This window comes from Leucoraja erinacea, chromosome 6 (genome assembly GCF_028641065.1).
Source record: "Leucoraja erinacea ecotype New England chromosome 6, Leri_hhj_1, whole genome shotgun sequence".
NCBI lineage: Eukaryota > Metazoa > Chordata > Chondrichthyes > Rajiformes > Rajidae > Leucoraja > Leucoraja erinaceus.
In genome coordinates this window covers 55,582,988-55,727,166 of record NC_073382.1, presented here as the reverse complement: position 1 = coordinate 55,727,166, position 144,179 = coordinate 55,582,988, and the positions used below count along the sequence as shown (strand labels likewise).

The following is a 144,179-nucleotide window of genomic DNA, read 5'->3' as shown; positions in this document are numbered from 1 at the left end:
GAATTGAACACTGCCATAAGAACCACAAAAAAATGTTTAATGTAGCTAACATAGAATTCATCTTTAATTCTTCATAGTTTGCAACGCTCCTATTTAACCTCATTTGTTTAAAACATAACAAGTAATGGAATGGCAAATAGTGCATAAATGTTTGGAAGATAACACTGCTCCCGGCAACATAAAATATAATTTAAGACAAACAGAAAAGTACTGACCCATTTTTCAGGCAGTGTGCAGTGTCTTGATAAATGAGATACCTGGGTTTTGTACTAGTCAAGAGAGAGTCAAGAGTCAATTTAATTGTCATTTGGACCCCTAGAGGTCCAAACGAAATGCCGTTTCTGCAGCCATACATTACACACAAATAGACCCAGACACAACATAATTACAATTTTACATAAACATCCATCACATAGCTGTGATGGAAGGCCAAAAAAAACTTATCTCTCCACTGCACTCTCCCCCCCCCGATGTCAGAGTCAAAGTCAAAGCCCCCGGCTGGCGATGGCGATTGTCCCGCGGCCATTGAAGCCACGCCGGGTGGTGCGAGGTCGCACACCGGGTCTTGGTGTTAGAGCCCCCGGTGTGCGCTCGCAAGTACCCGCGGCCATTCCAGCCGCGCGGGGCGGTGTAGTGAGGCCCCGCTCCAGTAGCTCCCCAACCCCGCAACACGGGTGGGAGAATTCTCCGTTGCAGGAGCCCCGAAAAGCGGTCTCCCTCCAGGGAGCCGTGGGCTCCTGGCGCCGCTGTCCGCAGACCCGCAGCAGCAGCCCCCGACTCAGCAGCGGCATCGGCAGCAGCAGCAGCAGCAGCAGCGTTCCTCCACCGCTCCGATCTCGGCCAGCTCCGCAACGGCAACGGTGAGTCGGCACCTGAGTCCCCGGCTTCTTCCTGTTGGAGGCCGCTCCTCGTTGCGGCCTCAACGACAACGGAACCCGACGAGCCCATTTAAAAGGTTTCGGGTCTCCAGTGCAGGGAGAGATTTAAAAAGTTCCCCCCCCCCCCCCCTCCCACCCCACCTACACCCCCCCCCCCAATAGCCTCCACACAGCCCCCAACATCCTGCCAAAAATAACAAAAACTACTCTTAAAACACAGACAGAAAATAATAAAAACGCGGACAGACTGCAGAGGCCGCTGCTGGCCAGAGCCGCGCCGCCTACCGGTCTTGTTGATCTAGTCATTGTTGATCTAGTCATTGTTGAGGCTTCCTGCCTCCCATTCTGTCTACTACCTTTCGCTATTTGAGTCCCTCGCCCCAACCATTCTAGTTTAAAGTCTCGTAGATGAAGGGGGAAGTTGTATAGCTGTTAAGAAAGTTAAATTGTTATTTCACAAAATGTGTGGTTTCTTTAAAGATTGGTGATGTCCAGTCATTTTGTGATCGTAGGAAAGAAAGATCTCATAGAATTGTGGTGGGATACCGAAATCTGTTTGAGCTGCTGAAGGGGAAAAATATATAATCGTAGAAGCTGTCGTCTGAATTTTTGGTGCACTTTCATTATTTTCTGCTGCCTAATCGGCACTTACAGTTTCTAACAGTCACAGTGCTCTCCATAATGTTTGGGACAAAGACCCATCATTTATTTATTTGCCTCTGAACTCTACAATTTGAGATAGGTAAGAGAAAAAAAATCACATGTGGTTAAAGTGCATATTGTCAGATTTTATTACAGGGTATTTTTATACATTTTGGATTCACCATGTAGAAATTACAGCTGTGTTTATACATAGTCCCCCCATTTCAGGGTGCCATAATGTTTGGGACACATGGCTTCACATGTGTTTGTAATTGCTCATGTGTGTTTTAATGCAGGTATAAGAGAGCTCTCAGCACCTAGACTTTCCTCCAGTCTTTGCATCACATTTGGAAACTTTTATGTTGTTTATCAACATGAGGACCAAAGTTGTGCCAATGAAAGTCAAGTAAGCCATTATAAGACTGAGAAACAAGAATAAAACATCAGCCAAACATTAGGCTTACAAAAGTCAACTGTTTGGAACATCATTAAGAAGAAAGAGAGTACTGGTGAGCTTACTAATCGCAAAGGGACTGGCAGGCCAAGGAAGAACTCCACAGCTGATGACAGCCGGATTCTCTCTATAATAAAGAAGTATCCCCAAACACCTGTCCGACAGATCAGAAACACTCTTCAGGAGTCAGGTGCGGATTTGTCAATGACCACTGTCCACAGAGGACTTCATGAACCGAAATACAGAGGCTACTCTACAAGATGCAAACCACTGGTTAGCCGCAAAAATAGGATGGCCAGGTTACAGTTTGCCAAGAAGTACTTAAAAGAGCAACCACAGTTCTGGAAAAAGGTCTTGTGGATAGATGAGATGAAGATTAACCTATATCAGAGTGATAGCAAGAGCAAAGTATAGAGAAGAGAAGGAACTGCCCAAGATCCAAAGCATACCACCTCATCTGTGAAACACGGTGGTGGGGGTGTTATGGCCTGGGCATGTATGGCTGCTGAAGGTACTGGCTCACTTATCTTCATTGATGATATAACTGCTGATAGTAGTAGCATAATGAATTCAGAAGTGTATAGACACATCCTATCTGTTCAAGTTCAAACAAATGCTTCAAAACTCATTGGCTGGCAGTTCATTCTACAGCAAGACAATGATCCCAAACATACTGCTAAAGCAACATTTCAAAGCTAAAAAGTGGTCAATTCTTAAGTGGCCAAGTCAATCATCCGATCTGAACCCAATTGAGCATGCCTTTAATATGCTGAAGGGGACTAGCCCCCAAAACAAGCATAAGCTAAAGATGGCTGCAATACAGGCCTGACATAGCATCACCAGAGAAAACATCCAGCAACTGGTGATGTCCATGAATCTCAGACTTCAAGCAGTCATTGCATGCAAAGGATATGCAACAAAACACCAAACATGACTACTTTCATTTACATGACATTGCTGTGTCCCAAACATTATGGTGCTCTGAAATGGGGGAGACTATGTATAAACACTGCTGTAATTTCTACATGGTGAAAGTATCTCATAATGTGCACTTTAACCACATTTAATTTTATCTATTACAAATCTCAAATTGTGGAGTACAGAGGCAAATAAATAAATGATGGGCCTTTGTCCTAAACATTATGGAGGGCACTGTATGATGTTTCCAAAAACATGTGCAAATATGGAGGAGATATTAAGAGGAGTCGCCAACTGAACTGAGATATTCTGCGTGTCTGGTTTAATTACATACGTAATTAAAAGAGTGGACTTCACTCTCCATGTTGATGACAAGAAACTGGGAGTAATTTTAAGAAATTGGCCAAGTCATTCGGGGGTTAATGTGTGCTTGGTGCACTATATCATTCCATGATCCTAAAAACAGCACAATCCAATAGTTATCTTTTCAAATATCAAATATCAAATATTTATTATATGTCATTTGAACCTCAGTGAGGCTCAAACGAAACTCTGTTTCCACAGCCATACAAACAAAGACAATTCTTACAAGACATACAAACAATTCAATTTACACAAACATCCATCACAGTGAATCTCCTCCTCACTCCCTCGCCTTTTCTCTCCCTTGCACCATTTCTCTCCCGATGTCGAAGCCCCAGGCGGGCGATGGTAAGTCCCGCGGCCATTAAAGCTACGCCGGGCGATGTACGGCCCCGCTCAGGGTCGTTCCAACCCCACGACACGGGCGGGAGAAGTCGCGTTGCGGGAGCTCCGAAAAGCAGTCTCCACCCGGACCCGCGAGCTCCCGATGTCCCAGTCCACCGGTCTGCATCTGCAGCTGGAGCCTCCGAGCTCCGGGGTCGGGCCGCAGCAGCGAGCCACCACCGCTCCCCACGCTCCGAAGCCGGCCAGCCCCATAATGGTGAGTAGTCCGCAGCTCTGCGACGAGCCCCCAGGTCGTTCCGGCTGGAGGCCGCTCCACGGTGCTAGGCCCCAACGACAACGGAGACCCGACAGGGAAAAGGTCAGGTCTCCTGTGCAGGGAAGAGCTTTTTTAAAGTTCCCCCCAGCCCCCCACATATACACAGTTAAAAACAGGATTAAAAAACACGAACAACTACATTTAACTAGACAAAATAAAAAAAAGACAGACAGGCTGTAGGGGCCGCTGCAACGCGAGTCGCGCCGCCACAGGACATTTATATTTTGGTTTTATCCTGCAGTATCATCCAAATGAATTATGCAAATGTTGTCAAATGTAATTTATGAGCTGAAGGATGACTTGTGAACTTGTGCTGTTTTATTTAGGATTTTTTAAAAACATCAGTTATGAAGTGTATTTCATGTCAACAAGTAAAGCAGGGTATCAGCAAATTCTTCCCTAGCATTTCACAATGTGCAGGTACTTGATTAGTCTCTGGGGATTTATGCACCTTAATGTTCTCTAAGACTGCTAGAGACTTGAGGCTAAGCAACACGGAAGCAGGCCATTCAGCCCAAATCGTCTAGGTCAACTAAGTTACCTAACCGACCTAGTCCCCCTTGCTCGTGCTTGGCCATATCCCTCCAAACTTCTTCTATTCATGTTCCTGTCTAAATACTTTTAAATGTCGTAATTGTACCTATCTCGACCACTTGCTCCGCAAGCTCGTTCCATGTATGCACCACCCTCATTGTGGAGAAAAGGTGCCTCTCAGGAACCTTGTATCTTTTCCTTCTCACGTTAAACCTATGCCCTCCAGACTTCGACTCTCCTAACCTGGGGAAAGGAATGTGGCTATTCATCTTGCACCACTTTTGTAAATTTAGATATAATTCAAGGTACCTTCACAACGTTTTAAGAAAAACATTTTGGACAGGTACATGGATATGATAGATTTAGAGGGATACGGGTCAAATGCAGGCAGGTTGTACTGGTGTAGATGGAGCATGTTGGTCAGCGCGGGCAAGTTGGGCTGAAGGTGTATGACTGTGATTTGCTGTTTTCACAAGTCAAGGCAAGCTGGCCACCTGGTTCAAAGTTGGCCGTATGATTGGAGGCAGAGGGTACTTGTTGAGGATTGTTGTAATAATTGAAAGCCTGCGATTGATGATGTATTTTAGAGATCAGTATCCTGACATTTGTTTTGTGTGTATTATTGGCTTGATACGAATGTCCGTGTGATTAAGTTTGCAGGTAACCTGAAAATGAATGGTGCTGTGGTTGTAAGGGTTATCTAAGGGTACAACGGCATATGGATCAGATAGAAATTTGATCAGAGCAATGGCAGATGGAATTTAATGTGATGTATACAGTAAATGGTAATGCGCTAAGGAATATTGCTGAACAGATGGACCTAGGCGATCTGGCAAGGCAGCTGTGTAGGGGGTGAAGGCGCATACCTTTAGGGCATAAAATATGGAACATTATGTTGCAATTTTACAAAACATTGGTTAGGTCGTGCTTGGATGGCACACTCTACAAAGCATGCGATTTCACTGGAGAGAATACAGAGGAGATTCACCCGGATGTTGCGGGAATTGGACGACTAGTTATGGTGAGAGGTTGGATAGACTAGGCTTGTTTTCCTGGAGGAAAGGTGATTTGATACAAGTTTATACTATTATTAAAGGCATAGATGCAGTAGATAACCTAAATGCCGTTTCTGTGCTGTGCAACTGTGATGATGAATGATGAGGCATTTTTGCTCCTCTTGGCACTGGCAAATAGCCCTGAGCCATTCTGTCTGGAGGTCACTGGTTACAAATGCTCAGCTATTATGAATGGAGGTTGAAGACAGGCTGACATTCAGTTTTTTTTAAACTGAAAGTTGCAAGAGGTGTCTTTTGCTGAGCTCAAAGAAAATGCAGAAGGTTATAAGAAGCTGTTTTTTAATTATGTTACTGGACTCGCTGATATGGGTAAATACACCATGTTTATTATTTTGTCTTGAAATAATACAAGATATTCTGATTTAAGCAAGTACAGTCATAACATTTACTCTATATGTGCAAATGTTGTGAAATAAAGTAGCTTAACATTTTCAACTTTGTCCTGGATCGTGTTTTTTTAAAACTTTTGGAAAGATTGAAAATAGATAAATTACTGCCCAGCATGGCGCTGAAGATGCCAGACTGGGTGAATCTATTCTAATAATGTATTTACTTATTGGAGCAGCTGATATAACATGGTGAGAGGGGAGGAAGAGGGTGGGAAGAAAGCTTTGCTTTAATTTATTAATAATTCAGATCAAATTCTTGATGTGTCAATCGTTCATTTTGTTGACCATTCGAATTTTAGCTTGCATGCCGCGAACAGCATTTTTTAATTTCCCCCTTTTCTAAATTATAAATTACAATTAAAACACAAAGTACTTGTGCTATACCTCCAGGATAAGCACTCAACTAAGAAAACCAAGCCCAAAACGAGTATTATACAACTAAATACACCAATTTACAATAAATTACTTCATAAAAAAAAAACCCAGCTACCTATATATTAATTTGCTCTTTAAAAAAACCCCCAACTAATCCTGGAGATGCAAGAATATCATTGGGGTTATAAAGTGCGCTCTTCCCTTCACTGGTGTTTCGTTGAGTTAGGTCCACAACACCTCGGGAAGGCTCAACAGTTGGTTCTGGAGTCCCATAACCTACCTGCTCTCTCACCACCTATGCTACCAGTATCTCCTAAATGAAGGAAGCTGCAGCCAATTAGCTCACTCTAACAAATGCTAAACACCTGCATCCTATCTTCCACTAATCCAAGCCCATCATTAAGCTTGTAACATCACAAATATCACCCTTGAGTCTGAAGACGGGTTTTGGCCCAAAATGTTGTCTATCTGCTTTGGTCCATAGATGCTGCTGCACCCGCTGAGTTTCTCCAGCATTTTTATGTACCTTCACCCTTGCATAAGACCGGGATACACTTGCACACACGACAATTACAAAGAAATACACATACTGCATGTCATACGTTTCGTTTCTGCCCCCAACTGACACTATTTCTCCTCCATCAAATCCACCTACTGCCTTGCTCTGCTGCCTCTGATATTTGCTTTACAGCCCGACGCAAACTGTCTGCAAATTCCTAGCTCTCGAAATAGCGACGTGATCGATCTCGCTATGAAACATCTACAACCCACCTCAACCGGACGTACACTTGCTCTCCATCCTCGCTGCTCAACTTCTGCTGCCAGCTCTACATATCTAAGCCTTTTCCTTTCATAAGCCTCATCCACTGTTCTCCCAAGGCACCGTCAGGTCTATAAGATATATTATCCGCTGACTAACTGACCATAACACTATATCAGGCCTCAAACTAGTAGTAATTATTTCCTGTGGAACAACAAGCTTTCCTCCTTAATCTACCCGCATCTCCCAATCATTGGCTCCCTGTAACTTGCCCGACTCATACCTATCTGCAAACATCCCTCCTCCACCTTTCTCTCCCTCATGGACAAAATTAATCGCTACATTCCCAGTCCTGATGCCTACTGAATTCACCTGTACTCTCCTCATCTCAATTGCAGCAGCTATGCACTGGTTATGCCGCCAAGTATACCGACCCTGAGAAAGACTAGTCCTACATCCTGATAAAATATGCCACAACGTTGCCACCTCTGAACACAAGAGGCATGCCGGGTCCCCACCTACCCATTGTTTGAGGTTCTGCAGTGATGTCAGTACCTCATAAATAGCCCATAAATAAGGAAACTTACATGGCCCGCCTCCATGCACCACAGGTCCGTCCAGCTAAACATCTTCTCTGCACTTTCCCAGTGCATCCACTGTCCCTGCTTATCATGAGCTACTGCCTTTACACATCTCACTGCTTCCTCCTGACGTCATACCTGCTCTACAACCAATTTCCTGCCTTACTCCACACTGGTTTCCTTGTGCTGAGCCCCAAGCCTCCTTTCCCTTGCTGCGCCTTACCAACAGTGCCTATATGCCTTAGAGCTGCTTGTTACACTTCCTCCCTCTAATTACACTTGGTATCTAAGGTATCCTTACTCCCTGATAATTGCAACTCTAACCTCACTTAAACTCCACTATTAGGCTAGATAATGGTAAGTGGAGAATGCCATTCCTTTTCAAGCCACATTACTAAGACATTGTGGAACTCCAAACCATTTCCTAATAATATGAACTAAATAATCTCTCTAACTTTTCCACCTTAGCAACTAATATCTATCTATATTACTAAATCTCTGTTCTTGACCGCTTTTGGCCTTCTGTGCTGTGATTTCCGAGAGAACGCCGTCACCTACGGCCGTCATTTTTGGCCACCTCGCTCAGAGCCCCATCCGCCACATGTGTGCCGAGGATTTTTCCCGTCGACGACAAATGACAGAGATATTAATGTTTTTACAAAATTCCCCATTCTCGCTGCTGCCCCTACTGGAGGGAGGGGGAGGGACTAAAGAACCAGGAAGTGGTGTGCCTCAATCAGTCTCTGCAAGTGGTGTGCCTCAATCAGAGCTCTGAATAACACTGAACAAATGGCTCCACAGCTGTGAGTACCCATAATGTGGTTTGAAAATGAAAATATGGTTAGTTTGAGGGGAAAAAAAGCACTGCCTGCAAATGGTTGTTTGGGTTGAAGTAAAAAGGCTCTTTCCCCCCCCCCCCCCCCCTCTCCTCTCCCCCCCCCCCCCCCTCCCCCCCCCCCCCCCCCCCTCCCCCCCTCCCCCCCCCCCCCCCCCCCTCCTCCCCCCCCCCCCCCCCCCCTCCTCCCCCCCCCCCCCTCCCTCCCCCCCCCCTCCTCCTCCCCCCCCAGGGGGCTGTGCAACACAATTCCAACCCCCCCCCTCCCCCCCTCTCCTCCCCCCCTCCCTCCCTCCCCCCCTCCCTCCTCCCCCCCCCCCCCCCCCCCCCCCCCCCCCCCCCTCCTCCCCCCCCCCCCCTCTCCCCCTCCCTCCTCCCCCCCCCCTCCCTCCTTTCCCTCTCCCCCCCCCCCCCCCTCCCTCCTCCTCCCCCCCTCTCCTCCCCTCCCCCTCCCCCCTCCCCCCCCCTCCTCCTCCTCCCCCCCCCCCTCTCTGAACAAATGGCTCCCTGCCCCCCCCCTCCTTGAAGTAAAAAGGCTCTCCTCCTCCTCCCCCCCCCTCCTCCCCCCCCCCTCCCCTCCCCCCCCCTCCCCCCCCCCCCCCTCTCCTCCCCCCCCCCTCCTCCTCCCCCCCTCTCCTCCCCCCCTCTCTCCTCCCCCCCTCTCCTCCCCCCCCCTCCCCCCCCCCCCCCTCCTCCCCCCCCCCTCCTCCCCCCCTCTCCTCCCCCCCCTCTCCCCCCCTCCCCCCTCTCCTCCCCTCCTCCTCCCCCCCTCCTCCCCCCCTCCTCCCCCCTCCCCTCCCTCCTCCCCCCCCCCCCCCCCCCCCCCTCCTCCCCCCCCCCCTCCTCCTCACCACCCCCCCCTCCCCCCCCCCCCCCCCCTCTCCCCTCCCCCCCCCCCCCCCCCCCCCCCCCCTCTCTCCCCCCCCCCCCTCCCCCCCCCTCCCCCCCCCCCCCCTCCCCCCCCCCCCCTCCCCTCCCCCCCCCCCCCCTCCCCCCCCCCCCTCCCCCCCCCCCTCCTCCCCCCCCCTCCCCTCCCCCCCCCTCCCCCCCCCCCCCCCCCCCCCCCCCCCCCCCCCCCCCCTCCCTCCCCCCCCCCCCCCCCCTCCCCCCCCCCTCCTCCCCCCCCCCCCCCCCCCCCCCCCCCCCCTCCCCCCCCCCTCCCCCCTCCCCCCCCCCTCCTCCCCCCCCTCCTCCCCCCCCCCTCCCCCCCCCCCCCCTCCTCCCCCCCCCCCCCCCCCCCCCCCCCCTCCTCCCCCCCCCCCCCCTCCTCCCCCCCCCTCCTCCCCCCCCCCTCCTCCTCCCCCCCCTCCTCCTCCCCCCCTCCCTTCCCCCCCCCCCCTCTCCTCCTCCTCCCCCCTCCTCCTCTCCTCCTCCCCCCTCTCCTCTCTCCTCCTCCCCCCCCCTCCTCCTCCTCCCCCCCTCTCTCTCCTCCCCTCTTCTCCTCCCCCCCCCCATCTCCTATGCGTCAGTGGATAGGGTGGTTATGGGGTAAAAGGAGCAAATTAATAATATTAATATAATATCAAGGGGGGTAATTAGCATGAGTGCGGGCAGGGGGGGGGTAGTTAGTGTGTGTGACGCTGCATGCCGCCTCCCCCCCCCCCCCCCCCCCCCCACAACTGCACATTGGGGGAACAGACCCAACGGGTCTGCACTTGGTCTAGCACTGTCATAAAAATTGCATCTCATGTTTTAGTCACACAGAGTAAGGTTCCATCACATACCTTGTGTTGGGAGTTGCAGTTGATTCAGATGAAATAAATTAAAAAAACAAAGCTCATATTCAACCTGCTTTCATTAGTTTCCATTTGAGTTTCAATATCTTTTAAATTGTGGTATGATGGAATCCTTCTCCACTACTGAATCTTTGTAGTCACAAGGAACTGCAAATGCTGATTTTTTTTTAAATGGACACAAAGTGCTGGAGTAACTCAACAGTTTAGAGTTGAGACCCTTCCCCATGGTTCCCAACCCAAAACGTCACCGATCCATGTTCTCCAGTGATGCTGCCTGACCCACTGATTTGCTCTAGCACTTTGCCTCTATCTTAATGCTCACAATGTTTGATACAAGCCAAGTGGCCTATCTCTGTTTATTTGTATTCCTCTGAGATTTGCATTTTTCTCTTTCTAGCCTTTAGTGTATTTTCCTACTCTTCATCCTGTCACTTTTCGCACTGAGACTCCATTTTCCAGAGTTCCTGATTTACCTTCTTGACCCATATATTACATTTCTTTTTTCATATATCTCGACCCATTTCTTTGATCTTGCAAAACAAACAGAAGAGCAAGTAACATGTTAAAGACTTTTTTAATGCTTAGTACTTCAAAAAAAATCAATCAAATTTTAATAGGTCAGTTGATACTCAAATACAATGTTTTGCCTAGTAGTTTTGTTTTAATGCTAATGTACCTTTACATTAGCATGTTAGTTTTTAAATGCAAAAGTATGAACCATCTGTGTAAGAAATTAAACTACAGGATCAACTGCATTTGGCACTCCAGCTGTTGCTTAACTAATTACATAGTTTTACCATATCCTACCTACTCTTGTTTACATGCCACGACACATGAAAACAGAATATCCCATTTGCAGCCTTAACCACCTTATCTACCCAAGTTGCAGCCTTCATGGGTCCTTGGTCATGTACTTATGCGATCACAAGTTGTAGGAGTATAATTTGGCCATTTGGCCCATTGAGTCTACTCTGCCATTTAATCACTCCGCCTCCTAATCCCATTTTCCTACCTTCTCCCCATAACCCTTGACCATCGATCTAATCAAGAATTTGTCTATCTCTGGCTTAATAATATCCACTGACTTGGTCTCCACAGCCCTCTGTGGCAATGCGTTCCACAGATGAACTACCCTCTGACTAAAGAAATTCATCCTCACCTCCTTTCTAAAGGAGCACCCTTTAATTATGAGGGTATGATCTCTGGTCCTAGACTCTCCCACCAGTGGAAACATCCTTTCCACATTCACTCTTTCTTTATTCTGTAAGTTTCAATGAGGTCCTCGGTGCTTCTGAGGATCCTACCATTTATTGTGTTTGTTGACGCCATATTAATCCTCCCAAAATTCATCAACTCTCACATATCAAGATTGAATTCCATCTGAAGTTTCTAGCATCTAGAATGTTGAAATTGCCACTCATCCTTCATCCATATCACTGAGTGCAACAATATCACAGTTCCATGTATTAATCAAAGTCTTAGTTCACCTGCATGCCTTGTCCGAATCATTGTGTTAAAATAAGTGTAATCCAGTCTTTTATTCCACTTGTGTATATTTTCCAAGACTGTATTTTTTGCCTGGTTTTACTTCTATTTTTAGCTGTTTGTCACCCTACAGTATTCCTATTCTATGTCCCATTCTCTTGTCGAATTAGTTTAAAATCTCCCCAATGGTGTAAGAAACATCGTCACCCACTTTCATTTTACATTTGTTCATGCTGTTGTGAACCATGAAGTCGCCAACTGTTTGCCTCCTCTCTTGCAAATGCCGTGCAGCCATTCAATTTAGTTTAGTTTATTCTCAAGTGTACCGAGGTACAGTGAAAAACTGTTTCGTGCTAACCAGTCAGCGGAAATATTATACATGATTACAATCGAGCAGAGGCGGTAGTACAGATACATGATAAAGGGAAAAACGTTTTAGTGCAAGATAAAGTCTGGTTAAAGATAGTCCGAGGGTCTTCAATGAGGTAGATAGTAGCTCAGGATTGCTGTCTAGTTGTTGGTAAGATGGTCAGTTGCCTGTTAACAGCTGGGAGATGTGAGCTTTCACACCTGTATATCTTAACTGATGGGAGAGGGGGGGAGAAGGAATATTTGCAATATCTCTGGTGCTGGAGAGACAATACACCACCTTGGATTATTATCTGCTGCTGCTGCTGCTGCACCCCTCCATTGCTCTTCTTACTTCTCCTACCAATATTGCCCTTTGACGTGCTCCGTCCCCCTTGTGCAGCTAAGCCGTTCATAGTGCTGTGATCTTGGCTCACACTGGACTCCATAGAGGATTATGAGGCCCCATCATCTGTAATCAGAGAAAAGCGGTTCCTGTGTGCGATGTACTTTGACGCTTCCTTTATTACCTTTCATACAGTGCAAGGCACAGTGGTGCGGCTGATAGAGAGGTGCTGCCTCACAGCAACAGAGTCCTTGATTCCATCCTGGCCTTGGGTACTGTCTGTGTAGAGTTTTCATAATCTTCCCATGACCGCGTAGGTTTTCTTCGGGTGCTCAAATTTCCTCCCACATCCAAAGATGTGTGTGTTTGTAGGTTAATTGGTTGCTGTGAATTCCCCCAAATGTATAGGGTGTGAATGGGATAACATAGTATTAGTCTGAATGGGTCGCATCACCTCTACCTTTCAATCTGAAGAAGGGTTCAGATCAAAAACTTCAGCTTTTCCTTTTTTCAAGAGATGCTGCCTGACCCGCTGAGCTACATCAGCATTTTGAGTCTATCTTCGGTATAAACCAGCATCGGTAGTTCCTTCCTACACAGAGGATTTTTTATCTTTGGTTCTTGGTACCTATTATTTTCAAAAACATATTAACAATGCTCCTTTCTAAAAGAGTTAATGAGATGCTGTCTATTTTTGTTTCTGATCTGTACCACATGGATTTATATTGTATTGTACAACCTATTTTCTCTGTTGTGGGTTGAAATAGTTCTTTGGGGTCAAAATAATTAATGATAGTGCATTAGCAAATTCAACTCTGACCGTAGTCCAGACAACATCAAATTGAAAACTGCGAGCTCGTACACCTGTGCTTATAAATGAATTCCTAGTTAGCACTGGAGCGTGCCATGTAAGGAGGAAGGCAAAAAAAAAAAGTTTAATGAGTCTGTCGTCTCAATTTTGCAAGCCCAAGGTTGCAAGCTGTCATTCTGAAAATATGATCAAGGGATTTGGAGACTAGAAGCTGATATTTTTCAGGGACAAAATTGATTTTTCTCCTGTCTGAGCCTTGAAATGAACAAATTGTTTATTTACGCTACAATTTATTTAACAATGGACATGATTTCTTCAAGTCATGTTTTTTTTGTGATAGCATTCTTTTACAGTGAGCACTTGGCAAGCTGAAGTCCTGCCCCCGAGAAGCTCAGCTCGAAAGAATGTTCTTGATCCTAGATACTTACAATAAGCAATTTTTAAATTGTCGTACACAGGGAAAAGGTTTTGAAGTGCAATTTTAAAAATCCTTAATTAACAAAGTTTGGCAACTACTTACACAGCTGTTTCATGTAGGTAATCAAGGATATGGACATGGTGAGGTTTATGGACGATTGCAAAACCGACACAGAACTGATACCCTGCTTGAGTTTCCTAATAGTGTTTAAAATATTGTAAAAATTATTTATTCTAACAGTTATGATTAATACACTTGTGTATAAATATAAAAAATCAAATTGCATTATTGCCATATGTTTAACTATTATAAGTAGGTACACTACTTATAATTGTTAATTATTGCATGTTTAATTGCAGGATTGACTTTAATTTTACTCAGCACATCTTCTTAAAACATTCCACATCTCAATATGGAAGTCATACAGTCCAATGCATTTCCATCCTGATCAGAAATATTCTGGTTGGTTCCCATGGTGTTCTGAATTAGCTCACATTGCAATACATAAATGTACAACTTGAAAGCCTGCTATTTGATCCAATCAGTCCATGATAGCATTTGTGATCACCATAATCCTGCTCCTAGCCGTCCACATGTCTTATCAGCCTAGTTCTTTAAGAATTATTTTCTCCCTTGTGTTTTTTCCCAATTTACTTTTGAATTCACTTATGCCAGTTGCGTCCAACTTGCAGCAATAATTTTTTCCCCATTCTCTTCAGTATCTGATGAAGTTTCTAATCAATTTCCTATTTCATTTTTGTCTGGTCCCTACATTAATGGCCCTTACCTTTGCTGTTTGTGCTGCCTATTTGGAGTTTGCATGTTCTCCCTAGGGTTTCCTCCGGGTACTCAAGTTTCTAACCACATCCAAACGATGTGTGGGTTTGTAGATAAATCTGCCTCTGTAAATTACTCCTCGTGTAGGAAGTGAATGCGAAAGTGGAATAACATTAGTGTGAGCGAGTGATCAATGGGCGTCGTGGATTCTGGCTGAAGGACCTGTATCCGGATATGCTGTACCTCGAAAAAAATGTTTGAATCTGCCTGAGTCAAAACCACATTATCTTAAACAAAGGTAATAGATTGTTGCAAAGCCTGTCACAATTTTGTGCACTGTTATTTTTCAGTGCAGACTGTCTTGGTGCCAAACTGAGACCGAGGTTATAAGCTATATGTGTTCATTTGATTGCATTCTGGCTGAGCAATTTGGCAAATTAAGCACTATTGAAGATGCTTTCATTGTCAATCACAAGGACCTCTACTGGCATCATTCCCAACTTTAAATAATTTGAGCTGCAGTCATGTGCATAGGAACTACTTCTATCCACTAACTACGATCAACATAATTTCCCATAAATTGGCCTGCAAAATCCAGACACCACCTCAGTCGTGGTTTGTTCATCCAGGACTGTGGGTCAAGTTGGTGGATTCTTGTGATGTTCTTGAATTTGTCGACAATCTTTTGCAGTGTGCTCCAACTGCCTGTCTATTCCAGGGCAACAAATTAAACAGATAACTTGCTTGATTCAAGGTATATCAAGATGTCTTCCTTGCCATTATTTTGGAATAGTTGCTGTTCCTTGTGATGGAGCACAGCTTTGAATCCTCAAGAGCCACACCATTCTGGCTGATTACTTCATACCCTTTTCATCAAAGTGATAACAGTATGTTATTTTTGGCTTATCCATCCCATCTGCGATTGATGTGATCATACACCCACAAGAGGGTGGCATCATGTCTTGTTATGGTAGGAAACAGTTGGGTTATGACTGAATACTATGAGTATCGCAATAGTAACACGTGTACACTCGTGTTCAGATGGTGTTTTCCACTCTTGTACTTGAGCTTGTAATTGTATGTAAGCAGTATTAATGCCCACCTCCGTACTTTAGTTGAGGCCATCAAACTTAGCCCATTGAATTGCCCAAAATTATATGGCAAACTAATGTGGTCCATGAAAATTGTAATCTTCCAGCTTAGTAGGTACATGGAGCATCTTCACTCTAGGTGATAAGACAGCTGTTTTGTTTTGTATCATTGGGAATAACACTCTACCTTGAAAAGAGCCTGATGCAAAGCCAATCAGTTTCTTACGTCATTCTACATCAAGAATGATAAAATCACTTCAACATCTTAAAGTGATGCATCACTAGACAACAGCGACGACTTCACTAGATCTTAATGAAGAGCATATTCATTATCAGTGCAATAACACACAGTGCCCAAATGCACTGTGCGAACACTAACTTCATTGAAATTTTTGACTAGTACTTTTCATTAGAGGATAAACAAACAGGCCAGATGATTTCAAGGTTCAAGGTCAGTTTATTGTACCAATTAAGGTACAGTGAAACTCAATTACCATACAGCCATACTAAAAAAACCCAACAAGACACACAACTACATAAAAGCTAACATAAACATCCACCACAGCAGATTCCCCACATTCCTCACTATGATGGAAGGCAATAACATCTAATCTTCTTCCCTCGATAAAGTCTAATCTTCTTCCCTTTTTATTCTCCGGTGGAGTGGAACCATCCGCAGTCAGGGCGATCGCAGCTCCCGCGACGTGGCGATTTAAGTCCAACCCACAGATTGTCACCCTGGTGTTTCTTTAGATGACCACAGACAATTTTTTAATTCTCAAAACAGTTGGAACCTACAAGGCTTAAACTGTTAAGTGAACTAGAAAGCATTTAAAAATTCAACAGAAATGGTTAACCTCTTTCATGGTGTTAATAAATTGCCAAATTCATCTACATCGTTGAAATACCTGTGATGCCACGTAAGGGTTTTTAAAGTCCAAAGGCACCTTTTCACTCATAATTAATGAAGTTCTTTAGTTTTTCAAAGCTCTCTCCACATCATTAAACAACAGATTATTGGCAATATTTACCGTAATGTAGCAGGGTAGATTGTTGTAACCAAACTGCTTTGCAAAAACCTGATTTTTTTTTTGTGGATTTTTTTAATTGAAAATCTCTTCATGGGTATTAGGACGTTCTTGGTTATCAATAAACATGCCAATGTCTTCATTTTAATTTGGAAGACATTAACATTTAAATTTATTTTTTCTCCAGTAACCTGGTAAACATATAAATTTAAAACCACCACTCTGCCATTATTTTCAGGGGGAAGGGGGGATTAAACTCTCACATCTTTAATCACTTCAGAACCAAAATGTGAAAAAGGATATCAAAAAAATATACATTTGCATCTATGGAACTCGAGTATTCCAGCAACATAACCAGCCAAGCAAGGGTTAACAGCTTTCAACCATGAGTGTTACTGGAAATAAACAGCAGTTTTTGTCTGTACTTTCTAACGAGGAATGTCCAGCCAAACATTCAGACGCACTATTATACAATTTGGTTTGGATGAGAACGTACATGGCGTGGTTAGCAAGTTTGCAGGTGGTATTGTAGATAGTGAAGATGGTTGTCAAAAACTGATCAGCAGGTACTAGCGCAACGTTTGAGAAACATTTAGACAGGTACATGGATAGGACAGGTTTAGAGGGATATGGGCCAAACGCAGGCAGGTGGGTATCATGTTGTCCAGTGTGGGCAAGTTAGGCCGAAGGGCCTGTTTCCACGCTGTGAGACTCTCTGACTCTGACATTAACCTTTTAGAACTTGGACCACAGTAAGTTTATTAGTAGAGCCAGGATTTTGCCATAAATGCCATGTGCCTTTTCATGCCTTTTTTGATGATTTCACCAGGATAATGCCTTTTTCACGATTGAGTGCCTAAATCAGCCTTTATTTACTAAAAGGTTGTACTATTTTTTAGAGAAATACACAGGAACATATACCAAGCGAGTCGTCATTACGGAAAAATTATGTTGACAGCAACTTCAACATTGTTGTGATGAAAATTAGAGATGAAGTTGCATGCAACAAAATATGGATCTCTATAGAGACAACCGATGCTGTGGGGAGATATGTTGCCAATGTGGTCATCGGTACACTGGAGGCAGGTCAACCATCAAATAAATATTTGTCGACAACGGAAGAATTGGAGAAGTCAAACACTCAACTATTGCTCAGTTGTTTATATCTTCAATTGCTGTACTTTGGCCAGAAGGTATAAAACACGAGAATGTTCTTCTGTTTGTGACAAAGTTTTATTCCCCAAATGTTGCATTTGATACGCTTAGCTCAAGGACTTCATAGAATTTCCAAATGTCGATCGCCTAGTTTCCAATGTCAAGAAAATCTTCCTCAAAGCACCGTCACGTGTGCAGTTGTTCAAGGAAATGGCACCCGAGATTCCGCTACCTCATCAGCCTGTTTTGACGGTGGGGTACATGGCTCTCTGCTGTACTCTACCATGCTGTAAATTTTGAAAAGATAAAATAAATCGTCAACTGTTTTGAAGAAGAATAATCTGCTGCAGTCAGGATCGTCAGTGATATCATGCAGAAAAAGTCCCTCCACTGCAATCTTGTGTTTATTGCTTCCAATTTTGCAAAGTTCCCACAAGCTATCACTTCCCTTGTAAAATGTGGCGAAACATTAGTGAATAACTTGCAGGTTTTCAACAAAGTAACTAATGATATTCGTAAAGTTCCTGGCGATGTAGGTAAAGACATACAAGGAAAATGTGAGAGAGTGATTTTAGCTAACAAAGATCTTGAAGAAATAGAAAACATAGCTAAAGTTCTCAAAGGTAGTTATAATGCACAAGATATCGACATGAATATAGAGTCTGTAGCTTGTTTCGGGTATGCACCAGTGACCTCAGCTGAGGTAGAAATAAGTTTTTCACAGCTGAAGCATATTCTGTATGACAGGCATAGTTTAACACCAGATAATTTGAAAAAAATTCTAGTAATTATCTGCAACCAGGCAACTTTGGTCATTTAATGTAGCATACCTTTATACTATCGTTTTTAACTATAATTTTAATAAATGTATTTTTATGCCTTTCTTTGGCAATAAATGCCTTTTTCGTGCCTTTTTTCTAATTTTATTATGCCTCTGTGCCTGCCTATTTCAGAGTTTCTTAGTGGCTAAACATCTTGGCTCTATTTATTAGTATCCCTTAATAGTTATGTGGTTAGACTTCACCCTCATGGCCTCTGACAGAGTGACTGGTCACATTTGTATTAGTAAAACAATGGTGTAGAGATGGGGTTAGAGGTCATCTTTCTTTTGGTCCTCTGCTTCATTACTGGGGTCGCTGGCTGACTGTTCAGTGGTGCCCATTTTGTTTCTTAGGCTGGTGAAATGTTGTTAAGCATGGAGCAAGATCTGACTTGCAGATTGTTTAAGAAGGAACTGCAGATGCTGGAAAATCGAAGGTACACAAAAAAGCTGGAGAAACTCAGCGGGTGCAGCAGCATCTATGGAGCGAAGGAAATAGGGTATGATAGAATAATGATAGAATGACTGATAATTAGCTTCACATGCATCTCTGTACTTTGTACAGATTAGCTTCACACGGTCTGAAGAAGGGTTTCGGCCCGAAACATTGCCTATTTCCTTCGCTCCATAGATGCTGCTGCACCCGCTGAGTTTCTCCAGCTTTTTTGTGTACCTCTGACTTGCAGATGATGGGTTGGTGTCAGATCATTTCACTCAAGGCCCCCCATGCATTATCTGGCTCCCTGTGTAGCCTGGAATTTGTGACTCTTTGGATATTTCTTCATTTTTTTCTTTAGTGCTTCCTCCCTCAATAGGGTTATCATTTTATTTCACAGAACAGAATTAATTATTGCCAATCATGGCTCTTCCTTTGAAACATATTTATCTGTCCCGTTTAATCTTCCGTTTCTTAACTGTGAATGCAACTTGTTCTTTTTTAAAGAAAACATTTTACTGCAGAACAACTCTGAGTTTATTGAGCATGGACCTTGAACTCCAATAAAAATGTGCTAGAATCTCCAGAACAAAAGTCGCTCCTGACTTGGTTGCGTGTTTGTCGTTGGAATAATGATAGTATGACTGATAATTAGCTTCATACACATCTCTGTACTTTGTACAGATTAGCTTCACACACATATTAGCTTCACGCACATCCCTGTGCTCTATCCATTGATTTGAGTGGCTTGATTGCATTTATGTATAGTATTATCTGATTTAGTTGGATGGCATGCAGAACAAATATGCGACAATAATAAACCTAAACCAGGAAGTATTTTAAACAGAACTCTTTTTAAAGAATTGAAGTCTTCCATGTTTCACGTTTGTCCTGATACAGATGGAGTCTTTTTTGCCCATTAAACCCATTCACAGGGTCTCTCTTCTTGTGAGTTGCACCTCAAATGGAGTATATTTGTCTTGTTTTTCCAGAGGTGAAGCCTGGTCTTGCACTGAGTCCCACAGACTGCTCTTTTAGGAACGGGCTCGAAATTTAAGTTTTTGTTAAATTACTATCTTGGCATACTCTTGTTCTATTACGTTCGATCTAAATTATGTCAAATAAAATGTGTTAAAATTCTACAGCTTTAAATTCCTATCACAATCACTGTTATGGAAGCATTGTATAGGTTTGTGTTCCCCTCTGGATCAAAATGGTGCATTCTTACTCCTCTTTCAAAGATGCTCCCCGATCATTCCTGAAACACAAAGTCTTTAAAAGTGTTGTTTCGGGCCGAAACCCTTCTTCAGACTGAAGAAGGGTTTCGGCCCGAAACGTCGCCTATTTTCTTCGCTCCATAGATGCTGCTGCACCCGCTGAGTTTCTCCAGCAATTTTGTGTACCTTCGATCTTCCAGCATCTGCAGTTCCTTCTTGAAGTCTTTAAAAGTGTGATGCTCAGTAACTCCAAGAACAGTGCCATCACATTCCAAAATTCATAGTTTCTCTGAGTGCACATGCATCACAAAAGTCCTTTAGGTGTTGTTGTCTGTTTACCATTTTGTTTGTAACTCGGCCGCTCCTCGTGTTCTGAGTCCAAGTTGGATTGTGCCACTTCCCTGTGGACTTTTAATTGACATTAACAAACATGTTATTTCATCAGTGGGAATGGTGAGAAATCCCTGTGCCACAAGGTTACAGCCAAGTGATACTTTCCATTCACTGTCTACCATAATCTTAATGTACCCAATGTATTTGCATTCCATATCTTGGAACTATTTACTTTTCAATATGTCTAATGCTAAAATAAAACTTTGGGGAAAACGCAATTGAATTTGGATGGGTAAATGTTCATTTTCTTATTCTCTACCAAAATTAGCGATCATGTTACAAATGCAATCGCAAATCTAAATAAAACGATCTTAAGATTTCTTTTCTGGTGGTACAATTCTGAAACCTAGTCCCAGTAATCGCATTTTCTGAGCGAGACTGATTGTAATACTTTTGAAGACTGGAATTACTTCATCATCGCCTATACCTTAGATAACATTACCAATTATGCTATTTTATAGTTCCGCATTTCTGATTTAACTTGTTTAAAATGCGCTTCAGTTTGGCCCTTTTGAAAACCAATAGAATAGGAGAGAGAAAATAAAAAGGTATTTAACAAAAGGAGGATATTGAAAAAGATGCACATAATCTGGGCATTGACTTTCCAAGCATTTGCTGTATAAAATGTAACACTTGAACTCAATATGGCAGAGTGTTGAGAGTAAATTAGATGTAGTGACATGGCGTAGGAAAGAACTACAGATGCTAGTTTAAATTGAAGGTAGACACAAAATGCTGGAGTAACTCAGTGTCATTCCTTTGTCACCCATTCCTTCTCTCCAAAGATGCTGCCTGTCCACGCTGAGTTACTCCAGCATTTTGTGTCTACTTAGTAACATAAGGCAGTGTGAGGGTTTTGGTTTAAAGCCAAATAAAATATTTTTTTAAGAAGGAACTGCAGATGCTGGAAAATCGAAGGTCGACAAAAGTGCTAGAGAAACTCAGCGGGTGAGGCAGCATCTATGGAGCGAAGGAAATAGGCAACGTTTCGTGCCGAAACCCTTCTTCAGACTAATAGGGGGTGGGGGGGGGGGGGGGGGGGGTGGGGGGGGGGGGGGGGGGGGGGGGGGGGGGGGGGGGGGGGGGGGGGGGGGTGGAAAGAAAGGAGAAAGGAAGAGGAGGAGCCAGAGGGCTGAGGGTGAGCTGAGAAGAGGAGGAGACATCGGGTTGTTTAATGCGGACCGAGCGGAGGTGTTCGGCGAAATGATCGGCAAGCCAAGCCTATGGTCTCACCGATGTAGATCAGCTGACATCTAGAGCAGCGGATGCAATAGATGATGTTGGAGGAGGTGCAGGTGAACCTCTGTTGCACCTGGAACGACTGCTTGGGTCCTTGAATGGAGTCGAGGGGGGAGGTAAAGCGAGAAGTGTAGCATCTCTTGCGGTTGCAAGGGAAAGTGCCCGGGGAGGAGGTGGTGCGGGAGAGAAGGGAAGAATTGACCAGGGAATTACGGTGGGAGCGGTCTTTGCGGAAAGCAGACGGGGGGAGATGGGAAGATGTGGCGAGTGTTCGTTTCGCCGACCACCTCCGCATTAACCAACCTGATCTCCCTGTGGCTCAGCACTTCAACTCCCCCTCCCATTCCGAATTCGACCTTTCTGTCCTGGGCCTCCTCCATGGCCAGAGTGAACACCACCGGAAATTGGAGGAACAGCACCTCTTATTCTGCTTGGGCAGTTTGCACCCTAGCGGCATGAACTACCAATTTCCGGTAGCCCTTGCTGTCTCCTCCCCTTCTCAGCTCTCCCTCAGCCCTCTGGCTCCTCCTCTTCCTTTCTCCTTTCTTCTCCCCGCCCCCACCCTACATCAGCAAAAAATGTTTTTAAATTGAAGGACAATAGCTTTCTTTAAAAATATATATATAATGCCAGGTGTAATTATAATTTTGGAAGGGAAAATGATAATGGAATATTTAAATTTAAAATCAATTCATTTAGTTGAGTTTGTTCAATTTTATTTTGTATCACTGTATAGCACAATGGGAAAATATTATTCTCCATAGTTTGTCTTGTTTTTGATAGAATAATGAGTTACTGATTATCTGTATTCTCCTTGACTTATTCAATGCTCGCCATTCTGGGTTTGTCAGGTCTTGACCTAGACCTCATTACCTGCCATGTTAATCTCTTCGCTACAGCCTAACCACCCCATTTGTTGTCAAAATAGTTGGGGAGAACCATTAAAAGTATGGGATAATAACTTCTGTGTGGAAAACCAAAATTTAAATTATTTCATTTTTGTTGGCTTCAAGGATTTTTTATTGCCTTTTAATAAACTTTTAATAAACTATTTTTGAGATTGTTGTGTAATTTGATAGCTAATTAATTTCAATTTAAATATGAAAAATGTGTAAACTTAAAAATATAAACAAAGACAAGGAATGTACACTGTGCTCTGCAGTATTCTGCAATGTATTGCTGCTTGCAAAGGTGGAACTTGGATTTAGATAAGTGGAGTCGTTATGGAAAATTAAATGGTGATATTGCAGAAATTGTTCTTAGCCAAGCAGTAATTGATTCAAGATTGGATCAGCACTTTTGGTTCCATATAGACTTCAACCTTTTCTATTCAGACTATAAATAGATCCAATATAATACATTTGTGAAACAAATATTTTGATTAAAAAGCACCTATGTTTCTTTCCATTTTTCTATATTAAAGGCACTATCTAAATGCAAGGTGCTGTTTGTTTGTCTGCAGGAGAAACATTAATTCATTTGCTAATGATTTTATTTTAGCATTCAGTAGACAAAAGTGAGATGTTCTCTTAATACTGAGCTATGTTCTCTCTAATAGGAAGGACTCGATGAAAGATGACAGAAGAAGTTATTGTTATTGCAAAGTGGGATTACACAGCACAGCAGGATCAAGAACTTGACATTAAGAAAAATGAGCGATTGTGGCTGCTTGATGATTCTAAAACGTGGTGGAGAGTAAGAAATACATCAAACAAAACCGGTTATGTTCCATCTAACTATGTAGAAAGGAAGAACAGCTTAAAGAAGGGGTCACTGGTAAAGAACATTAAAGATACTCTAGGCAAGTAAAATCTTCAAGATTTTATTGAAATCTTTATTATGATATCTTCTGATCACTTATTGTGTCATTGTTCTCTCATTGATGTGAAGACTTGTGTGTCTGGTCCAACAAACAATGTTCCTTTACATTGGAATGAATTTGGATGATTATGACAGGCTATCCTTGTCTCATCAAATGGGAATGGGTTTTTCTGTGCAGGTTTTTTCTCAACTTTAGTGTTGCAAGTACCTATTCCTGATCTGCGCATGGTGCACATGGAGCTTTGCTGCACATGGAGAATCCGCATAGACTACAAATGAGCTCAACCTTTAAAGAATGAAAATACTTTCAACTTGTATGTCACCTTCCTTGACATTAGTATGTTCCAGAATATTTCCGAGCCAGTTAAGGACTTCTGAATATTTTTAATGCAGGAAACGGCACAAGTAATCTACAGTGAGCAGGTGGATGCAAATAGCAGTGAGATTGTGGACCGATGGTTGATGGATAAATGCTGGCAAGAAAGCCATGATCTTCCCTGCTCTTTATAATATTTTCCACTAGTCTCTGTGAGAGTAAAGAAGTCATATTTTTTCAAAGGACAGCACAAAATTTCCTCAGGACTCCACTGGAGTTCATGCCGAAAGGATTTGCATGTCCTTGGGATGAGGCTTGAAACTTTGATTACTCAGCTCTGAATGAAGTTATAATCGAACGATAAGAGAGATTTTTTAATATAAACCTGTAATTGCCATTCAAAAGTACAATATTTTTTCATTCATAAATGGGATATTGGCATCAGTAGAAAGTCTAGTCAAGTAAGAATTTCAGTGTTCTATTTCTGGACAGATGACAATGAAACACTAACTATTGGTTTAAATATATAGCCCATTCCCAATTGCCCTTTAGACGGTATCTTCAATTGCTACAGTCCTTCCGATGCTGTTAACCCTACATTAAAGTTAGGTAAGGCATTCCATAATTTAGAGCTTTTTTGTGATAAAATAATGCTGATATATGGTCAGGTCAGGGTGAGACGATGTGGAGAAGAACTTGCAGGAGTAGATTTTATTGTGTTTTTTCCCCTATAATACTTCTATCAAGTGCAGCATTTACATGAAGAGCAAGTTACAATGGTCCATATATAGCTATATTTAGATACAGGTACATGCAATACCAATTACCTTGTGCCTCAAAGTATGTTTTCACATGCATGATCAATAAAAATATTATCTCAATTTTGAGGCAGGCACCTTGAGGAATCATTAAGCATTTGAAAGATGACAGGCTTTGTCTTTCCAGGCTGTTACATTTTCCATGTGGTTTTGTGGGTCTGGCTTCTGTGTGTCACCGATCCATATGACTGCTTTATGATGTAAATCCATATTTTCTTATTTCTTCACAACACTGGAGATTATTTGGTTCATCAAATCTACTTGGGATGGCTTGATTGTATTGACTTTCTGCTGATTGGTCAGCATGCAACAAAAGCTTTTCACTGTACTCTGTACACAGGATAATACACTAAACTCATCTCAAACTCAGCTCGTCTATAAGTTCTAGGCCATTGAGCTCTGACTAGTTCCCAGTGCTATACTCAGGACTGCTACAGAATACAGTGCATTTTATGTTTTCCTTCAGGTTAAACTTACATAGGAATCACCCAGAGGATGATTGAAATATTGGTTGCACTGACAGATCATCCAGAGGAAACCACTGCGTTCACAGGGAGAATGCAAATTCCACACAGACGGCATCCGAGGTCAGAATGGCACCCAGGTGTCTGCCGCTGTGAGGCAGCAGCTCTACCTGCTGCACCACTGTGTCACCCATGTGACTCTTTGATATTGATTCTGGTCTTATGCTAGAACAAACTTTAGAATCAGTGAACTGGCTGATTATGGAAATATTTTTGCACTCAAAATACAAGTTATGACAGATATTAGATTCATTGCTTGTTAATCCTCAGTCAGAAATAGGTTAAAAAACTTACTTGAAGGGTGTGGAAATCCTATCAATGTTTTCAGAAGCATTTAATATTTGTTGCACATGGACTAACTCGTTCGTGGTTGACGAGTATTGTATTTGACTTTTTACAAGAAATGTCTAAATTGGGATTACAGACCAAAATGTCTTATGACTTGGGTGGGTTGTCAAAAAAACTGATGGATTTGGAAAGGTTTGTTGATAGAAAAATAGAACTATAGATATCCTACGGCTTGGTTTGAAAAACTAAGTAATTAATTGTGCATAATGGGCAAGGTAATAGAATTGTCACGTTAGATTTGCTGCAATCCCAGTTGTCATGGGGTTAAAGTAAAATTATAAGGTGATTAATGGGGTTATCGTCAAATGGGCTGCTTTGTCCTGGATTGTGCACTCATCCATTACTGTTGTATAGATGGTGAAAAACCTTGTTTTGCAGTAAATGCCTTCTATGTTCTGTGTGCTGAAGCAAAGCAAGAATTTCATTGTCCTATACAGGGACACATGACAATAAACTCACTTGAACACTTGAGGTGTTAGCACTTGCCATAAGATATGTAGTCTCTCACCTGCTGTTGTTGCTATAGTATTTATCTTGCAGGTGTGGTTAAGTTTCTGGTGAATGAAGAATCCCAAGATATTCATGGTGTCAGGAATAATCAATGGTAATGCCATGGAATGTCAAGGGTAGGTGATGAGATTAATTTGGAGATGGTTGTTACCTGGCACTTCTGTGGTGTGAATATTGGCCCACCTTTGAATGTTATTTGAATGACTAGGTCGTGCTGTATTCAGTATTCAGCTGCTTTGCTTGCTGAGCAATTGTCACTGATTGAAACTATTTCCTATGTACAGACATTTATAAAACTGAAAGCATTTTAATTCTCTGTCACTGCAGAAATCAGCATATTTTAACCAGTGAAATGCATATCCTGTGTACAAGGTAATTTTCAAAAGGTATTATTACCACCTTGTGACAATAATCTTCAAATTATCAGTACTCAAGTTTAACTTGTATTCAGAAATGCCAAAGATTTTGACTCGAATAAAACAGAACAATGTTCATGTAGTGAAAGAAGAATTAAAAATGCTAGAGAAGCAAAAGTTAAATGATAAAAGTTGCATTTTTCTTTTGTCATGATGCTTTATCAGAGCTAGCATCAGACACTGGTATTCGTGTACAGTGGTATGTATCATACGTAATATAATATTGTCTGTTGATCTTCCAAGATTGAATTATTTTAGAATTAGCTGTGATAAGGTATAATAGACATTATTACTTTAATAATATCTTTTATCTAAAGCACTTTTACTGAAATTCTTAAGATTAATTAAGGAATAGTAAAACCAATTATCCCTACACTGGAGCATAAACGATGGTCATTCAGTATTATTAATGAACAAATAAGCCTGCCATTGTATATTTAAAGATGCATGATGAAGTTCAGTTCAGTTTATGTGCAATTCAGATGTGTTATGACGTAGGGATAAAAATGGACTTGCTTCAAAACAAGGCTTTAGTTGTTTGGAGTAGTTTTGTCCATCAAGTGCCTTGTGTGATATCTGATGTGGAGTGGATTGATTGGTGATTAGAGTTATCTAACAAGGTTGAATACTCAGACTATCCAGATTATTAATGAAATGTGTCCCTGGAGATTGATTGTACAATTTTATTGACAAAGTCTCACCGTGCCACAAATAGATCTTCTGTATACATTCATTGGTAGTTGGATCAAACATCCCCATTAACACAAAATGTGTACAGGCACTCCCCATCCCCCACCACCATTCCGTTGCTTGCGGAATCAAGGATATATTAATTACTTCCTGGAAGAAATATGCTGATCCAAGCTACTCCAACCAGGAAAGAGCAGAGTGTTATTAACATAGAAAACCACAGAGTAAATCATTAATCTATGTAATGGTAGCATAAAGCATTTAGCCAGTTCATCTATCAGAGATGGGTTATTATTTGTTAGTGTGGTGGAGTACTTGCTCCAGCTGTGGTTGATAACAGTTTGAGTAAGTTGGCGGTGGATGAAGACCACTAAGAGCAGAAGGAAAAAGAAAAAGTGGGTAAAGAAGCAGAAATCTTAATACTGGAGCAGAAACTGTTAGGTGGGAGCAAACTACCTGTCAGTGTGTGTGTGTGTGGCCCCGAGAGTGTCCATTGAGACCAATGTCTAAGTAAAGGGGCTTTGCTGGATAGTAACAGGCTATAGGAAAACCTTGGCTATAAGAAACCCTAGGATTCTTGCTATTGAGGGAGTGCAGCATAGGTTCACCAGGTTAATTCCCGGGATGTCGGGGTATATGATGAAAGAATGGGTCGACTGGAGGATCATATAGAAACATATAAAATTCTTAAGGGATTGGACAGGTTAGATGCAGGAAAAATGTTCCCGTTGTTGGGGGAGTTCAGAACCAGGGGTCACAGTCTAAAAATAAGGGGTAGGCCATTTAGGACTGAGATGAGGAAAACGTTTTTCACCCAGTGAGTTGTGAATCTGTGGAATTCTCTACCATAGAAGGCAGTGGAGGCCAATTCACTGGATGTATTCAAGAGAGAGTTGGATGTAGCTCCAAGTAGGAATGTTACAACATTTTGCGATTTAAAAAATCAAGCTCGTAATTTATCCCATCAGATAAAGCATGAAAGGAACTTTAATTTGATACATAATTCATTTTCATATCTTCAGTATTAAAAATGTTATGGTCATTTTCATACTCTGAAATTAGCATCTTGTTCCCTATTGCTTTTCCATTGACTTAACACAAAAGCTGCGATTGAGGACAGTCAAAAGCCCATAACTTTCTTAAAAATTAAGGGAACTGAATGAAATTTTCAGTTATTATAGATGAAGCATTCTGAAACAAATATGAAACATCTTACTTGGATGACCTGAAATTATAGCATATAATTAGTTAGTTACTTAATTGTAGCTAGTTACAAAATTGACCGTTGTGACGAAAATAGTAATTAACACCCAGACTGCCTTGAAAATTCAAAAATGGTATATTCTCAAGATCAAACTTTAATATGATTGTATTATAAGTCTGTAACAGACATCTTACTTGGATGACCTGAAATAATATAGCATATAATTAGTTAGTTACCTTGTTTTTTAATTGCAGCTAGTTACAAAATTGACCGTTGTGACGAAAATAGTAATAAACACCCAGACTGCCTTGAAAATTCAAAAATGGTATATTCTCAAGATCAGGACTTTAATATGATTGTATTATATGCTGTAAGTCTGTAACAGACAGGTAAAGAAATTACAATTTCCAGCAAAAGACCGTCTTTATGGAGAAGATCAGTTACTGGTACATCGGCATATCATAATCAGTAGCATCATCATACTCCTCAGATTGTAACCAATAAGCAACTCTGTACACCTTGTTTTTCATCAATTTTTCAATTTTGGCATTGTAACTACAAGTTTTTGCTCTTCAAACCACGCATGACATGTCTTTCTGCCCACTACTTTCCCATTAAGAATGTCCTGTAGATCATCACATTTGGAGTAGTCCAAATTCGGATAATCTCTGCGAATGCTGTTTAAATCAGTTTCTTTTGCTGGGCATTTGGATTGCTTTTTGCATTTCTTCCTTGGAGACATCTGTTTAAAATGTAAAGAAAGAAAAACACTCAACAGCATTAACAGAAACAAGTTATTATTTGCAGTTTTGGAAAAAAAGGTAGGTGATAAAGTTAAATGCTAAAACAAATAGTAAATACCCAACAAAAAAATCATATTCATCAGTTTCATCAAATCAATTAAATTCATCTAATCAATTAAATTCATCTAAATTCAATGTTCAATTAGATCTGAACATCGATCCATTTCTTAAGAAAAGGCTAAATGTTTAAAATAGCCTAAGTATCCAAATAACAAATAACAAACTGATCCCATTCACACAAGAATTCATGATATAACATGATTTTTAAACCTCACTTTGTCATGAGCTTATAAGCCAAATGGAAGGAATTTAATGTTTAATTCCCATAAATTAATCCAGAAACATCCACTCTCAAGATAATCAAAATCATTATTTTTTTGCACAATACATCTGACTAAAACTGTACTGTGGATATTTAGTATGAAAATATTGATCATGGATAAACAATAACACAAAATATAGATGATTTAGATGTTCTTATGACATGATTATGCAAAAAAAATAATGAATTTGATTATCTTGATAGAGGCTGTTTCTGCAATGTGATCGATTGGAATGTTGCCGTTGCCATAAATTTTAAGCTCCATCGGCAGGCAAGACATGGCCGATTCGTATGGGGCCTAAATAACATTTTTCACATCATAAGATTAAAATAAAGCCACATCAAAAAACAAGATAATATGTTAAATAAACGACATACATAGAAACATAGAAAATAGGTGCAGGAGTAAAAATCCTCCGGAATCGCACGCACAGGCAATGGAAGATCTGTAGTGCCGCTGATGGTAGGTTTAGTAACAACGCTACTCCAAGGGCTAACGGAATCAAGGGATATGGGGAAAAACCAGAACAGAGTACTGCTTCTGGATGATCAGCCATGATCATATTGAATGACGGTGCTGGCTCGAAGGGCCGATTGGCCTACTCCTGCACTTACTTTTTATGTTTCTATCCCAACTCGATGAAATAACAGGAGGCGGATTAAATTTAATACAGAGAAATGTGAAACAATATATTCTAGAACAAATAAAGGTAAGGTGATATACACTAAATGTTGTAGTTTTAAAGGATACTGGACCAAGTGGGACCTGTTGGGTCCCGTCCCCTTGTGAGGGGGAAGGGCGGCCTGCCGCGTCACATACACACTAAACACCACACGTACACACTCACACTCACACACACTAACAACCCCCCTTGATATATTAATATTATTCATTGGCTCCTTTTACCCCGTACCTACCCTATCCATTGATGCATAGCCCCCAACTCGCAGGCGCATCTAGAGAGGGAGGGGGGGTAGAGAGTGAGGGTAGAGAGAGAGGCGGGGGCGGCAGCTCGGGGGGGGGGGGGGCATAGTGCGTCGACCAAAGTTCTCGGGAGCTCTCAGGTATGGGGCCCAAGCCGAGGCGCGAGTGGGCGAACATCTTCACTCGACAGGGTGACTTTTGAATAATGGGGGGGGGAGAGGAGGGAGGGGTGGGAGGTGACGTCAGTCGCAGCGCGAGCAGATCAGCAGGAAGATCCATTGTCACGTAATCAGTGGAAACACTGGTTAGGTACAATTGCAGTGCAAAGTCAAATTTTAGTCATAAAGCTGAGGTGGATGTTAGGGTCCTTGACAGTACACATAGAATAGAATGATTACAATTATCCTTAGTTTGAGGGATTGTATAGCAGCTGGTATTCTCTGGACTAAATAATGTTGAGAGGAGATTTGAAAAAGAGATCATGAGGGTCAAGTTTGTGGAAAATAATTTTTCTCTCATTAATTGGCAATATATAGACCAGGGGGTGTGTATTTGTAGTTGTGGTCAACAGATAAACGTAAGATGTGAAGAACATTTTAAATAAGTTGTGGCTATGATTTTATGCTTATTGCTGTAACAGTTGATGGAGATGAGGAGGAATTTATTTAGCTAAAGATGAAAGATACCTTATTGTCAGTTGTACCAAGCAATGTACCATGAAATTCTTTGTTTTTGCAAAGTACACAAGAGTCAGCACAAAGGTACCAACAAAGTTACAAAAAGTGCTCATCCCTTCTCTACCCCTCCCCGCCGGGTCCCCCTTTGTCCTCAGCAACGCGGCTCCTCCTATCTCAACCCAGACGCTCCACTCTTGGCCCAACTCCGTTTGTGGCTTCGATCTGACCTTTATGAGGATTTACGAGGATTTATGACGATGTGGCCAGGACATGATGGCTGAGGTACAGGGAGAGCTTGGGCAGGTTAGGATTTTATTTATTTGAGTGCAGGAGGCTGAGGGTTGAACTTACAGATGTGCATATAATCACGAGGGGAATGGGTAGGGAGAATGCATAATGTTTTTTCAAGAACAGATGGGTATAGGTTTGAGGTGAGATTTAATTAGAACCTGAGCTGCAATTCCTTGCTCACAGACGATGGTGGGTATATGCAATGGGCTGTCAGAGGTAAGTTGAGACAGCACAGTATCATATAAAAGGCATTTGGACAAATACACGGATAGGAAAGGTTTCGAGGGATATGAGCCAAACACTGGGAAATGGGTCTAGCTTCGATGGAGCATCTTGGTCAGCATGAACGAGATGGGCCAAAGGGCCAGTTTCCATGATTTTTGACTATTCCAAAATACAAATGTGCTTGAAGCTGGAAAATTTATCAGTGAGGGTGTGATTGAGTGGGCAGTTGAGATGATTGGAGATCTGAAAAAGGAGAGTCGGGAAATTTAAGCAACTCAACAGATTGTCGTCTGGAAGGCTAAAGAACCCATAAGCACCTTGCTCAGAAAAGGGAATTGTGAATTTTAAAGAATCATTCAATAAAGAAGAAAAACAGTTTAAATGATCCGACTTAATGAACTGGTTTGTCTGTACCGGAGACTCAAACAGGTATGCAAGATTGTGATGCCTTTGCGAAAGATTAAGGTATTGAAGTATGCTTCAATCGTAATACCAACATCAGCCCTCTGCTTTCCATGTCTTTGGAAGAGTTTTGTTTGCCTAATTTTTCTCCCAAGAAAATGGGGGGTTTTCAACGGGAATACCTTAAAACTGATTCAGTTGAATTAATTTTAAAAACTAGTTAAAATATTAGATAGACACAAAATGTTGGAGTAATTCAACGGGACAGGCAGCATCTCTGGAGAGAAGGAATGGGTGACATTTCGGGTCTAGATCCTTCTTTAAACAGGTAGACTGAAGTCTGAAGGGTTCTGACCCGAAACATCACCCATTCCTTCTTTCCAGATATGCTGTCTGTCCTGCTGAGTTACTACAGCATTTTGTGTCTATCTTCGGCTTAAAACAAGATTCTGCAGATCCTTCCTGCACACAGCTCAAAAATATTAATTAGATTCTGAAAATAAATTAAGTTTTGGAGTGTCTTGAACTGTTACTGAGTAACATGGACCTATAAATGCATCTTAAGCACCTGAAGAAAAAGTATTTATTAATCTGGTCTCATATTGATTCATTGAAATGAAATGTTGCAATATGAAGGCTTTCAAAATCCAGTGATTGCCAAGCAATTGCTCGCTTGATTTAAACTCCCCTCTGCCAAACAGAAACTGTTTGTGGGCGGCACAGTGGCGCTGCTAGTAGAGTCGCTGCCTCACAGCGCCAGAGACCCAGGTCCGTTCTGACCTCTGTGCTGCCTGTGTGGTGTTTGCACATTCACCCTGTGACCATCTGGGTGCTCCGGTTTCCTCCCACATCCCAAAGACGTATGTGTTTGTAGGCTAATTGGCCCGCGTGCGTTAGGAGTGGATGAGGATGTGGAATAACATTGTAAAATCTGAAATAACTCAGCGGGGTAAGCAGCGTCTCTGAAGAAAAGGAATAGGTGATGTTTCGGATCGAGACCCTTCTTCAGACTCAATAATGAGATTCTGTCTGACCCACTGAGTTACTCCAGTATTTTGTGTCCATTTTTTATGTAAACCAGCAATTCCTTCCTAAACATTGGGCGATCAACTTGGTGAGCTGTCTCCATGTTGTATCTCTAAACTAAACTAAAAACTAACTAATCTTTCATAGTATATTTATTGCATTGTTATGCATTGCGGTTTATCTTTTTATCCCCTCTATTTTCCACACAGGTTTGGGTAAAGCGAAAAGGAAAACAAGTGCAAGAGATGCTTCACCGACGCCAAGCACGGATGCAGAGTACTCGACAAATGGTGGAAGCTCGGACCGGATATATGATTTGAATATTCCAGCGTATGTCAAATTTGCATACATGCCAGAGAGAGAGGATGAACTATCGCTGGTGAAAGGGTCACGGGTGACTGTTATGGAAAAATGTAGTGATGGTTGGTGGAGAGGTGGCTACAATGGACAAGTCGGCTGGTTTCCATCGAATTACGTTGTGGAAGAAGTTGACGAGGCCACTGCCGATTCACCTGGCTTTTTCACATCTAGACTGGGGGCAGCAGTGAGTAATGGGCAAACCACAAAAGTACTTCATGTGGTGCAGACGCTTTACCCGTTCAGCTCTGTCACCGACGAAGAACTAAATTTTGAAAAGGGTGAAATCATGGATGTCATTGAGAAACCAGAGAATGATCCAGAATGGTGGAAGTGTCAAAATTCCAAAGGACAAATTGGTCTTGTTCCCAAAAACTATGTAGTAATCTTAAACGATGGACCTGCAGTGAGTAGTCCTCATGTGTCTCAGATCAGCTATACTGGCCCATCTTCAACAGGAAAGTTCGCTGGCAAGCAATGGTACTATGGTAGCATCACACGCCATCAGGCTGAAGTGGTTTTAAACGAGAGGGGAATTGACGGCGACTTTCTTGTCAGGGATAGTGAATCATCGGTAAGTGTCATTCACTCAGACCAGCAAAGTGATATCCTTGTGCAGAGTGTTGTGCAGCTTTTCAGTTTGTCATCAGGGAGGAATGAATTGGCATCCGATGCAACAGTTGTAATGAGTTGGAGTTTCATTTTATTGGTAAGAAAGATGCGCTAATAGTGCTAATTATTTATTTGTGTTGTTATAGGAAAACAAACTCCCCTAGTTCCCCGACTAGTTTCACTGTCCTCCTGATTAATTTTACTGTTTTTATGCCTCATTGTCTCAGCCATCAATGAACCATTGAACATTTCCTTGATCATCGTCTGCTTGATCTGTCCTTTTCACTCCTTACATTCTCTTTGTACACTTCCATATCTCCAGCTTTCCTCTCCCCTGACTCGGTCTGAAGAAGGGTCTCAACTCGAAATGTCACCATTGCTAATCTCCAGAGATGCTGCCTGTCCTGCTGAGTTGCTCCAGCATTTTGTGTCTCTCCTCTGTGTAAACCAGCATCTGCAATTCCTTCCTACACATTGCCAAATGTTGTTTTTAAAAAAAAAACCTGCTCATATTGCAGTAATTTGCAAACAAATTAGCTTCGCTCATAGAAATGCAACCCATATATTTGTGATATCCAACACTCAATAGATCCAGTATACACATTTTCTGGAAAATTGCTTTTTGAAACTGCTTCAGTCATTATATAAACATGTAATATTTTCTATTGACTTATTTTGTATGTCATAACTTAATATTGATTTGTGTTCAAAACTGGAAATTTCAGACGGGTTAATAGAACTTGATAGTTTAATAGCAGTTTTATGGGTCGGTATTTCCTGTCAACATTGGAGACTCCTGGCATTGTCATTGGTTCAGATTTGTAAAGTGAGCAAACATGAAGGGAAAACACAAAAGTTGTAAGGGTCCATTTAAATATTCGACCTGTTTTTAAATGGGGTTTTTTTTCCCGGTGCAAGTGTACGATAAATCTAAATTTCTCTGGATCAAGTTTTAATTTCATCACTAACTCATATTACTTATTTGCTCTTGCAAAGCATTTTCATCATTTGGACTTTAGGACGAGAAGTAAGTGCAGGCAAGCATTGCATTGCGTAGGGGGGAGGGACGTATCGCATTTCTAGAAGGTGGTCTATATCAAGGTCTTCTGTAACAAAGCCACATCATCTGTGCATTTTTATTTATTTAGCTTTTTTGCATGAATTCCCTCTGAATTTTTTACTAAATTTCTTAAATGTTTGTGCTGATTTGTGACTTTTATGGGTGAATTTCCATCACCCGAATGTCTGTTATGTGGGGTCTGCCTGTACCATGTTAGTCATAATTTGCATTTCTTTGAGGCCTATGGTTTTCCCCATCAATACAGTGGCGCAACGGTAGAGTTTCTGCGTCACAAAGCCAGGGACCCAGGTTCGATCATGACTACGGGTGCTGTCTGTACGGAGTTTGTACGTTCTCCCCGTGACCTGCGTGGGTTTTCTCCAAGATCTGGTTTCCTCCCACATTCCAAAGACATACAAGTTTGTAGGTTAATTGGCTTGGAATAAATGTAAAAATTGTCCTTAGTATGTGTAGGATGGTGCTAGTGTGCGGGGTTCGCTGGTTGGCACGGGCTCAGTGAACTGAAGGGCCTGTTTCCGCGCTGTATCTCTAAACTAAACTGAAAACGAAACAATCAGAGTTCTTTATTTGGATATAAAGTTGAACCTCAACACTGTGCCCCTCAGGGTTGTGAGTTCACTGCCTTGCTCTACTCCCGGTACATCCATGACTGTGTGGCTAAGTGCAGCACCAATTCAGTCTTTAAGTTCACTGATGTTGTTATCGGCCAGATCAATAATGAGATGAAGTACAGAAAAAGGATCAGACACCTTGAATCATACTACCAGGACAACAACCTAATCCTTAACGTCAGCAAGATGAAATAGTTGGTTGTTGACTTAAGGAAGCGAGGGGGGAACACAACCCTGTTTTCATCAACTGAACTGCTGTCGAGATGATTGATGGCTTAAAATTCATTGCATCAACACATAGCATAACATCAGTGTCCCTTTGCACTGATGAAGTGTATCAGCATTTTACTTTGTTAGGCATCTGTGAAGATCCAGCATGGATTCAACAATGATTCTCTTTAACTACTACAGATGCACTGTGGAAAATATTCTGACCGGGTACATCTCAGCATGGTGTGGCAATTGTCAAATTGAGTGTGCATCATGCACATGTATGGCGAGGTAGAAGTTCAGTGACGATCTTGCTTGAAGCAGCATCACAGAGACTGCCTGAAACAACACAAAAACATGTGTGCCATTTTGGTCTCCTAATTTGAGGAAGGAAATTATTGCTTTTGAGGGAGTGCAGCATAGGTTAACCAGGTTAATTCCCGGGATGGCGGGACTGACATATATGATGAAAGAATGGGTCGACTGGGCTTGTATTCACTGGAATTTAGAAGGATGAGAGGGGATCTTATAGAAACATATACATTTTTTAAAGGATTGGACAGGCTAGATGCAGGAAAAATGTTCCGGATGTTGGGGGGAGTCCAGAGCCAGAGGTTACAGTTTAAGAATAAGTGGTAGGCCATTTAGGACTGAGATGATGGGAAAAATCACCCAGATAGTTGTGAATCTGTGGAATTCCCTGCCATGGAAGGCTGTGGAGATCAATTCACTGGATGCTTTCAAGAGAGAGTTAGATTTAGCTCTTAGGGCTAAAGGAATCAAGGGATATGGGGGGGGGGAAAGCAGGAATGATGTACTGAATTTAGATGATCAGCCATGATCATATTGAATGGTGGTGCTGGCTCAAAAAGCCGAATGGCCTACTCCTGCACCTATTTTTCTATGTTTCTAAATTATACATAAACTACACAAAATATACAAGGCAGTGAAAGGAAAGAATGCAGAAAAGAGGACATTAGAGCAAAACAATTAGAAAACAAGTCCCTGGTAGTGAAAGATGTAGTGCATAGCGTTCCATTGCTGAGGCAGAGAAGGGTTTGTGCACAGCTCTATTCTTGATTGCTTGAACCTACCAGGAGTGGTGAACACAGACCAATCTTTGATTCTTTTTGAAAAGGTGATTATTTGGCCAATTTTGTGCCAACAGGTGGCACTATTGTTTTATGTGAAACCAAGTGTACAGCAAAAATCTGTCAGCTTTTATAATATCATTCTTTTGCAGTCCTTAACCCTTAAAAAGAAATGTTAACCCACACCTCTCCAGTTGTGGGATGACGGTGCAGCAGTTGGTGGTTCCGCTTGCAACTCAAGGGAGTCGAGTTCAGTCCTAATCTTGTCGTTGTGGACTTTCTCCCTGATACAGTGTGGGCTTCCTGACCTGAATCATGACCTATCCATTTTGCTCCACAGATAGTGCCTAACTTGCTGAGTTCCTTCAGCATCTGGTGTTTTGCTCAAGATTCCAGCATCTGCAGTTCCTTGTGTCTCAGGCCTTGTCCCTTCTGCCTTGTAGAATTTGTGTTCCGTTCACCTGATTCCACATCCTTTTAAATCATTCCCGTTAAAAGGATAGACGTACAAGTAAATTGCAGAGCTATTGTTTCTAATTTACTGAGTGCACACGCACACATACATAACCGACCTCCAGTTGCAATAAGCCAGTTCGGTATTCTGGAAAAAGCATTGAATCATGGGATTTGGCAAAGGTTGTTCGAGAATAAAAAAAGCGAACGGGGTGCCTGGTAGCAGGGGTGAGTGGGTTGTAACAGCGAGAGAGAGGTGACGCGAATGGGAGACGGGGAGAGACAGTGAGAGGTGGGGAAGAGAGGTTTCAGTTAGACATACAACCACTGGTAAAGCCTTGGCACGTCGCTTCTAGGAGAGTCAAGAAAATGTCCTCAATCGAGAGAATGCAACTTCAGAACCCACTTGTCTCGACCGCGCTGGAGATTTCCATGGGCGCAAAGACTAAATGACCTAAAATTTGCATTGAGTGAACTGAGTGTTCTTACCGTCTTCGTTGTACACCGGCGTTTTGTGAGAGTGCTTGGATCCCGGGATTGAGGAGTCAGCGTCCGACAGGTGAGCGGCCCGCGGTAGCTGGTGCCTCTCCGCTCGCCGCTGGAAAAACTGACACCTCTACTCCCGGGTCGTGCACTGCTTCCTCGAACACGCTGCTCGGCAGCGGCCGACTAGGATTCCAGAGGATCACCGATGCCTCACATCAGCCCCTGTTCCCCCGCCGCCTGTCCGGATAATGTGGCCGATGGTGGTTGTGCTGAAGCTGGGATCCAACCACTCTCACAAAACGCCAATGTACGACTAGGACGTTAAAAACACTCGGTTCACTCAACACAAACTTTAGGTCATTTTTTCCTTGCACCCGTGGAAATCCCTGCACCCATCCATCCCAACCACGGCGCAAAACTCTAATGTGTAGGAAGTCTGAAGGAGGGTCTTCGCTCCAGAGGTCGGCGGACGGGAGTGTCGGTCCAGGACCGACCCCAGCCAGCGCGGAGGGGAGACGTCGGCCCCAGCTCGACTCTGCCTGTCCCGCCGGCGGGACGGACGGGGTTGAGCTGGAGTTGATGCTTCTTTTCCGCGCCGCCTGCGGGCCTGGGCTGCCGCTCCTGCGGGACAGACAGAGCCAAGCTGGAGCCCGCACTCCGCCGCTCCTGTCCAGCTCCCGCCCGGCTCCCACTGGCCATGGGCCGCCCTGGGATGGGACACTCGGAAGGGGATGGGCACGGCCCAGCGGCGGCTGGTTAGGGACGAGATGCAGGTCTGCACCCACACAGCGGCACGGCCGCCGTAAGTGTTTATCCCGAGCGACCCATGACCCGTGCATGCGCAGTCGGAATACCGAACTGGCTTATAGAAAGCTTGATGCTCTGCCTTGATATTCATGATGTTAAAGCCTGCTAGTCTATGTTAAACATTTGACCTAAATGGTGTGGAAATTGTACCCAATGTTATCCACTGATGATTGATTCAATCTGGTTGCAAACCTAGTGCTTCCGAATTGATAGTTGCTCATTTCAGAATAATGCCCGCTTGGATTTTCCTGTTAGGGTTTTAATGTGATAATTAATCTGCCACCATTTTTCGTGAGATATTTGGGGAGGAAGCTGGAAGAAGAAAATATATTGTTAGATACCAGATGTTTTCAGTTACTGTTGGCATTGGCTATAAATCCTTGACAGTACTTCGCAAACGACACATGCTTTTTTTAAACTTACACAGAAACATAGAAAATCGGTGCAGGAGGAGGCCATTCGGCCCTTCGAGCTAGCACCGCCATTCATTGTGATCATGGCTGATCTTCCCCTATCAATAACCTGTGCCTGCCTTCTCCCCATATCCCTTGACTCCACTAGCCCCTAGAGCTCTATCTATCTCTCTCTTGAATCCATCCAGTGATTTGGCCTCCACTGCCCTCTGTAGCAGGGAATTCCATAAATTCACAACACTCTGGGAGAAAAAGGTTTTTTCTCACCTCAGTCTTAAATGACCTCCCCTTTATTCTAAGACTGCGGCCCCTGGTTCTGGACTCTCCCAACATAGGGAACATTTTTCCTGCATCTCGCTTGTCCAGTCCATTTCTTACGCTGTGTCCGCATCGAGGTTTCCTACACTTAATGAACAGAACCTTGTTATCTCTATGTCATATTGCAATCTATTAACACTGTTTAATTCCTTAGAAGTATTTGAAAATTAAGAGATTTTCAATGTATTTATATTTTCTGTGACAAAATTTTCTTTTGGTATATTAATACCAGCTGTAATTTATAAAGTATTAATTTCTTAAATTAAATGTTTAGGAATGCCTGTGGTTTGATCTGCATATTTCGCTAAATTTCCTTTGTTGCGCTGCCTTAGCAGCTGCGGCTCGCCTGCAGTCCGTTTGTTTTTTCTTTTTTTTTTGTTCTTTTGTCCTGTTTTGGTTGATTTTTATTTTGTTGGGTAGTGTATGTGTGTGAATGGGGGGGGGGGGAGAAACATGTTTTTGGTCTCTTCCTTCGGGGGAATGTGACTTCTCTTGTCGTATCCTCTGTCTCCGCCTGTGCCGAGGCCTAATAGCGGAGCTGGCGGCCTCGGAGCTGTGGTGTTATGGCGGCAGCGGCGGCCCGACCTCGGAGGATCAGCCTCGGGCCCAGTGGACGACAACGTCGGGAGCTCACAGGTCACAGGTTGGTGACCTGTTTTTCCGGAGCTCCCGCAACAATAGCTTCGTCTGCTGGACTGGAGGGCGACAGCTTCGGCAGCTTCGACCGCACATCGCCCGGCGGGGTCACAACATCCGAAGCCTGGATCGCCTCGGCGCAGAGGGAGAGTAAGGAGGGAAGAGACAAAGACTTTAAGATTTTTGCCTTCCATCACAGTGAGGAGGTGGCTGGTGAACTCACTGTGGTGAATGTTAATTTGTGTTTATTGTGTGTTTTTGTCAGTTTTATTATTTGTATGACTGCAAGGCAACGAAATTTCGTTCAGACCGAAAGGTTTGAATGACAATAAAGGCTACTTTGACTTTTACCATTTGATAGATTGAACAATAAATTCTTACTTTATCAGTGAAACTGTACGGATTATGCTATTGGAACGACTTTCAAATTATTTGCCATACCTGATACCAAGACCAACTCTATATGCCTGCACATAGTCTACATCCCTCCATTCCTTGCATTTCCATGTGCTGTTCCAAAAGTTTTTTAAATGCCACTATCTAACCTCTAATCTGCCCCAGGCAGTGCGTTTTAGGCACTAGTCACCTCTGTGTAAAGAAAAACTTGCTTCACACCTCTCCTTTAAACTTTGACCCTCTCACTTTAAAGCTATGCCCTCTAGTATTCTTTTTTTTCCCATTCTGGGGGAAAAGGTTCTGACTGCCTACCTATTTATGTCTTTCATAATTTTATATACTTAAAGAGAGATAAAATGCTCTGATGCAAAATCAAAAGCTTATTGCTGCATTTATAGAAACATAGAAAATAGGTGCAGGAGTAGGCCATTCGGCCCTTCGAGCCTGCACCGCCATTCAATATGATCATGGCTGATCATCCAACTCACAGTAAATTAGTTAGTTTACTTTGGAAGGTAGACAAAAATGCTGGTGAAACAGCGGGTGAGGCAGCATCTATGGAGCGAAGGAATAGGTAACGTTTCGGGTCGAGACCCTTCTTCAGACTGATGTGGGGGTGGGGGGCGGGAAGAAGAAAGGAAGAGGCGGAGACAGTGGTCTGTGGGAGAGTTGGGAAGGGGAGAGGACCTAGGGACAAAGAAAGAACTACCTGAAATGATCATACTGCTGGGGTGTAAACTAGTCAAGCGGAATACGAGGTGCTGCTCCTCCAATTTGCGGTGGGACGCACTCTGGCCATGGAGGAGACCCAGGCCAGAAAGGTTGGATACGGAATGGGAGGGGGAGTTGAAGCGCTGAGCCACTGCTTGTTCGGGTTGGTTAATGCAAACTGTGCGGAGGTGTTGGCCTGCGCTTGGTCTCACCGATGTAGAGCAGTTGACATCTAGAGCAGCGGATGCAATAGATGAGGTTGGAGGAGGTGCAGGTGAACCTCTGCCTCACCTGGAAAGACTGTTTGGGTCCTTGGATGGTCGAGGGGGGAGGTAAAGCGACAAGTGTAGGCAGGCATAGCTGGGGCCCACGCGCGTGCCCATACCTACGCCTTAGTTTACTTTGGAGATACAGCAAGGGAGCAGGCCCTTCGTCTCACCGAGTCCACGCCCTCCAGCTATGCTAACACTATCCTACACACTAGGGACACTTTACAACTTTACCAAAACCAATTAACTTACAAACCTGTATGTGTTTTGTGTGTGGGAGGAAACCGGAGCACCTGGAGAAAACATCATGGTCACAGGGAGAACATACAAACTCCGATCAGGGCACCCGAGGTCAGGATCGAACCCAGATATCTGGCGCTGTAAGGCAGCAACTCTACCGCTGCGCCACAATAATGTAAATGTGATAGACTGATCAGATGGTTTTGTGGGAATAAATGTTTTTTAGGATGGTTCTATGCAAACAGTATAATCATTGCCAATTAATTTTCTCTTTCAGCCAAGTGACCTGTCAATATCATTAAAAGCATCAGGAAAAAACAAACATTTCAAGGTCCAGCTACTAAATGGAGTATATTGTATTGGGCAGCGTCGATTTAATACAATGGATGAATTGGTAGAACACTACAAAAAGGCACCCATCTTCACAAGTGAACACGGAGACAAGTTGTATCTAATCAAATCCCTGCAGTGATACAGGCTATAGACCTGGTCATGACCAGGTTTATCAAAAACTGAACAATTATGTGAAGTAAAGAAATTGAGAGATTCTGATACAATGTTTTCAATCGATTTGCACCTCTGAGTGTCATTTTTTTTTCTTTTATATTTTATATTTTTCCTGTTCAATTGCCTGCTTCTCTTTAATTCTATTAAACGTGTTGCCTTCCAAAGGTTAGGCTGAACCTCCTCACTTTCTCAATGATCACTTGGGCACTCGCTTGGACTGCTATTTCCCAAATGTACATTTAATTAGCTAGAAGAAATGGATGATTAGCAGATACTGTCCTTGAAACTGCAGTGTTAATTAATCCAATTAAAATATTCACAAATTATATTCTTTTTGAGAAAAATATTGGGCACAGTTTAAATGCACTGAAGCTACAGCTGATTAAGAGAAAATAGATATCACAAATGTGGCAGTGAGTACTGTACTTTTTGCTCATGAAGTAGTTACTGAGATTTCTTAGAATCTAGAAGTGCTTTACACTGTACTCTATATTAAACATTTCATGTAAAGAGTACATCAATAGAATTGTTAACACTTAACGTACTAGACTATGATGGCAAATGGTAGAAATAAGTGTAGCAAATTTTGATCTGTAATTTGAAGCTAGTGGAGAGTACACACTTTTAAGATCAATCTAAAGCAGGCATCCGTAATGTAAGAAGCTGAACAGCAATGTTATCTGCACATTCAGCTGTGCCACTCATTATGCTTGTTTCTTGCATCCTTATGCTTGTTTCAAGTAAATTATACATATTTAATTGTCACCACAATATGTAGCAGGTTGTTGACACTAATAAGTGAGATTAATAAAAACTGATCATTTTGGGGGTTACTGGCATGAGATGTGTAATTTGTGATTTTTTTTTTTTACACTTTACACTACATCAGATGAACGATGCATTAAATAAAATGCTTTTAGCTGGATATATTTAACATAATTATTGTAGTTATTTGTGTAGTCGGCACACAATGTACTTTGGATTTATTGAATATCATGTCCTTATGTATTTGATTCTTATTTCTGAAGCACAGCATGGTTTTATTTCTGCCAAACAAACAGTTATTCATTGTCTCTCTTCAAGAAGTGTCATTTTTTGTCTGTCAATTTTTGAAAATTTATGTGTTTAAAAGAAAACAATGATTTCAGGTACTCTTCAAACATAAAAGTGAACATTTACAATTAATACCAATAATGAATTCTTAGTTTGGTATGCTGTAACTGTTTAGTAATTGTTCAGTTAGAATTATTCCATTTTAGAAATCTAATTCCATTTGCAAAATTAACCTCATTACTGGACCAAATTTCAAAGTCATTTAGACAATTTTGTTAGATAATTTTGCCAAACATTTTCTGTGATTTTAATCTTGCATTTGCTTGTTTTACACACGTGACAGTTTTGCAAATTGTTATTGCACATGATTTTCAGCCATTGTCGTCTTATTATTTAATGGAATAGCAAGGAAGACTAGCCCTTCCCTCTCCTAACATATACAAGTACAACTTTATACCTTTTTCAGAATTGTCTAGCCTGTTGTCGGAAGTTGATTGACTTGTTTCGTTGTTCAAATGTGTGTTCCTAGTTTAGGGTTAAATACAAATGAAGTGATGGCCACATTTAAACAGATATGAATTGTTCTTGAACAATAACAAATGTTTTTCCAATCATCATGGGATCTGAAATATTTGCAGTTCTATAAAAAAAAAAAAATGTTTTTGAAGAAATGTATTTAAGTTGTTTGTCACACTCATGTACTTAAGTTATTAACTAAAATATTTATATTTTTAAATGAAGTCATAGACCCCACAATCCACTACGTCTGTGGTGACCATTACGCACCCAGTTCAAACCCTATACTAATCTCAGTTCCCACCAGCCCCTCACTCCCCTCAGTTTCTTCCTTTTATTTCTACAGGAAATGTATAATCAAATGGGTGAAAATGCCTATAACACTCTTGTCACAAAGATTTGGAGCTACAGGCTATGCAAATATTTTTTTTTAAATGGCTAACATCCTAATTGGCTAACTTCCTTGATGTAATTTAATAGTTAACTGCTATCAGAGTTAATGCAAAAGGCTCCATGTGTTACTCTCGGCAAATGGCTATTCAGCAATTTTTATTGAATAGATACATTTCCAGCAAGAGAATTTGTTTACCCTCTTTGTTTGCAAAATGCAATTAACTTTGTGGGGCAATAGTCATTATTTTTTAAAAAGTAGATTTGATTTTATGACTAATATATCAGTCACACAGCATGTCCTTCAGTACATTTTTTAACAAATATATACTTTGCAAAAGAAACATGTGTAAATATCGATTACGTGTTTGAAAGATATTTGCATTTTTATTGACAGTCAAGTCCTGAAGTTATTTGTGATGTATATGTATATCGCAGCTAAATACATTGGATCAGGTAGTGGAAATGGGAGAGGATTATTGCTACCCAGATGGAATTCATTTTTTCTGCATTCAATCACCAGCTGTTCCAGAAACTCCGGTAAGATAGTAAGATACAGTTTTGCACAAATTGAACTCATTTTGAAGTTGATGAAAAGCTCAACTGTGGGGATAAAGAACTGAATTGAGAATCAGTCTTGCTCTTTAGAAGCCCCATGTGAAAATTGAGAAATATCACAGAAAATCGTTTTTTTTGCACAAAGAATTTGTTAATTGTAGGAAAAGCAAGCCAACAAGAATACACAGCACGCTCATTTAGATTTTGAATGTATTCATAGTTAAATGTCTGAGGAACATGGCAATTGAATTGTTGGAGTATATATATGTTTTTAAAGGTGATTATTTGTCTTATTGCCTTACTGACTAAAAAAAGTAAATTGGCAATTCCGCTTTATGAAGTTTATATTTTTGTTTTAGCTGAAATAGCCAAAAGAATTAAAGAAACACATTTTTGTTCAGGGATATGAAGAACTAAAGCACAATCTGTAGTCGGGTGATTTAAAAAAAATCCGAAATGATACATTTGTGGGAATGCACAAACTAGAACAATTCCAGCAAGAGAATTGTTCTCCTTATTTGCAGCGTATATTTAACCTGACTTACTGATCCTCGGGTAATTTCTTATTGTAAAAAAAATTATATTTAATTTTAACCTGAATTTTTGATCTTTGCGTCAATTTTCATTGTAAAAATAGTAGTTTTATATTTGATTTTTAAACTAAAGACTGTAAATATAATTAAAGAGCACATTTGGTGTTAGAGATTTTCTTTCTTGAATGTTCTATTTTCAAAGTTTATCTTACATGAGTTCCTAACATGTTTAAGAAAGAACTGCAGTTGCTGGAAAAATCGAAGGTAGAGAAAAATGCTGGAGAAACTCAGCTGGTGAGGCAGCATCTATGGAGCGAAGGAATAGGTGACGTTTCGGGTCGAGACCCTTCTTCAGACTGATGTGGGGGGGTGGGCACGGGGAAAAAGGAAGGAAGAGGCAGAGACGGTAGTCTGTGGGAGAGCTGGGAAAGGGAGGGGAAGGAGGGAGAACGCAAGGACTTCCTGAAATTGGGGAAGTCAATGTTCATACCGCTGGGGTGTAAACTACTCAAGCGAAATATGAGGTGCTGCTCCTCCAATTTGCGGTGGGACTCACTCTGGCCATGGAGGATGCCCAGGACAGAAATATTGGATTCAGAATGGGAAGGGGAGTTGAAGTGTTGAGCCACCGGGAGATCGTTGGTTATTGCAAACTGAGCGAAGGTGTTGGGCGAAGCGATCGCCAAGCCTGTGCTTGGTTTCATGGATGTAGAGCAGTTGACACCTGGAACAGCGGATGCAATAGATGAGGTTGGAGAAGGTGCAGGTGAAACTCTGCCTCACCTGGAAAGACTGCTTGGGTCCTTGGATGGAGTCGAGGGGGGAGGTAAAGCGACAAGTGTAGCATTTCCTGCGGTTGCAAGGGAAAGTACCAGGGGAGGGGGTGGTTTGGGTGGGAAGGAACAAATTGACCAGGAAGTTAGAGGGAACAATCTCTGCGGGAAGCCAAAAAGGGGAGGAGATGTGGCCAGTGGTAGGATCCCGTTTGAGGTGGCGAAAAGGTCGGAGGATTATATGTTGTAAGCGACGGCTGGTAGGGTGGAAGGTGAGGACAAGTGAGACTCTGTCCTTGTTATGAGTGGGGGGGATGGGGAGTGAGAGATGAGGTACGGGATATAGAAGAGACCCTGGCGAGAGCCTAATCTAGAGTCGAAGAGAGGAACCCCCATTCCCTAAAGAATGGGGACATCTCCGATGCCCTGGTTTGGAGTAGATAGAGGAATTGGGAGTAGGGGGATAGAGTCCTTAAGGAAGCACGGTGGGAAGAAGTGTAGTCCATATAGCCATGGGGGTCAGTAGGTTTATTTATTTTACGAGTGGGGGCTGGGGAGTGAGAGCGGAGCTACGGGATATAGCGGAGACCCTGGTGAGAGCCTCATCTATAGTCGAAGAGGTTTTTTTTTAATTTTACGAGTGGGGGGGATGGGTTCCCCATGGCTACCTTCCCACCCTGCTTCCTGTAAGGACTCTATCCCCCACTCATAATTAACCAAACCGGTGGCTCAGCACTTCAACTCCCCCTCCTATTCCGTATCCGACCTTGCTGTCCTGGGCCTCCTCCATGGCCAGAGTGAGTCCCACCGCAAATTGGAAGTGCAGCACCTCATATTTGACATGGGTAGTTTACACCTCAGTGGTATGAATATTGACCTCCAATTTCAGGTAGTCCTTGCTTTCTCCCTCCTTCCCCTCCCCTTCCCAGCTCTCCCACAGCCTACTCTCTCCGCCTCTTCCTTTCTTCCCCCCCCCCCCACAGTCTGAAGGGTGTCTTCGACCTTCAAACTCGCAGCATGGCTGACACGTGGTCCTAGGAGGTCCTATGAGGTCGCTGGAACTCTCCTTCATGCTCGAGGGATGTTCCCGAATACTCATGGGCTCAGCTAGGTCGCGGAAAAATTTTCAACATGTTGAAAATTTTTCCGCGAGGAAAGTTTGGTCGGCATGGGTCTTTTTAACTCGGTAGTGCAGTGGAGTGGGGTCGCTATTTAGTTACAGGCAGTCGAGGGCAGCCCTAGGTAATCTCCTTCGCTGACCGGGCATTTTGATTGGCTCACTGGAGTTTTCAGGACCAAGGAAGACCTACCGGGAGGTAAAATGCCTGCTAAACTTCATTATATTTCTCAAAAGTGTCTCCACTCTCCCTATCTCTTCCCCTCCCCTCCCCCTAAAGGACTTACCGAGCGTGTGCGGTCGGTCGATCCAGCTCGCGATTTCAACGTGGACGGTTGATCCAGCTCAAAGCTTTCCAGGCGAGTGCCCTCGAGCTTGATGGTCGAAGACACTCTTCTGGACTCATGGATTAGGTCGCGCAAGTGGGACAGCTACTTTAAGCTATGCATATTAAATAATGGCAATTAAAATTTGAATAGTGCATTACATAGGTTAACTGGATTGAATAATGAAGATTAGATTATATTATTGATTCAGAATAATGGATTAGAAACTTAAATTTAAGATCAGTGCCTAAATTTGTGATCAATTTAAATTCTTTAAACCTTCCAACACAGGGCTGGAGACTCTGGGGCCGGTCCAAACTTTGGTACAAACTTAACACATTATATAGGTATTAATCAATTATGGTACAGAAGGTGTGGCAAACTATTAACCAATCATTATGGTTTACCATGCATTAGCTTATTTGCATTAACCAATCATCTAAATCCTTTCCAGTGATTGACAACATGTGTAATCACATGATTTCCCTTTTCTGGCCTCATTACAACCCTTGCTCCCTCTGTGGTTTTCTTTACTTTCTTTGTTTAAAATCATTTTATTTCAATGAAGTAAAACCACAGAAATATAAAATCAACTCACAGAGACCACCTCTCAGAATATAAAATACACACAAAACATATATTTTCACTTTTGGAAAAGAAAGTTATTTCTAAAAATTCAGATTTAAACAAAGTCTAATACTCACAATCCTAATTAAAACACAATACACTTCACAAATAATCTCCCTACGACTACATCGTTAAAATACAGTTACTTATGGATTAAATATGAGTTTTGCCCCATTCTTACAAAGTGGTAAAGACTCAAGTTATTTCTAATCACACAATTCCCAACTCCAAGCACACAAAGGCCATTTACTTGTCACACTTGATAAATTATAATTGCTTCTTACCAAGCTCGGATCTAGTTTCATTCTGAATTACAACCTCCCCCTTCTATCTCTGGATGAAATGAATGGGAGGCCTCTTTACGGCCCTCACTAATAGCATTCCACACAGCAAATGGAAGATTATCAAAGCAGAGTTACTTTCTCAGTTTTCTATAAACATAAGAAATCACCCTTATACAAAAGTCACACAACCATCACCTATGCCTTATCTCTTATCTCAACATAAATACAGTTAAACAGCACAAACAAAATCATAGACTATTATCTAGCCCTGCTGTCTAAGACCCAATACAAACAACCATAAATCCTCTTTATGACACACCAGAGCTCAAAGATGTGTCACAAAGAAAGAACAAATGGTGCCTATATCCTGGGAAGAGACCCCATTAACAAGCTATACTCTAAACACCAAACTAAACCAAATACAACTTTTGACAGCATTATAGCTGCTTCAAATCAAACAAAGCTATGCCTATTCAGATCAACATTTCCATGTTATGATAAGCCATCTGTTCTCCTGTGCGCGTGTTCTTTGTACTTTATTTCTTGTGGGGACATGTATTTCTGAAAACCCCAAACCCTTTTCTTGCAACTCAACATAAGTTCCTCACACGAAAGTTATTATCTGAGCAATTCTATTATAGAATAATTTCCTTACTCTTAATATTATAGCTTGGGTCCAAATTCTGTTTCACAACATATTACATTACGGAAGTGGAAAATATTGCATTTGTACACCAAGACACCTGTGGAATGCAGAACTGCTAATTACTTTATTGTGCTTAATTACATAAGCCTAAGGTCACCAATCAAATTTTAAATCTTCTTGTTGAAAATAAGAAAGCTTTTCTGTGCTTGTATGATCACATGTGGTGAGTTGATGCCTCAGTGTTGGACTACAGCTGTTCAGGAAAGTGGATTAGATTCGGATTCAGATTCAATTTTAATTGTCATTGTCAGTGTACAGTACAGAGACAACGAAATGCATTTAGCATCTCCCTGGAAGAGCGACATAACAAATGATTTGAATAAATAATAATAAGTGTCCGGGGGGGGGGGGGGGGGGGTGGTGATTGGCAGTCACCGAGGTACGTTGTTGAGTAGAGTGACAGCCGCCGGGAAGAAGCTGTTCCTCGACCTGCTGGTTCGGCAACGGAGAGACCTGTAGCGCCTCCCGGATGGTAGGAGGGTAAACAGTCCATGGTTGGGGTGAGAGCAGTCTTTGGCGATGCTGAGCGCCCTCCGCAGACAACGCTTGCTTTGGACAGACTCAATGGAGGGGAGCGAGGAACCGGTGATGCGTTGGGCAATTTTCACCCACCCTCTGCAATGCCTTCCGGTCAGAGACAGAGCAGTTGCCATACCATACTGTGATGCAGTTGGTAAGGATGCTCTCGATGGTGCAGCGGTAGAAGTTCACCAGGATCTGAGGAGACAGATGGACCTTCTTCAGTCTCCTCAGGAAGAAGAGACGCTGGTGAGCCTTCTTTCAAGGGCTTGCATGAACATGTAGATCATTGAACCACGATGGTCATGCATACAAACAGGCACAAGTGGGGCCCTGACCAGCAAGTTCTTCCCCTGTCCCCTGTCTTGTTTCTTCCCTGCCTCTGTTCTGCATTATCCCCCCCCCCCCCCTTGTTCGCCCCTGCACCATCAACCTATCCTTCCTCCAACTCTGCTCCGCAGGTAAGACCACCTCGCCGCCACTTGTCCATCTTGGGACTGTTCCGCAATCGGTGGTCACCTCAAAAGCCCATGCAACCCAGATCCCGACAACATCCTTTGGGAAACCTGAGATGCATTAGCTACCCTGCTGCTGCTGCAGTTATCTATGATGCTATGAGGATGGGTTGGTGAGTCTCAACACATGATTTCATGGCTGGTGGTGGCAGATCCATCCCGCAGCAACTCCCCCAGCTGACATCATCATTCAGAGTAAGGAGTGATCAGAAACTCATGGGTCCTCAGGATTCAACCCAATAATGGCTGATAAACCTTGTCTGACGGAGAGGTGCATATCCCCAGTTGTCGGTGTTAAGCAAAATCTGGTGACCTTGTACATGAATCACTCAAAATTAATCAGCATGTACAGGAAGGAATAATGAACTCGAGCAGTTAATTAAGATTTGTTGCAAGAATGTTTGAACAAAAGAGGAACCTTCTCGTTCCAACTACAGAGACCTGATGAGACCACATCTGGAACATTGCGCAGTCTGGTCAAGGAAAGATGTTGGTGTTCAGCAAAATCTGATGACCTTGTACATGAAGCATGCAACATTAATCTGCACATAAGGAATTAGGAAGACAATATTAATTGCAAGACTGTTTGAGTAAAAGAGCGCCCTTCTCATTCCAGTTATCAAGAGATCGCTTCTGGAACATTGGGTGTAATTTGATATTTTCATTTACAATTGATGGAGTGCAGCTAAGATTCACCCAAGTTAACCAGGTTTGTCAAACTGGAGAATCAGCAGAACAGGTCAATGCTCTTTATTTTAGAAGAATGAGAGCTGATCTCATAGAAAAGGACAAAATCTATGATTATCCTTGCTGAACTTAATGAACAGAATGTAGGCCCATTTCCAACTGAATAATTACTGCTCCATAAACAGGAGTAGTTTTGGCAATAAAATCAAATGCAGACCCCATTTTAGCCGCCATATGTCTGTGTTCTGGACGTATCAATTGATTCCCATGAGTTCATTTACCTGCCTTGAATTTCTTCAATGTCTCCACCCCCAGAGCTCTCTGGCATTGAGAATTCCAATGAGTCGCGTTCCCCTAAGTGGAAATTAATGTCTCCTTTAAATTGGTGACCCTGTATTCAGAATGTCTCCGAGCTCGAGATGCCCACACTTGTGCAAACATCTCAGCACCCACCCTGCCAAGCCTCCTCAGGATTGTGCATCTTCAATAAAATCGCCTCTCATTCCCCTAAAAGCAAATAAGTGACGCTCGGCCTGTTTAATCTATCTTCGTGCATTAATCCCTTCATCCCAGGGGTGAACCTAATGCCCATGTCCCACTTAGGAAACCTGAACGGAAACCTCTGGAGACTTTGCACCCCACCCAAGGTTTCCGTGCGGTTCCCGGACGTTTTTGTCAGTCTCCCTACCTGCTTCCACTACCTACAACCTCCGGGAACCACACGGAAACCACGCGCAAAGTCTCCAGAGGTTTCCTAAGTGGGACGGGCATAAGGAGCCATCTCCACACAACCTTCATTGCAAGTATGACCATAAATGGAGAGCAAAGCAACGGTGTCACCACCACCCTGTAAAAAGACGTAGAGACTTCCCTACTGCCATAACTCTTTGAATAAACATCACCAACCATGGGTCTTTCTAATTATTTGCTGTATGCATTCCAATATTTTGTATTTCATGCATCAGTATGATCATATTGTTCTGCAATATTTGTAATCTCACTTCATTTAAAGAAGCATTTGTTTCATTGTTATTCCTTCCAAAGTGGATAATTTTGTGCTTGTGTTCCCTCTGCCAACTTCTCGCCCATTTCACATAACCTAACTATTATTCTTTACAGGTTTACACAACTAACTATCCTCACACTAGGGACAATTTATAATTTTACCTAAGCCAATTAACCTACAAACCTGTATGACTTTGTGATGTGGGGGGAAACTGGAGCACCCGGAGAAAACACACGCAGTTACAGGGAGAACACACATACTCCGTACAGACAGCACCCATGGTTAGGATCGAACCTGGGTCTCTGATGCTGTAGGGCAGCAACGCTACCGCTGTGCCATTTGCTGCTCTTCATGGTGTCCTCATAATTTGCTGAATATGAATGTCTGAAGAAGGGTCCAACCCAAAACATCACCAATTCATGTCTTCTAGACATGCTGCCTGAACCGTGGAGTTAGCTCAGCATGTCTATTTTATTGTAAACCAGCATCTGCTGTTCCCTGTATCTAAAGATTAATGTTAGTTTGTCTTGAGGGGTGCACTTCGCATAGTTTTAATATCAACTTGTTTATATATAACGATATCAAGTGATAAAAAATTAATATAGTTACTGTTCTGTTTCAGTGGTAAAGAATTTATCCATCTTTTTTAAAGATTGTCTTCTAGCCATAATCAAATAAGAAAAGGTATTTCAGAAGCAAATGTAGTTTAACTTTGTTTGAATGTTTAGTTTAGAGATACAGCGTGGAAACGGGCCCTTTGGCCCACCGGGTCCATGCTGACCAACAATCATACTGTACATGAGTTCCATTTTATTCCACTTTTGCATCCTACGCACTAGGGGCAATTCACAGAAGCCATTAACCTACAAACTTGCACATCTTTGGAATGTAGGAGGAAACCGGAGCACCTGGAGAAAACCCACATGGTCACAGGGAGAAAGTATAAATTTTGCATGGACAGCACGAGTAGTCGGGGTCGAATCTGGGTTGTGGCGCTACGAGACAGCAGATCTACCTCTGCCGCTGTGCCATTCTTTATGCACCAAATGCTTAGTACCAGTCTTAACGGGAGAGGGAATCAGCAAAAGATTAGATGTCTTGGATTGAACATTCAAAGTCAACCAAAAGATTGTCTATTGTCTACTTAGTGGTAATGGTTACTGCAGTTATTTGTACTACTAACATCCAATGTTGCAGTATCTAAGGGGTTTGCTTCTACAGAGTATGTTGCTCATCCTCCTTGAAAAGTAATTAGTCCATGATTGCTGTCCATTCTTCGATTAGTGAAACAGCAATGGGATACGATGAATTCAGTCGCTAATATTTTAAGATATTTTATATATTAGTTACAGAGATAGGTTGAATAAGTTAGGTCTTTATTCTCTGGAGCGCAGAAGGTTAAGGGGGGACTTGATAGAGGTCTTTAAAATGATGAGAGGGATAGACAGAGTAGATGTGGACAAGCTTTTCCCTTTGAGACTAGGGAAGATTCAAACAAGAGGACATGACTTCAGAATTAAGGGACAGAAGTTTAGGGGTAACATGAGGGGGAACTTCTGTACTCAGTGAGTGGTAGCGGTGTGGAATGAGCTACTCCAGTGGAAGTGGTGGAGGCAGGTTCATTGGTATCATTTAAAAATAAATTGGATAGGCATATGGATGAGAAGGGAATGGAGGGTTATGGTATGAGTGCAGGCAAGTGGGACTAAGGGAAGAAAAGTTGTTCGGCACGGACTTGTAGGGCCGAGATGGCCTGTTTCTGTGCTGTAATTGCTATATGGTTATATTGAAATTAAGCTTGTATTTCTATAAAAATCCTTTGATTATTGTCCAAATATTCTTGATTACCAAATATCTTATATTCCACCAAGCTGTTCTACTACCCAAGGTTAGGATTGAAAGTTTATGGACATGTTTTTATCATTTTAAATTCTCTTTTAACTCATCCGGTATATGCATTCACTGTCCTATTCAATGCAATTTACTAGTTATGCCATGGTTAAAGCATTACATTTTCATAATTTTGCAATTTACTTTCTCTTCTGATATACTTTTATGCATAACATTTATGCGTATAACATGGCCATTTTATAGGCTAAATATTGTGTTTGAAGTAGCACATCATGCGGTAATTATGCTCTTAAAATTTGCAAACACTGAAATTAGAATGGACTATGAATTAAACCTGTTTTGTTTATATGTATGAAAATCAATTTCAGTTTACTTGACAATGAAAGATCACCGATAAAAAAAAATGCATTAACATTGAGAATTAATTTTGAACTCAACTGGCATGAACTTCTGTTAATGGGAACCAAATGTCATGCCGCCAAATTCTTTATGCTACATACTGTATCATACAGACATCTGCTTGCAATCTATTGGAGCTTGTAAAGTGTTCTATTTCAACTGAAAGTATTCTCAAGAGTCTGCCTGATTTAGGTCATGTTGCCTGACTCAATGTCAATTTTGTATGATGACGAAACCGTTATTCGACTTGTAATTTAGTCTTTGACGTGGTTCTGTTTAGAGACCATTCACTGGTGTGATTTCGACTGAACAGAACACGATTGATAAAGAGACTGAAAATCTACTTGGAGGCAAAGAGTACAGAAAGTTGTCTTGTCAAAGGTAAACACTGACTGAAATGCAAAATGCACATGATTGTAAGTGCTTACGGCTGATAGATGGTCTGTGTGAATTTCTTTTTTTTAAATAATAGAACCATCAAATTATTTTACATTTGGCTCTGATAGAACGTGATTACGAGAAATGGACATTGTGCTGTCCTTCTAGAGATAAACAGAGAAGTGATTTACATAGAATATAATTGTCGAAATGCTAACCTAAAGTTCTTTTGTTCAAGGTTCAAAGCCCATGAAATTTACATTGGCTTGCTGCTTTTGTCAAATTATACACGTTGTTATTTTGGCACCTAAAATTAGACTTAAACTGTTTAAGTTATCTATAAAGTGCAAGAAGAAAGATTTTGAAGGATTAACAAAACATGTGAAGTGTAGTTTTAATTTACTTTATTATTGTCAACTGTACCGAGGTACAGTGAGCAATCGATGGGAACAAAAGCTGGTCTGTATGATGGACTGGGTTACATCTGTAACGCTGCAATTTCTTGCGGTTTTCAACAGAGCTGTTGCCAAACCACCCACCCAATAGGCTTCTTTCCATGGTGCATCTATAGAAGTTGATAATAGTTCATTATGTTCCATTAACTAACAATAATTACCTTATTAACTCATCCATAACAATTACTTGTTCAATGTTAGCTCGGCAGATTTCCGTTTAGAATATCTTTGACAAGCTAAAATTTGTGCTCTTCCTAATCTTAACTACGATAATCTATTATTAATTATAATTAGTGTTAGCTGCACAACCGGAAACAAGAATGGTTTAAAATTACTGTATTTTATAATTAATTACTACTTTCTCATATTCCCCAACTTGTTCCAAATTACTCTATTTTGCATTATGTTCTTTACATTGCAATCATAAGCAGAGCCACTATTTAACTTCCTTAGTAGTTGGAATGTTTCTGAAGTTGTGAGATGGTATTGCTTCAGAACATCCTAATTATTTTAGACTGTGCTCACTGTTTGATCTTATGTGCATATGTTTGTTTGATTTGTGACCTATTAAAACAAATTTGAACTTACATACAAATCTACGCTTATCTCCTCATTTATAAACGCCAACCTTTCCAGAGGCCATAATGTTTATAATCTTTAATATTATACTAGACTAAGTAGGACCCATTGGGTTCCATGTTCACACGGGAGGGCTGGTCCCCCAACGCAATATCCACCTCCCCACCGGGGGGGGGGGGGGGGGGGGGTTCTGGAGCGCTAGCATCGGTGTTGTGGGTCAAGTCGTCAAGCACAGTGAGTGCAGGGCCAACAATCCATTTCAAGTCAAGTACAGGGCAGGCGGGGCCAGCCAACAATACAATCCATTTGCTTTCATTTCAGGTGAGGTCAAGCAAAGCTTAAGGATAAGGGGGAAATCCTTTAAAACCGAGATGAGAAGAATTTTTTTCACACAGAGAGTGGTGAATCTCTGGAATTCTCTGCTGCAGAGGGTAGTCGAGGCCAGTTCATTGGCTATATTTAAGAGGGAGTTAGATGTGGCCCTTGTGGCTAAGGGGATCAGAGGTATGGAGAGAAGGCAGGTACGGGATACTGAGTTGGATGATCAGCCATGATCATATTGAATGGCGGTGCAGGCTCGAAGGGCCGAATGGCCTACTCCTGCACCTAATTTCTATGTTTCTAAAAGCACAGGGTAGGCCAAACAACTCATTTCCATTTCAATTTCAAGCACAGGGCAGGGCAAACAACTCATTTCATTTCATTAAGGGCTAACAAATCATTTATTGCAAGCACATTCAGGGTTAACAAATCATCATCCATTGTAAGCACATTGCTGGCAAACAAATAATTTATTGCAAGCACATTAAGGGTTAACAAATCATCATTCATTGCAAGCACATTGCTGGCTAAAAAATAATTTATTGCAAGCACATAAAGGGTAGACTCACAGTTCAGTAGACTAACAGTTGTGGCCTCTCCCTCGCGATCTTCCAGAGTGACTGACTCGCGTCCAGGCATCCGGGGTTTTATAGCCCTGCCCCCCCCCCCCAGAAGGGGCATTACCTTCATCATGGTGATTGACAGGCAAGAGGACCAATCAGCTGATCTCAAGATTTTTTAAGCATTTATAACTTTTTGACAGGAAGTGGTCAAGATGAGACTTTTAGTTATATAGATAATGTATTGTAATAAAAAGGAACTGCAGGTGCTGGTTTATACCAAAGATAGATACAACATGCTAGAGTAACTCATTGGGTCAGACAAATAGATTGGGGACGTTTCAGGTCGGGACCCTTCTTCAGATTGACTGTAGTAGAGAGAGAAGGGGGGGGAGAGAAACTGGAAGCAAATAAGAAACAGGACAAATAGATAACCTCGGCAAGGAGGTTCCCTGATAGTCTGACTGTTGGCTGGAGACGATGTGAGCCCGAGAGGAATACATGTTTGCAAACTGTGGAACTAGTTCACCGATTTTTAGTGCCTTCAACAATTAACAATACAATACAATAAACCCTTGTTATAATAGACCGTAGCGAGTGGTGTGTGTGGGGGGGGGTGGGGGGGGACAAGGGAGAGAATGGTGTCCGTATTGTCGATTGTCTACTATAACTGAGTAAGGTACTATCATTGTGTAAGTAGTAGAAACAAACAACTGTCGTTGCCTGTTAATACACAAAAGGACACAAAATGCAGGAGTAACTCAGCAGGTCAGGCAGCATCTCTGGAGAATATGGATAGGTGATGTTTCAGTTCGAGACCCTTCTTAGACTCTCGGTCCAGAACTGGGCCTGGGATCTAGTTGAGTTGAAGGCCTTGGCCCACTGGGGGCCAGGGAAGAGGCGAGGATTGATGGAGACGATGGTCGCGGCATGTGGGACGGAATGCAGGTAAAGGTTTGCGGTGTCAGGCACGACCTTGAATCGGGCAAGGAAGCTGCATAGGCCAGTGGTGGCAGCAGAAGTAGAGCGAACTGGGGGTGGCGAAGACAGCTCGGAAGGTGGCGCGAGTCAGGGATGGTGTAGGCCTCAGTCGGCCGGTCAGTCCATTATAACTTAAATCCGTTATAAAGAGGTCTGTTAAAACATGGTTTGGTGTTAATAGTTTTCCCTTCACTTTTTTTGACTCGTGGATGAGAAGGGAACAATATGTTGCCTTGTGAGGAAAGCTGGCAGAGATTTAGGCAGTGACCTCCTTCCCCTACATTTCATCCTAGCACTAAGGAGATTGGGAACTGAATTTCTGCCTGTGGGATACCACAGATGGAAGGATGCATGAATCAAAGGAATGAGTGTGTTTCCAGCAAAAGTGATGGGTGGGGTGGGGGTGGGGGTGGGGGGGTAGAAATGAAGATGTGAATGAAGCAGATTTAATGTGATTGGGTTGTGGGGTGAGGGGAAAACAGTGGTTTGAAGATTGAAGATTTTCATCTGGCACATGAGACTATGGAAGGAATGTACAGACATCATTTTGGGTCGGGAGCTTTTGTTCAAACTAATAAACCAAAAGAGGAAAAGGAATCTATAGAGCCAACATGGAGTGAATATACTAATGTGTAGGAAGGAACTGCAGATGCTGGTTTAAACCGAATGTAGACGCAAAAAGCTGGAGTAACTCAGTGGGGCAGGCAGCATCTCTGGAGGGAAGGGATGGGTGACGTTTCGGGAAGGGACTCTATGTTCAAGATGTGGACACTCATACAACGGCGAGACCAAACACAGACTGGGGGATTGTTTGGCGGAACATCTTCGCTTAGCCTGCGTGAACCAACGTGATCCCCCGGTTGCTGGACACTTAAATTCTCCTTCCCATTCCTACACAGACCTTTCTGTCCTCGGTCTCCTCCATTGCAGAAGCTAAATACAAATTGGAGGAACAGCATCTCATATTTTGCTTGGGCAGCTCACAGCCCATGGTATAAATATTGATTTATCTCACATCAGGCAGCCCCGGCATTCCCTCATCTCTATCCCTCCCCCACCCAAGTCGCACTTGCTTCTCATTTTCACCCTACAAACAACTTATAATGGCATGTTTTCTTTATCATCTTTCATTCATTGTTCTTTATCTCTCCACCACACCGTCTATTTCTCTTGTTTCCCTTATCCCTAACCAGCCTGAAGAAGGGTCTCGACCCAAAACGTCGTCCATTCCTTCTCTCCAGAGATGCTGCCGGTCCTGCTGAGTTACTCCAGCTTTTTGTGTCTATGTTCAGTTTAAACCAGCCTCTGCAGTTCCTTCTTACACAACCTACAAACCTCTACATCTTTGGAATGTGGGAGGAAACCGCAGTAACCAGAGAAAATCCATGCGGTCACAGGGAGAACATAGAAACTTCATACAGACAGTACCCGTAGTCAGGATTGAATCCGAGTGTAGGGTACTTTAAGCCTACAACTCTACCCACTGTGCCATCCTGCCGCCCATATGTGCCTGAGCCATTATTCTGCATTGAAATTTTAGGTAAGCTCTACGTCCTCTGCGTACTACGTTCCACAGGGCTAATTGGCACAGGTTCAGTGGGCAGATTCTTTCGTATAATGCAAGGGAATTGCATAACAGCCAGGAATAAATTGCCTCTGAATCTGTGAAAATGCACACATCCAGATTCAGAGACAGTTTCCTCCCAGCTGTATCAGGCAACTGAGCCATCCTACCAATAACCAGAGAGCAGTCCTGAGGTTTTATCTACCTCATTGAAGATCCTCGGACTGTCTTTAATTGGGCTACTGGACTTTATCTTGCACTGAGCATTATTCCCTTTATCATGTATCCATACCCTGTGGACGGATCGATTGTAATCATGTATAGTCTTTCCGCTGACTGGTTAGCCTGCAACACAAAGCTTTTCACTGTACCTCGGTACACGTGACAACAAACTAAACTAAACAGTGAACAAGGGAATTGCTACTTTGAATTGCACTGAGCGGCCTAATGCCAGGCTCTATCAGGAAATTAACAACAGTGCAGCCAGCAGAGTCACGCAAATGTTGCATGTTCACATGGGAATGCCAAACTCGCTAGCATTTACGCAGAGAAATGGTCACAGGATGGGCAAGGACATAAACACTTTTTTTTGACATAATCCATGGTTTACATGACTGCAAATTGGTGGAATATTTAACAGAATGGTGTCAGTTTAACTGCTCGTTGTGGAGTGCAAACCCGACTTAGGACAGAATGAAGATGCTAAACAATAGACCATTCGATCATCTCAATCTTCAACGCAAAACATTCTGCTGCTCGATGCTGGAAAAAATCCACTGCAGTTGTGAAAAGTTGGAATGCAGTGCTGATTGAAAATCTTGCTGCTTTATTATAAGGTGGAAATTAAATTCTGAGGCATTAGAAAAATGTTATCAGGCAGTCCACAACTTGATTCATTTACTCCTGCAAGACTGTTCAGTGTTAGGACCCTTGGAAATAGATTCCAGCAAACAATATTTAATTATTACTAAAGCACTTAAAACCCACAGAGCAGAAGACGACAATGTTCTATTTCACGTGTGTTATATTTAATAGTAGAGTTGGTAATGACCTAGTATGTGGGTGAAAAGTTGAAGAAAATATTCGTCAAAATATTGAACTTCTGAGCTTTGATTTTATTTTAGGAGTGAATGGAGCTAAAATGTTGCTTATTTTTGTTTTGGCTTCCTAGAGCTTTGAATGTGCTGATTGTGTCATTAACAAACCAGATAAGGGTTGCATAACTTGCATTAGATTGTGAGTTGGGCTCAGTAATCGTTCAAATAAGCCTTCAAAAAAAATGTTTGGATGACAGGAACTAACATTTTCGAATGAAGGCCTTGACTAATTACTTCATAATGGAGGTGTGAATTGTGTAGTTACATTACTTTGCATTAAAAATAAAATCCACGCTGTTCTCATCTTCTCATAATCTTAGTGTCTGTAATAAAGGTAAAATATCTTGGGCATTTTATTACAGAACAAATGACAGATGATGAGGATATTTATAGGCAACGACGTATGTATGTTCAGGCGAATATTCTCTTGAGGAAGTTTGGTGTGTGGACAGATGTGGTGAAGATGTCGCTGTTTAGAGCATGTTTAAGAAGGAACTGCAGATGCTGGAAAATCGAAGGTAGACAAAAATGCTGGAGAATCTCAGCGGGTCAGGCAGCATCTATGGAGCGAAGGAAATAGGCAACGTTTTGTGTGGAAACCCTTCTTCTTCGACCCAAAACGTTGCCTATATCCTTTGCTCCATAGATGCTGCATAATCTGCTGTTTAGAGCATATTGCACACATATTGCATAGAGCAATACTGCGCACTTGTGGTCTAACTATGGAAAGACAAGTTTGCAGAGACTAAAGGTGGCCAATAATGATGCAATGAGAACACTGTTAATGAAACCTAGATGGTGTAGTGCTAGTAACATGTTTGTGGCTGCAGGAGTCAGTACTTTAGATTGCTGCCTTTTGTTGCTGCCTTTACTAATTCTCTTGTCTTTCCCTGGGTGATTCCACACTTGCATAGGCTGCCTCTTTTACATATCAATCAAAGTTCTTGCTGTTCATTTTGATACCACTAACAATTTACTCCCATAATCCATATTCCATTTTCTTCCACCTTATTCCTGAGAACATTTCCCGTCCTTTGATTTATCACGAGCCCTTTTTAGTCTCGTTTTTGATTTAATATTTCCTTGACTTTTGATGGTTCATTTTGCTTGTTGAATATCTCTATCTGATGAGCATTCTGAAATAACTGCTTAAAATCTGTAATCTTCTTCCTCGTGTCCGGCCATCTTCTATATCAAGTCTTTCCGGTTGGTCAGTGCTGGTTGACGGTCAATGGTTGCAGAATTGACTACTTCAGTCAGTCACTGTGATACAGTTTCTGTCGTCAGTATTGCCCGGGATGCGCCACATGGAGGCTTCTGCTTGCATCCCAAATCTGTAATGGTTCGCCCACTAGGTGACTCACTGCCCAGGTGAGGTCAGCTGTGTGACTTTACGGGGTTGTATGCAAAACAAAGAATTTCACAGCACCTAAGTTACATGTGATAATAGAGTATCATTGAATCACTGAATCCCGGAGTGGACCTTCCCTTGACCTTGTTTCCCCGTCCATGTAGGCCAACTTTTCCTTTAGTTCTTCAAGGGTGGCACAGAGACGCAATGTTAGAGTTGCTCCTTTCCAGCATCAGAGACACGGGTTTGATCCTGACTGCGGTTGGTGTTGGTATGGAATTTGCATGTTCTCCCTGTGACTGTGTGTTTTTTCTCCGGGTGCTCCGGTTTCCTCAAACTCCAAAGACATACAGGTTTGACTTCTATAAATTGTCCTTAGTGCGTAAGATAGAACAAATGTACGGGGGATCGCTGGTCGGTGCGGACTCGCTGATCCAAAGGGCCTGTTTACACGCTGTATCTTGAAACAAACTCCCACCTACTGAAGAAGTCAACTAAACTTTAAGTGGGTTTGAAATGAATTTTCAATATTTTAGGTGTTGTATTGGTGCCAGTACGTATTCAGATACTTCACAAAATTGTCCAGGAAGAGGGTGAATTTTAAGTTCATAAGTCATAGGAGCAGAATTAGGCCATTCGGTGCTCGAGTCTACTCTGCCATTCAATCGTGGCTGATCTCTAATCCCAGCAAGATGTGCACAGTTTCTATTTCACTGCAACTGTAGACTCTTTGCTGTAAACCAGTTGGAGAAGGGAGGCAACTCTTATCAGCACAGTCCTGGTGCAGCCAGAAGCAGCAATATTCTGGCTGTCATGGAAAAGGTCAGACTCCCACGTTTTTGAAAGGAACATTAAGTTCTCATCATGAAGTAAGTACTAGAAAGCAGGTCCTGTGCTCCAGAGTACTCCACTCACCAAATGTGGGAATTTCTGTACAGTGCAGCAATGCAGATTTCAACCATGTCTTTGCAAATGTCCAGATGAGCTACAGTCTGCTGAAATCTTAGTAATTGAATTAGGGATTTACTTATTGGTAGAAAAACAAAGTTCTGGAGTAACTCAATGTGTCAGGGAACACCTCTGGAGAACATGGGTAGAACATCGGGATCCTTCTTCAGTCTGAAGAAGGATCCCGACCCGAAACGTCGCCTATCCATGTTCTCCAGAGATACGATATTGAAACGTGGAAACAAAGAACTGCAGATGCTCATTTATGCCAAAGATAGACACAAAGTGCTGTAGTAACTCAGCAGGTTAGGCAGCATCTCTGGAATAAAAGGGTGGGTGACGTTTTGGGTTAGGACTCTTCTTCAGACTTCAAATATAGATGTTGCCTGATCCATGGAGTTACTTCAGTAATTTGTGTTGTACACAAGATTCCAACATCCGTAGTTCCTTGTGTCTCCATGGGAGGGGTTATTAAGGGTCATCTGCGGTCCTGTCTCATCGCTGGCCAGCATTGAAGTTGGGAACAGGCCACATAGTTTGCTTTGAAAACAATGTTTCCATTGATTCCTTTTAAGAATGATCTCTGTTGAAGAGGCCCCTTGCATCCCGTGCAGATGGTATCTGCATCCTCTGCTTGGGTGGGGGCTGAGATGGTGCATGCTGATCAAGAATACCTACATCTCCCTCTTCCTCACCCATAGTTGCTTTTTCCTTCCTGCTCTCTTCCGTCACTGCTTCATGACCTTTGGGCTCCAGGTCTCCTTATTGCTTTTCCTCGGGGGATGAATGCAGTTGGTGAGCTTGCACTGCACTTCGCTGTGGTCTCCACATCCCACTGATATATATTGCAGGAAGTCCATACCTGGATATTGAAGATGAACTTTTTTGAAAATGAATGACATTTGCTCAATGGTTCTTTAGCCATTTTTTAATTAATTTTGCTTGCAATGAACATTGATTTCTCCAATTTTAACTACCCCCCTCCCTTCCCTCTCTTTCCTATACTCCCTCCCACCGGCTTTACATTTCACTCTTCTCCTTTGCAGACACCCTTTTCTCTAGCCTTTGTCCACCCATCTGCCAATGAAATGTCCCTAACCAGTATCCACCTATCTCTTGATGACCAGGAGTCTGAAGAAGGTCCAGACCCAAAACGTCACCGATCGATGTTCTCTGGAGTTGCTGCCTGACCCACTGAGTTGCTCCAGCACTTTGTGTCCATTCCCTTATCACTTGGTTTTCGCTCCCCTACTACAATCAGTCTAAAGAAGGGTTCCCACCCAAAACATTGCCTATCCATTCCCTCCAGAGATGTGGCCTGGCTCGCTGAGTTTCACTGGCAAATAGTTGTTGCTGACTTTTTGCCACTTTATAACATTATTGTCAACATCTTCTATACTTTGCTGATGACTGAGAATAGTTTGATTGGATCTCTTGTGCCTTTACTTGGGTTGGGATCAATGAGAGATGATTTCATCAAAGTCAAAGTCAGCCTTTATTGTTATTCAGACCTTGCGGTCTGAATGAAATTTTGTTGCCTTGCAGTCCTACATATAGTAAAAATGACAAAAACCCACAATAAACACAAATTAACATCCACCACAGTGAGTTCACCAGACACCTCCTCACTGTGATGGAAGGCAAAAGTCTTAAGTCTCTGCGCCGAGGCGATCCAGGCTTCGGATGTTGTGACCCCGCCGGGCGATGGTAAGTAATGTCAGTCCCACGGCTGAATCCGAGCTCCACGAACGGGCCGGTTCAAACTCCGCAGCCCGGGGTGGTCGAAGCTGCCGCCCTCCAGTCCAGCGGACGCAGCTGTTGTTGCGGGAGCTCCGGAAAAACAGGTCACCAACCTGTGACCTGTGAGCTCCCGACGTTGTCGTCCACTGGGCCCAGTGGAATTGCAAACTTACAAAATTCTTACAGGTCTTGGTAGGATAAACGTGGGATATTTCCAAGGGTTCGTGTGTGCAGAACCAGGATTCAATGTCTCAGAATAAGCTGTAGGCCAATCATGGTTGAAATGAGAAAAGATTTATCTACCTAGCACTAGTAATTCTTTGGAATTCTCTCCAGACACTCCAGACTCAAACACTCAGTATATTCAAGGAAGAGCTCTATAAATCAGGGGATATACTGAAAATTGATTCTGAAGTTAAAGATCAGACTTGATAATGAACAATGGAGCAGCCATAAGGAATCAAATGTGCTACTCTTTCTATTCCTTCTGCTGTGACTTTATTGAAGGATACATTAAGACAGCAACTGAAGGCTAGCAAGATCAGTGTTTGTTACATCCTAATATTTTTCTCTTTTCTCCAGCGAATTGGGTCTTCACAACGATTCGATTGATCAAACACTTGTCTTGGAGAAATGTCTCAGCCAGCAAGCCACCTTCCTCTTGTGCTTTGTTGCGTACTTCTGTTGATGTGTACGCTCCCAAGTAAGGATTTCTGATTTTTGTTATGGGTTTGACATTAGATGAATTAAATGGGATATATTTTCAAGTCAAGAATGTTTCACTGTGTGTCATGTGCCCTAAAACAGAAATCTTACTTGCAGCAACACAACAAATATGTAAACATAGTACCCATAATAAACTAAATAATACATAAACAGTAAACCCATAATAAGCCCAAAACATCTTTATTAAAATATACATGTGTGTGTGTGTGTGTGTATAAAATGCAAACAAATAAATAGACAATAATAGTACATATCAAAATAACAATAATAGTTCACATATATAAAAGCATACTTGGGTAGTATATCAGAAGTGCTTTTCATGAATCTGCATCGCTGCTAAAGCAGTCTTTAATATTCAAATTCTAGTTAATATATCCCAGAGTCTTCAATTCAACAGTTTTGGGAGAGTTATTCTACTGTTTTTGAATAATTATACATATTTGATGTTCAGTTTTCTATAGAATACAGGGCAAAGGCAAAGCAAAAAGTGAAAAAGCAGTAATACTTAGATGGTCAGGCAGCATCTATGAGACAGAAACAAAGTTAATGATTCAGCCAGTGATCATTCATCAGAATTGAGAAAAGTTAAAAGATGGGCAGATTTGAAGCTCAGGATTCTCAAAACAATCCTTAAATCCAACAGGGTTTAAGAGGGAACTGCAGATGCTGGAGAATCAAAGGTTACACAAAAAAGCTGGAGAAACTCAGCGGGTGCAGCAGCATCTATGGAGCGAAGGAAATAGGCAACGTTTCGGGCCGAAACCCTTCTTCAGACTGATCGGGGGCGGGGGTGGGCGGGGACAAGAAAGGGAAAAGGAGGAGGAGCCCGAAGGCTGGGGGATGGGAGGAGACAGCAGGGGGGCTGAGGAAGGGGAGGAGACAGCAAGGACTAACAAAATTGGGAGAATTCGATGTTCATGCCCCCGGGATGCAGACTCCCCAAACGGAATATGAGGTGCTGTTCCTCCAATTTCCGGTGCTGCTCGCTGTGGCCATGGAGGAGACCCAGGACAGAGAGGTCGGAGACGGAGTGGGAGGGGGAGTTGAAGTGCTGAGCCACCGGGAGGTCAGCTTGGTTATTGCGAACCGAGCGGAGGTGTTCGGCGAAACGATCACCCAACCTCCGCTTGGTCTCACCGATATTTAAATCCAACAATTGGAGTTACAAATTATTTCCACTACACCATTCTCTGGGTCAATTTCACGTTGGAAGGCTTTGGCCAGTTATTCACAATCTGCATTGGGACAGACTAATATCTAAATTGGTTCATGTTCGTGAGTTGGGCAGCAGTGTGGGGTGTAAGGAAGTTGCAGAGAAGTTTGATGGTGATTATAGATGTGCTAACTGCATGGATTAGGACATGGCATTTATTAGTACAATGCCCTGCTGCTGCACAGTGTACCCAAGATGGATCAGGCCAACTGGGGAGTGTAAATCAGAACTGAGGGATATGCTCAATGCTCAGGTGGCTTATTGCTCATTGCATAATCCAGATAAAGTTGTTTTCAGAAATAGTGGGTAGTTAGTTGGCCGCAGTGATGGGAGCATTGGGTTTGGAAAGAGTTGTAAATAGATATAGTTTTAGGGTTAAATGGTAATGTTTATTTTTCAATTTTCAATACATAAAGTTGAACTTTAAAATAACTTGGTAGTCAGATGAGCCAGAACTACCAATAAGTTTTGAGATTTTCATTTTTGCAAACTTGTTTTTCCTCTCCTCTCAAATCCTAGAATAGGAATGCTGAAGATGCAGATCAATAGTAATTTCTATGTATTGATCACAATCATCGGAACTGTTTGTTGTTTCACCTCTTTGTGCTTTTGATAGGATGACATAGAGATAAAAAAAGACACACAAAGGGCTGGATTAACCCAATGGGCCAGGCAGCATCTCTGGAGAACATATAAGTGTTCTACAGAGATGCTGTCTGCCCCCCACTGAATACATTTGTGTCTTTTTTGGTAAATTAGCATCTGCAGTTCCTTACGTCCAGTGTTCAAAAACAAGTTGTCCAATTTGTGGAAGTACCAAATCAGCAACTGAAATCTGCAGTTTTGTCTTTTATTTGTCTTTTATTAATGCAACAGGATGGAACAGTACAGCACGGGATCGGGCCCTTTGGCTCATTATGTTTGTGCTGAACGATGATGCCAAATTGAAAATAATGGTTGAGTTGTTTGGCACCACTGCAAATCACACCCTATTCATATTGCAGGTATCAGCATCTATTGTTAAATGTGAAAGCAGAAATTTCAGCCATCATTTTTGAGTGCTAAATAGATGGTGGAAGAGCCACAACTGGAGAAACTAGTTACACAATAGTTAGAGATAAAAATATATTTTGCTTAGAACTTGCATCATGTTTAGCAATAAAATCTTCAGATTAACACCAATGATTGTATTTACATTCGTGCGTGTGTCACCATTGATCTTGGTTCAAAATCATGGAATGTGGACGTTTTTATGGATATTTTTACAATGGAGATTGACTGATTCTTGATTTAGTAAGGGTTTAAAGGGTTATGGGGAGAAGTCAGGAGAATGAAGATGAGGGGAAAATAGATCAGCCATGATTGAATGGCAGAGTAGATTTGATGAGCCAAACAGCCTAATACCACACCTAGAATGTATGAGCTTATGAGGCACTGAACAATTTCCCACTCTCTTATCCTTTTTTTCAGGTGGGTCAAGTGGAAATAAACTCCTAAAGATGATTCAGAAAAGACATGGTGAGTAATAACCTTTTGGTGTATATTTCATACTTTGATTATCAAGCCAAGTGCAAACTATTTGTTGGAGAAACACAGCGGGTGAGTTTCTCCAGCATTTTTGTCTATCTTCAATTTTCCAGCATCTGCAGTTCCTTCTTAAACAAACTATTTGTTAGTTGGTGCCATTGACGTGGTTTTGAAGAAGCAAGAAGTGTTGAATGATTGCCTAAATACAAATATTGCCTAAACTCATTCTGCTCTCCCTTTCCTCTGCTCACTTGTCAACCATAGCAAGAAAATCACCCAGTTCTCCTCCGAACTGTGGTAGCAAATCCAATCATATATATACAAACTCATTCCAAAAATAAACAACATTCTGTGTAAACTAAGGTTTCATTAAGATTTTGTAAAATAGTCGCTTCTGTTAAAGTCATGACCTGTCATTCAGCGTATGCTACTTAATATAAACGCACAATTGCTGTAGAGTTGCAGATCAATGTTATGTCGAGAAAACTCCATTCACCATGATAACCAAGGACTTTGAGGCTAATGATCTTTAAGAAGATGTGCCTTCTTTGAGTGCTTCATTATGTACACAATCAAAACTGTACAGACAATTACAGTTTAGGTCAAACTAGTGCCAAATATTATGTCTGTGTAGTCATTTTAGTATTATACTAGAACCTCCCTGCTCCTATACTCAAATCCCTTTTGCAATGAAAGCTACCGGACTTTAACTCCATTCACCATGATAACCAAGGACTTTGAGGCTAATGATCTTTAAGAAGATGTGCCTTCTTTGAGTGCTTCATTATGTACATAATCAAAACTGTACAGACAATTACAGTTTAGGTCAAGCTAGTGCCAAATATTATGTCTGTGTAGTCATTTTAGTATTATACTACTGACCATTATATGTATCATAAAATTAAGTGAATTACTTATTAATACAGTGAATTACATATTTTTATTTTGTGTTCGTTTGTCAAGCAACAATACAAAACTGAGAAATTAGGCTGTTATAATGGATAACTACTTACTGTGTTGTTATGAAATACACATTACAGTACAACCCAGTTTTAAAATTAGTCATGTCTATTGAATTTATTTGTATTAGGTAGCTGGATGAGGAAAACACTAATATGTTCATATCTAAAGGTCAATTTGTGTCAGAAATAGTAGGCAGTCTTGTTGCTATTTCGTTGTATTGTATCCAGGGTAAGGCGGGAGCATGAGGCCCAGGGCAGTTTACTGTTCTGGATGTCAGATGTGGGAAGTCATGGAGTCGGATAGCCCTCCAGACGTCCACATCTGCGCCAGGTGCATCGAGATGGGGCTCCTAAGGGACCGTATTAGGAACCTGGAGCAGCAGCTCGATGACCTCTGTCTGATCAGGGAGAGTGAGGAAGTCATTGAGAGGAGTTATAGGGAGGTGGTCACTCCAAAACCACGGGAGATAGACAAGTGGGTCACGGTTGGGATGGGCAAGGGGCAGAGGCAGGGACTAGTGAGTACCCCAGTGCCTGTACACCTGGAAAATAAGTATTCCTGTTTGAGTACGGTTGGGGGGGACAGCCTGCTTGGGGGTAGCAACAGCAGCCGGGCCTCCGGCACAGAGACTGGCCCTGTTGCCCAGAAAGGTAGGGAAAAGAAAAGGAGGGCAACAGTAATTGGGGACTCTGTAGTTAGGGGGTTGGATAGGCGATTCTGTGGACGCAGTCAGGAGACCTGGATGGTAGTTTGCCTCCCTGGTGCCAGGGTCTCGGATGCGTCTCAACGCGTCCAAGATATCCTGAAATCAGAGGGAGAGGAGCCCGAGGTCGTGGTGCATATAGGTACCAATGACATAGGTAAAAAAAGAGAAGAGGTCCTGAAGGGAGAATTTAGGGTGTTGGGAGGAGAGTTAAGGAGAAGGACCAAAAAAGTAACAATCTCAGGATTACTGCCTGTGCCACGCGACAGTGAGAGTAGGAATGGAGCGAGGTGGAGGATAAATGCGTGGCTGAAAGACTGGTGCAGTGGGCAGGGATTCACGTTTCTGGATCATTGGGACTTCTTTTGGGGAAGGTGGGACCTGTACAGAAAGATTTGCAAAGGCTACTGGGGAGACTTTAAACTAGAACAGTTGGGGGGAGGGACTCAAATAGAGAAAGCTAGTAGACAGAGTGTGAGGCAGGAGGCAGAGAAGGGTAGCACTCGGACCCAAAATCTAGGGGAGAAAGAAGAAAAATAAAATAAACAGAGAATACGAGGGGGTGGGTTTCTTAAATGTGTATATTTTAATGCTAGGAGCATTGTAAGAAAGGTGGTTGAGCTTAGAGCCTGGATAGACACCTGGAAGTATGATGTTGTGGCAATCAGTGAAACATGGTTGCAGGAGGGCTGTGATTGGAAACTAAATATTCCAGGATTTCGTTGCTTCAGGTGTGATAGAATTGGAGGGGCAAGAGGTGGAGGTGTTGCATTGCTTGTCAGGGAAGATATTACAGCAGTGCTTTGGCGGGATAGATTAGAGGGCTCGTCTATGGCGGCTATTTGGGTGGAACTGAGAAGTGGGAAAGGTGTAGCAACACTTATAGGGGTGTATTATAGACTGCCAAATGGGGAACGAGAATTGGAAGAGCAAATATGTAAGGAGATAGCAGACATTAGTAGTAAGCACAAGGTAGTGATTGTGGGAGATTTCAATTTTCCACACATAGACTGGGAAACACATTCTGTAAATGGGCTGGATGGGTTGGAGTTTGTAAAATGTGTGCAGGATAGTTTTTTGCAGCAATACATAGAGGTACCTACTAGAGAAGGGGCAGTGCTGGACCTCCTGTTAGGAAATGAGACAGGTCAGGTTGTGGAGGTATGTGTTGGGGAACACTTCGGATCCAGTGATCACAATACCATTAGTTTCAATATAATTATGGAGAGGGTCAGAACTGGACCTAGGGTTGAGATTGTTGATTGGAGAAAGGCTAACTTTGATGAGATGCGAAAGGATTTAAAAGGAATGAATTGGGACATTTTGTTTTATGGGAAGGATGTAGAAGAGAAATGGAAGACATTTAAAGGGGAAATTTTAAGAGTACAGAATCTTTATGTCCCTATTCGGTTGAAAGGAAATAGTAAAAATTGGAAAGAGCCATGGTTTTCAAGGGAAATTGGACACTTGGTTCGGAAAAAGAGAGAGATCTACAATAATTATAGGCAGCATGGAGTAAATGAGGTGCTTGATGAGTATAAAGAATGTAAAAATAATCTTAAGAAAAAAATTAGAAAAGCTAAAAGAAGATATGAGGTTGCTTTGGCAAGTAAGGTGAAAGTAAATCCAAAGGGTTTCTACAGCTATATTAATAGCAAAAAGAATAACGAGAGATAAAATTGGTCCATTAGAGAGACAGAGCAGACAGCTATCTGCAGAGCCAAAAGAAATGGGGGAGATATTGAACAATTTATTTTCTTCGGTATTCACCAAGAGAAGGATATTGAATTTTACTTCGGAGTCACGTGAGTGATTCCGTGAAGAACCCAGCCCAGTGCGCAGGTGCGGCATTATCGCACAGCTGTGCAACACGCGGCCAGCGGGAGTCGGGCGCTCCCGCAACCAAGGACGTGAGGTAAGTACTTACCTTAATCGGGCCTTGTGGTTTTTTGCTCCAGGGGGAGCAAAACAGCAGAGGAAGCGGCCCCCGTTCGACTCCAGCGAAGGAGCCGACAGTGGAGGGGGATAGGCGCTAACGGGACCGCACACGCTGTGGACCGCTGACAGGGAGCTGCGCTAATGCCGGTCCGCTGAACAGCTGTTTGGTTAACAGCAGCGGACCGGAGGGAAATTTAAAAACCCGACCGGCAGCCCTGCAGACTCCTGACAAGGAGAATCGCCGCCCGGGAACCGCTACATGCCGCCTGAAAAACGGCCGGCAGCCTCTAAATACAGGTAAGACAAATACCTTACCAATTTACAGGTTCTATAGGAATCAACTTCCTCCAACACTGGAACAGGCAGGAGACAGCAAAAATAAGTATGTCTGTCTCCCCAAGCCAGAGGAGGTCATGGAGTTCACCTCCAGGGAAAACCCCAGTGCTATTGCACTAGCCATCTCCCTTGTCGAGGGATTGATACAACAATGGAGTTTGAGCTATGCCTCCTCCAATTTATAGCACACCCTTTTGCTCCCTCTTTTGAGGCTAGCTAAGGAGGCCAGCGTTGGGCTGGCTTAAACGCTGGGCAGGCGGACGAGAACAGCAGTATGCCAGGGGAGCAGGATCAGGAAGAGCTACTGGGTGTCGTGGGCCACTACATGGCTCCTCCACGCGACCATCTTCCCAAACAAAGCCCTGCAGGAGTAGGCCTTTCTAGAGGCAAATCCGCAGGCAGCTGGGTCAGCAGACTCGCAGACAAGAGCTAAAAGCAGCGAACTTTGAAGCTCCTAACAGAGGGTCAAGATGTCACCGCCTTTGCTCGTTTTTTCCACGGATCATACTCACCTGGCAGGCGAGACGCCATGATCACCAAGGTGGTTCTCCCAGGATGAGACTATCCCGTTGCACTACAAGTGTGCTGACGCCTAAGATGTTCCCAAATTTGGGATACTCGACTGACATGGAACGAGCAGGACATCGCATCCAACACCCAGCTGGCAGCACCCCTCGGCATCCACCAGCAAATATCGAACAAGGACTGGTGAAAGCCTGGCGACCGCTTCACATTACCCCCAAAGTTCTTTTTAGACAGGGGCCCAGAGCGGAGCCGTGGGAAAATGCGCCGCCCCACCGACAGCACCAGCATACCAGCATAACTAAGCCTTCATGAAAAAACAATAAACATGGAGGTAGGTAGTCTGGTTCCTCCCAGTTTACACTAAATAAGGGTGTTCTACTAACTGGGGGGGGGGGGGGGGGGGGGGGGGCATTTACACTTGTTGATAAAGCATGGGTGCTGTCACAAATAACTAATATATACTCAACAGTATTAGTAGATATAAACTTGAATTCAAATTGGGCATATTACCGCCAGTTCAGCAATGCGCCCAAAGGGCATTTTCTCCCTCTAAGAAAGAGAAGTGAGAAGGTCAAGCTGAACTAGAAAGGCTCATTACTAAATGGATCATGGGAGTAAACATGAACCATTGGAATTTGTATCGAATATATTCACTAAAACTACAAAAGATGGTGAATGTAACATCATCATTGATCTAATATCACTAAATAAATCTGTTGAGTATATACACTTTAAGATGGAGACGGGTTTTTGTCACTGCCAGACATCTGATCTCCAAAGGATACCTTATGGGGAGCATTGATATGCAAGATGCAAACTATCTTATACCCATACACTAGGATCATTGTAGATACCTAAAAAAATTTTACCTGGATAATGGATATCCCGGTTAGGGCAACTATGGGATATAGAGCATTCCCAATGGTCTAACCTCAGCCCTAAACTATTATAAATATTAAAAATAGCCATGAAAATATTAAGAAAACAAGCAATGCATTTCGTTGTTTCCAATGCATTTCGTTGTCTCTGTACTATACACTGACAATGACAATTAAAATTGAATTTGAATCTAATCATGGCACATATTGGATGATATCCTCATATTAGGGGAAAAAAAGGAATTAGCTGTGGCAGCAGTTCTAGCTACGAAACAGCTCCCTAAAGCACTGAGGTTCATCCCACGCCCAGATAAACCAGTATTGAAGCCGTTAACTACCATGGATTATCTGGGTTTCAATATCAATTCCATCCATATGACTGTTACTTTGCCAAGGTGCTTGGGTCACTATAATCAAATCATGATTTAGGCCATTTGGAAAAATGGGCTGAAAGATGGCAGATGGAGTTTAATGCTGATAAATGTGAGGTGCTACACCTTGGCAGGACAAATCAAAATAGGACGTACATGGTAAATGGTAGGGAATTGAAGAATACAGTTGAACAGAGGGATCTGGGTATAACCGTGCATAGTTCCTTGAAGGTGGAATCTCATATAGATAGGGTGGTAAAGAAAGCTTTTGGTATGCTAGCCTTTATAAATCAGAGCATTGAGTATAGAAGCTGGGATGTAATGTTAAAATTGTACAAGGCATTGGTGAGACCAAATCTGGAGTATGGGGTACAATTTTGGTCGCCAAATTATAGGAAGGATGTCAACAAAATAGAGAGAGTACAGAGGAGATTTACTAGAATGTTGCCTGGGTTTCAACAACTAAGTTACAGAGAAAGGTTGAACAAGTTAGGTCTTTATTCTCTGGAGCGCAGAAGGTTAAGGGGGGACCTGATAGAGGTCTTTAAAATGATGAGAGGGATAGACAGAGTTGATGTGGACAAGCTTTTCCCTTTGAGAATAGGGAAGATTCAAACAAGAGGACATGACTTCAGAATTAAGGGACAGAAGTTTAGGGGTAATATGAGGGGGAACTTCTTTACGCAGAGAGTGGTGGCGGTGTGGAATGAGCTCCCAGTGGAAGTGGTGGAGGCAGGTTCATTGGTATCATTTAAAAGTAAATTGGATAGGCATATGGATGAGAAGGGAATGGAGGGTTATGGTACGAGTGCAGGCAGGTGGGACTAAGGGGAAAAAAATTTGTTCGGCATGGACTTGTAGGGCCGAGATGGCCTGTTTCCGTGCTGTAATTGTTATATGGTTATATGGTTATATGAATGTACCCACTGAAGCTATATCACAATTACAGTGGTGGGCAGACATATGTTTGGCATAGTTTTCAGCCCTATTATTGTCACCAATCCCAACTTGGTTATTAAAAACCGATGCCAGTACTTTAGGCTGGGGAGCAACTAAAATCCATATCCAGCACAGGTAACAGATGGACCAATTCAGAATCATCGTTACTACACACACCGGGCATCAACTATTTGGGATTGGTGATCACCTATTGGGCTAAAAAGCATATGCATTTCAAATGCAGCACGTACATATGCGGTTACGGATTGATAATACTATGGTGGTGGCTTATATCAACCATATGGGGAGCATAAAATCATTATCGTGCAACAAATTGGAAACAGATCTGGCAATGGTGTGTCAAAAGACATTTTAACTATCAGCTGCCTATTTCCTAGGAAGCTAGAACAGTGGGAGACACCACGTCACGGGTAAAAATTTATGATAACATTGAATAGATGTCAAACCCAAAATATCTGCTAAAGGTATTAAGCAGTTTGAAAGCCAGATATCAATTTGGTTGCACAAGACGGAATCACCAGTAACCTATGTATGTGACTTAGGAACCAGATCAGAGGCAGCAGCGATAGATGCCTACACGCTGGAAGGGGGAATTTCTGCTTTGCCTTCCTCCCTTCTGCCTCATCAGTCGGGCACTTCATAATACAAATGGAATCTGTCTCCGAGATATTGAACGTGCCCGACCGGCCTACACAGCCATGGTTCCCAGTTCATCACGACATGGTGGGTGAGTCACCTATGGATTTCCCTAGTGGACCATGGTTGCTGACTCAACCCAGTATCAGGCACAAGCCACCCATGCCAGAAAAACATCAAACTCCTGGGTGCAGGTTTTGAATAGACCTTACCAGGGACTGGGATTATCCAAAGGAACCAGTACCACCATGTCGGCATCCCTGCGAACAGTCACCAAGAGCTAACATGGGTAAAATACTGCCACGACGCAGGGACAACATACCAAACTATTCAACCACTGACGTATTGGAGTTCCTGGAACATCTACACCATGACTAAAAGGTGAGTTACAGTGCCGTAAATACAGCATGGAGCGCCTTGTCTGCTTATCTAAAACAGCATGACAGCAGAGCATGGGATCCCATCCACTGAAGATAAACTTATGAAGGGCAACTATAATAATAAGCCCCAAAAACCCAGGTATACCCATGTATGGGATATTGGTGTGATATTGACATATCTCAGAGAATGGCACCAGCCAGATCCCTCAGCTTGCTCAATCTATGTTAAAAACGCTCATGCTTATGGCTCTCGTATACGCTCACAGAGTCCAGTCACTCCATAAAACTAGACTGGATAACATGGTGATTACCCCAGACGCATCACGTTCATATTCTAGGTCTGGTAAAAACCTAACTCGCAGGTATATGGGACTAGGCGAGATTATGAGTTCGGCACGGACTAGTAGGGTCGAGATCGCCTGTGTTTTCCGTGCTGTAATCGTTATATGGTTATATGGACCAGGAACGCCCAATTCACTGGTGGGATTCCGGGCCTACCCACCAGAGTCCAGGTTGAGTGTGGTGACCCATCTACTACAATATATAGACACAACCCACAATCTTAGAGGGAGAGGAAAGCCTATGGGTCAACCACAGAAACCCCAAGACGGGGTACGAGCCAAACCACTCCAAGGTGGCTCAAACAGGTACTGAAAGCTGCCGGAATAGATAATAATACATTTTAATCCCATTCCACTAGGGCAGCATTGATATCAGCGGCTGAACAAATGGACATCCCGGTTGACCACATTCTCAATACGGCAGAATGGTCAAGGGAACGACGTTCAGAACATTTTTATTGTAAACCGTTGATAAACCTGATTTAATTGCAGAAAGAATGTTACAAACTGCAATATTAATTTAAGCTCAGGGGAGCTCTTTATGTTGTTATTGTTAACAAATACCTTTCTGTTTCTTGTGAAAGCAGATCCACTGGTTGATTACGATAACACGACCTCCCTCAAAAACTTCGGCAGTGAGTGAAATTAAAACTGTTACACGGTTTGAAATCACAGACCTTTGAAGTCTTCACGGAATCACTCACGTGACTCCGAAGTAAAATAGTAAGATTAAACGAGTACTTACCAGTATGAAGTTTGATCTGTATTTTATGAGGAGTTACGGTGAGGTATTACGTGCCCTCCGCTCCCACCCTCAATATATAGATCAAACTAATAAACTGATGTCTCATGATCTTTAATATCTTACTTCAAATATTGTGTGTATCCTGTGATTTCACACCGCTGCTTCGAAGTATGCCGCACCTGCGCACTGGGCTGGGTTCTTCACGTAATACCTCACCGTAACTCCTCATAAAATACAGATCAAACTTCATACTGGTAAGTACTCGTTTAATCTTACTATTATGTGAGGTAAGGGAAACAAGTAGAGTAGGTATGGAAACTATGAGATTCAAAGAAGAAGAAGTACTGACACTTTTGAAAAATATAAAAGTGGATAAGTCTCCAGGTTCGGACAGGATATTCCCAAGGACATTGAGGGAAGTTAGTGTAGAAATAGCAGGGGCTATGACAGAAATATTTCATATGTCATTAGAAATGGGAATAGTGCCGGAGGATTGGCGTACTGCGCATGTTGATCCATTGTTTAAAAAGGGTTCTAAGAGTAAACCTAGCAAATATTGACCTGTTAGATTGACTTCAGTGGTGGGCAAATTAAGGATACTTAGAGATAATATATATAAGCATCTGGATAAACAGGGTCTGATTAGGAACAGTCAGCATGGATTTGTGCCTGGAAGGTCATGTTTGACTAATCTTCTTGAATGTTTTGAAGAGGTTACAAGGGAAATTGATGAGGGTAAAGCAGTGGATGTTGTCTATATGGACTTCAGTAAGGCCTTTGACAAGGTTCCTCATGGAAGGTTGGTTAAGAAGGTTCAATTATTGGGTATTAATGCAGTAGCAAGATGGATTCAACAGTGGCTGAATGGGAGACGCCAGAAAGTAATGGATGTTTGTCAGGTTGGAGGCCGGTGACTAGTGGGATGCCTCGGGGATCTGTGTTGGGCCCACTGTTGTTTGTCATGTACATCAATGATCTGGATGATGGTGTGGTAAATTGGATTAGTAAGTTTGCAGATGATACTAAGATAGGTGGTGTTGTGGATAATGAAGTAGATTTCCAAAGTCTACAGAGAGATTTAGGCCATTTGGAAGAATGGGCTGAAAGATGGCAGATGGAGTTTAATGCTGATAAGTGTGAGGTGCTACATCTTGGCAGGACAAATCAAAATAGGACGTACATGGTAAATGGTAGCGAATTGAGGAATGCAGTTGAACAGAGGGATCAAGGAATAACTGTGCATAGTTCCCTGAAGGTGGAATCTCATGTCGATAGGGTGGTAAAGAAAGCTTTTGGTGTGCTAGACTTTAAAAATCAGAGCATTGAGTATAGAAGTTGGGATGTAATGTTAAAATTGTACAAGGCATTGGTGAGACCAATTCTGGAGTATGGTGTACAATTTTGGTCGCCCAATTATAGGAAGGATGTCAACAAAATAGAGAGAGTACAGAGGAGATTTACTAGAATGTTGCCTGGGTTTCAGCAACTAAGTTACAGAGAAAGGTTGAATAAGTTAGGTCTTTATTCTTTGGAGTGCAGAAGGTTAAGAGGGGACTTGATAGAGGTCTTTAAAATGATGAGAGGGATAGACAGAGTTGACATGGATAAGCTTTTCCCATTGAGAGTAGGGAAGATTCAAACAAGAGGACATGACTTGAGAATTAAGGGACAGAAGTTTAGCGGTAACATGAGGGGGAACTTCTTTACTCAGAGAGTGGTAGCTGTGTGGAATGAGCTTCCAGTGGAAGTGGTGGAGGCAGGTTCGATTTTATCATTTAAAAATAAATTGGATAGGTATATGGACGGGAAAGGAATGGAAGGTTATGGTCTGAGTGCAGGTAGATGGGACTAGGGGAAAATAAGTGTTCGGCACGGACTTGTAGGGCCGAGATGGCCTGTTTCCGCGCTGTAATTGTTATATGGTTATATGGTTCCGAAAATCTGGCTTATTTCATTAGTTCATGTCTTGGGAGCAGAATTAGGCCATTGAGCCCATCAAATCTACTTGGCCATTCCATCATGGCTGATCTATTTCCTTTCTCAACCTCATTCCCCATAACCCTTGGCACCCTTACCAACCAAGAACTTGTCAATCTCTTTCATTCATGATGCAAGTTCAACACAGAATTGATACCTCAACCTCATAATTTAAATAAATAAATAAATAATTGCTTTATGTTAGAAAGCACTATGCAGATACAGCTACTTACTAATTTGGATGGTTTAAACATTTTCACTGTCTTTGAAACGTCTTTTAGCTCAAGAGAAATCACCAGTTGCTGTTTCTGAATCAAAAGCTCATGAGTTTTTGAACAATTTGAAGCGTTCAAAACGGCACATTTGGGATAGATCTCGTGATGATGTTCAGCAATGGTATCAACAGTTCATTGACATGGGATTTTCTGAAGCTGTGAGTATGTTGCACGATTCTCAATTGTCAACTTAATATTTAACTTTAGAGATACAGCATGAAAATAGGCCCTTCGCCCCAACAAGTTGCACCGACCAGTGATCACTAGCACTATCCTACATATCAGAGACAATTTACAGAAGCCAATTAACCTTCAAACTTGTATGTCTGGAGTGTGGCTGGAAACTGGAGCACCTGGAGCAAAACCACGTGGTCTCTCAGAGAACGTATAGGCAGCACTCAGTCAGGATAAAACTCGGGTCCCTGGCTGCAGGATCTGTTCAGGCTCCGGTTAACACTTGATGAGATAAAAAGCCACATTTGCTAATGACACAATAGTGGTATTTGAAACTGCTTAGTGGCAGCGCTGCTTTGCAGCTGCGGCTCGCGTGCAGTCCGTTCTGTCTTTTTTTTTGTTTTCTTTTTGTTCCGTTTCAGTTTCTTTTGGTATGTTAGGATGTGTATGTGTGGGGGGGAAGAAGCTTGTTTTTGGTCTCTTCCTTCGGGGGGATGCAACTTTTCTTGTCGTAGCCCCCGTCTCTGTCTCCATCTGCACTGAGGCCTAATGGCGGAGCTGGCGGCCTCCAATGAGGACCGACCTCGAGGCTCCAGAGGCTGAGCCAGGACTTATTTACCATCGCGAAGCTGGCCGACTTCGGGGCTGTGGCGGAGTTCCGGCTGCGGTGACCCAACTTCGGGGCTGTGCCGGCGTTGTGGCGGCCCGACTTCGGGGCTGTGATGACGTTGCGGCGGCGGTGACCCAACTTCGGGGCGGTGTTCTGGCGGCCCGACTTCGGGGCTGTGGCGGTGTTCCGGCGGCGGCGACCTGACTTCGGAGCCTCGGCCGCTGGACTTACCATCATCCGGTGGGGTCACAACATCCGAGGCCTGGATCGCGCAGAGGGAGAGCAAGGAGGGAAGAGACAAGGACTTTGGGACTTTTGCCTTCCATCACAGTGAGGAGGTGCCTGGTGGACTCACTGTGGTGGATGTTAAAAAAACTGTGTTGAGTGTGTGTTTTGTTATTTTATTCTATGTTAAGACTGCAAGGTTAAACCATTTTGTTGTACTGTAAATGTGCAATGACAATAAAGATGAATCTAATAAAATCATAGATATTAATGGATCAGCTGTGGAAGAAGAACTGTAATGAATGGACCAGTGCACATAAGTCGGAGGTTGAGACAACAAAATGATAAGAACATACCACGATGGTACTTACCAAATGGTGAGATGTCAGAGAATGTAGAGGTCCAATCTCTTATTTCTATCATAGGTAACATGGTAGCACAGATCATAGAGCCAGAAGAAAGAGCAAGGAATTGTTGATGTTTCCGGTTGAGATCCCACATCACGATTGGTGCAGGATCACATCCTGAAATGTTGACAATCATTTCAAGTGTTCTTTGACCCGCTGAGTTCCTCCAGCCGTTTATTACTCCAGGTAAAAGAACCGATACCTTTGCAGGATCAGAGACCCAAGTTTAATCCTAACCACAGGTACTGCCTGTGTGGACTATGTGGGCTTCCTCCTACATGCTAAATTCCCACGAGTCAGTAAGATAATTGGTCACTGTTAATGGTCCCTTGAATGAGGGCGAGTGATAGAACCTGCAGATTCATTTGATGAGAATTTAAAAAATGTTATTTAATATAGGATTGGTGCATTGGGTAGTTCATGGTAGGTGCAGAATTTCTGTCAAGAGCCTATTTTCTTGCTGTTTGTCTCAATGACTATGTTAAAATGGTGTATTCCTTTTAATTTGTTCAAAATTATTATTTATCTAAAACTAACTGGTAAAATTCAATTGATTATAAAATTACCTTTCAGAAATTTGAAGAAGCTGTTGTATATTGGAGGAATGTATACCAAGGGGGCATGCACAACGAATACTATCGCTACTACAACCACTATGATGAGAATTCTCCAAATGGCCCCTATTTTCCCCAATCTATGCGTCACGGGGCTGATGTTAATTACGACGATTACTAAAGCAACAACATATAATCCACAAATATTACAATGTTTAACCTTTCATATGTTGGTATAGTATTGTGTAATCTTTTTCTTGAATATTATTGACTCAAGGCTGGAATTATATCTTGCATTTGATTTGCCAACAATTACAAATGTAAATTGTTTCAAGCAACTTTAGACTTTATCTCTGTTTTATTCTGCTGAACTCCAGCACATGTTAATCAACATAATTTCTTATGCTGAAAATTTATGTTTGTACTTTTACATGACTATTGGGACAAAAGTTGCCAAAGACTGTATCCTATGTTGGAATAATTCCTTTCCTTCATGCTTTCTGAATTAAACATCATCAAACCTGTGATACTGTTTCAATTGCAAAGAAAGTTTTCCAAGATACTTTACATATTAGGGAAAATGGCCAAAAGCAAGGTTATGCAGGAAGAAAGGTAGGTGGAAAGGATTAGGGAGCAAATGTCAGAATTTAAGAACCGTACAACCTAAAGACACTTGCCAGTGGTGGCGATTCAATTTAAGAATGGCCAGAATTGCCATGTGCAGATAACGGTGATAAATCAATGTGAGCACCAAAATAAGGGTGGGTAGAGAGATCATGGAAGGATATGAAATGGCTGAAGAATTTGTATTAATGCATTTGTTTAAGTAGGAGACAGCATAGATCCCCCACTGGATGGCGCAGTACGTGGCAGCCTCACCAACAGCCTGTCTCGTCCCTTTCTTCGTTGGATGTTTTTCGTCTGTTTTTATTTGTATGTATTAGTGTATCTTTAGTTTTGAATTATGTGGGGAGGGGGGGGGTGGGGCAGGGCTGCCTGTGCTGGTGGGGACTCGGAGGGATTGCTGTGAGTGCAGTGATCTCGGTGTTTGTGGGGACATTGTGCCATGAGAACATTCTGGAGTCTGGTGCAAGTGTGGATGGCTTTTTTTTAATAGTAAGATTAAACGAGAACTTACCAGTTTGAAGTTTGATCTTTATTTTATAAGGAGTTACGTCGAGGGACTACGTGAAGAAGGCCGTCCAGGCGCACGCGCGTCAAACTTCAAAGCAGTGGTGTGAAATCACAGATGATATACTCCGAAGCATAATAGTAAACTACGTGATATAAACTTAACTTACCTTTGATCTTCTTACGGTGGGAGCGGAGGGCACGTAGTCCCTCGATGTAACTCCTCATAAAAATAAAGATCAAACTTCAAACTGGTAAGTTCTCGTTTTGTGCGGTTGCTCTTTAAGCCCGCGTCTTTTATACTCCTTCTGGAGTTTGTTTTACCCATGAGGAATTCCAGTTTATAAATTTTATATTCCAGACTCCTCCAAGTCTTCCAGGCCTGTTATTTCTTTATGGCCTTGGAGTTTCAACGGGACTTTTAACGGCGGTGTCTTTCTTAGGGATCGACTTCAGGATGTGCGATCGCCCCGACTGCGGGAAAAAAGGAGGAAGCTAAAAGTTATTCGCCGTCCATCACATTGGGGAACATGAGGTGCACTGTTGGGACTCTGAGGGATTGCCGTGATGTTGGTGTTTGTGGGGACATCGTGCCCTGAGAACATCCAGGAGTCTGGTGCAAGTGTGGACAGCTTTCTAACTGTTCAGGCTGACAGGGACTGCAGAGTTACTGGCAGCAGCTAGTACAACTCTGGTCACAGCATGGTGTGTGTGGCCCAGACATTGGAATGATGGCCATTGAATAGTCCACCACTCACCCATAGCCCCTAACTGTGCAGCCCATTTCTCCTCATCCCCAAGCACACTTCCCGCTCTTCATGTGTGGGAGGGGAATGGGGGAAAGAACCATGGGGGAGAGGAGGGTATCATGGGGGAGGGAGGCAGGAGCCAGGAGGTAGGGGCTGGAGCTGGCGGTGCGATGGGGACTCTCAGCGGGCGCTGGTCATTCTCCACCGGGATCAGAGTCTTTGCCTTCCATTTAGCGCCATGCGCAACATCTCCGACTCCCCGCCGGGCTTGGGCCAGGCCGCTTCCGGTCCCTCTGAAATTATGTCCGGTTGGAGGCCTCCGCCGGCCATCCAGAGCGTCCCTCAGCTCCAGTAAAGACGCATTGGCACAGGAAGGGGCAGACCGGAGATGAGTGACAGAAGAGACTAATCCACACGGCGTTGCCTGGCAGGAGAGATCGATCTGCGCACGCACGGTTTTTAAGATTTTTAAACATCGCTAACTTTTACATTATGCCACCGAAACTTGGTGCACTCGCAGCACAGAGCGGTGAGGGAGCTGGCGTAAAATCGTATCGCTATCGTGTACCATTTTTGCGCAAGTAGAAAGAGTGCGCAAACCGGAAGATAACAAGATCAGAGATTTAGTTATGTATAGATAGATGTGCAAAGTGCAAGAGTGAAATTCCTTTCTTACAGTCTAGTATCGTCATACCCAGCCCACATCCCCGATTAGCAAATTGTACAGAAATAGTCTACCGCTCACACATGCAAGAAGTGCCATGTTTGCCACCGTCATCATATTCACAGAAAGCTGATAGCAAATAAATTTCCACATTTTTCAACACTATCATTTATTTTACAACCAAACAGAATGGAAATATAATCGCTGCAACAAACGTTTACAGAAAAATTAAACCTTCCATCATTCATCTCATATGAAGGCATGAGAATAGGTATATGCCTCAGATCAATAATGTCCACATTATTATTTTAGATGAGACATTCATTGAAACAAGGATCTTGAAAGGTCAACTTCACATCAAATACTGGCGAGACGCTTAGTATTCTGTTAGAGATTCAAATCAGTGACCACAAACACCAATCTTGTATTTTTGGACTAGAGTTCAATTGTAGGCAAATATTTGCTCTTTCCTTTCGTTTACTAATCCCACATAAATTTACTTTTAGCATGTTCATTCACATGTGCATGATCTCTATCTGCCACTATTACTCAAAGGTTCTCTCAGAAGAAAGTAGGTGAAATCATACTGATGCTTTCAAAGTATGGGTTAAGGCACATTGTTTGAGGAGCAATGGAATGAAAATTACACTTTGTTAACCTAGACCCACTCTTCTTGAGATGAAACCAATACATTTCAACTTGGACACTAATACACTGTAACCAAATATAAAAGTCAAACAAGCTGTTGTCTGAAACGAGCTCTTTTTCCCCTTAGTTCAGCAGCGTTTCACACTAAAAGTTACCCTTATTTACCAATAGCAAAAACCTGTCATGGCAAATCGTTGCTTCCAAGGATTCTATTGCTATGAACCATGATCAAGAAAAAGGCATAGTAAAGATCTATATAATGCAGCGTCCTAATAGTCAGGAATCCTGATGGTTCAGCAACCAGCTCACTTACTGCTGCAACTCCAGAGCTTGCAGTCAGAGCCAGGACCCAGAGATAGACACACAAAGTGCTGGGGTAGCTTAGTGGGTCAGAGCATCTCAGGAACAAAAAGGATAGGTGACATCTTGGGTCAGGAACCTTTTACAGACGAAAAGGTGGAAACAGATGAGGGTGGTGGGAGGAAGAGAATAGAAGCAAGAAAAGACCAGGACATATCAGGGCTAGCAACAAATGACCTCAGGCAAGGTGATTTCCCTGGTAGGCCAATTGTTGGCTAGGGAAAGTGACATTTTGAGTTGCGATCCATATTCAGACTGAAAGGCAGAGGGGTGGGGAAAAGAACTGGAGGCGATTCTGGAGAAATAGATCCAGGACCCAGATCCCTTGTACATTTCTGGCTTTAAAATTCACCGGGTGCATCAGAAAATGTATTATTCTACTGTGAAACATGTAAAACACAAAGTAAACATCGTTTTGATTATTAATAGCAGTATCAGCAAATCTGCTCATGTCACTACTAAAATCCTGAGTGGCAAATTACCAGTTTTACCGAACTGCACATACCTTACCCAGAAATCTGATACTTTTTTCAGCTTTGAATTATTATGATCATCCTAGGGCAACATGAACCATACTTTGACAATAGAAATAACTTATTTGGACAAACAGTATAGATGAATAAAATAGTCTTATTTACTCATTGAAAAGACTTTAAATGACACATACAAAAAATGATTACAACAGTACAAGGAGAGAACATTTTTCAGATACTGTCTTTTCAAAATACCTTGGCCATACAGAACAGTTTTCAATGACCAAAATGGCATATTGGCGTGTCCAGTCAAGGACATTCATCTCAAGGATATACATCCTCATATAAATATGTCACTCATGAAAACGGCAGCTACCTTAGTCATTATTTTCCAAGGTTACCCAGGTTAAAGAATCACACCTTTAGATTAGAAAACAAAAGCTTATCAGTTTTTACATGAATTATGCAGGGTGTGAGGGGGGAATACCGCATTTATTAGATAGATTAAGCCGTGTTACAAGTTATAACTGAGTTAGCATATATTAACGAAGAGCCTGTCATACTGACTAACCTGGAGGAAATTTCAGATTAGCTGAATACATGATGTGCTTTGGATATTCAGAAATCCTATCTATAAATGGTATTGGAAAATAATACACTTGATTGCAAGGTTCACACATAATCCCGTGACATGGGCCAATAATCATTCTGGGATAAAAATACAGTACAATTAGAACATACTGTCACGATCTGGAAAGGAAAAATGTTTCAAAGGACTAGCACCGAGCGTCTCATATCCTCCCTCTCCCGGAACACAATTTAAATAACTTAAGTTGGGAGGTGCAATTAGTTGTATAGATGGGAGATACAGGTTGCAGATGAAATATAAATTGATATAATATAGGAAAGGACAAGCTTGTTCAGAATGTTTAAAGAAGTTGCAAAACTATTTGCCATGAACTAGCTGAATTTGTGTCCATTACATACCAATGCAAATTAGTACAGGAGGTATAACTGAATCCTTCTGCTGATTGGGGTGGAACTAGAATCCAGAAAATTAGAGCTAAACCATATGGGAAAATAAGAGGTATTTTTCACACACAAAATGTTTGACTCTTGAAAGACCATGGCAAAATGAAATTCAAGACAGATTTTTTTTTAAAAGGTGCAGGGTTTGCAAGGGATGCGAAACAATGACAGACATGGATTAGTTACACTAATTAAATAATAGAATAGGCTGGAGTGGCTGAATGGATACCTGTTCTTATAACAGTACAGAGTGAAAGACGATTCAGCCACAAAAATCTCAAGGATGCCGCAACACATGATTTGGCATAACTAATCCTTTTATCCATTTAGAACATTGCCATTGTGATTGGGATATGAAATAAAAAGGAGGGAATGCGTTCTGCATAACTGAACATCAAGGGCGACCAAAAAGTACGGTTTACAAAATACGTGCCTATAAGCACGAGTCAGCAAATCCAGCTTCTCCGATGATTCAGAATCCGTCAGACCACTTTCCCTGGCAATGAGAACTAGAATAAACAGACTTGCCCCGAGGAATATGAAAGGCACAGTGTAAAAACGGATCTTCAGGTAGATCAGTCAAGCTACTGTTAACATTATAAACCAATTAAGGAAGTAGAGCGCTCCATAGAAAGGTGTCCTCAACATCTACTTTGTTGTAAATCTTAGACCAGGCCATTCCTTCCCATTTTATTTGGGAAGAATTAAATAAGAATGACAACAATCACCAAAGAGCTTTTAATTTTCATTTAAAATGGGAAACTTTCAGCTAAAGTAAATGGGCATATTTGATTTTAACAACTTTTAAGAGCTATAAACATATCACCAAACAAGACATACAAATTACAACCTTTTAATGCAATGCTACACAATGTAAAAATAGTTTAAATATGATACCCTACCACAACATTATTAAATCAACACTTAAAATACATTTATCCAGTCACACACTTCTCCCTCCAAACACACACAATGTAGCAGTGATTGAGACAACTACTTTATTTTTAAACTCTTATATAACATACATATTTTACAAAAAGAAATATATTCCTCAATATTAGTACATTTTTACAACTGTTAAAAATGAACAAACAAACCTTTGTGCGTGAGGAAACACTTAGATGCCAGAGCAACAATCTGATGTCACCTGAACAGACTGTTAGTTTGGTTGAAAATCATTGCACACAATTATGGTAAAAAATAAAATACCCCTTTTTATAAATAAACCTACTCTTAACAGGTTTGTTCATGTGAAATAACCCATGAGGAAATCCTTCACACCAATTAAAAATAGTTCAGACAAATATAATAAACCAAGTACATTAAAAAAAAAGCTACCCAACAATGCAATGCCACTTTAAATAAAATAGATTAAAAAGTGCAAGGCAAGATCTGAAGTTTTTTTAGGCACATCCATCTGCAGAAGCAAGCTCAAACTACAAATTCCAGTTCAGTTTTAATGATTTTTCAGAGGTTCTTGAATTGCGAAATTTTCTTTCTCTTCCCTGGGGTGTCGATGGCTCAATTTCCACCAGTGCATTAATTGTGTCTCAGTCTGCCTTTCTTTGTTTTAGCAGGTTTGGGTTTTGGGATATATTGATTATTTTCCTGATATTCTAGTTCTTTACGGAAGTAGTCAATTGTTTTGTTTAGGCCTTCTTCCAGGGGAACCTATGTGGAGAAAGCGAGAGAGGGGTGAAAAATAGCAATTTATTTAGTATTTATTATTTTCTTTCATGTTTATGGTTTATTATGAATGCCCAGAGGCATTTGTGAAATGCGTACCACCAAAACCCCACATACCTGTTGCATACAGTCATAGAGGAAAGAAGCAGGTCCGCAGCCCAACTCATTCATGCCGACCAAGATGTCTCATCTCAGCTAGTCCCATTCCCTTGCGTTGGCCCAGATCCCTCTTCACTTTTACTAACCCTGTACCTGTCCAAGTGTAATTTAAATTCTGTTCTTGTATTTGCCTCAACTACCTCCTCTGCCAGCAGCCTCCAAGTGAATATTATAATCAAGATGCTGCTGCAATTTTTGATAATCATCTTTACTATCTACAATGCCACCCACTTTCGTGTCGCCTGCAAACTTGCTAATTGTGCCATGTGCATTCTCATCCAAATCGATGATATACACCACAAACAGCAAAGGGCCCAGCACTGATTCCAGAGCCACACCACCACTCCAGGCCTCCTGTCCAAAAAACAACATTCCACCATCACATTCTGCTTCCTTCCATGAAGCCAATTCTCCATCCAGTTGGCTATCTCTCCCCGAATCCCATGAGATCTAACCTTCCAGAGCAGTCTACCATGCAGAACCTTATCAAATGCATTGCTGGTCCATATAGACATCTACAGCAGTGCCCTCAGCAACATCTTTAGTTACTTCCTCAAAAAACAGATTCGTGGAAACAATCTCCCACGTTCAAAACTGTGCTGACTATCCCTAATCAGCCCGTCTAACCAAGTGCATTCCCTCAGAATCTTCTCCAGTAACGTGACTGCCATAGAAGTTAGGCTCACTGGTCTATAGTTCCCAGGCTTTTCCTGGCAACCTTTCTTCAATAGAGGCACAACATTAGCCGCCCTCAAGTCTTCCAGCACCTCACCTGTGTCGAATGATGATTCATTTATCTCAGCCAGGGCACTTGCAATTTCTTTAGTTTCCCACAGTATCCTCAGATACATCTGATCTGGCCCAGTAGTTTTTATCCACCTTCATACACCTTTACGACGTTCAACACCTCCTCAAATGCGACACTGACTGTCCTCAATACGCTTCTATTAACTGTCCAAAGTTCCCCAGTCTGCACAGCTTTTTCCACATTAAACTGAGAAATAATTAAGGGTCTTGCCTATCCCCTTCAGCCCCACACAGAGGGGACCACATTTGTTTCTAAATGGCCCATTATCTCTGGTCACCCTCTTTCCCTTAATGTACATAAAATCTCTATGGATTTCCCTTAATATTATATGCCAGAATTATCTCCTGCCCCCTTTTTGCCCTTCTGATTAACTTCCCAAGTATGCTCCACAGTTCCTGAAACTCCTCTAGGGATACACTTGATCCCAGTTCCTATCGCTGTCCCATGCCCTCTTTTTCCTGACCACACCCGGTCTGGATTAACTCCATTTGCCATTTCTCTGCACGTATTTCCAACTGGTCCATATCCTGCTGAGTCCTTTGACAACATTTCTCAATATCCACAACTCTGGCCAATTTTGTGTTTGCAAACTTAGTAACCCATCACAAACAGGGTCCCAGCACTGATCAATGCAGAACACCACTGGTCACAGAACACCAGTCAGAATGATTGTCCTGCTCCGCCTCTGTGGGCACATCTTGAGACTGATTGTTTGTAGAATTAGTTTATAGAACTAATTGACCATCATTTAGCATATTTCAGGATGAAAGCAGAAATCCCATGGCTAATCCAGTCACATGTAAATAGCAAATGTGATCTAGGAGACTCAGACAGAAAAACTAATTGTTCTGGTAATAACATGATGCTGCATGATTTACTAGCGAGTGTGCAGAGGAATCAATGCATCCTTACCACAGGCTCCCATCCGAGCAATTGCTTGGCTTTTTTAATATCTGGATTTCTTCGTTGGGGATCATCTTGTGCTTCTGGGAGTGACAGGATTTCACTTCTGCTCCCTGGTGGACAGAAAATTAACACAGCTTTTTTTTTTTAAAGATGCTGTCGGTTTTGAATTGGTAGAAGATTGAATGATGTGGCTAGCTTTTTTCAGGAAGTATGTTAAAACTGTGCCCTTAGAGCTCAAATATCTTATAACTTTCTCCATAATCATTTTGACTCCAAATGATTTAGTTTAGTTTAGAGACACAGCGTAGAAACAGACCCTTCACCCCACCGAGTCCATGCTGACCAGTGATCTCTGTACACTAAGCCAAAATCTTAATTTCTAATTAATATGCCATTTAAAAAAGACAAAGTGCTGGAGTAACTCAATGGAGCAGACAGTATCTCTGGAGAACATGGGTTGGTGATGTTTCTGGTTCACCCTACATATATTTATACACACATGCGCATTATTAACATGAAGTACCACAGTAAACGTGCATTATTTTAAAACCCCTTATTAAAAGACAAATCCTCCATCAGGATCTTTGATAGATCCATTGACAACGCAGAGGAGAAGGGAGCAAAACAGCCTGCCTTCAGCAGTGATGTGCACAGGGATATGCACTGCCTGGTTTAACTCCTCTTGGAGGAATATCTGCCCCAAAGTCACCCCACCACACGCTGGAAGTGTCTGATGTTGATGACAAAATGAAAAACGTTTTATGACAAAGAAGGATAATAGGAAAATATTTTAAACAGACCTCAGTGGAAGTCAAGGAAAAAAAAATCAAACTCAAACAATTAGCAAGATATTAATGGAAACAAAGATTCCATTAAATGGTTTTACAGCATTATAAACTGGAAATAAATAATTGAGAATATTTGTTGCAATTTTGAAATTGAACAATATACACAGATTGTTGCAGAGGATTAGAGGGAAGAGTATGTTTATATCTTTAGTCAAACATGATGGACTAAATGGCCTATTCTCCTGCAATGACATTCCTTCCCTCTCCAGATTACTAAAAGTAGCAAAAAGGAAATCTTACCAACAAGGCTCCGAATTAACTTGGCAAATTCCAGAATAGTGTGTTCTTCTGGATTTCCCTGCAAAAAGTAAACAGACAGCTTGCTCTAAATAAAATAGATAATGTTTAAAGCATTTGAACACGATTGGCAATATAAACAATTTTATTTCCACACTTACTACATTTGAACAATTTGATATTAATATGTTAATTATTTGAATGTACATTATCATACATTTAATTTAAAATATTTAAAACTATTTAGTTTCAAATATAATAGAAATTGAAACAAATACAAATCCATACTGATTATTGTCATTTGAAGCACTCGCCACACATATGCATGTCTTGCGGTGATGCGCTCAATAGTTTACGGGATAATTGGATTGATTATAAAGCAGATTACACGACGTATTAAACAATGTGTGTAGGAAAGAACTGCAGATGCTGGTTTAAATCGAAGGTAGACACAAAATGCTGGAGTAACTCAACGGAACAGGCAGCATCTCTCTCGACAAGGAATGGGAAGGGTCTCGACCTGAAATATCACCCATTCCTTCCCTCCAGAGATGCTGCCTGTCCTGCATATTAAACAATATTAAATAGTTACATGCATTTCAAAATACATTAACAAAATAATATTGTGTAATTTAATATAATATATATTAAATAACAGACAAAAGTCATCATTTTTGCCCACCACCAAACACACTCCCTGCTACAGTTTCATCTCCCTCCTATGTTATTTGTCGGGTTGAAATAGTCCAAGTACCACCTTCCTGCTGTGCGAGAATCAAATTCAGATTAAATCTCAAGACTTCACAGCGGAATTCTCTTTTGAAAAGCATTTCATCTCTTGTTAACATCCTCTCCTTGATCTCGCTATCACCCCAAAAGCATATGCAATCCCTACTAACTTCCAACTACAGCTTAATAACCACACCCCCCATGTGTTCAGCAAATGAGAAAATGTATCCAAAATAGAATTAAATGTGGAGAAGTGGAAGGTTATTTACTTTTGTGGCAAGAATATAAAATCAAATTATTTCAGGTGTGCTCTATTATTAAAAGCATTGGGTCCTGTCAGAAAAATTACAAAGTTTGCTTACAGGTACAGAAGGCAATTGGATTTTTTTTTCTAACAAAGAGGAAAGGCTTACATAAGTAGGAATGTGTTATCACATTTGCATCCATCCTCTTGCTACCTCTGTACTTGGCTTTGGTGACATCACACCCAACAATGCACGGGGTGTGTAGGGAGATACTTGGCAGTCGTGCAGTGAAGTTTTGTGGATTGATAAAGGAAGCTGCCTTATGTAGAAAGGCAAGCAAAGTGGGGCATACACTTTCCAGTTTAGTGGCAATTTGATTGAGACATATTCGGACTACGAGGGGTAGACAGAACAGATCTGAGATTGTTTCTCATGACAGTCGGGAACCATAGGGGATTTTCTAGGGATATGGATTGAGTCTTGGATGAGCAAGAATTAGGGCAGGTTGCAAATCTCTGGATATCTTTACCCTAGATTCCAAATTATGAAGTGACATCAAGGCCTAAATAATGGATTACAAGCGAATAGGATGTGGGCAGGAAAAATTGAGTTAGGCCAGGGAGCAGAACCACTATGATCTTTCAGAATAGTGGAGCTGGTTCAAGGAGCCACATGTCTTCCACCAACCTCTACTGCTTATGCACTTCTTTATCTAACAACATTGCAAGATTACTTTCAGTGATTCAAATAGGTGCCATCGCCTTCTCAAACACAATTAGATCCAAGAAATAAATGTTAACCATTCAGTGAGAATCTACCCATTATCAAAAAATTGAAGGTCATCTACCCAATTGTACAGTCTGTCATCTTGCTATTTCCATAAGAAATTCAATCTGTGAAAAACAACATACTTTAGGGAACTGCCCTATGGGCTTGTTTAATGGCTGTTATACAACATTACATAATAATTAAGTGACAAGTAAGTTAGTGCTTACATCATTAGTTGTAGGTGAAATACAATTAAGAGTTTGAGATGACTGATTTTTTTTTAATTTTAGATTACAAAACTGTAATCAAAACATAGTTATAATCCAGTCTTAAGGTTATAGCAATGTCAAATATATAATTGATTTAAAGTGAATGCTCAGACTATGATTCTCCAAAAAAACTTTACATACCACATTAACAGGACTACTGACATTGCTGTTCATCAAAGCAACTAATCCATTCACAAGATCACTGCAAAGAAAAATAAAATATTAAGATGAAAGTAGCTGCATTTTATTTCGGCATATTAATCTAAAAAATAGCTAAACTGAAGTAAGCATTATAATTTTAAAGAAAGTAAACTTAGATAAAACTAGACAAGAAGCTACCTGTGAAATTCAACAGTTTCTATAACTTCTTCATTCTTTGAAATGACAAAATCATCTGACACATTCACTTCAAGTTTCCATCGATGTAAGTTATGTGGAATAAAGTGGCTTAATATGATATAATGACCAATAAAACATTGCTTTTATGGGTTTAATATTCCATAGAAATTAAGGTTTTTGTAACAACATTGAATTTGGGTGAACTTTTCAATTTTGCAACCTTACAGCGAGGCAAGGAAATCACTATTAAAAATATGGGGTGGGAACACAATTTCTTGGCAGGTGGATGCACAAGCGCGCACACGCGAGGCTTTGGAGGCTTCAGCGGTGGGCCCTGTGGACGGTAATTACGGGAACGACGGCTCAGGCTTATGGCCAGCGCGGAGAAGAAGCGCTAAATCCAGCTCAACTCTGCCCGTCTTGCCGGTTAAACTACAGCCCTGCCTGGACTGGCGGGACACTAGTCCGGAGCCATAGAGCTAGCGCAGCTTCTCCGCGCTGGTTGTAAACCTGGGTCATTGTTCCCGTAAGTCCAGGCAGGGCTGGAGGGTTAACAAGTAGAGTTGAGCTGGATTTAGCACTGCTTCTCCGCGCTGGCTGTAAGCCTGGGTCGTCCTTCCCGTAAGTCCAGGCAGGGCTGTAGGTTAACCTGGTGGGACAGGCAGAGTTGAGCTGGATATAGTGCTGCTTCTCTGCGCTGGATGTGGGCCTGTGACCCTATGACCTGGGCATATAATTCAAGCACCGCTCTATGATCTTTGCTCCACCAGGACGTCTTCCTCCTCCAATCACCGCGCTCTATCCTCAGTCCCACCCCACTACCGCCTCTGACCGACACCACCGTCCTCCAATCATTGCGCTGAATCATCATGTCCCGCCCCCGCTGCCTGCTGACTGACGTCTCTCATCCAATCAGCACCCTCGATCATCAGTCTCACCCCCCACTGTCTCGCATAAAGCGGAGATTTCACCCGGTTTGTAAAATCTGGATTACAAAAAAATGGGAGGGGGGAAATCATCCCATCTCTCAAAACAGGAGGGGGACGTGTGCCCCCCTCCCTCCCCTCGTGATTTCCAACCCTGCTTACAGCACAGTATGCACCATATACAGGGGCCCTCCATAATGTTTGGGACAAAGACCCATCATTTATTTATTTGCCTCTGTACTCCACAATTTGAGATTTGTAATAGGGGGGGGGGGGGGGGGGAGGGGAGGGGGAAATCACGTGGTTAAAGTGCACATTGCCAGATTTTAATAAAGACCATTTTTATACATTTTGGTTTCACCATGTAGAAATTACAGCAGTGTTTATACATACAGGGCACCATAATGTTTGGGACACAGCAATGTCATGTAAATGAAAGTAAACATGTTTTGTATTTTGTTGCATATACTTTGCATGAAATGACTGCTTGAAGTCTGCGAATCATGGACATCACCAGTTACTGGGTGTCTTCTCTGATGATGCTCTGCCTGGGTGTATTTGAGCCATCTTTAGCTTATGCTTGCTTTGGGGGCCAGTCCCCTTCAGTTTTCTCTTTAGCATATAAAAGGCATGCTCAATTGGGTTCAGATTGGATGATTGATTTGGTCACTCAACTGACCATTTTTTAATCTTTGAAAAACTTCTTTGTTACTTTTGCAGTATGTTTGGAATCGTTGTCTCACTGTAGAATGAACCGCCGGCCTTTGTTTGTTTGAACTTGAGCAGATAGGATGTGTCTATACACTTCAGAATTCATTATGCTACTACCTTCAGCAGTTGTATTATCAATGAAGATAAGTGAGCCAGTACCTTCAGCAGCCATACATGCCCAGGCCATAACACCCCCATCACCGTGTTTCACAGATGAGGTGGTATGCTTTGGATCTTGGGCAGTTCCTTCTCTCCTCCATAATTTGCTCTTTCCATCACTCTGATATGTTAATCTTTGTCTCATCTGTCCACAAGACCTTTTTCCAGAACTGTGGTCGCTCTTTTAAGTACTTCTTGCAAACTGTAACCCGGCCATCCTATTTTTGCGGCAAAGCAGCAGTTTGCATCTTGCAGTGTAGTCTCTGTATTTCTGTTCATGAAGTCTTCTGCGGACAGTGGTCATTGACAAATCCACACCTGACCCCTGAAGAGTGTTTCTGATCTGTCGGACAGGTGTTTGGGGATTTTTCTTTATTGTATTGAGAGAATTATTCTGTCATCAGCTGTGGAGGTCTTCCTTGGCCTGCCAGTCCCTCTGCAATTAGTAAGCTCACCAGTGCTCTCTTTCTTCTTAATGACGTTCCAAACAGTTGATTTTGGTAAGCCTGTGGTTTGGTTAATGTCTCTAACAGTATTATTTGTGTTTCTCAGTCAAATAATGGCTTATTTGATTTTCATTGGCACAACTTTGGTCCTCATGTTGATAAACACAATAAAAGTTTCCAAAGGTGATGGAAAGACTGGAGAAAAGACTGGGTGCTGAGAGCTCTCTTATACCTGCATTAAGGTGGCAATTAAACACACCTGAGCAATTACAAATACCTGTGAAGCCATGTGTCCCAAACATTATGGTGTCCTGAAATGGGGGGACCATGTATAAACACAGCTGTAAATTCTACATGGTGAAACCAAAATGTATAAAAATACCCTTTACTAAAATTTGACAATGTGTGCTTTAACCACATGTGATTTAAAAAAATTACAATTCTCAAATTGTGGAGTACAGAGGCAAATAAATAAAAGATGGGTCTTTGTCCCAAACATTATGAAGGGCACTGTAATATTGCACCAGAGCATCGGAAATGTCCTTGTTCTTCAGGGAACGGGGATTCCCCTCCGCCACCATAGATGAGGCTCGCACCAGGGTCTCATCCATACACCGCAACACTGTTCTCTCTCCCCATCCCCGCACTCGCAACAAGGGCAGAGTCCCCCTAGTCCTCACCTTTCACCCCACCAGCCGGCAAATACAACAAATAATCCTCCGCCATTTCCGCCACCTCCAACGTGACCCCACCACTCGCCACATCTTCCCATCTCCCCCTATGTCTGCCTTCCGCAAAGACCGCTCCCTCCGCAACTCCCTTGTCAATTCTTCCCTTCCGTGCCACCCCCTGCCCGGGCACTTTCCGTTGCAACCGCAAGTAATGCAACACCTGTCCCTTCACCTCCCCCCTCGACTCCATTCAAGGACCCAAGCAGTCGTTCCAGGTGCAACAAAGGTTCACCTGTATCTCCTCCAACCGCATCTGCTGCATCCGCTGCTCTAGATGTCAGCTGATTTACATCGGTGAGACAAAGCGGAGGTTGGGTGATCGTTTCGCCGAACACCTCCGCTCAGTCTGCAATAACCTACCCGAATTCCCGGTGGCTCAGCACTTCAACTCCCCCTCCCATTCCGACCTCTCTGTCCTGGGTCTCCTCCATTGCCAGAGTGAGCAACACCGGAAATTGGAGGAACAGCACCTCATATTCCGCCTGGGTTGCTTGCGTCCGGCTGGCATGAACGTTGAATTCTCCCAGTTTTGCTAGCCCTTGCTGTCTCCTCCCCTTCCTTAACCCTTGAGCAGTTTCCTCCCATCCCCCCGCCCTTGGGCTCCTCCTCCTCCCCTTTTTGTTCTTTCTCCCCCCACCCATCAGTCTGAAGAAAGTTTTCGGCCCGAAACGTTGTCTATTTCCTTCGCTCCATAGATGCTGCTGCACCCGCTGAGTTTCTCCAGCATTTTTGTGTACCTTTGCTTTTGGTTCATTTTGTTAAATACCATTCCTTCTATAACAGTCATCAATTGCTATCAATAAAACTTTCAATAATATGAAGTTCTCTGGCCTCATGATCAGTACCACAAAGCGTCTGCTAGTTACATATCCAATATATTTCTAAGACATTAAAAGCTGGCAAAGGCAATTTGGTGCTGGAATTGCACTAATTTTACACACAAATAATTTATAACTATAATGACAAAATAAGCTCAAAGACACAACAATGCACAATAAAATCTAACTATATTTAGGACAAAATAAATCAAATTCAAGCCTAGGTTTCTGGAGAGGATGAAGACTTCAAATAACAACTTTAGTGACGTTATTAATGCCATGAAATTAAACAAAAGGTAGTTCATAGTATTGTATTGCATTCCATCTTGCTCATATCCTCTAAGAATACAAACAACTTTAGTTACCAAGAGTTTTTTTTTACAAAATAATTTAGCAACTTTCTTGAACAGTGGCGCCCAGTGCAGCAGCGGTAGAGTTGCTGCCTTACAGCGTTTGCAGCGCCGGAGAGCCGGGTTTGATCCCAACTACAGGAGGTGTCTGTACGGAGTTTGTACGTTCGCCCCGTGACTTGCATCATTTTCTCTGAGATCTTCGGTTTCCTCCCACACTCCAAAGACGTGCAGGTTTGTGGGTTAATTGGCTTGGTATAAATGTAAGTTGTTCCTAATGTGCGCAGGATGGTCTTAATGTGCGGGGATCGCCGGTTGGCCCGGACCCGGTGGGCCGAAGGGCCTATTTCAGAACTATCTCCAAACTAAAAAAAACTATATTGCATTTAGAGATCGCACTGCACAATGCTTGTTGGTGAATTGCAACAATGTGTGCAATAACAATTTACAATTAAAAAAGGCAAAAAGGTACAACAAAATTGTGAAAGGATGTCAAGTTTTTAATGCTATATGTTAAAATGACGAGAAAATTAGGATTGGATGCCACAATGCCAGCAGTTAATGCTGCAGACTATCAGAAGCTGCCCAAAGGTTAAACAGGTTAAACAGAATTTTAACTAATTTTGGTGCCCTTTAAGGGAATTAAAACACCATGTTCAAGAAATTACAAAACCCACAGTCCTCTACAGGGGAGAAAAGATAATGAAGCTAACACTAGTTAGTTCACTTCCTCTTGCTTCATTTCAAATGAAGCCTGTGGTCACAAGATGATTATTTTATTGCAATGAATGGGCATGGCCATATCTTTGCAGAGTAGGGATACCTCCTCTGGTTATCTTTGGTATTGGGACTGAGATTCATAGAATCAGGACTCGAGGCTTGGGATGTGTATTTGATTCCATTTTGATCAGAACAAATGAATGACAAAGAACATGAACGTGCAGTTCCACTCATTCCTTCACTTGAAAATGACTCCCACATTAAACCCCAACACAGTACCTCAACTCCCAAATCACTAGCTCATTGTTTGGTATCAAAGCCAGCTACAACACTTCTCAGTTCCTTCCTTCCCTCGACATCTCCCACTTGGATCTAGTTATTCTGCCAAACTCCTTCCTTTGTCATGCTTGGGTCAAAGGATCCGATTTTTCTAAGTTTACTATGCACAAAATGGTTATTGATGGACTGGAGAAAACATTGATGAATTGACCATGTCTTACCTCACATACTGGAAAGACCTTGTTTGAGAGCCTGAGCCATAAACCTGTGAACACAGGAGGGAAAAAAATGAAGTTGCCTATAAATAAATGTATGTAAAAACATAGTCCAGCATCCCCACAGTATTTCATAAATTGAATGCATTTTAACACCTAGTAATATTTTAGAAACCATGATACTCTGACCACAGGAGACTGTAGATGCTGGAATCTGGAGCAAACCCCCCCCCCCCCCCCAAAAAAAGAGCTGCTGGAGAAATGTCAACTATCCATTTCCAACCGTAGGTGCTGCCTGGCTTAAAGTTCCTATTCCTGCTATCTTTTTGTTTAAAATCAAAAAGGTCTCTTGCTAACAAAATATTTGTCTGATTAAAGAGATAAGTACGTAAATTTTATTTATATAGCACGTTTAAATCAACTCGCGTTGAAACCAAAGTGCTTCACATAGAAGAAATAAGTAGGATTCCGTACATCCATAGAAAAATTAAAAATAAAGAAAAATGACACAACACATTATAGAATTTAACATGAACGTCCCCCCACAGCAGAATAAAAATGTTCCACTGTGGGGAAAGGCAGTAGAACGTTCAGTCCTCTTCCTCTGTGATCACCCGAGGTCGGGGCCTATTTGTGGCCTCCGCAGCCAGTGGCTGCAATGGCAGCCCAATGTTTTCAGGCTCTCTTATGAAGCTCCTGCTTTGGGAGAAACACTCCTCAGCGGCTTGGAGTGTCTGGAACGGCCGCTTCCTCCCCAGAGATCACGGCTCCCGATGTCCACAGGCCACGCTGGTCGGAGTTCAGAATCTGGCAATTTTGCCGAGAGATCCCAGGCTCTGTGGTGTTTTAAATCCAGCACCGCCCCGCGGCTGGACGCTCTGGAGACCGCAGCTCCTCGATGTTGGAGTCGGCGGTCAGAACACTCTGGAGCTTACCGCACGGCGACCCGGTAAGGCATCGCCTGCTCCATGATGGTGCCTCAGTGCTGCGCCGTCGCCGAAGCTGGGGTTCTGGCCGGTCCCGACAGGAGACGACACTCCAGTCTCGATGGTAGGCCGCGAGGAAAGGACAAAGAAGCAGCTCGGAGGGAAGCCGCCTCTCCGAAATAAAGTTTCCCCCTTCCCCTCCCCCCCCACCCACATCAAAGAAGACCTCCGACAAACATTTTTTTTTAAACAGGACTTAAAATAAAAAATAAAAAGGGTGAAAGGATGGACTGCAGGCAGAGCAGCCATACAAAACAGCGCCCCACTCCTGCAGTCCGTCGTCAAACTAGGTGAGATTCCTCAGTCCAGTCAAAGCTAGCTCCTAGAACTGAAGGCAAATTCCTGACCTTTCTGAAATTGGCTGAAACAGCAGGTAGAAAGGATTAATGGACCTGTACTCAAATGGGCAGGACATCACCAACTGAATCCATCAAGCATTACTGTTAGAGCTGCATCTATTCATTATTTTCAGACGATGGGACAGACAGGATAAAAGGACAAACATCGTTGTGATTTTAAATAGTTAAGTAGCAAAAGTGTGACACAAGTTCCCCACCCCACCAAAGTTTGCAAATTCACATTAGAATTGGAAGTAAACATCATGGTTATCAATGGACAATAAATATCAAAAACGGAGATCCAAAGTTTTGTAGCTCATACAAGTTAAATATCATGAAGGGAATCAGAAAAGAGTTAAAAGGCAAGTAGAATGCAAAAAGTCGAAGTAAAGCAAAGTTGCGGTTGGACATGTACTATCACAGACATTCTGGGTGCTACACCTTGGGAAAGCAAAACTGGCCTTGGATGAGCATAACTAGTTTGGCAGGTTTAAATATTTTTGTAAATCAAAAGGTACTGGGAAACAGTGAATGGAAAGACAGGTTTGAAGAATTCCTGTTCGTATGCTTCCAGCTGACATTAAATTAGTACAAAGTGGGTGGAGGACATTGTGAGATGGGACACACCAATAAGCAAAACATTGTTATGTGGAAATCAATGTGATCAAATTGAAGATAATCTACTTTAAACAAAGTTTTCTAAATGACAAAGAAGAGCCATAAAAATATTTTTTTAAATAACAGACGGCCTCTCATAAAAATCAAAAAGTAATGAAAATGTTGGCAATCCAAATCAAGTGTTTCAACACGTCATTGACACAACTTTCAACAAGAAAAATATTTTTGATTTATGATTTCTGATGTTATTTATGCATAAATATTAAAAAGTTCATCATGTTGCTAGGGAGAAAGTCGTAGGCATGAAAGCTAAAGATAGCGTTCATTTAAAAATCAACAGGCTTTTCAAACAGCAAATCTATATTTGTTTCCCCCCCCCATGGAAATTGTGATAAAAGCAAGTGAATGATAGATAAATAACTAATCCTCTGCAATCGATGTTCTAATTGCATTATACATTTGAATAGCTTCACTTTTTATTAGAATTTCAATTATTAATTTGAAAATGAAGACTAGAATGTTTAATGTAACACTAATGTCGAATTGAAACGAATATTTCAACATAAATTTACAGAAAATCCTATTTTCGCTAACTTTGAACAGTAAAAATACAAGTGCAATCCCCATTGTTGATGGTGGAGAGATCTGATAACATAAAGGCATTATCTAACATTTGAAAATGATATAATACGTGGAATAACTAATTATTAGCAAAGCCTTTCACATACTACTCACACTCATGACTTGAGAGTGCATTATTCTGGTTAAGGCACAATGCCACCTTGCTATGAATCTGTGGGAATAATTGACTTTATCTTGCTGGGGGGGAAATAAGTGTCTGCCTTCAAATGCAAAGCCACGTACATTTTCAAATTACATAGCATTTTGAAGGGATGACATACCGCAGCTGTAAGTCACCGGAATTGACAGACTTACATTTCCTGCAATTTCTAAGTACAAATGCATATCATTATTAATCTCCCCAATATTTTTAATAACCTACTGGATTCGCTGAGTAATTGCCCATTAATCATGCAGCAGAAAGTAGGGCTCATAATTACTGAGATAAATATTATTTTATAGGTTGGCAGTTTGTACAAATCAATCACACAAACAAAATTATTTAAGCCAAGTTCTCATCCATGTATTCTAAAAAATCAAAAATAAAAAGGCTAAAAATCATTTCTACTTTCATCATGTCTTTTTTGTCCTCTCTCATTCTGTACCTTTCATTTTTATCTTTATGACACGAGTTGGTTTAATAGTCCTTCATTGTTCTTCTCTGTTGTTGACATTTCTCAACAATTTTATTTCATTGTTTGAAAGGAAAGGTCCCATTAATCACCAAATTTACAAACGACTCTTTGTCCGCTTGCATTTGCAGCAGGAAATGACACAAATCACAAATACACCGAATAATGCAAGAGAGTTTAAATAGTGCCCCAATCTGCAACATCTCTCACTTCCAAGATTTGGAAGGCATTTGTGCATTCCCCAGGTGTCATAGGCTCAAAGTGAGAGGGGAGAGTTTTACTAGGGATTTGGGGGCATCTTTTTCACTCAGAGGGCTGTCCATACCTGGAATGAACTTCCAGAGGAAGCTATAAAAGCAGTTACAATGACGGCTTAAGTCATTTGGACAGATATGAATTGCAATTGTTTAGAGACCTACGGGTCAAATCCAGGCAAATGGGAACAGCACTGTATGCCAATTGGCTCGGCATGGACAAAATAGACCGTAAAGCCTGTTCCTATGCTCTGACTCTATGGTGATCATTTCAACAGACTACCCAAGTAGCAAGATACACAAAGAGCTAAAACTTTGTTTCCATCACCGCAGTTTGCCACTAATTAGATTTTTTACTGCAAGCAGACCCTCACATATTGCCCTACGTTTTATACACATGGGTGTCCTGTTCCCTCAGCTCAGTTTCTTCTACCATATTAGATTCTTTGAAACTACAAACTATTAAAACAATGTTTTGCCCAACATTCAAATGCATACACATTTCATGTTTAACTGCATGGAGGAGAGGTGTGGGGAAAGACAGTTTGTAGTATAATGGAATGGTGATTGGGAAGTTAGTGGGAAGTAAGGAGAGTGCAGAGAGAGATGAAAGGTAGAGGAGAAGACCAAGAATGTGCCATTTGTGCGAAAATAGCCATTGAAAAGGGCTGTAAGAACATTACCATCAGGGAATGGCCCAAAAGACATCAGTTGGGAAGATGAGTGTTCAGATTGGAAAAGACAGAGACAACGATCTCGGACTTAAGGGTAATCAAGGTTCCTCATGAGAGGAAACCTGGAGCAAATCAGCACACCAGGCAGCATCTGCGAAAGGCAAAGAGGGGCAAGGAAGCCCACTCCTCCATCCTTTGCTTGCATTTTGAAAACAAAAATCTGATCATCAGGCTGTGGTCCTTTTCCTTGTTTTTTAGTAGAAACTGAAGAGCAAGGATCTGGTACAGAAAGTTGTACAATGCTGGTCTGAGGAAATAGGTGAGCTCATACACGATTGTTTCTAATCCACATTCAAGGACTCAGCGGCCAACATTGATGAGTATGCTACTGCCATCGCAGACTTCAGAAAGTGTGTAGAAAAATTTATACCAAGATGACAATCCAAACTGGAAACCATAGATTAACCACGAAATCCATTCCCAAATGAAGTACCCATTTGTGCCGTTCAATGTGGGTTACTCTGACCTGTGCAGGAAATCTGGGTATGACCCCTGTACATCACAAGGTATGCCAAGAAACAATACCATGTCAAGCTGGAGTGCTAGATTAAGCAGACAGACACCCACCAATTATGGCCAGTCTTGCATGCTAGAACGGGCTAAAAAGTGAAGTTGGGCAGAATTGCTGGCAACACACAGCCACGTCCCCTCCCTAACTCTTTCCTTGCTTGTTTTGAACAGTAATTCAGTGGAATGACATCCCACTGAATGTCATGGCATAATCACATTGGTGTGTACTGAATCACCAAAGGCCATGCAAAGCAACACACTGGTGAATCAGAAGGTTTTTTTTTTTAATAACAATCCAATAATTTTCATGATCACCTTGATTGATACTAGCTTTTCAATCCAAAATCTATCACAGTATAAATGTTTCCATGGCTGCCATAGTGGGATGCGATATTATTTTTGCAGAAATAGTCAAAACGTCGAGATACTGGTGCAATGACCCTGCAACACTGCCGATTAAAATGTAGTCTCAGCTGTTGATAGGTTTAACACACACGCACACACACACACGCACAAGCAACAGGTTGGGTCAGACATGTGGAATTTGTTCACTGTTCATCCAAGTTGCTCGGCCGTCTACTAGTGCTGTGAAACTGAGAGCGCCATGCTGAAAGACCACAGAAACAGAGAAGGATGAGGGGGAACCACGTTGAAACTTACCGAATAGTGAAAGGCCTGGATAGAGTGAATGTGTGAGAGTTTAGGACCAGAGGCTGTAGCCTCCGAAAAAAAGGACATACCTTTCGAAAGGAAAGGAGGAGGAATTTCTCAAGTCAGAGGGTGGTGAATCTGTGGAATTCATTGCCACAGACGGCTGTGGAGGCTGTCAATGGATATTTTTTAAAGCAGAGATTGACAGATTCTTGATTAGCAAGGGTATCAGGATTTATGGTGAGAAGGCAGGAGAATTAGGGTTGAGAGGGAAAGATAGATTTGCCATGATTGAATGTCGGAGTACACTTGATGGGCCGAATGGCCAAATTCTGCTCCTAGACCTAAAAGGGGTGGGATAGCAGCTTTTGACACTTACCCGCCAGGTCTGATGGTGCCTAGGTCCTGCTCCCCAAAAGCTGCACTTAGGTTGGCACATATGCCCACAGTATCAAATTTAACTTCCCTTGTCTGCAAGGTACAGGAGACACACAAACGTGAAAAGAGAGATGGTGGCTACCTAGATAGCAGGTGGTCTACTTTTGAATGGGCAGAATTCACAGCAAACTAGATCATTCAACATATGTTTGTGCTAGTAAGGAAAATGTAATGAGAATTAAAAGATTTTGAAAAGTAAAAAAGTAGCTGGAACAGATTGATTGCAGGGATTCTCGTGATTCCTTTACTTAAAAGGCTGGGCAAAAATATCATTCCTTTTATTAAAAAGAAAATTTGAAAACAGAAGGCTCTCCAAAATCTCCTTTACTTTCAAAGGACTGTTTAACATCATACGTGAATTTCTTTATAAGCCCATATTACCACGAATGTCTAAGACATTACATGAAACAGAATTATTTCTAGGGTAGCACAGTGGCACAGCTCGTAAAGCCACTGCCTCACAGCGGCAGAGATCCTAGTTCAATCCCGACTTGGAGTACTGTGTATGTGGAGTTTGCACGTTCTCTCTGGACCATGCTAGTTTCCTCTGGGGGCTCCGGTTTCCTCCAATATCCCCAAAACTATTTCTATTCTTTCAATGGCTCAACTGTGGCAAGACAATATATTGTTATAAGTAATCAATAACATGGTCTTATCAAATAAATAAAGTTAACAACCAGTGAAAAATAGTTTGGTTTTAATCTCATAGGTACAGATGCAACAGAAACTGGCATCTTCTGTATATCTTTAAATTGTTAAAAATAAATCAATGCCTGGAAAAGCTCTGCTGTATAATTTACTGAGATTCGGACAACACACACACACACACACAAAGCAGTGCTAGATTGACAAATTGTACTCACAGTCAGACCTTCTCCTTGGAGAGCCTGTAGAACAAAGTTACTCACTACTCTGCCATCATTCATATGCATGCGAGGTCCATATGTGTTGAAGATTCGGGCAACCCGAACTTCAACTCCTTCCTGCAACGTTGATATGGAACACCTGCGTTAATATGTACATTATCAAAGAAATAAAAGATTTATATGCAGCATACAGATTGGTCAAAATTAATTAAATCCATATCAGTTAATCCAAACATGTTATCATTATATTATCAATTAAACATCATTTTAAAATGACCAAATTCATCTGAACAGGAAATAGGTGTGATAAGGTGTACAACTAAGAGTGATTTTGCTATACACAAGTAATATTTAGACCGAAAGATGTTATAAAAATGTCATTAAATATGTAACTACTAAAACCCCATCAAGACTTTTGCAAGATTAACAGAAAGTAACAATTCTAATCCGAACACATGCACCAAGATACTTATATAGATTACATATGGATTAAGATCTACTGCAAGCATTCTCAAATTATCATTCACATGGTGCTATATGTTTATGCTACCGAACTTAAAAGATACTACAGGTGCACAACCTTTTATCCGAAGATCCAAATAACGAAAACCTCCGAATAGCGACATTTTTTCAGTCCTTGAAAAAAGGTCCTTGAAAACGTTCACGGAGGGCGGCCCGCAGAGGTGACAGAGGAACCTCCGGTCGGTCCTCGAAGAAAGGGAAACTAAATCCCCATCCATAAAAGAGAAGGTGAGGGTATATTGCGCGGGAGGGTTAATAATTGACAATCTGCTGCTGCCTGCCCGCTCAGTTAAAAAATTCCCACGGTAGACACGATACACAGTGTATCGTGAGTCCTGCATGAGAACTTTTTTAACTCAGCGGGCAGGCAGCAGCAAATTGTCGCTCCCTTACGTTTCACCCCACCTACCCCCCTCTGCTTCCCGGCCATGTGTGTGACCCCTTCCCTCCCCTCTCCAGCTCCCCGCCCATTGCACCGGCGCGGGGGCTTTGCACTGTCTTCACGTCGGAGCTAGTGCCAGTCACCGGAGACGTCAGGAGCAACGGGACACCGACCCCCAGGCCCACTGCAAGCACGGAGATCCCAGAGACCCACAGCCAGCAACAGCCCAGCCCCGTTCCAACTCCAGAGGAACACGCTCCCCGTAGGGACCGAAGCTGATGGTGTGCAAGGTGCGTCTTGGTCTTGGGGTTGCGGATGAGGGGGCGCAGCTCGGGCTGTGACGTCTCCGGCCACCCCCCTGTACAGGAGCTGAGACTGGGAACTGTGGGGTTGTTTGCAGTTGCAGAGGGAGGGGGCAAGGGCGGTACAGTTCCCAGTCTCAGCTCCATTCCAGGGGAGTGACCGGAGACTTCAGGACCAACGGGACACCGACTGCAAGCACGGAGATCCCGGAGACTCACAGCCAGCAGCAACTCTAGCCCAGCCCCGCTCCAACTCCAGAGGAACCCGGGTTGCAGATGAGGGGGCGCAGCTCGGGCTGTGGGCGAACTGCCACTTGTCGCTGTAGCGGCGCATCGGGGAGCGGGTTCCTGTTGGTCCTGACGTCTCCGGCCACCCCCCTGGACAGGAGCTGAGAGATGTCAGGACCACCAGAAGCCGCTCCCCGATGGGCCGCTACAGCGACAAGTGGCAGTTCGCCCACAGCCCGAGCTGTGCCCCCTCATCTGCCACCCGGGTTCCTCTGGAGTTGGAGCGGGGCTGGGCTGGACACCGACCCCCAGGCCCACTGCAAGCACGGAGATCCCAGAGACTCACAGCCAGCAACAACTCTAGCCCAGCCCCGCTCCAACTCCAGAGGAAAACTGCGAACTAGCGGGAGACATCGGGACCACCAGAAGCCGCTCCCCGATGGGCCGCTACGGCGACAAGTGGCAGTTCGCCCACAGCCCGAGCTGTGCCCCCTCATCGGGACACCGACCCCCAGACCCACTGCAAGCACGGAGATCCCAGATCAGCAACTCCAGCCCAGCCCCGCTCCAACTTCAGAGGGGCAGAAACTGATGGTGCGTAAGGTGCGTCTTGTTCTCGGGCTGTGGGCGAACTGCCACTTGTCGCCGTAGCGGCCCATCGGGGAGCGGATTCCTCTGGAGTTGGGGGGTGGGGGGGGGGGGGGAGGGGGGGGGGGGTATTGTGCTGTTTGATCGCCCCCTGCTATCCCAGGGACAGGGAGACAGGACGTTCACCGAGGGCGGCCCGCAGAGGTGACAGCGGAACCTCCGGTCGGTCCTCGACGAAAGGGGAACTAAATCCCCATTCATAAAAGAGAAGGTGAGGGTACATTGCGCGGGAGAGTAGGAATCTCAAGACAAAGTTGAGTGAGCGTTCACCGAGGGTGGCCCGCAGAGGTGACAGCGGAACCTCGGGTCGGTCCTGGAAGAAAGGGGAACTAAAAAGAGAAGTGGAGGGTATATTGCGCGGGAGGGTATATCGCCTACCTGGAAGAAACCAGACAATTATTCCAGGATGTCTGCACACCAAAGCTCACGTTTGGCGCCTCTGCTGCACACGGATATAAGAGTGTGAAAATGTCGCCTTAGGCCGCCTTAGGGCATGTAGCCCCGCTAGGGTGACATGAGTGCGGGAGGTGATTCAATGCTGCGGTCACATTTACAAATTCAGGAACTCATTCAACACACTGCATTTCATACAGACATTTATTCTGCAAGAAAAAAACTACACTGAAGACTCAAACTCGCGACCGAGGAACTGCCGGGATCAAGGCGCAAACTCGCGACCTTGCGGATATGAGCCGGGCACTCTACCACTGAGCCAGCCATTAAAATCTACGCTAAAAAATTTCCATTCCGAAGACCGACAAATTCCAAATTACGAAAAGTGTCTGGTCCCAAGGCTGTCGGATAAAAGGTTGTGCACCTGTACTTAAAGGCCAAAGTTTAGCAATTGTAATCTATTTTTCTGAGCAACTTGGAAGCATATACAAACCTGCTTCATGTAAGCATAACACATAGTTTCAGCTACTCTTTTGCCCTCATCATAACAGGCTCTTGGTCCAATAGGGTTTACATGACCCCAATAATCTTCACGTTGCGGATGAACCTCTGGATCTTTATTGATGAAAAAAGATTTGAAAATAGATTAACCATCATACTCGTAAAATTTTGACGGTACTATAAATTAACAGTTCCCATCTTAAATGGCCCAGTCTAGACTGTCAGCCGAGGAGCTTTATTCCAGTGTTTCGTGACTGTCACAGAAATACATGAAATTTTCGCATCTTGTGTAAAAATATTATATAAATCACCCCTGAAACTCGTCAGGAACAAGACTTGCACATTTTTATTAAATTAGAGAAAAACTGGAAAAATTTCGGGTATTTTTCATCCAATCAAAGCACGTTTAACATTGAGTTGTATGCCAGTTGGCCAATCACGCACTTTGCTTCAGGCTAGCACACATCATAGCTGAGAGGACTTCTCTGCTGCCTGTTTTACTGGAGATTCCGATGAAGGTTCTTTCTAGTTTTGTGGAATACATGTCGTGGAAACTTGCAGCAGGGTAATTGGAATTTAGTGAGAAAAGCATTAAGAAGTCTGAAGAATGTGCAGTTAAGTGGATAGAAGTGGAAGAAAGCCTTGAAAGCAAAGTCCCTGCTGAGATGTTGCAACACAAAGTTGTGAAACCTGTGAAACTTTGTGAATCAACTCAAACTGAAAGGTAAGATCTAAAGTCTGAACTTATGAAAATTAATCTGTATGGACTTTAATTAATTTAATGCACCCTTTTATAGTGAAAAAATGAGATTTGGAGGCTGTACATTCACTCACTCACCCATTCACTCACTCGGTCATTCATTCATTCATGAAGTTGAGGACCTAAACTATGTGTATCCATAACACAAGATAAATTAAACATTTTCTCTAATGGCAGCTTGTTGTAGTCTAATAAGTCTTTAACATCTAATCTCGGAGCTGCCTGCGATAACTTACCGGGAAAAAGTGCTCCGATCGTGGGGCCTATGTATTTAACATAGTGAAGCCGCGGTCTCACCGATTCGCGAACATGGAGCCGCGGATCATCTCCGTGGGCGGGGGGGGATGGGGGAAGGCTGTACATAGTGCCGTCTGTAGCGGCCGTTTCCAGGCCCCGACCACGGGAGAAAAACGGAGGAATATGCATTGCACTTTATAGGCTGCCATTGGAGTGAGAAATGGTCAGAAATGGCTGATGTTTATGTAGAAATCAATTGGTGTATGTGAACTTGAACTAATTTATCTATGGTAGTAACAGTGTTATTCTCATTAACATTAAGAAGAGGTTGAAATGGTATGAATAGAAGTCCATGAAGACTTAATGACTATGAGATGGGTTTTTTTGTAGCCTCTGCCTGACCCTCCACTTAAACTTGAACTAACTTATCAATGGACTTATCAAAACACTTGGAATCTGATGAAGAATATTCAGATGACGATCAGATGTAATGTAAAGAAATAAATTGGGGAAATAAATGATTATACAAACTTTTATTTTAGTGTCGATCGTTTCACTGTTTATTTGGTCAAATTATTTAAACAATGAGTGAATTACTTATGATAATGGCGTGCTGGTGAATGCCCACCCATCCACACATACATACACACATCCATCCGTACGCACACTTCCATGCATGCACACATACATGCACACATACATCCGCACACACACACACACATCCATTCACACGCAGACATACATGTACACATCCATGCACACATATACATTGACACATCCATCCATCCACATATACATACACACTTACATCCACACATACACGTTTGACAGGTATACACAAACACACGCACAAACTACAGATACTCAACCAATGCAACACTTTTAGGGTTATTTTAGGTTAAAGGTAATAGCTCTCATATGCAAAGGCACCATCTATCTCTATCATATATATAGTCTCATTGTAGCTTAAAATGAATACTCATCGAGTAAACATCAGAGCATTCGATTCTTGGTCAGGATGTGACATTTACATCAGAAATAAGACAGGTCTCTTACAGGTCTGGCACTGCCCCAGTCCCACTATGGTCATTACCCCCACTCTCCCCACTATGGCAGTCAGTGGGGTTCAGTAAACGGGGGAACCCAGAGCATCTGTCCTGACCCTTTAATTAGGGAGGTTCATGAGCCCTTAAAACTTGGGACCTCTGCTGCAGTCTCATTACATTTCCTATTAAAGCGACTGGAAAATGCTTTGCAGGACTGTCCCCCAGCCTGGAACTGCCCCAGTCCCACTATGGCAGTCACCCCCACTCTGCACACTGGCAGTCAGTGGGGTTCAGTAAAGGGAGGAACCCACAAGAACTGCCCTCACCCATTAATTAGACGAGTTATGACTTCCTTCTCAATTATATTTCATGTAAATCTGTGGAAAATTTCATATAGTTCGGTGACTTGGGTCACAAAAACTGATTTCTAGACACATTTTTGATGCTCGGCCCACAGCCTAGTCACCATGAGGGAAGTTGACAATGTATGCCACTGTATGGCAATAGGTACCACAATTTTCAATTTGATTTGGAAATTATCACAAGCACATGCTTGGGAAAAATCTAACCTTTTACTTGCATGACAAACTGCCCTTTCCCCATACCTCTAACTAGAGTGTGCAATGTATAAGTAGGGGTTAGAGGAAATTGTATTTATTCCACCTACAAATTTTCACACATGGAATGAACTACAAAATCACATGAAACCAAATCCTCTTTTCGTATTGTTCTAAAGGAGAAAAAAGGCTACTTAACTTACAACCGAGAATCATTCTCTCCAAATGCAAATCCAAACAGAAGTACGGTGATGGCAGGAAGGGTGGGGGGTATTCAATTTAAATGATGGTTTGTCCTTGAAACAATTAAGTACAGGAGTGAAGCTGAGCCAAGTATTGATCAATTTGAAGCTTAAATGATAAATATTAAGAGTTAATATAAACCAGCAACCATAAGGTGACCTTCTGATCTCATAGAGATAAAAGGCCATTTCTGCCCCAAGGTCGATCATTGGAAATCTATCTCATTGCCTGTGATCATTGATATTTACATTCACTAGCAGTCAGATTAGGAAAAGGGAAGGTATAACGAGACCTGGGCGTGCTTGTACGTCAGTAACTGAAAGTAAGCATGCAGGTACAGCAGTCAGTGAAGAAAGCTAATGGCATGTTGGCCTTCATTGCGAGAGGATTTGAGTTTAGAAGCAAGGCGGTCAATAGACAATAGGTGCAGGAGTAGGCCATTCGGCCCTTTGAGCCAGCACCGCCATTCAATGTGATCATGGCTGATCATCCCCAATCAGTACCCCATTCCAGCCTTTTCCCCATATCCCCTGTCTCTGCTATTTTTAAGAGCCCTATCTAGCTCTCTTGAAAGCATCCAGAGAACACGCCTCCACTGCCCTCTGCGGCAGAGAATTCCACAGACAACCACACTCTGTGAGAAAAAGTGTTTCCTCGTCTTAAGGGATTGGACAGGCTATATGCAGGAAAAATGTTCCCAATGTTGGGGGAGTCCAGAACCAGGGGTCACAGTTTAAGAATAAGGGGTAGGCCATTTAGGACCGAGATGAGGACATTTTTTTCACCCAGAGAATTGTGAATCTGTGGAATTCTCCGCCACAAAAGATAGTGGAGGCCAATTCATTGGATGTTTTCAAGATAGTTAGATTTAGCTCTTGGGGCTAAACAAATCAAGGGATATGGGGAAAAAGCAGGAACAGGGTACTGATTTTAGATGATCAGCCATGATCATATTGAATGGCAGTGCTGGCTGTTTCTAACTGCTTATACATACCCATGAAAGAGGGAGTGGGGGTGGGAGATTGCAACCTTCACGTGGTCTGCCCTGTTTCAACGAATGCAATCAACCTGGCGTGCACAATCAAGTAAGATCAAATAGAACAAGTTGTCCTACAACTTCAGGCTGTGCACGCCATACGCAAGAAGAAGAAAAAGGAGTGCAGAAGGGGGGAAAAAAGGATATTATGCAAAAATCAATTAGGACAATAATTCATTTCTACATTTCCATTTTTATTCAAGAATTGATTTTTACCGAGGCCGATTAATACAGATAAAAAATGGTGGCTGAGGTCAAGAAAAGTGTAATGGGGGAGATGGTGCTTGTGGAGCCTGGTCATTAGGAATGTGTACTTTCTTATTTCTTATGCAAGGTAACTTCATCATTTAATTCCCAGACTCCTGGGTGCTCCTCTCATTATAATCATTTGCTTGAGGACAACATGGCATTTCCCACATACTGCATGGCACCTCCTCTGATGAAAAACGATGCAGTAATTAACATATTCAAACAGTGGCACAAGTTTTGACTTCAGTTTGCAATTAATTAGATCAGTTTTAAATTGTGTTCATGCTTGCACCTTGCTTTGATTGGCTTTAAGCCAGCACATCCAGTCATTGTTCACAATTATATCACTGATCCAAAAGGACCTACCCATCTCATTTTCATTTAAAATAATAAAGTAAGCAAATATTTTGAAATAACTTGAAAATATCTTGCGTAATGATGCAGACCATCACATAGTTTTTAAACTGATTGATTTAATATTCCATTTAGGAAAATTTCATTTAAGATGGAAGCCAGCCAAAAGGTTTTCATGGCTCCATTAGCATAGTATTACCTGCTTGGTCATTTAGGTATACTAAGAACAGGACAAAGGCTCACTATTGACAAAAATGCTTTCATTTGGTCTGCCCAATACATCTTCAGATGTTTGTAACATTGCACAAAAGATTGAATTCCCAAAGCCATCCTGAAAGATTGCTACTGCACAGCAGTTGAAAAAGAACAACTTTCACAAGAACTGTTAGTCCTAAATGAGGTTTGGAAGTCAGAATGCCACTAAACACGTTCTGAGAATATACCTTGAAAAATCAATTAAAAACTACAGTTGGAAAGGCTGGAATGATTTAGATTAGGCAACATCTATGGGAAGAGACAAAAACTCTTTCCACATTGCTTAAACCAGATACTGCTGGGTGTCCAATATTTTCAGTTTTTTTAATTTCTGAGAATGCATATTTGGTGGCGTAATAATTGCTTGTGGCATGCAAATTAAATTTCAACCATCATTTGTGGCATATTTTCTCATAGGTAGCTAGAGTTGCTTCAACAACCATTAAAATAAAGTCAACAGAAAGACATTACTAACTGAAATTTACAGTAAAAATGTAACTATAAATTGGATCTTACCTCCATATACCTCAGATGTAGAAGCCAATAGGAGGCGTGCACCAACACGTTTTGCCAGGCCTGAAAACACAAGATCATACTAATTTAGTTTAGTTGAGAGATGAAGTGTGGAAAAAGGCCCAGTCTGCCCACCGAGTCAGTGCCAAACAGCAATCACCCATACACTAGTTCTATCCTACACACAAGGGACAATTTACAAAAGTAAATTAACCTACAAACTTGCATGCCTTTGGAATATGGGAGGAAAGCGGAACACCCAGAGAAAACACATGGGGTCACAGGGGGAATGTACAAATGGCACCCACACTCAGGATCAAACCGAGGTCTCTGATGCTGCAAGGCAACAACTCTCCCACTGTGCCACCATGCTTGTAGTGCAATAATACTAAATGGAATCTATAGAATGGTGTTGACTGTTATTGTCCTCACTTACTATTCAAGAAATGTTTATAATCTTTTGTTAGATTTTACTAGACACACAGGACCTTATGATTTCCCAAAGGGCATTGCATAAAATATCAAACACGGAAAGCAATTTCTTCCGCACAAAGTTTTGATGATTATGACTTGATAATCTATTGGTTGCAAAATTGTTTGTAGAACAATTAGCTAGGGTACATTTACTCTTGGAGACATAACAAACTGCAGATGCTGGTTTACAAAAAAAAAGACAAAGTGCTGGAGTAACTCAGCGGGTCAGGCAGTATTTTTGCAGAGCACAGGATAGGTAATGCTTCAGATCTGAAGAAGGGTCCCGACCCGAAACGTAAACTATCCATGTTCTCCAGAGCCCTTCGATCCACCAAGTCGTCACCGACAAACAATCACCATACACTAGCTCTGCCCTAGGGACAAATTACAAGTGCCAAATTACTACAAACCTGCACATCTTTGGAACGTGGGAGAAAGCTGGAGCACCTGGTGAAAAACTACATGGTCACAGGGAGAACGTACAAATTCTGTACAGAGAAGCACCCATAGTCAGGACTGAACCAGGTGCGAGCGTCGATCCAAGGCAAGGAATCGGCTCCAATGGCAAGTCCACGCCCCGCTGTCCTGAGCAAGACCTCCAGCTCCTTGATGTTAGGCTGCAGAGCGACCGGATATACGACCCGGAAAACCATCGCTTCTCTGGTAAAGTGAAGATTGAAAAAAAAATTCCCCTGACCCACCCCCCAATTTTTTGTGTTGGATTCAGTTGGGTAAAGGGATTACCCTCCTACAACATTGGCATTGGTCACAAGACTAGACCACCAGATCCATTGGTTATCAACATGAGGATGATTTGTGCCACGTTAATGTGCTACCACACATTCCTGAAGCATTACAAATTTATTTCCTGCTTTTCCATCATTGCCTCGGGGCTGGGTTGGATGACATATGGAAATGCTCTACATACCCAAGATTGCGTATGATTGGGAGTAGCCTTTACTTATTTTCCAATTAGCAAATAGGAAGGTACAAATGGCATTTGGTAAGGTGTGATGAGGTATTTGTACATTTTATTTCAGCATTCTAAAAAATCTCATGCAAGACATTTCATTGTAAACAAAACATTTCATATATTATAATGTTTTATAAATTAAACATGAAGAAATAGTCTTACCCAACATGTTTAATGTCCCAATTGTATTGGTCTTCAATGTCTTGATTGGATTATACATATAATTTGGAGGAGATGCTGGTGAAGCCAGGTGATAGATCTGATCCACTATTTTAAATAAAAGATTAATTAATTGTCTAGTAAACTGATGTATACATATAGCAATCCCCATTCATCATTTGAAACATTTCTAATTTAATGCAGTGATTTTCTAGTAGTAGCTTTGACCATCTTAACATCAATGATGAAACAAACCCTTAACCATACCCAAAAATCCAACAATGTATGTTGAGCATGAGGCCAAGACCATCACCTATCTACATAACCCATTTCCTTCCATTCCCTGCCTATCCAAAAGTATTTTACAAGCCATTAATGCATCTGCTTAATCCACCTGATGCATTTAATTCCATACTTTGTAAAAAAAAACCCTTGCCCCGCACATTTCCTTTAAACTTTGCCTCATTCATCTCCAAGCTATGCTCTGTAGTATTTGACATTTCCAACCTGGGAAAAAGGTTCTGACTCTCTGAATTAAATATCCCCCTCATAATTTTATACACTCCTATCAGGTCTCTCTGCAACCTCCGACATTCCAGAAAAAAATAATCCAAGTAGCCATCCATTTCTGTACCAGATCTATATCCTACTGTATACTTTGACAGCCTTCTTCTCAGTCCACGGCCCAGGCAATATTGGTGTAATCTGCAAACTTCTTAACCATCCCATCTATGTTGAAGTCATTCATATATCACAAACAGCAGCGGTCCCAGCACAGATCCCTGCAGAACTCCACTGGTCACAGACTTCCAGCACAAGTATTTTCCTTCCACCACAGCATTGTTTTCTATCAGTTCCAAATCCATAAGACAGTTCCACCATACCACCAAGTCACTATTAATCCTGTGCATCATAATCTTCTGGATCAGTATACCATGGGGCACTCTATCATATACATAGACTATATAGTCTATACTAAAATCCATGCAGACAATATCTACCACCCTACCGTCTTTGATCACCTACATCACCTGCACAAAAAACTAGATCAAGTTAGCAAGACATGACCTGCCATGTACAAAACCATGCAAAACACCCTTGCATGTGAGTGTTCTCCACACTGATCTCGCTGTCCTTCATGTCCTTGGTGGAAACAGATGAAAATTACTTGTTTAGTATCCTGCCTACATCTCCAGACTCCAAGCGTTAATTCTTTGCTTTATCCTTGATATCCTTTTATCATACCATCTCCCAAGTTATCCACATGATTTAATATAGGTATGAAAAGCTTTGGATTTTTTTTTTTTTTTTTTTAAATCAGACTCAAAGCCATGTTGTAGCTTCTGGCCCTTCTAATCACCCACCCACTCATTCCTTCCTCCTTTCTTTATATTTCTCAAAAGGCCCTGCCTGATTCTAACCTCTTAAACCTTGCATGCACTTTATTTTACTTTTTGACCAAATTTACAGCCTCTTTGGCCATCCAAGGCTCCCATTACCTTGCTATCCTTATCCCTCCTCCTTACTGGAACATGCCGGTTCAGAATGGACCTGTAAACAACTCCCACATGTCTGATGTGGACTTACCCAATAATAATTGCTCCCAGTGAAGCCTCCCAAGCTCCTGCCTAACAACATCGCAGTTTGACCTACTCTAATTTTCCGCAAAGTCCAGTCAAATCTTAATTCCCTATTCAAAAGTTACATCTTAAAACTTAGAGTTGTAATCACAATCTCCAAAATACTGGTCACCAGTAAGATTAATTTCCTAACACAAGGTCCATCCCTTCTCGGGTTGGACTATCCACATGCTGTTTCAAGAAACCCTCTTGGATACGACACAAAATCTGCCCCATTTAAGCCTTTGGCATTGAACAAGTCCCAGTCAATGATGGGAAAGTTAAAAATCACTCACTAAAACAACCCCATTGTTTTGGCATCTTTCAGTAATCTGTCTACAGAATTGATTTACAAATGCTTCCAGGGAGATAATGCAGATCTATCAGCTGGCCAAAATGCATTGGCTACCTGCCTCTGCACCATATGGTTTGCTTCAAAATGACCACACGACAATTTTCCACTGAAAGCCTGGCTCTCATCACCTCAATGTGGACAGCACTATGCAGGCTCTGTCTCAGCACAGAGAACCAGTTGGATTCCCAGAACTAACAAACTGTATTTAATAAAGCAATACACAATCACACTTATGGATAAAAACAATTAAAGTAATTAGAACTTAAATGCATGAAAACACAAGTCCTTGCATTGAAAAACTCCCATTCACATGAATGAAGTCTGTTTCAAGTTTAACCCAGCTAAGTGTGTAGGAAGGAACTGCAGATGCAGGTTTACACTGAAGATAGACACAAAGTGCTGGAGTAACTCAACAGTCAGGCAGCAACTCGAGAGAAAAGGAATAGATGACCCTTCCTCAGACTCTTGGTAAAATACTCTTGACTTGTGATGCTCTCCGAAACATGGGTCCTGCTTCATTATTGGTTGGAGGAAATCTATTCACACTCATTCCAGGATGATCAATGATGTTTGGACCAATATTCATCACAGTAAGGATTTCTGAAGCAAGTTATCTGGTGATTATCACAATGCTGTTTGTACCATTCATACATTGTCTGCCCGGTTTGTACATTTGTCACAGCAGTCCTCAAATGGTCACTCTGAAAGGTAATGCAAATCTTTCTTTTTAGACCTTTGGTTCTCTTAATAAAAGATTTTGGAAGCCTACTTACTGGTTATAATAAAATGTTCATGTCTGTACATAAATAAGCTACCAAATAAAATGTTATGTTTTTTATTGATTTCATCAATTGTGGATAACACATTATCATGACGTTTGCAGGTGGAAACCGTGGCATTTCATGAACGTTATTCGTGTGATTGTGCTATTATAGTAGATTTTGACTCGGCACCAATGAAGGCAGAGCAATAGATATTTATCCGAGAAATGAAAGCAAGGCTCTCCATATTAATATTCGCTATTCAGAGTTTGACATTTGGAGACGGAATGAGCTTTTGGAATGAATTACACACAGTCAGTCAGTGATTGAATATAGATTGGCATTTGAATGGTGAAGGGATAGCAAACTGCTTTGTCCTGAATGGTTTCAAAGCTCAGAAGTTGTTCCAGAAAATGAGCAATTTAGCATTTAATCTGAAATTCATAATTTAAGTGAGCAAGAAATAAGGCATGTCTTATCACAGACAGATTCTGCTCCTACAGTCAGTGTTGATATTGGATGAGGTTTAAGGGGACTGCGCAGTTCATGTTGTGGATATGAACTTCCAAAAGACATCTGAATACATGGCATGTACTAAATAACACAATTGAGGCAGGGGCAGGGGGAGAGGGGGGGGGGGTCGTCTCACAAGCACTGGGTGCTTGTATATAAGCCAACAGAATTGTAGCAGAGCATTTCCACAGATCTGAACCCTGCAGTCTCCTATCAGATGGACAAACTTGGTCCCACAAGGATTTCAGAGGGTAATTGGGCAAATAGTGAATAGGTCTGTAACAAGCCTCAGTTGAGAAAATGGGCAGATGGTGAAAAGTATTTTTTTTCAGGACAATTAAATTAATAACACTAAAATGGTACAATTTAAAAATGGCAGAATTATAAAGGGCAGAAGAATGATACTTCGGGTTGAATGTTTTTATGAAGGTGATAGGCAAGTTCTGAAAACGACTGGAAAGACATTAATACTCGCCTAAAGAATATAAAAGAGTGCAAAAAAAATATTCCTATGCTCCAATTTTATAGAATTAAGCAATTATTCTTGTGGATTCCAGCAGACCAATTTTTTCTAGTATTTCTATTCTCTGGTTACCTTCTGTCCCATCCCTTACTTTCTCCAGCCTCAGTTTCTCAACTTTAAAGCCTATACTCTTCTCCGAAAATGCAAACAGTACTTTCCTAGTAATCTGTTAAGATGAGAAAAAGCAGACTGATCGGATGCCTGCACTTCCCCAAGTCCAATTTGAATCAATCTACAAATAATGGTCTTTACTAGATGCATAGAAAATAGGTGCAGGAGTAGGCCATTCAGCCCTTCGAGCCAGCACCGCCATTCAATGTGATCATGGCTGATCATCCACAATCAGTACCCCGTTCCTGCCTTCTCCTCATACCCCTTGATTCCGCTAGCTCCAAGAGCTATATTTTGAATGCATCCAGTGAATCGGCCTCCACTGCCTTCTGAGGCAGAGAATTCCACAAATACACAACTCTCTGGGTGAAAATGTTTTTACTCATCTCGGTTCTAAACGGCCTACCCCTTATTCTTAAACTATGGCCCCTGATTCTGGACTCCCCCAACTACTTTCAAGAATTCTGCTTTCTCCCCAGTTGTCTATTGGTCATTGGCAAGTATTGGCAAGAACAAAAATATTTTGAAACGACAAAATGGCAAATGATGGGTTTCCTCGATAATGGAGGACAGTGAAGAATGATCTTGACCCAGAACAACATGAAGTAGACTGCATGGAAAGTTGACAAAATAAATGATCATATTGAAAATCAAACCCTGGTTAATGTGGCTTACAGTGACAAGTCACAGTGTGGCTGACAGTGACAAGTCAATTGGCAAAAGAATTAAGAAGTGAGGAAAGCTGATAACAAAGGTCATACAATGATCACAAAGGAACGCCAGATTTTACAGTCTGGATAAAACAAGTTGGCAATATGAACTGAGGTTAAAGTCACAGAACACACGAGGAGTGAATTTTCTGGATTATTACCCGTCACCTTCAAGGAAACAGGATAGATGACTTTAGATCTAGCTGCGTAAGATCAACACTAGTGAACGTATGGACAACATAAAATTCAGGGAATACGGAAATAGGTTGAAAAATGGACAAGGTAAACAAATTAGCCATGATGTCACTGAATGGAATATCAGACAGAAACAAATTTCACCTCTACTCATTTCCCCATTTTTAATTCCATTTTCCATCAACTTCTCTTAAAAGACATTAAAATTCACTGCCCCAAAACACAAACACGAGTGGCCATTTTTTCATAAATCCCATAAACATGAATAGATGATAACTTGCCTTCAATATATAAAGGTTCTACCACATCATGGTTGATTAATTCAAAGTTTTCATGACCAATCCAATGTTCGACGTTCCTTTTCCGCCCCGTGAAAAAGTTGTCTACAACAGTTATTTCATGGCCATCCATCATGAGTTTATCAGCAAGATGGGAGCCAACAAATCCAGCACCTCCAGTTATCTGTAATACAAAAAGCATTGTGCATGAATGCAAAGAATAAAATCACTTTCAAAGCAACAATTTTGAAGATGGTGACTATTTGCATGCTAGCCACAGAAGCAGATCTACAAACACACATTACAATCGCTCCACACTCTTAAATCTGTATCTATACACTGTAAATGGATTGAATCTAATAATGTATTGTCTTTCTGCTGACTGGTTAACACGCAACAAAAAGCGTTTAATTGTACCTCGGTACACCTGAGAATAAACTAAACTGAACTGATCGCACACAAACATTTAAACCGGTTTATGAAGGCTGTGCTCCAGTGACAGAATGCCACTGTGAGGGACACAGACAGCAAATAACAAAGAGGGTTTTGTAACCTCTTGATCAACAATTTGATGATGCCAACTACATAATTATAAGAGCATACACCAATCAAATCATGTTATCAGTTACATTTAGCATGCATGCAAAATGGGTTATCTGTAATAATAAATTGTCTCCTGGAAATATTTTCACTACTATCTGCTCTCAGTTAAAGTGGAAAAATCAACTGATATTAAGATATATTAACATATTTAATAAACAAATGCCTTAATAACAAAATAGGAAATAAAAAATGCACTTACTAGAATTCTTTTACGATCCTTTTCAGAAAGGAATTTTACGGGTGGATACTTCTGTGACATACTGTTGGAAACATAAAAACTATTACTGATATTTTAAGCTGTCCCAATTAATATCAGAATGTAATTGATAATGATAGAATTGTACTTGGTTCCTGAATATATTTGTCATACAACATTGAAGTTCACCTGTTAAAATGTACCAAAAAACAGTATCTGTAATTAGTGGATCTGCAAGGATTCTCAATTGTGGAAATGCAAGATCAGACATTTCATTTCTAAATCTCTACCTCTAAAACACTAGTTTCCATAAATTACAAATCTATAAGGACTCTGAGAATTTCAAGAAATCAATTTTGAAAGAATGTCAAGGCTGTTTGTTAACAATAAGATAGGTAAAAGTGCCATGGAAAGCACCGATAATGATTTATTACAAGGGCATAAATTCAGAAATAGCATGAGAAGAACAATATTTTGAAATAATATCAGCCCTGTCATACCTCCTATTGCCAATCAGCATTATTTCTAACATTAATCGAATTTGTTACATTCCGGGCAAAAGCATGAAATAGAGCAACTTAAGATTTCAAATCAAATTTCTAGAAATAGGCTCCTCAGACCAAATAGTTTAGGGCAGCATTTATATTTCACTGTACTTCATTATATAATCTAATCTAAGCAAATGGAATCACTGTTTACCTTGTTTCAATTTCTCTAATTTTTTCCTTCAAGGGTATCAAGGCCTGAAAGATGAAAATGCGTCAACATCAGTCTTAAAAGTAAGCTCACCATTCCAACTTGTGAAAACGTGATAATATCAAAAAGGTTGTTTTCTGCAACACTCATCACTTTAGGCTAAACCATACCATCAGTATAAAATACAAGCCCCATTTCAAAGATGTAATCGGGAATCTTTCATATTATACACAACTTATTTACAAAGCCAATTACAACTTTAGTACATGGGGCATGTAGTGGGAATCTTCCTAAAGTTTGCTGTACCATTCTGCTCGTTTGAAAGTTGTTCATATTTTGGGCCCATTTTTGTTCTTTAGCAGTAGAATTGAATATTAAGAATCGTATAGCACCATCAAGTTATAGAGTAACACAGCATTGAAACAGGTCCTTTGTTCAACGTCCATGCCAACCAAGATGCCCATCTAGCCTAGTCCCATTTTTCTGCTTTTAGTTGAAATACCTTCAAATCTTTCCTATCCATGTCCAAATGTCTATTAAATGTTGCTATTTTGCCTTATGCAACCACTTTCTCTGGCAGCTCATTCCATATACACTGGGTGAAGTTGTTGCCCATTCAGGTACCTTTTAAATCTTTCCCTTCTCACTTTAAACCTATTCGCTCTAGTTTTTGATTCCTCTTACCTGGGAGATAACTGTGTATATTCACCTTAACCTTCATGATCACCCTCATGATTTTATGCACCATTATCACTTCTTCTTCAGTCTCCGAAACTCCAAGAAATAAAGACCTAGCCTACCCAACCTCTCCCGTCCTTATTCCTGGCAATATTCTTGTGAAACTTTTCTGCACTTTTACAATCTTAATATCTTTCCTACAGCAGGATAGCCGAAACAGTACCCAATGGACCAAATGTGTCCTCACCAACATCTTGTGCAACTGCAAGATACCATCCCAACACCCATCAGCAATGCTCTGTACAATAAAGTCTAGCGTGAGAAGTGCTTTCGTCACCATCCTGTCTCCTTGTGATGCCACTTTCAGGGTTACATGTATTTATATTCCTTGGTCCTTGTGTTCTACAACACTCCCCAGGGACCTAATGTCCACTCTGACATTCCAAAATGCAACACCTTGTACTTAAGGGGTTGGACAGGCTAGATGCAGGAAGATTGTTCCCGATGTTGGGGAAGTCCAGGACAAGGGGTCACAGCTTAAGGATAAGGGGGAAATCCTTTAAAACCGAGATGAGAAGAACTTTTTTCACACAGAGAGTGGTGAATCTCTGGAACTCTCTGCCACAGAGGGTAGTTGAGGCCAGTTCATTGGCTATATTTAAGAGGGAGTTAGATGTGGCCCTTCTGGCTAAGGGGATCAGGGGATATGGAGAGAAGGCAGGTACGGGATACTGAGTTGGATGATCAGCCATGATCATATTGAATGGCGGTGCAGGCTCGAAGGGCCGAATGGCCTACTCCTGCACCTAATTTCTATGTTTCTATGTTATCTGAATTGAACGCCATTTCTCTGCCCTCTTACCTAACCAATCATGATTCTGCTGCAATTTTTGATGGTCATTTTTTACTGTCTATGCCACCTATTTTAGTCTTATTTCCACACTCAGTAACCATGCCTTGTATATTCTCATCCAAACTAAATAAATGAGAAACAATGATCCGAGCATTGGACCCTGTGGCTCATTATTCACAGGCCTATAGTAGAATTGCTGCCTTACAGCGAGAGACCTGGTTTCGATCCTGTCTGTACTGAGTTAGTACGTTCTCCCCGTGACCGCATGGATTTTCCCCAGTAGTTCCGGTTTCCGCACACACTTCTAAGACATACAGGTTTGTAGGTTAATTGGCTTCAGTAAAGGTTGTAAGTTGTCCCTAGTGTGCAGACACGGTAGACCGAAAGGTTTTTTATCTTCACTGCATCTCTTAATTGAACGTCTAGTCCAAAAACAATCTTCCATCAACTCTCAGACACCTCTTCCTACTCATCCTTGGACCATGGCCCCACAGACGAGCACCAGGCCATGATCTCTAACACTATCACTGACTTCATCACTTCCGGCTCCCTGCCCTTCCAAGCTTCCAACCTCATCGTTCCCCAGCCCCGCATGGCCCGATTTTACCTTCTCCCCAAAATCCACAAACCTGACTGTCCTGACAGACCCATTGTTTCTACCTGTTCGTGTCCCACCAAACTTATTTCCTCCATCCTATCCCCCCTGGTTAAATCCCTCCCTACCTATGTTCAAGACACCTCACACACTCTTTGTCTCCTCCATGACTTCCGTTTTCTAGGCCCCCATTCCCTCATCTTCATCATGGATGTCCAGTCATTCTACACCTCCATCCCCCACCAGGAGGGCCTTAACGTCTTCCGTTTCTTCCTCGACCTCAGAACCAACCGATCCCCGTCTACTGATACTCTCCTCTGCCTAGTGGAGCTGGTCCTTACCCTTAACAAATGTTCGTTTTGACTCCTCCCATTTCCAACCAAATACAAGGCATAGCTATCTGCCCCAGCTATGCCTGCCTCTTTGTAGGGTACGTCGAACAATCTTTGTTCGAGGCGTACCAAGGCCCTATCCCCAAACCCTACCTCTGCTACATTGACGACTGCATTGGTGCTACCTCCTGCACCCATACACAACTCACCGACTTCCATCCGGCACTCAAATACACCTGGCCCATTTGCAACATTTCCCTACCATTTCTAGACCTCACTATCTCCATCGCAGGTAACAGACCACTGACCGACATCCACTATAAACCCACTGACTCCCATGGCTATCTGGACTACCCTTCATCCCACCCTGCCTCCTGTAAGGACCATCCCCTAGTCCCAATTGTTCTGTCTACACCGCATCTGCACCCAGGAGGAGGTGTTCCACACCAGAGCATTGGCGATGTCCTAATTCTTCAGGGAACGGGGTTCCCCTCTTCTACTCTAGATGAAGCTCTCACGAGGGTCTCTTCTATACCCCATAACTCTGCTCTCACTCCCCATCCCCCTCTCGTAACAAGGGCAGAGTCCTCCTTGTCCTCACCTTCCACCCTACCAGCCGTCACATACAACAAATAATCCTCCGGCATTTGCCACCTCCAACGGGATCCCACCACCGGCCATATCTTCCTCCCCTCTGCTTTCCTCAGAGATTTCTCCCTCCGTAACTCCCTGGTGAATTCGTCCCTTCCAACCCAAACCACCCCCTCTCCTGGCACTTTCCCTTGCAACCACAGGAAATGCTACATTTGTCGCTTTACCTCCTCCCTTGACCCCATTCAAGGACCCAGGCAGTCTTCCCAGGTTCACCTGCAACTCATCCAACCTCATCTATTGCATCCGCTGCTCTAGGTGTCAGCTGCTCTACATCGGTGAGACCAAGCGTAGGCTTGGCGATCGGTTCGCCCAACACCTCCGCTCAGTTTGCATTAACCAACCTGATCTCCCTGTGGCTCAGCACTTCAACTCCCCCTCCCATTCCTAATCAGACCTTTCGGTCCTGGGCCTCCTCCATGGCCAGAGTGAGGCCCACCGTAAATTGGAGGAGCAGCACCTCATATTTCGCTTGGGCAGTTTACACCCCAGCGGTATGAACATTGCCTTCTCCAATTTCAGGTAGTCCCTGCTTTTCCCTCCCCTCCCCTTCCCTTCCCAGCTCTCCCTCAGCTCACTGTCTCCGCCTCTTCCTTTCTTCTTCCCGCCCCCTCCCCACCCCACCCTCACATCAGTCTGAAGAAGGGTCTCGACCCAAAACGTCGCCTATTTCCTTCGCTCCATAGATGCTGCCTCACCCGCTGAGTTTCTCCAGCATTTTTGTCTACCTTCCATCAACACCCTCTGCTTTCGACCATGACTAATTACATATCCAATTAGCTAGCTCTGCCTGGATCCTGTGCATTCTTAGCTTGCAGACAAGCCTACCATGCGGCACCTTGTCAAAGGCCGAGCAAAGGTCCGGTCCGTACAATGTCCACCTCTGTGCTAACATTATATGCCCATGTTTTATACTGATTTTCACCAGCAAACAATCTGGTATTTTGGCTTTTTTTTGCACCCATGAGTCATTGCCATGATAATCGTAGACTAACAAATGAAACATTTATTCTAAGCTGTTCTTTTCATACTCAGAGCTCTGAGTAATCAGATCAAAAAGTGAAATGAGCAACATTCTGATTTTCAATTGACCACTTTCTCCAAAGCTATAGAAAAACATTGCAGTTATCTTCACCAGCATATCAGCCAGATAACTGCAGGCATCAAGTGTAACATTTAAAGATTGAAGTGAAGAACAAAAGTTGGAAAGAGGAAATGAGTCGGGTATATCAGGCAAAAGGTCACTTTGAAGGCTCTTAGGTTGAACAAAAACAAAAATAACAAAGGTGAAAGGCTCCTGATGCAGATTCTAGCACACCATTGCTGTCATGGCAAATTGAGAAACTGAATTCTACCACACATGTTAGTTTCTGGTCTACAACCATAAAAAAGTTAGTAATCAATTATGTTAGGGGAATAATTTGGAAGGAATCTTGTCAGCACTGCCGCTTCTGATCTGCAAATCACTGTAGTTTCCAGAAAGCCTCAATGTGCAGTATATGGCAAATTACACCATCATAACATTTAGGCAAGTATTTTAAATAAGAACTTTGGAAAGATTAGTCTCTTTTGATCAGTATGGTAAAGTTTCAGCGATATTTTCTACTCTGATACTCGCAAAATATCAGAACATGATAAATAGTCAGTTGACTGACCTCCTCTATTTTTCTCTCAATCTTTTGTTCACTTTCTTCTTGCAGAGATCTGTTATGAGAAAAAACAATTTAAATGCAATTAAGGAAAGATAAAAACTGAAACTACACAACTTTTGTGGAAGCAAAAACTGTGAATTAAACAAACTGCTAGAGGAACTCAGCATTTTGGAGAAATGGACAGATAACGATTCAGGTCAAATTCTGAAGGATGATCCCAATCCAAAATGTCACTTGTCAAGTTCCTCCCCAGATGCTAGACACAAAAAGCTGGAGTAATTCAGCGGGACGTGCAGCATTTCTGGAGAGGAATGGGTTTCATTTTGGGTCGAGACCCTTCCTCAAACTGGTTAAGGGTAAGGGAAAGAAGTGATATAGAGGGTGATGTGGAGAGATAAAGAACAATGAATGAAAGATATGCAGAAAAGTAGCGATGATAAAGGAAACAGACCATTGTAAGCTGTTTGTAGCGTGAAAATGAGAAGTTAGCAAGGGTTGGGTGGGGGAGGGATAGAGAGAGGGAATGCCGGGGCTACCTGAAGTGAGAGAATTAAATATTCATACCACTGGGCTGTAAGCTGCCCAAGCGAAATATGAGATGCTGTTCCTCCAATTTGCGGTTAGCCTCACTCTGACAATGGAGGAGACTGAGGACAGAAAGGTCTGTGTAGGAATGGGAAGGAGAATTAAAGTGTTTAAGAAGGAACTGCAGACGCAGGTAAATCGAAGGTAGACTAAAGTGCTAGAGAAACTCAGTGGTGCAGCAGCATCTATGGAGCGAAGAAAATAGGCAACGTTTCGGGCCGAAGCCCTTCTTCAGAGAATTAAAGTGTCCAGCAACCGGGAGATCAGGTTGGTTCATGCGGGCTGAGCGAAGGTGTTCCACGAAACGATCGCCCAGTCTACGTTTCGTCTCACTGATGTATCTTAAACAATGGATACAGTAGATGAGGTTGGAGGAGGTGCAAGTGAACCTCTGCCTAATCTGAAAGGACTGTCGTGGTCCCTGGACAGAGTTGAGGGAGGAGGTATAACGACAGGTGTTGCATCTTTTGAGGTTGCTGAGGAAGGGATGAGTTAACCAGAGTGTTGCTGAGAGAACGTCCTCTGCGGTAGGCCAAAAGGGGTGGAGACGGGAAAATGTGGCTAGTAGTAGGATTCTGTTGGAGGTGGCGGACATTTGGGAGGATTATGTGTTGTATGCCACGATTGATGGGGTGGAAGGTAAGGACATGGGGGGACTGTTGCAAGGGCGGAGCACCGAGGAGACACGAGTGAGGCATCTGCTGTTCCTTCTTGCACATTGCGTCCTCCCCAGATGCTGCCCGACTTGTCAAGTTCCTCCAGCATTTTGTATTCGGCAAGATTTCACCATCTGTAGATTCTTGTGTCACTGGATGAGTAATTCAGGGTGTACCCATATCAGAACCAGTCAGATAAGACGAACCAGAAGGACAGGTTATCAGAGGTTTTTGAACTCAACATTGAGTTGAATTGAGGTCTGTAATTTGCTCAATATGAAGGCAAGATGTTGTTCCCCGTGCTTATGTAGCTTTTCATTCCAACAATGTAAGAAACCAAACCAAAGATCATAGGTGGAGTGGAATGGCAACTGGAAACTTGGGGTCATTGTAGAAGGCGGAACAGAAATAACCTACAAATATCCTACACTGAAATTGTGTTTGGTACGAAACGCAGTACATTTATTAGGAAATTGTTTAGATTTGGAGTTATACACCACGGAAACAAATACTTCTGCCCAACTCATCTGTGCTGAACAAGTTACCCATCTAAACATATCCTATTTGCGAACGTTGGTACATATGAAGAAAGACTGGATAGACTCGGCTTGTACTCGCTAGAATTTAGAAGATTGAGGGGATCTTATAGAAACTTACAAAATTCTTAACGGGTTGGACAGGCTAGATGCAGGAAGATTGTTCCCGATGTTGGGGAAGTCCAGAACAAGGGGTCACAGTTTAAGGATAAAGGGGAAATCTTTTAGGACTGAGATGAGAAAAAAAAAATTTACACAGAGAGTGGTAAATCTCTGGAATTCTCTGCCACAGAATGTAGTTGAGGCCAGTTCATTGCCTATATTTAAGAGGGAGTTAGGTGTGGCCCTTGTGGCTAAAAGGATCAGGGGGTATGGAGAGAAGGCAGGTATGGGATACCGAGTTGGATGATCAGCCATGATCATATTGAATGGCGATGCAGGCTCGAAGGGCTGAATGGCCTACTCCTGCACCTATTTTCTATGTTTCTATGTTGGCCCTCATCCTTCTAAAACTTTATTTTCACCTACTTGTCCAAATGTTTTTTTGAAACATGATTTTACATGTGAGGATCTGGGACCATGGGTGTGGAAAGGAAAGACATAAAAGGATAAGGGCTGCTCTTCCTGCAGCTGCTTGGGAAAGTATCTCCATACAGCAAGTGGTTACTGTAGAGATGGAATGAACCAGACTGCTGTGAAAAGTGGGAGGAAGTAGAAACAAGGAACTGCAGATTCTGGTTTACAAAAAAATCAAAAAAAATAGAAAATAGTAACCTCAGCAGACCAGGCAGCATCCCTCCAGAACATTGAATAGATGGTTTCAGGTCAAAACTTCCAAATATGGGAGTTAGTTTTGACAGACACTTTCTGGACCAATGGCTCAGAGATGTCATCCTACATTCTTACCTGTTGCTTCCACAACATTGTCTCTGTTTGATTTCCCATTCATCTGTTCTCATCTCCTTTTATCCCACCCAGAGAAAACATAGGGAACCCTTTGTCGTCATCATCATCCCCATTAGTTTACACATTCAGAAGATCATCCCTTGTAATTTTCATGAGCTTCAACAAGATGTAATCTCTAAACAAACATTCTCCCCTCTCCTTTCACTCCCCATTTCAGAATTTTGAAGGAAACATTTTCTCTGTGGCCATCTGATTTGCTCTTCCACCTTCATCCATTCCTCTCGTCTTTCTCTTTCCTTCTTTTCTCTTCTCTTTCTTCTTCTTTTCTTCTTCCTTCTTCTTCTTTCCTTCTTCTTCTTCCCTTTCTCTTCCTTCTTCTTTCTCTTCCTATTCTCTTTCTTTCACTGCAATTTCCTCCCAGTTAAATGGAACATTGTCCCTTTACCTCTTCCCTTCCCACAATTCAGGGAAGAGAACAATTCTTCCAGGTGAAGCAGTGATTCACTTGGACTACCTCCAATTTAGTGCTCTGCTTATGGTACTCGTGATGTGATCACCTTTACACTGGAAAAGTTAAGCACAATTAGGGATCATGCTTCATGGAAAGATATACCGTTCACAAGGGTGGCCCGGAGCTTCCGGCGTTCCACACACACCTTTCTCACACTATGTCCATCACCTATTCCCTTTCCCCGCCTTCTGCCCTTCTCTCATTCCTTTCTACCCCGGGTGTCACATTCTCCTTTAATTTCCTTTCCCCACTTTCATACCTCTCTCCAACTTTACAGCTCACTCTTCCTTCCTTATCTGACACCCTATTGTCACGATGTCACCTCTATCCTTTGTTACCATCTCCATCCATTTTCTTATCACTCCTCCTCACCTTGCCTGTCCATTTCCCTCGTCTCTTCTCCTTCTTCGTCCCTTTCTCTATTCTCTCTCTTCTCTCATTCTCTTCTTTCTTCTCTTCTTCTTCTTCTTCCTCCTTCTTCTTCTTCCTCTTTCTGCTCTTCTTTCTTCTCCTTCTCTCTCCTTCTTTCTTCTTCTTTCTCTCTCCTCTCTTCTCTCTATTCTTTCCTTTCTCTCACAGATGTTTCCCGACCTGATGAGATCCTCCTGTTTTTTTAAAAACATTTAAATTGGTATTAAAGGGGCTGTCCCACTGTACGAGCTAATTCAAAACTTCTCCCGAGTTTCCCCCCGATTCAAACTTGGAGAATTACGGTAATAGCCGCTCGTAGGTACTCGGGGCTCTTGTGGACATTTTTCAACGTTGAAAAATCTTCACGAGCTTACCGTGTTTCCCGAGTACCTGCAGTTAGCGTTAAGAGCCGCCCCGAGCTCCAACATACCCATTAACGTGCTTACCACGAGTTTGATTTTTTTTTTTTTAAACTCCGGAGAGCTCTTGAATGACCTCGTACAGTGGGACAGCTCCTTAAGTATATCAGCCAACATCACTACACAGAGAAGATTCTGGTCACTGAAAATCCTAAACAGGTACCCACCATTTGTCTCTTAGGAAATATATCAATACTTCCTCTTGATAACTTTCCAACTAGTTTTACCTTAGTTTTGATTGTAATCTGTCTTTATATCGGCAAATACGTTGGGTGTGGCATATACTATGTAGTATTTAACAACTTTTAGACAGGCGCATGAATGTGCAAGGGAAAGATATGGATCATGTGCAGGCAAAAGGAATTAATTTAATTTGGCTTCAAGTTTGGCACAGACATTGTGCACAAAATGGGTGGTTCCTGTTTTGCACTGTTCTAATTGCTCTCATTAATCTACCAAATTGTTTTTCTTCGCTTTCCCAATTCTGACAAAGTGCCCTGGATCTCAAATATTTATTGTTCCTCCTTCCGCAGCTGCCAAGTGTTTCAGGTTTTGTTCCACATCCTCCTATTTTGTTTTTACATAAATATTAAGAGTTCCAATACATTAGATAGCAACACAAGTTAATCCTGCAATGTTGTAACCAGGCTAATACATTGGGCAAAATTAGACATTACCATTTATAGATGAAACAAAACATTCAGAATTTTACAGGTCTAATTCAAAATCATAAATCATTTTTACCATCTTGTGATGTGATAAAAAATAAAATGCATTAATTCACATTAGCTTTCCCTTGATCCAAATGCATAACTTACAAGTTGCCCAAAGAACATTTGAGAAACTTGGCATAATGCATGCAAAAAGTTAAATTAGCTTTTGTCAAAAAATAATAATAATAATAATAATAAATTTTAAATCTCTCATGTTTACATGCACCTGGAATAGGCTATATTCAGAACTACTAGGGCAAACAATAGCATTCAGCAGAACTGCAGGAAAACAGTACCAAACTATACATTACCTCATTGTGACAAAGTTTCCCCATAAAGCTGCAATAAAAAACAGAGAAGTTATAAGAAAGAATATCAATGAATGGTAAAATCTGTACTTTAGTGTACATTAAAAAAAATCCCACTAGCCATAATGCTCCAATAATAAAGTTTTTAAAATTACACAATAGATATTTTCAATCTATGTTCTCAATGAAAGCTTCAAGAATTTACTATATTCATAAGGTAAGAGATTTATATCGGGCATCTCAGAAGGTATAATGAAAAATCCAGCAAATTCAGTAACAATCCCTCAAATACTTGAGAGTTGAATTGAAATTTTAATCCTTACTTTCTTCTTCTAATAACCTAGCTCCAGGCACACCAATTAATTTTAGTGTTTAGGTGAAAATTCTCTCTGAACATTTTGAGGGATTATATTTATACTAAACGTGGTGGGCTTTCTCCAAATTGACATTCAAAAACATTATGTATGAGATATAAGGTTTAATATATTCTTGGTTTGCCAACATTCAGCTGAAATTTAGGCAAAGTACCATAGGACTCTGGGTAAAACGCTATTGGAGCTACCCCATTTGTTTGAAAAGGAGCATATTATCTTGCCATCATGGGTACAGACCTCCCCAACATCGATCTACGCGGTTCAAAGAGTATTTTATTGTCATGTGTACCACTTAAGGTACAGTGATATTCGATTCACCATACAGCCATACTAAAAAAAAGCAACAAGACATACAACTACATAAAGGTTAACGTAAACATCCACCACAGCGGATTTCTCACTGTGATGGATGGTAATAAAGTCTAATCTTTTTCACTCTTTATTCTCCCGCGGACGGGGCAGTCGAACCATCCGCAGCCGGCGATGTAAGCTCCTGTGATCGGGGCGGTCGAAGCTCCTGCGGCTTGTAGCTCCACAATGTAAAGTCCGCAGGCTCCCGGTTGGAGCTCCCGAAGTCGATCCCCAGCAAGAGGCCGTCAGCTCCACGTTGTTAGGCCGCAGTACCATCGGAGATACGATACGGAAAAAAATCACATCTCCGTCGAGGTAAGAGATTTGAAAAGGTTTCCTCCAACCCCCCACCCCCCCTCATAAAACAAAACTAAAGAACACTAAAACATACATTTAACACATACTAAAAACAACAAAGAAGAAAAGGATGAGACAGACTGTTGGCGAGGCAACCAGTGCAACCCTTGCCTCAAAAAGGCAGCCAGCATCATCAAGGACCCACGCCACTCTGGCCAAGTCTTCATTTCACTCCTGTCATCGGCAGGAAAGTACATGCGCCATACCAAACTTTTTTTCTTGTTTATTATAGTGTTTACAGAGTACTATGTTTACATATCTAAGATAGACACAAAAAGCTGGTGTAACTCAGCAGGACAGGCATCATCTCTGGAGAGAAGGAATGGGTGACATTTTGGGTAGAGACCCTTCTTGTGCTGCTGCAAGAAAGAATTTCATTGTCCTGGGACACATGCTCAATACCTGCAATTTTCCAAAATGTTTCATAAATGTCGCCGACTCAAAGAATAAATGTTTGTATGATCAACATGCAATGCTCCAAAAAACTGCGTCAAAAAGGCAATTTCCATGTGCTGAATTATTTCATTTGTTATTATGTATACTTGCTGCAGTTTTGCAGGCATATTAGATGCACCGAGCAAGAAATAAAATAAATTGTCAGTTATTTTATGAAAACTATACTATGACATTGCAAAAAAATAAAAAAGGAGGGGCGACTATATCACCACACAATCTGTAGTGGTTTGGCAGGTTTGAAGTGGTTAAAAGAGGAATGTTGAAGAACCTGACGGTCAATGGAAAGAAGCTTTTAGTGAACAAAGCAACCCTCAAAGGTACACAAAATGCTGGAGAAACTCAGCGGGTGAGGCAGTATCTAAGGAGCGAAGGAATGGGTGACATTTCGGGTCGAAACCCTTCTTCAGACTGATATGGGGATGGGGGGGTGGCGGGAAGAAGAAAGGAAGAGGCGGGGACAGTGGGCTGTGCGAGAGCTGGGAAGGGGAAAGAGGGAGAATGCAAGGACTACCTGCAATTGGAGAAGTCAATGTTCATACTGCTGGGGTGTAAACTACCCAAGTGAAATACGAGGTGCTTCTCCTCCAATTTACGGTGGGACTCACCCTGGCCATGGAGGCGGCCAAGGACAAAAAGGTCGGATTCGGAATGGGAGGGGGAGTTGAAGTGCTGAGCAACCGGGACATCAGGTTGGTTATTGCGAACTGAGCGGAGGTGTTGGGCGAAGCGATCGCCAAGCCTACACTTGGTCTCACCGATGTTGAGCAGCTGATACCTAGAGCAGCGGATGCAATAGATCAGGTTGGAGGAGGTGCAGGTGAACCTCTGCCACACCTGGAAAGACCTTCGATTGTTCCAGCATCTGCAGTTCCTCATCCGCTGAGTTTCTCCAGTATTTTTGTCCACCTTTGATTGTTCCAGCATCTGCAGTTCCTTCTTAAACATAACAACCCTCATGCTGCTGTACTTTCTTCCCAATGGTTGAAGTGAGATGACCAGGGTGATTGGGTCGGACAATATTAACTTTCTTGAAACAATGCTTTTTCTTTGATGGTGGGGATGTCAGTACCTGCAATGGACCAAGTACTCTCCTCACACCATTCTGCTGTTATGTTCTCCTTGTTGTGATTGTTAGTTTGTTCAGTTTAAAGATACAGTGCGGAAACAGGCATTACAGCCCACAGAATTCATGCCAACCAACAATCACCCATTTACACTACTTCTATCCTACACACTAGGGACAATTTACAGACGGCAATACAAACACGTACGTCTTTGAAATGTGGGAGTAAACCAGAGTACCCGGAGAAAAGCCATGAGGTCACAGGGAGAACGTTGAAACTCCGTATGAACAGCACCTGTAGTCAGGATCAAACCTGGGTCTCAGGTGCTTCAAGGCAACAACTCTACCACTGTGCCACCCACATCAGGTTGTACTTATATTTACTGCACATATACTGCCTACTTTATGAGCTACCTGTGAACAAAGAATTTCATTGCATCGTGGTGTATATGACATAATAAACTAATCAAAATCTGAAATGAACCAAGAATAGAAATTGACATTTCTCCGCACTTGCACATACATTGTTAGTTATAGGTGGCTCTGCAGCAAATCCCTCACATTCTGATGGGTCTCAACCCAAAACATCACGCATTCCTTTTCTCTAAAGATGCTGCCTGATCCGCTGAGTAACTCCAGCATCTTTGGTATACACTAGCACCTGTAGTTCCCTCCTACACCTGTCACATTCCAAAGGTTTATGGGACTGCAGCTCCAATATTTGCCTTAAAGTCATATCCATGTATTTATTATTAGTTTGAGAATATAAAGGGTTAAGCAAGCAAACCTCTAGTTGACTGTGATTCATTGACATCTCAGAAAAATATTTCCCAATCAACAGCTAATTTCAGAAGAACACATCCTTTTCTAGTTCGCAAAGACATTTAAGTGCCTTTATATCATCTTGGCTTGCTCATTATATCAGAAGGCTTGGAAAAGAAGTGTTCTCAAATTGGCAAAGGGTATCGCAGTCCATTTGTGTTGGAATATTTCCACATTCTTATGTTGCTGTTTTCACCAAAAAGTTTCAAATATAACTTAATATACATAATTCGTATAAAATAGGATGATGCCGAATGCTTTTTAGTTCCAAAGGTAGCCTTGAGCATTTCACCTTGAATTTAAGAATTATGACATTATTTTTGCTGTGTAAATTGACATCTTCCACATTTCAATGGGGTTATTTTTCAATCAGCTGGTTGTAAATATTGGGGGACTGCAAAGATCAATGCTAAGGTTTCAGTCATTTATAAACTTAGAATAATGACTTAATGAGCTGCTAAAGGAAGTGGATACAATTACAACTTTTAAAAGACATTTGGGCAGATATATGGATAGGATAGAGGCCAGGTCTTACCTACATGCAATTTGACACCTACTAACATAGTCAACTCTGAACTTCCTGCTCAGTTCAGGAGCAATTAGGGTTGAACAATTAAAATTGGCACCGAAACCCGGCCCAAAACGTCGCCTATTTCCTTCGCTCCATAGATGCTGCTGCACCCGCTGTGTTTCTCCAGCATTTTTGTGTACCTTTAATGTCAAAAACTAGTTTGGTAATAATACCTCACTTTACAAACAAAAACCTTTACAGTACACTAATTTCACATCGATAACCCACATCAGCACTAAAATAGTTACCAGGGGCACAAACTAATAACATTTCTGTAGGGATTTTTTTTCGCTTTGCCAACAAAAGTAAATATTTATTAGTTATAAGGAAAACATAATTACATTTCCCATGGTATTGTGAATTCCTACCTTTGTGTGCCCACACACACACACACACAATTTAACACAAAATAAGGTTCATAACAGTCATGAACCAAACTTTTATCACAGTGCAAAAGCAGAAAAGATGGACAGATTGAAAGTTACTTCACCTCGACCTCCTGTCATTTATTCTAAGCCTCATCTTCTACCCCGCAAACCATCAATTCCATGTAAATGAGTCTGAAGAAGGGTTTCGGCCCGAAACGTCGCCAATTTCCTTCGCTCCATAGATGCTGCTGCAACCGCTGAGTTTCTCCAGCATTTTTATGTACCTTCGATTTTCCAGCATCTGCAGTTCCTTCTTAAACGCATCAATTACCCCACACACAACCCCAAGCTCCAGCATCTACCCACTCCCAGCAACCCATCTCAAACCCCCCTCATGGGCGAGTGCAAGCGCTCAGGCTCCCTGGCACTACCCTCACCCTGCTCTTTAAACTTACAACTATCCATTCACATTATTTGTACTTTGTACAACGTACTTTGTAACTTTGTAAGCGCTCTTTATGGGCGACTATTTGCATTCACTGGGTTTGCAAGCAAAGGGTTTCACTGTAATTTGTCACATGTGACAATAAAGTATTCAATTCAATGTAATTAATTTCCACGGCTCCGTGTCCCCAAGCCTCCTCCTCCTCCTCCTCCTCCCTGTAGTCCCTGAGCTGTAGCCCTCTCCTCACCACCATCTCTCTCCCCTCAGCCCCTCTCCCATCCGACCCACGCTGTCCTCCAACATGACGAGCTGACTGCACGGTTCAGGCGCCGCAGCGGCAACTCACAGACGACGTAGGAGAGCAGTGCGAGCACGATCATCAGCTTCATGGTCCGTCTGTTGATGGCGCTGAGAAGAACCGACAAGCACTTCATCGTCCGCCGCTTGCCGCCGCTTCACTCACCGCGCATGCCCACTCCGCCGCTTGCCGCTTCACTCACCACTCATGCCCACCGCGCATGCCCACCGCTTCACTCACCACTCATGCCCACCGCGCATGCCCACCGCTTCACTCACCGCGCATGCCCACCGCGCATGCCCACCGCTTCACTCACCACTCATGCCCACTCATGCCCACCGCTTCACTCACCACTCATGCCCACTGCGCATGCCCACTCCGCCCTTGCCGCGCAGACGTCTTCAATCGCGGCCGGCCGCCGAGCGGCAGTGTGGGATAGCACCGGTCCTCCCAGCTTGACAGCTCGTTTCAGCAAGGGTCATGTCAGAGCAAAGACCCTATAGCAGAGAGCTCCGCTATAGGATCTTTGGTCTAGAGTGCCTTGCTGTCATCTATCCTGAAACGGGACAATTAACTTGTTACTTGCAGCAGCATAACAGATATCTAAACATAGTACTCTGTAAAATCAGAAAAAAATATGTATATATGTTTGGGGGCATCATTTTTGATTTGCACTATTATTACTTGCTTATTTGTCTGTTTTGTAAAAACAAACAGAAATAATAATGTTTGTATATTACATATAATATAATATATGATAAGCATGGCCTGTTTCCTTTATCATCGTTGCTTTTTTGCATATCTTTCATTCATTGTTCTTTATCTCTTCACATCATTGTCTATATCTCTCGTTTCCCTTTCCCGTGACTTTCAGTCTGTAAAAGGGTCTCGACGTCACCCATTCCTTCTCTACAGAGATGCTGCCTGTCCCGCTGAGTTACTACTGCTTTTTGTGTCCATTTTCGATTTAAACCAGCATCTGCAGTTCCTTCCTACACATAACTCGTTATCCTGTATGACCTGTATACCTTGTAGGTATAACTCGTTACCACTTAGCCCACGGACAACAATGGATCGTTTCCTTGATTGTCATTACTTTTTTGCATATCTTTCATTCATTTGTATCTCTCTATATCACAGTCAATATCCCTTGTTTCCCTTTCCCCTGGCTGTCAATCTCGACCCAAAACATCACTTAGTCCTTTTTTCCAGAGATGCTGTCTGACTCTGACACACCGAGTTACTCCAGCTTTTTGTGCCTATAACAAACAGACCAACAAAGAAAACAATAATAGTGCAAAGTCAAACATAATGCACCCATATCTACATTGTTCAGAGCCTGTTTGCAGGTTATAATGTTTAATCCGATGGCTGTGGGGAAGAAGCTGCTCCTTTAATTATTGATACAATGTGGAAATAGGTCCTTCGGCCCACAGAGTCCGCTCCAACCAGTGACCACCGCATACACTAACCTACACACACTAGGGACAATTTTTATAACTTACCGAAGCAAAGTAACCTACAAACCTGCATATATTTATAGTGTGGAAGGAAACCAGAGCACCCGGAGAAAACCCATGCAGTCACAGGGAGAACGTGCAAACGCCATACAGACAGCACCCATAGCCAGGATTTAATCCGGGTCTCTGGTGCTGTAAGGCAGCAACTCTACCATTGCGTCACTGTGCCGTCCTGAATCTGGATGTTACAGTTTTCAGGCTGCTCTACCTTCTTCCCAATGGCATGTGAAATGAGAGCGTGGCCAAGGTGGTGCAGGTCTCTGATGATGCCGGCTGCCTTTTTGTGGCAGTGACTCTTGTAGATTCCTTCGATGGCAGTAGCTGTAATGGACTGAGCAGTGTGCACTACTTTTTAAAATCTTCATTCCTGGGCGTTCGAGCTGCCGAACCAGGACATGATTAAACCAGTCAATGTGCTGTCTACTACACTTGTAGAAGCTCAAGAATGTATTAGTTGACATAACAAATCTCCCGAGTCTTCTAAGGAAGTAGAGGTGTGGTGGGCTTGATTGTATTAAAATGCTGGGTCCAGGACAGATCTTCTGAGATACGCACGCCAAGGAATTTGAAGCTTTTGATTCTCCACCAACGTCCTGCCAACAAAGATAGGTTTGTATATCCTCGTCCTTCCAATTCCAAAGCCCACAATCAGTTCTTTGGTTCAATGGTTCTTTTATTATCACATGTACCAAGGTACAGTGAAATTTATTTTTTGCTTATAAATCAATGAGATTATTACCATATGTAAAGACATCCCGATTAAGTACCCCATGGTACAGAGCTTTTGCATTTTTCAGCTTGAAATTGTGCAATCTGCTGCATACTGTAGCAAGTCTTTTAACATACACTTGAATGCAATATTTATGCTTTAAATTGGATTAGCTATGAATAAGGTTAGGCTAAATTTTATTCCCAATTACATTCCACAGTAGAGCCAGGCTCTGATCAACAGGTGCAGCACATGAATGATCTTAGTGTATTCATGTATGGAAATCAGATTATAATCAAGCGCTTGGCCCATGTTGACCAACCTGGGTCTCACTGCACACCTGACCCTGACTCCAGTTGCATACCTTCTCTCATTCCTGACCCTGAGCCCAGCCTTACACCTGGCCTCCTATTCTACCCTGATCATAGCTGCTTACCTGCTTAGGTTCTGAACAGTGCTGAACACTCCCAGTTTTTACTGCACACCTAGTACTATTCCAGACCTTGACTCTGGATGCACACTTGACCTTGCTCCTAGCCCCTCTGCACTGACAATATATCTGGCCCACACAAAGCCCCATATCTGACCCCCTGGACTTAACCTATAACGTTCAAGTTCACCGGTGCTTATCTAATGCGGTAATCTTTTATGGGGCACTTCACAGACCATTGGCTTCCTTGTTATCTAACATGCTAATTACTTTGTCAAAGAAGTCATCAATTGGTTGAATACAATTTCTCATCCATAAAATTATACTCACACAGCTGTATAAGTATTCTGTTACCATTTCCTTCATTTTTCTAACAAACTGACCTGAATTCATTTTCACCCCCAATATTTTCAGTAATTTGCTGTATTCCTCTCAGCTAGGACTTTTCTGAAATGTAAAGTCCAATAACAATATATATTTAAGCAATAATATTCTATTTAATGTGATCTTGAGAGTACATAATATTTTCTGTGGTATACATTACACGACAATGATAAAAAGATCTTTGTTTTGATTGCAACTACTGTACCAACATGCATACATTATTATATTACAGCTAATATTACAGGACATCCGGTGGTGCTGTTGCTAGCTGCCTCCGCCCACGGTCTGGCTGTCTTTTTTTATTTTGTTATGTTTAGAGTGTGTTTTTTTAATTTTTTTCGGTATTTTATGTGGGGGGAAGCAGATAGGGTAAGGGGGAAAGCGTCCTTCAGTCGCTTCCCAGAGAGGATGCGGCAATTATCCGAGTCGCGTCCTCGTCCCCCCCCTCGCGGCCTACCTGCTGGATTGGCGTGGCCCTTCCTGCCGGACTGGACCAGGGCTTCAGCAGCGGCGGCGAAGCGTTGGAAACATCGCGGAGCGGGCGAGGCCTTCCTGGGATCGTCGCTTGGAACTCCGGAGTGCTGGGCCGCTGCTCCAACATCGCGGAGCTGTGGGTGCAGAGCTCCTAGCGCGGGTGGCGCTGACCTCGACATCGCGGAGTCCTGGGCCCCTTTGCTGGGGGTCGCCAACGCGAATCTCCACCCAGCGTGGCCTGTGGACATCGGGAGCCACGGACTCCGGTGAAAGGTGGCCGATGAGAGGTTCCCGGCGAGAGGGTCTGAACTTCAGGCCGACTAAGGGGTGCTCGGGAGGCCCCGACCACGGGTGAACATTGGGGAACATCGGCAAGGAGGTTGACTGGACTGTGGTTCCTTCCCTCACAGTGGGGAACGTTGGTGCTGCTGTGGGGATGTTTGTGTTGTGGGCTACTGCGTTCTGTGTTTTGTGGGATTATTTAATTTATTTTTTTGTATGACTGTAAGGGAAAAATAATTTTGCTGTCTCTTCATTAAAGCCAATGACAATAAATTAAATCAAATCAAAATCAAATCAAAATATGTACCGAGGGGAAATTTTTGTTCCAATGCTCCCCATTCCCAATTACTTTTACATTGAAGTGATTGAAATCCAAGTGAAGTTTAAATGGCATCAGAAAAATAAAACCTCTGGAATGGATGATATTCATTACATGGTTGGTTGGAGTCAGTATCCACACAATTACTATATTAAACTTTGAATCTTCAGATGTCCTGGTTCAAGCTAAAACTAAAGACAAATAATAACTTCCTCACACATTCCCCTGCAATTATATCCGTCACTCCATTAAAATATGCCCTTCTTTAAACAAGCTCTTAAACATTGCATCTGAATCAGTTTTTAAATTTGATTACAGTCCTTGAGCATGTTCATCTATGTGTTCAATTAATAAAACAACGAGATTGGGGACATTTCTATTCAACCTGTCAAAGGAATTTGGGGGGTGGGGGTTAGAAATAGTCAGTGAGGTAAACACACATAATAGTTGAGTGGCAAATGACAATAGTGCTACCTTCCCAATATTTAACTGAAGGAAATAATGGCTTATCGGGGCTGTATGTAGTGACAGACAGCCTGACACCTTGCATGTCTTTTTAATATTACACTTATCCCATCCCCCTGGATATTCTGGATTAATAAATTAAGGTTTTGTCAACTAATTACAAATCAGGCTAATTACAAATCAATAACATTAGCCAACTCAGAAACACGAAGCGCTCAGCATTGGGATCCAGACATCACGGACAACTGGCCTCAGTTCCCCGCTCACATCTGGCAGTGCTTTCCGTCTGAAGGTAACTTTTTAAGAGGAAACTTTTTCCACACAAAGGGTGGTGGGTGTATGGAACAAGCTGCCATAGGAGGTAGTTGAGGCATGGATTATCACAACATTTAAGAAACAGTTAGACTGATACATAGATAGGACAGGTTTGGAGGGATATGGACCAAAAGCAGGTAGTGTAGCTGGGTGTTGTCGGGTGTGGGCAAGTTGGGCCGAAGGGCCTGTTTTCGCACTGTATCACTCTATGACGACATTATACCTCCACCATGCATGACTGCTTCAAAATCAAGTGGTCGATTTTATTGCCATATACTCAAGCATGGAAACATAGAAAATAGGTGCAGGAATAGGCCATCGGCCCTTCGAGCCAGCACTGCCATTCAATATGATCATGGTGTTCATCTAAAATCACTACCTATTTCCTGTTTTTTCCCCATATCCCTTTATTTCGCTAGCCCATAGAGCTAAATGTAATTCTTTCTTGAAAACATCGAGTGAATTGGCTTTCACTGCCTTCTGTGGCAGAGAATTCCACAGATTCACAACTCTCTGGGTGAAGAAAGTTTGTCCTCATCTCAGTCCTAAATGGCCTACCCCTTATTCTTAAACTGTGACCCTGTTTCTGAACTCCCCCAACATGGGGAACATTTTCCCTGCAGTTACAGTAAGTGATAATTGTCGAGTTATGCTTGTAATAAGGCTCGTACCACGACGTAAACAGAGTATACCTTTAATCTGTACAATAACAACAGCAACTGCAACAGCCTCGTGTAAGCCCAGGCCTCCCTCTCCAACTGCCGACACCCTCAGTTCCAGCCATATCCGGTTACTGGAGCCTGGCTTCTGGCAGGGTCCTAGTGCCCCTCTGCTCATCCTTACTCTATTATTGCATAATACCACATCTCCCTTTCTTTGAGAACAAAGGGTGGACTACCTTTGTCTCTGCAGGTCTTAAGGGGTTTATTCTGCCCTTTTGCTGGAAGACCTGTCCCTGATCTAAGCATGCAAAATAGAAATAAAATAACTTACACGTTACCATACTGTGAACTATTCTTTCAGGTTTCAGGTAAATGTAACAGGTTTACAGAACATTTTCACATCACATTTCACTCTCTCTTTTTCTTTATTGTAGAAAACAGATCAATAAATCACAAATCAAGTCTCTGCGGCTTTCTAACCTCTCTCCCACACCTAGTCCGCACAGTCTCTGTGGTGGGGCCCTCTCCGCTGGGTGATGCTGTCACTGGTGGAGCTGGGTCTGGTGGAGCTGGCTCTGGTGGAGCTGGCTCTTCTCCCACCGGTGGCTCATCCGCGTCGACTACCTCACTGTTGGTCTGCAGCGGCACCAAGTGCTGCCGGTTCCTCCTCAGTGTGCCCTGAGGCACCTGGACGATATAAGAGCGAGGTGCATTGTGTGTAGATAGCACTTTGCCCTGGACTCGTGCATCGGTGATCCACACATCCTCCCCAGGTATTAGTGGCTCCAGATTTCTCGCTCCGTGCCTCTTGTCAAAGGATCTTGCGTCGTTCCACCTCTTCTCCCTTTCTTTGGCCCCCAGCGCGTTGTAGTCAGGCAAAACTGGATTCAGCAGGGTTGGAAGGGCAGGAACTGTAGTGCGGAGGCGGCGCCCCATCAACAGCTCGGCCGGGCTATAGCCGTTCTGTAGAGGGGTTGCTCTGTAGGCCAGCAATGCAAGATATGGGTCTGACGCCTTTGTTAGCAGGTTTTTCACGGTTTGTACAGCGCGTTCCGCCTCCCCATTGCTCTGAGGAAACCTGGGGCTGCTCGTGATGTGCATAAAGCCATACTCTGCTGCAAAGGATTTAAAGTGGCTACCTGAGAACTGGGGCCCATTGTCACTTTTAAGAAATTCACAAATTCCATGATGAGCAAATATGGATTTCAGGTGCACCACCACATCTGTGGACCTTGTCGGTGATAGCAGCGCAACTTCCACATATCTTGAGAAATAATCTACTACTAGTAGATAAGTCTTGTCTTTCAGCGTGAATAGGTCAGCTCCCAAGGTTTGCCAAGGCCTGTCTGGCATCTCCGTTGGCATCAGCGGCTCTTTGACGTTCCTTCGCTCTTGGATGCAGGTTCTACATTTCAGCACCATGTCATTCAGCTGGCTGCTGAGTCCTGGCCACCATACCGTCTGTTTGGCCCGGCCCCTGCACTTTGTCACCCCCAGGTGTCCTTCGTGTAGTCTCTGCAGCACATCACCTTGTAAGGCTGATGGGATGACGAGCCTCGTGCCCCGCAGCAGCAGCCCATCGTGCACAGTCAGCACTGCTCTATCAGCCCAGTAATGTCTCAGCACTCCCTGCAGTTGGCTTTTGTCGGGCCAGCCGTCTGTGCAGTACTCCATCAGTGCAGAGCATTTGCTGTCTGCCTGCAGGTACTCACGTAGGCTGCTCCGTCCATGGGTCTTTTCCAGCATCCACGGATCCCAGGAAAAAGCTCTCTTCTTCCTCTGTAGTGACAGCATTGACAGATTTAGCACCGTTTCTGCACACTTTGCCATAATGTCCCTTTTTGCCACAGTTGTGACACACAGCATCTTTAGCAGGGCATTCCAATTTTCCATGCGAGGGCATTTTTCCACATCTATAGCAGGCCTTTGAACCTGGCTGTGGCTGTGTATTAAATTTATTTTTGCCTGGTGTTTGTGCTTGTGGCTGAGGCTTTGAGGGAAATTTGGGTTTTCTGTAGCTTTTAGCATGCACAGCATCAACATTTGTGCACTTGCTAGCACCGCTATTTTCTCCTCTTAAGTCAAACCGCTGTCGTCTAACTTCTTCAGACTGCCTTGTCTTTGTTATAGCAGTTTCAAGGGTTAGGTCTCTGTCTAGCTGTAGCTTTTCGGACAATGAGACGTTTCTCAGCCCAACCACTAACCTGTCGCGGATCAGCTCGTTCTGTAACTGTCCATAGTTGCAGTGTTCAGCTAATCCGTATAGAGCAGTGATGAAGGAATCCACCATTTCTCCTGGCAGTTGCACACGCTGATTGAACTTGGCTCTTTCATAGATTACATTCTTTTTAGGCACAAAAAATGCATCAAAGCCTGCCTTGACATCCGTGTACACCCTCCTCTCATCTGCAGTTAGCGTTAGCCCCTTTAGCACATCTTCAGCTTCATCGCCCATGCAATACACTAGCGTGTTCACCTGGTTTTCTGCCGACGTCGCGTTTAAATTGCTTGCAAGCCTGAAGCGGTCGAATCTCCTGATCCAACGCTCCCATTCTTGAGGCTTGGTAAAATCGAATGGCTCTGGAGGTTGTATTGTGAACGTAGCAGTTGGTGTAGGTTGCGCCATATCTGCCAGCTCGTCTCCTATTTCCCGCCAAAACGATACACCGTCCTCTTCTTCTTTAA

At 42.4% G+C, this 144,179-nt stretch overlaps 3 protein-coding genes across 6 annotated transcripts in view; 2 read left to right on the top strand and 1 right to left on the bottom strand.

The window, feature by feature from the left end:
• Positions 1-43,121, top strand: part of LOC129698168 (cytoplasmic protein NCK2) — a 65,816-nt gene extending 22,695 nt beyond the window's left edge. The window contains exons 2-4 of one of the 2 annotated variants that reach the window (XM_055637110.1): positions 23,325-23,563; positions 33,290-34,015; positions 42,053-43,121. In XM_055637110.1, coding sequence (XP_055493085.1) covers positions 23,342-23,563; positions 33,290-34,015; positions 42,053-42,247 — 1,143 coding nt within the window. In that variant the 5' untranslated portion in view covers positions 23,325-23,341 and the 3' untranslated portion in view covers positions 42,248-43,121. Of the gene's footprint in view, positions 1-23,324; positions 23,564-25,462; positions 26,220-33,289; positions 34,016-42,052 lie in introns of those variants that run through there. The other variant, XM_055637111.1, reaches the window with a different exon arrangement.
• Positions 43,122-54,242: 11,121 nt separating this feature from the next.
• ecrg4a (ECRG4 augurin precursor a) lies at positions 54,243-81,105 on the top strand. The gene is made up of 5 exons (XM_055637108.1): positions 54,243-54,523; positions 64,699-64,819; positions 67,526-67,573; positions 78,617-78,768; positions 80,600-81,105. The coding sequence occupies exons 2-5, from the start codon at positions 64,750-64,752 to the stop codon at positions 80,759-80,761; spliced, it is 432 nt and encodes a 143-aa protein (XP_055493083.1). The 5' UTR covers positions 54,243-54,523; positions 64,699-64,749; the 3' UTR covers positions 80,762-81,105.
• Positions 81,106-84,748: 3,643 nt separating this feature from the next.
• uxs1 (UDP-glucuronate decarboxylase 1) lies at positions 84,749-136,149 on the bottom strand. Of its 3 annotated transcripts, XM_055637106.1 has the most exons (16): positions 136,128-136,149; positions 135,983-136,087; positions 130,833-130,860; positions 125,788-125,836; positions 121,027-121,070; positions 120,331-120,409; positions 119,532-119,712; positions 114,467-114,571; positions 112,861-112,920; positions 107,600-107,721; positions 104,629-104,748; positions 97,990-98,033; positions 92,431-92,491; positions 90,282-90,339; positions 89,200-89,303; positions 84,749-87,305 (listed from the first exon to the last, which is right to left on the bottom strand). In XM_055637106.1, exons 2-16 carry the CDS (start codon positions 136,068-136,070, stop codon positions 87,174-87,176), a joined length of 1,275 nt encoding a protein of 424 aa, XP_055493081.1. In that variant the 5' UTR covers positions 136,071-136,087; positions 136,128-136,149; the 3' UTR covers positions 84,749-87,173. The 3 variants fall into 3 exon arrangements, with proteins under 3 accessions (XP_055493081.1, XP_055493080.1, XP_055493082.1); XM_055637105.1 differs by lacking the exon at positions 136,128-136,149 and having other exon boundaries at positions 135,983-136,125; XM_055637107.1 differs by lacking the exon at positions 136,128-136,149 and having other exon boundaries at positions 120,331-120,391; positions 135,983-136,095.
• Between the last annotated feature and the right edge of the window lie 8,030 nt (positions 136,150-144,179).

Bases quoted from the DNA above. Each gene is read 5' to 3' on its own strand.
- uxs1 (XM_055637106.1), bottom strand. From the start codon at position 136,070: ATGAAGTGCTTGTCGGTTCTTCTCAGCGCCATCAACAGACGGACCATG. The intron at 121,071-125,787 runs GTCAGTCAACTG...TTCATCTTTCAG, and splicing joins TTGAGAGAAAAATAGAGGAG to GCCTTGATACCCTTGAAGGA. The intron at 104,749-107,599 runs GTTTGTATATGC...TCAACGTTGCAG, and splicing joins GTTATGCTTACATGAAGCAG to GAAGGAGTTGAAGTTCGGGT.
- ecrg4a (XM_055637108.1), top strand. From the start codon at position 64,750: ATGTCTCAGCCAGCAAGCCACCTTCCTCTTGTGCTTTGTTGCGTACTT. The intron at 67,574-78,616 runs GTGAGTAATAAC...AACGTCTTTTAG, and splicing joins GATGATTCAGAAAAGACATG to CTCAAGAGAAATCACCAGTT. The intron at 78,769-80,599 runs GTGAGTATGTTG...ATTACCTTTCAG, and splicing joins ACATGGGATTTTCTGAAGCT to AAATTTGAAGAAGCTGTTGT.